Here is a 144,179-nt window from a genome sequence, read left to right as displayed (position 1 = left end):
GAGTTTAAAAAATCTTAAAAGTTGGAAATGCTTAGTGACCTCTTATTAATAAAGTCAAAGTATCTTTTGGTTTTTAATAGCTTAGTCTTATCATTTTTTTTTCAAGTCAGAAATTTTATTTTAATATGTATACTTTACATATCCTTTTACTGTATTAAAACTCGTGAAGACATTTGCCCATCCTCTTCAGTTTCTGTTTACTTTTGTAGTCAAATTAACTAGCATATGTGACTGAATTTCCTTAGGCAGTGACATTCTTTATTTAGTTTTTAATGTACCTTCTAATTGCACAAAACTAATGTATTAAGATAGCAATACCTTGGTATATCTTCCTCTGTTCTTAACTGTACCACATTAAGTGAGATGCAGTCCAGTGTGATGTCCTTTTATCATTGATGTGAATTGGGACTGTGAGCTTCACTCTTGTTTAGCCATTCCATATGAACAATTTTCAAGCGAGTTTTCTGGAAGCCTGAGCAGAATTATCTTCTTTAAGCAGAAGAGCATGAAAACATCTTTGTAGGCAAGATGGAGATTGGAGATGATTATGTATTTACTAAGAAATTAAAAACAAACCCAAAACAAACTGTGTGAAATAGAACCCCACCACACACTATTCTCCCTCTGAGAAAATGAATGAGAAAGGGAATGCACTGGAAATGTTAGTCATATTGTTTAATGTACTATGCTAATGTATTCAAATATTAGAGCAAGGACAGTTAATTTGTGAATAAAACAGGAAGAAGAATATGCATATTATGCTTCTACTTAGGGTACTTAAATGAGCTAAATCTGACATCTGTTTTATGTATTATATGTTTTATGCATTATGTTTTAATTCCCTTCTCAATTCCTATTTAAAGGAATATTTATTTTGTTGTATAAGTAACAAGTGTGTTTCTTAAACAAACAAAAAGCAAATCTAGTCAATATGCTGTGCTTTGCATCTGTTCTGATGGTGTACAAGTTTTCCCTCTAAATAATACTGAGTTATCTTCACTTTGGATGTACATCAAAGTTAAAATTTTCGCTGCCAGTCAGACATACTGTTTTCAAAGTTCTTATTCTAAAACTGTTATTTGAAGAAACAAACACTGCAGGTAAATTTTAAGGTACTTTTCCATGTGTAAGATCCAGGTGCACCCTGTCTTAACGCAAAGAACACAAAAGGAAATTGTGTGAAATGTGCTGTATGGTAGCTACATAGAGCAACATTAGGAGTATTTCTGTATTGACCTTTTAGATGTTTGAGGCTTTTTTCTTTATCTAATATTCTAGTTCTATATCCTCTGTTATAATTTTATATCAGTGTATTGGTTGAGTTTTTTCCTAATTGTGACAGATTTGACCACTGGTGGCTTGAGCTTTATTCACCAGTTTTCTTTCATTTTACATACCTCTAGGATACGCATTGCTATAATTTTGTGGTGAGGACATTGCTGAGTCAGCATGGCAATAAATTGTGAATAATGTCTCTGCAAATGGGTTATTCTAGTACATCTCACCAGTACTTACATGCTTGAGTGACTACAGCCAAATGCTTTTCCTTAGTCATTATGAAATCCTCATTCCCACCTCTTATGTAATCCTAGCCCAAGCTACCTCTCATTCTTAAGTTTGAGTACTTTCCTTGAAGCAATGACATAAGAACAGCAATGATTCACTTTCTCATACGCCTACACAACGGCAGAAGCTTGCCAAGTTGGAGAATGAAATGCCCAAGGTCAGTGACAGTGCAGTGTAGAAACATTGTGAAAAAGATATAAACACCAAATTCTAAAAAAGATAAGCAATCAACTAAACTGGAGATACCGATTTCTCACAGAATATATTCCCTTCTTGATGGAGTGCTTTATTTAAGAAGTTCTTTAAAGTACAAGGCATTTCCAGTCTTTTGTTCAGATATGCAGCAAAAAGTACCCAACTTTCAAGAAAAATTAAATTTTTCATATTTGGGTTTCCATCCTAGCCTTTGTTTACCTCTGCATTTTTTAAGCTCTACAATGCCACATCAGTGTCTTAACTACAGAAGTATAATGTATTTTGCCTACTTCTTCTATTCCTGTGGTTTGAGTTCTCTTATACCATGGCCCAGGTTCACTGAAAAGCACCTATGGTACCAATGTCTAAACCGTTCTGCAACTTAGAATTTTTTTGGAAATAGTGCATGGTGCCTTGAAGTAGTCTGGGAAAAAAAATCAAGTCAATATTTTGCATTTTTCTGAGGGAAACACAGATTAAATTGATGTGCCATGATTCTTTTGATTTTCTCCTGAAGAAAAAACTGTTTATGAGGAGGAGATTATGATTTGAGTTACGAATTTAGAAGAAATCCTAATATCTACACAGGAAGAGAAACTGGGATAGATCTCTTGTGCTTAACATTTGGTCCCATCTATGCTTTCTACTGGTCAGTTTATCCTGAATGTTTTACATTTTTCCCAGCTGCTTTTGTATAGCACTAGCCATATTCTGTGGATTGTATAAAACATTTGGGCATGTCAGTTGAGGGATCAAAATCATTCTGTTTGAGTATGATACCAAAGTTTTTATAACTTTAATACATAATACATATATGTGTTGAAAGTGTGTATTAATACCAGGTATTAACAAATTTTTATCCCTCCTAAGTAATGATGGCAACTGTGACTATCCTAAGTGGTCTAAAATACTACTGGCTATGATTTTTACTAACTCAATCTCTAAGAGGAATTGCTGTGCATTATACGACTCTCATTTATGAGCAGAAGGACTAAGAATGCAAAGTATCCCCAGGAAATACAAAATTTGGTGTGGGACATCCATTCTGTAGCAATAAAAATGGGGGAAGTAAGGAAGGCAAGTTTAGGAGATTTCTTTTTGGTATGTTGACAGAATTTTGACTTATAACAACTCGCTTCTTGCACAATTTTAAACTGTGACGATACTAAATTGGGAGGAACTGTTGACACCCTTGAAGGCAGAGAGGTCCTTCAGTGAGACCCAAACAAATTAGAGGGCTGGGCAATCACCAACCATGTGAAGTTTGACAAGGACAAGTGCCAGATCCTGTACGTGGGACAGGGCAACCTTGGATATACATACAGACTGGGGAATGAGAGGCACTGTGGAAACCGTTGACAGCAAGTTGAATATGAGTCAGCAGTGCCCTGGCAGCCAGAAGGGCCAACCGTGTCCTGGGGGGCATCAGGCACAGCATCACCAGCCAGTCAAGGGAGGGGATTGTCCTGCTCTGCTCTGCACTGGTGCAGCCTCACCTTGAATATTGGTGACAGTTTTGGGCACCACAATATAAGAAAGATATTCAGCTGTTGGAGAGCATCCAAAGGAGGGTAATGAAGATGGTGAAGGGTCTAGAGGGGAAGTCATATGAGGAGAGGCTGAGGTCACTTGGTTTGTTCAACTTAGAGAAGAGGAGACTGAGTGGAAACCTTATAGCTGTCTACATCTTCCTCACTAAGGGAAGCAGAAGGGCAGGCACTGATCTCTTCTCTGTGGTGACCAGTTGCAGTATCTGTGGGAATGGCATGAAATTGTGTCAGCAGAGATTTAGGTGGGATATTAGGAAATGGTTCTTCACCCAGAGGATGGTTGAGTACTGGAACAGGCCCCCCAGGGAAGTGGTCACAGCACCAAGCCTGATGGAGTGCAAGAAGTATTTGGACAATATTCTCAGGTACATGATGTGATTCTTGGGGTAGTTTTCTGCAGGACCAGGAGCTGGACTTTTATGATCCTTGTGTATGCCTTCCAACTCAGGAGATTCTATGATCCTATGATTTAATTTGTAATCAGGTAGTAAGCAAGATGCATTAATATTTATAAGATATGATGTATACATATTGTATATTACTACAACTCCTGCAGTTTAAATACTAGTTAAAGAAGTTCTGGTGAAAAATATAACCTTTCCTGAGACTTTCACTGCAGTGGCCAGGAATCAGATGTATCTCTTGAAATAAGCAGATCCTTACAATGCAGTCTACTGCCTTGTGTGATAGGCTTTCTCCTCTTAAATTTGATGCAGTAAGGGAAAAAGTGTCATTGTCTGATTTTGGATGCTTCAGATGTAATTACAAATCATTACTAGCTTTGGAATAAAGCCAGATATATAAACTTTTATGAAAATAGTTGTATACAAAATGAGTCTTGATACAAATACTATTGTTTTCTGTTGTTAACAACCATGTAATTGCTTCCAATTCCCACAAGAATAAAATAGAAGGGGATCCTAAATAGCAGTGGGGAGTAAACAATGACCATAAAAACATTGTGCGTAACTGATGCTTTAAAGTATGGATATCAAGATACAGTTCTATCTCTGGAGATCAAAACCTAGAAATAATCCACAATGCAGCTCCCCTGTTAACTTCATTTTAATTAGTTTATTGTAAAAGAATATAAGTAAATGGGGAACAAGCTGAAATCCAAAAGGTTACAGATACCAGCACTTGAAGCAGAACTCTTTGCACTCTATTACAATTTCACAAAATGTGAAAAATACTCTGGAGAGATAATTTCCAAATCTGTGAGGATCAACATGGCTTTTATGTGATACACCAAAGTAAAGTAAAACTCAAATGTGAAAACTTGCAAAAACAAGAAAAATGTATGATGAACAGGTTTTAGAGGTACATAGAAAAGACATCAGCACATTTAATCAGGTTGATACATTTTAGAAATAATCATATGAATAAAGCCAATTTTTTTGTATGATTCCTTATACATTACTGTGCAAAGTTGTAGCCCTTGAATAACCAGTGTTACATCACCTGGACTAAATATTCACCTTGTAATAAAATCTGCTTGTGATTAATGGGTGTACACAGAGCATTTCCAATACACTTGGTGGCATCTTTAAGTCCCTGCACATCAATCAATACTCAAAATAACTTCTTCACAGGAAAATTGAAGCAAACATGAAAATGAGACAGCTTCAAATAAAGACTACTTTTTGTAACTTTAAGCAGAATGACACAGGTGTTTCATTGGCATTCCCTTGATCAAGCTGTTATGATGGTACTTGTAAATCTTAACTCTCGAAGAAGAAGGTTGAAGGCTACATCTCCATAATATCAATTAAGCACTAGTAGGTATCATCATTATGATATGAAGAATTATATTTTTTCTATGTTCGCAAGTTTTATAAATCACTAATATTGCTAGAAGTTAGAATTCCTACATATTTATGTACTTTTTAGGGCACCTATTAAGTATTAGATCTCCATCACGTAAGATAAGAGATTCTATTAAAGCATGATTAAGAACAATTTTAATGGAATTTGTTTACCTTGCTTAAGTAAGACTTCCAGTTCCAGAGGGAGGTATTTCCTGAGCAATGAATGCTTGCATAGCCAGTCTCCAGTGGGGTACTTCATTTTTTCCACTTCTTCTATTGGTTCGATAGACTACTGGAAACTGAATGAGAAGGGAGGAAGAAAAATTTTCAGGAACAAAACAGGAACTAAATATTTCTTTCCTAAATGCATTCAATCCCTAAAAGACTGGCATCTATTCAGATATGCCAAGGGTTTTCTAAAGCTACTGTGTAAATGTTCATTGAAAATCACTCTCTTTTCTATTTCTTTTGCACATCTTTAGACACCGAATTCTTTTGGCTATAAAAGGTCAGATTTTTTGTAGGTATTAGACCCAATAAAATATTAAATAAGGAGAGTACAACTTCCATGTTACAAAGTGAGATACATGAAAAACTGGAATGAATGTGGAAATTATGAAAGCAGAAATATAAACCACTTGTAACTGAGGCATGAAATATTTTAATGTATTGAAGCTGGAAGGAGAAAAACAAGAACAACACTACATTCTTCTGTCAAATAGTGTGGAAAAGCATCCATTGTATTCATCTCTGATAGCAGCAGTAAGACTCCAAGAAAAGCCCCCAGTTGTAAGATAGAATAATTTTAATTTGGGAAGAACTGCATAACAGGGAGATGCTGAATGTAGCACTCGTTAAGGATCCATATTTCTTCACAAAAACAAAAATCTCAAAAATATGCTTTGGCTTGAAAAGATTACTCACTCTGTTAGTAAGCTCCTATGGGTGATGTTAGTAAGCTCCTATGGGTGACTGCTTCAACCAGTTTTGCTTTTAATGTGTTGCTTTTAGCTATGCCTATCTCAGGGAATCCCTTTGTCAGGAGAAAGTTCCTTTTTCAAATAAACTTCCATTTTAAAAAACTACTCAAACAATACAATAGTCAATTATACAATAAAATTCATCATTTACTTTAAAGAAATGTATAATTTGCCCCATAAAGCCCTTGTGCCCACACCTGGTGCTTTCAGTGGTTCTGTTACATGCACTTTTTAGTATGCTTTTGTAATTTTTTTGTTACAGTAATTATTGTGACCTTTTAAATTTGATGATGTAGATTTCTGTGCAGGGCTTTTGTATGTATTTGGTGGATGACTGAAAGGAAGCTTAATGGATAATAAGCAAATAGACTATTGCACATTACAGTTCATTGACTGTTCTGCTATCTAACTATGGAAGGATATCACTTAAATGGTGATATGAGGAAAAAGCTTCAGGAAGAGGAGGAGAGTTCTGGCATTAATTTCAGTGAGAATAAGGTAGGTTTGAAGATTTTTGGTAGGAAAAGGCAGAACATTATGGGGACTACTGCAGTAAACAGAGTGTATAGCCATCTAAGACTAAGAGTTTACTAGCATAGTAATGCTCTCTTCTGTGACAGTTGGTCTGGCAACAGTTCTAGGCTTAAATTAGTAGCACGGATACTGACTCTTGAGATTCAGAGTTTTAATATACAGATTTATATAGAGAGAATTTCCCTGATCCACAGATCATTTAGAGCTAATTCAAGGATGCTAGACAGTCTATTGTTAGCAGACTGTCATGGTTTTCTGTGGTGCCTTAATACAACTGGAGAATATTTTATCAAAACAAAATGCTGCATGTAAACATACCGAGTCATTATAATATTCCTTTTCCTTTCACTTCTGCTTTTAAAAAGTAGCACTGCTGATGGCAAAGCCCAAAAAACTTTACTCAGAACACCTGTACTTATAACTTACTTGCACTGAAGAGGAATGAGGAATAGTAATATGCAGTAAGTGCTCGCAAGGGTGCAGCAGGCTAAACAACAGTTTATTTAACAAAAGCACTAAGCTTGAAATCAATTAAAACTCAATTGTGTACAGCAATTGGGAAACAAATAGATTTTGTTCCTTGCAATACTCCTACTTTTCCACATTAAATTCTTTACTGATTTACAGTCAGCTCTAAACTTTCTCTTTCTTGATCAATGTGATCCAAGTATAGCCTCAGATAAAGAACAGCCTATAAAAAATAAAAAGGCTGGGAAATGTTCCTGTTGATTATTCTTCAATCCAGAGATCAAAGTCAGGTCACAGGTTTTTGTTGTAGACCCCTTACTTTTCTTATCAATACACATGCTCTTCACATCTCTATCTGCTCTCATACCAGCATGATCACAAAAAGCTGGGTTATGTGTGTAGGTTTTGTGTATGTGACTACAGAATCACAGAATCATTTAGGCTGGAAAACATCTCTAAAGCCATCAAGTCCAACCTTTGATCATTCACCATCCTGTTAACTAGACCATAGCACTAGGTGGAAAGTTGTCTTGGTTTAAAGACAAATATTGGGGCAGGAACTCCAACAAAATGAACTCTCTCCCCTAAGATAGAGATACAAAAATGAGAGGAGGTATAAGTGAAAAAAAAAAACAATTTACTGACCAGGAAAACAGCAGCACCATAAAGATACAAAGGCTTACCCACAAAAAAAGGAGTGTTCACCGTGTCACATGGTCCCCTGGGAACAAAGGGGAAAAAGAATGGTGGAGAGTCCACCCCGCCAACCACCTCCATCTGTCTAACTGAACAAAAGAAACAATGGGAGAATAGAGCCAAAAGCAAAAAACTCAAGAAAACAGTGTTGCTCACAAGGAGTTACACTATTAAACTAGCCACTCTACACCCCTGGTTAGGTTCAGGTCTCAATTGCAGGAGTGGTATTGTTTTGGAGTCTCATTGTTCCATGTGTTGCCTCCAGCACAGTCTGTTGTCCCCCTTGGCTTGGTCGGGCTGCAGAGCAACAGCAGGGGCTGTCCCAGCATGGATGAGCAATGGGAGCAGTGATTCACATGGCGTGAGCCAAGTTAGTTTGGTGGTGGTCTGGGCAAATGGTTGGGGTTCCCCATATGGGTTGCTACTGGGGTGGTGGCAGCATGAGGGTGACCCTGTGGGCTGCTTTGATTTTAAAATTTGGTATTTCTCATTATCCTAATTTGAGTTTTGACTGGCAATAAATTAAAATAATTTTCCCAAGTCAAGTCTCTGTTGCCCTTGATGGTACTTGATGAGTGATCTCCCTGTTTTTGTCTCAACTCATAACCCTTTGATCATGCTGGAATGCCCGTCTGAGAATGGGGGACAAAAACCAGGGTGAGACACAGCTCCGGTATGGCTGGGCAGGACCACAAGGACATGGCCAGGCTGGGGTTCTGTTATCTGCAAGTTCCAGTTCGTCTTCTGGTATAATTTAGAGCATTCAGACAGTTGCTGTAAACTATACTAAGCTGCAGTTATAACCAAATTAGTTTGCCTCGTGCTCTGAGAAACTGCTTCCCCGATACTTTAGGCTTGTGATAATGCTGGAAAAAAAGAAGCTTGGATGGTTCAGCAGGCTCTATCTGTCCATGCACCCTGTCTGATTAAAGGTTACCAGCTAGAAGATACTGGTATGAGAAAGATATAAAAAACAGTGTATTGGATTCGTGTTTTATTTGCTGCTATGCCTTTAAAATTGGGATTTGTTTTTAAATCCTAAAATCTGGATAAGAATGGCAAATTTTAAAATAATTTTTTAAATGGTAACTATTTTCCAACCTTAAGCAGAGAGATCATGGTCAGAAGCAGGTACATTCAGAAAAGGAATTATTTGAATATACTTTTACTTTTCCCAGGACTATTAACATTTGTAGAAATTATCCTGCCTGGGCAGAGAAAGAGATAGGATGACCTAATAGGTCTTTTCCATCTCTTAGTACTCTTGTTCTGCTATTACATTAAATACATTAAAAACAGATTTGTATAACACACTGGAACAGCTCCAAGCAAGCCATTTCAATCTCTGAGGAACATAATAAATATGTAATTTAAATACTGCATAAAAATGTATTTACTGATCTGTCTGCATTTATTCTTCCATTGGAGATTACCAAAGAACTCTCCCTAAATAATGTCAAAATCTGTCTTCACTGATTGAAGTCACACACTCAGAGGAAAGACCGAGGCTTTGTACCTTAGAGCATATTGCCTTATTTTTAAAACCTGTAAGAGCAAGTTTTGAAAGTAGGACTAGTCTTAAATCATTGATGAATTTCAACAGGAGTCTCTTTGGTCATAGTACTATGCTTAGCTTTGAAAAATACACTTTGAACCTGCTTTAAAAGAGTTACATATGCATTGCTACACTGGATTTTCCAGCTCTAGTTACCAGATGGCTGTGTTGGTTTAGTTCAACTGTATTGTCTTCACATGTTCCTATGGAGCTGTTTAGTTCTCTTTGAACTTGCAGTACCAAATTTCATGCGCAAAAGACACCAGACTGATCTAAAAAAACAGATTGCAACCGTCTCTCTTTAGGTTACTTTCGGGCATGTACAAAACCATGTACAAGATATACATAATTTAAAAATACCAATCATTTAAAAACAGCTACTGGTTTATACAACATATAATGTAGCTGCAGGAGCAAGCTGCTAGATGCTCAATGTTCACTACCCCTGACAGTACATCTAATGAATCCTTCACCAACAGGTCTTTGATCAGATGGGGAAGAATGAGGCTTCTTTGCTCCTTGGATCAAGTTGAGCCTTGACATTGCTGAGCTGCTCTCTGCCTAATCTCTATTTTTTCCTTTTATGCTTTGGTAACTTTTTCTGATAGCATTTTTCCTGCTGAATGCTTGAGCTGCTCACAATCCTCTTTTTGTCAAGTTTACCTGTCTTTGGTTTTATCTTCCTTTCATGGTTTAACCCCATCCAGAAATCAAGTAGCAGCCACTTGCTCACCACTAGCAAGACTAGATAAAGAATCAGAAGAGAAATTGAGAAAACTCATGGGTTGAGATAAAGACAATTTAATAGGTAAAGGGAAAGCCGGATGTGCAAGCAAGCAAAATGAAGAATTAATTCACTGCTTAAGGGGCAAGTGTTCAACCATCTCCAGGAAAGCAGGACTCCATCACACTTAATAATTACCAGGAGAGACAAACGCCTTGACTCCAAACATCCCCCCCTTCCTCCTTCTTCCCTCTACTTTACATACTGAGCATGATATCATATGCTATGGAATATCCCTTTGGTCAGTTGGAGTCAGTTGTCCCAGCTGTGTTTCCTCACACCTTCCCATGCACCCCCAGCCCACTTGCTAGCATGGTAGTATGAAAAGCAGAAGAGGCCTTAGCTCTGTGTAAACACTGCTCAACAATAACGAAAACATCTCTGTATTATCAACAGTTTTCAGCAAAAATCCAAGACATAGCCCCATACTAGCCACTGTGAAGAATATTAACTCTACCCAAGCCAAACCCAGCACACTTCTTTACCTCATATGGATCTAATATGTTCTTTCTCACAGTTCTGTATTACAATTTAGCAATTTTCCTGGAAGTCAAGAACTTAAATTTGTGCTATATCCCAAATAGAGTTTGGATCCACATTGATAATTAGTAGACTGTAAGTTCAGTGACGTCTCTGTCTCAGTTTTGCAGAAGTCGTAGAAACATGGTACATAGATACCCAAGTTGGTCAAGCAGGAAGTCAGCACAGGTATAATAGAATTCACTAACTCATTGTTCTTCATATCTTAGGAAAGTCATAGTTGTTCTGCCATAAAATACAGCTGAGTTATTAAACCTTGTCAGATCCAATCTGACTCAACTATGCTGTCAATTCAAGTGTTTCTGAACCTCTAACACTGTTTACCCACAGCCTGGCTAATTGAAATTGCATATTTGATAATATTATGATTATGAAAGCCTTAGTATTTTATTTGGTAATTTTTGAAGAAAGGACATTAGTCCTTGTAGCTTAATTTGTGGAAAGGACAGAGTTCAACAACTGGGGGCCAAACTACAGGCTATCTTTTAGAAATGTATCATGTCTCTGATAAATTACTTCAAATCATGATGAAATAATGTTCACTTATTTAGCTCTAATACTTTTTGATTCTTTACAATGTTAAGAAGATATTATTGTAAATTGGAATATTCCTTTATGTTTAATTTATATATTTCTAACTTTACCTTTCAATCACTGGATCTTTTTATAATTTTATCTATCAGATTAAAGGACTTCTTCACTGGATTTTCTTTAATCAATTTTAAGAAAGAGAAAAGTAGAACTTCTAATAACCATAAGCTTAATGAGCTAACTACTATTGTAAATACTAGGAGCAGAGCTTAAAAAATGTAAGGTAAAAATTGTAAATATGAATTTTCTGAGTTTATATATGAAGTCTATATATGAAGAGGAAAACATAATTAATGAAGGAGACTCAGAATTTGTATTAGAATGCATTTATAACAGCAAAAACTTCTTCTGGCAAAGTTAAAGTAGGCCTTTGCCATGCTTGTGTAACAGGAAACAAAATCCACAGGCTGCTTCTGGTGGAAAAGTGTAAGAGTAGTGTATGTCAATGTTCTTTGTCTCCTTTCTGGGCTGAAACAAAGCAATGCATCCTGTAGATACGTTAGTCTCATGTTGTTTTTAAGCATTTATATTTTAAGACTTCCCTATTTTTACAACAAAAATATATGCATCACACACCTTTCTGTTAATCTGCCTTGTTCTCTCATGGGGAGAGATACTGGAAGTCACTCTTTATCTAAGGACAGAAGAACTTAGAAAAGGAGTATTTCTTTTTGTTATTAAAAAGACCAGCTCTAACTTTGGTTTTATATTCTTTAGAATATATGGCAGCTGAAAGAAAGAATTAGAAATAGAAAAAGAATGAAGGCTAATCCTCAATTTAACAGCATGAATTAAAAAGATCACTTTCAAGGCCTGCTACTTTTCATTCCAAAAATCTTAATAGCAGCTCCTCTTTCTCAGTATGATCCTTCTTATCATTCAGTAAAGGAGAGCTTTTTTTAAAGAAAAAGAAACAGATATGAGAGCTTCAGTAAAGTTTTCAAAGAGTACGATGTTGTCATACAAATTAGAAGAAAAAGATCTCTTCATACAAATCTGTCTATGAAGAAATTAGAATTTTAACATAGGATATGGGTTATTGTTTATTTCAGATCTAATTAACCTAGCAAAATTGTCTGTTTAGGGTTGATTTTAAATCATATATTTATATTTATAAATATAGGTTCCTGTGTTCCTTTCCACTTTCTTCCTGTTTAAATGTCTTAAAATATCAGGCAGCCTACAGATCTGCTGCTGTTGTGCCCATGGCCAACCATCGATTTCAGAGAGTGACAACTGGCAGCCATGCAGCTCTGCTGCCAGCAGGTCCTTCCTCCTTCCCTCCTCTGCGTCAATGAACTCCAGCATCTGAAGAACAGTGATAGCAATGCAGTCAAGAGCGTTTTGGAGCAGTTTTAGTTGTTCAGTTGTGCCGTGGTGTTAGAAGTGATTCAGATGTCCTACTAACTAATCTTACATTTCCATTCCATGTTATTTGAGGGCCCTGTCAGTTTCCTTCAGTTCCCTGAGATTTAACATTCACATTACAATTTTGTAACCGAACAAATGCCATTGGAAGCTGTTTCTTTAGTAAATCTTATTTTAGTGAAAAGTAGAGGAAGCATGGAACAAGATTTCCCCAGACAACTAAAGCAATAAAAATAGCATGTATCTCTTTAAAGAGACTTTCATTCTGATTTCCAATAAAACAGACAAATTTATCTTTCTCCTTTCTTTTTCCTTTTTTTGTCCAAGAGTTTAATAGAGGTTATAGTAGTGTGGTTTCAAATAATATCAGAGAATCTAATTATTCTTTTAAGAATCATGAAATACTTCTAAGCAGTACTGTGTTACATACCATTTCAAATTATATTTAATTTTTATCTCCTGAAGAAAAGGAAGGAATGAAAAACTATGAAGACTGCACAGATGATCTATTTTAATCCACTCCCTAAACCTTGAGCTCCTAATTTGATTATGAATTGAAACATTTGTGGGGACTACTAATTCCATGGCAATCTTCATTTCAAATACCCAGACTCATGGCTCTACTTCTCTTAATAAGCTTTTGCAGAAAGCACCAAATTCCTTTGGGATTTTTTATTACTTTTCCTTTTTTAACGAAGCAAAGAATACTTTCTGACCTCAAGTCTGCAGTTAACATGACAGCAGATGAGAATGCTGAAATCACAACTGTGGCTTCATTTCCTTTCACTGGATGACTTTCTTTGTTTTGAATGGGTACAGGACCAGGGAAACACTACTATTGGCAGAAAGGGAATTGTATTATTAGCTGAATTGTTTGTATGTGCATCTGAGTATCTGAAATTAAATTAATTATTGTCTCTATAAATGCTTGGGAACTTCCCAGCTTGGTTTGATGACAGAATTTGAAGGAGTGATTTTTTTCCCCCCTTCCCATGGTAGATCAGTATTCTGCTTTCCGCTTAATTTTTAAACCTCTTCCCTTACTTTTCTTTAAACTGACTGCCAAATGGGTAAAATGCTAGGATGAAAATATTAAAGAGTTACACACTAAGAGACAAGATTCTTTTGTCCTGTCTACTCATACATGAAAATTTTGAATTAGAGACAGATAAAAATATTGAAAGGCACTTAGAAAGATGTTACTCAGTTCTCCACTGCAGGTTCATTAGTTTATTAAGAGCACTGTATTACCAAAATACCCCTGCAAAAGTCAGAATACTTTACTATGACATCTACTTGATGTACATAGTTCCTGTACTAATGTTTTATGGAGGACAGACAAAGGGCACAACATGGCAAGTAAACATTTACTCTTTCAGTGCAGCAGACTCTGCCTAGAGTAAAACAGGAACATATTTTCCTGTATTCTATTGCAGAGCTTCTGTGGATACACGGAAAAGTTTCTGGACTTTTCTGTGGGAATGGGTAGCTGATAGACACCATGTGTCTTTAGGAATTCTTTATATGCTGGCTATTTTGAATCATAAGATAACACAACGTCAGTTAAAAAATACCCAAACAACAGAACTGGTGATGTCAGAAAAAAAAAAGAGGAGCTCTTTAGAGCATATTGACTGACTGTAAATCAGCCCAAATGAAAACAGTAGGATTTGAATATTTTTTTCAAGAAAATTAGAATAGGTAGTGATGTTTTTCATAAGACTTTTAGTTAGGACCTGTAATTTGTGTCCTCTCTATGATGAGTTTGTCCTTCTTTTAATATGAAGGACATTGGTCAAATGCAACCAATTCCTGCTTTCTCAGGTTACCAAGGGAAAAAGGAAGAATCTATAGTCTGTTAAATAACATATTTAGGTGTGGTTTCTTGTTGTTTGTTAAGACCTATGCTTGAAGCAGAAGAGACTTTCATAACAAAAGGTACTAAGGATATGTCCTGGATCAAGCTGTGAGGAGATCCCTGGTGAAAAGACTGTATTACTCAGCTCCAACCTTCCCATACTATTTATGTGGTGCTGCACTTTGTTAATAAGCCCTGCTGTTTAACAGAGAGATGACTCTTCATAGTTCAGGGAACGTTCTCCGCAAGTGCCTCTAAACCGCTTTTAGGGGCCCAAATTTGTTCAGGTTCCCTTTCTCAGCCCGCACGTTTGATAATTGTTATTTCACAAAAGAGATGAACAACTTAGTAGGCAACAATCAAAACTTAGTACGCCACATCTATGCCCTAAACATACACCCTTTGCTTGTTATCTGCTTGGTTCCATGAATCTTGCAATGTGTCCAGCCCCCAGGCAGTCCATTGCTTAATGTATTCTCTATCTTTAATCATCATTCTAAGCTATAACTCTCCCTTTATCTTTAGGCTTGATTCCAAGAATCAAAAAACTAAAAACAGTATGGCATTTCACTCCTGGACACGTCACCACTGAATCTACATTTATATATGTATTGAACTGGTTTCTGTTAAGCACTCTGCCTAAGATTTAGGCATGGCAAAGTTTCACAGTACATTTTTTGAGGATGAAACCAACTCAGATTTCATGCATTTTCAATAGCAGGTCTGTCTGCAAGGTTTATCTGATTGTTTTTCTTTCTAGAAAAGAGTTTTCACTTCTGTTCACACTGTAGAGCCAGAGGAGATAATGAGCTGGATTCTGTCCTGTCTCAGTACCTACAGAATTAACAGCTAAATTCTCATTCTAAAAATCATTTTAAGGTAATTATAATAAAGGCAATTAAATAATTTGGTAATATTTTTGTGTCCCTATGTTAATTACAAATACTAGATGCTGAGAATTCTTAAGAGAATGTATTTGAACCATATAGTCAAACCTACAGCTCCCAGTTACATGGAAAAAAATGTCAAGCTACTTCAAAGCAAAGACAGTAAAAGATCTCTAATGGCAGTATATGTGTTGTCTGAAACAAATTTGCTGTGAATTACATGTTCTAAAGTAGAACTATAGATTCCACAATACAAAATTACATTCAAAGGACAAATTAAAAAAAATTCCTGCCTTGTGTAAGAAGCATCAGGAATAACAAAAAAAAATGGTTGAAAATTTGTGTGACTGTTGGGAACTATTTTATTAAAAATTGCTAAATTTGTACAGAAGAAAGATGGTAGAAATGTTCAAACACAACATGAACACCATAGTGACAATTCATCAGAATAGCCAGGTGGGACATTTTTGTATCCATGAAATATACTACAAAACCATAATGCCTTTTTAATTTGCTCTCTCCAAGCCTTCCTGGCTGTCGTCTATATCTTTTCAAACCCGTGGCTACAAGACTTCCACTTCATCACCAGTTTTAACCTCTGCCATAGCAGCACTACTTAAAATGTTATTTCCTTCTCTAAAATTCTTTGCTATGTTGGTTTTTTTCAGACCAGAAGCTAGTATGAATATGAACAGCCTATTCCACCTAATTGCATAAGTTTTTCCTTTAGACTCCTCTGTTCTTCCTGAAAAGAGTGTTTGCCATGTCACAAAAACACACATACTGTGTTACTCGCCTCCTTCAGCTGTTGTCTTTCACTGGTTATTACTAGTTCATCCAGTTTGTACTAGCTGATGAGGCAACTTCCTTTAAACTGAAGCATGGTGGGACCTCCTGTAAGGAATTTATGAGACCTGCTTTCTTAAGTTCTCAGTTCTTCTTGGACTGGAGCTCTGCTAGGGAATGAAGATAAAGCCAGAGATAGCTTCATTTAAATGTGATTCTGATTTTTTTCTGGTTTATTTATTTTAATCTTCTCTGTTAAGAGACAGTCATTGTCTTTAAACTTCACAGAACGCACTTTTGTATCTTTGGTAGGGATCAAGAGACAGAAGGAAATTTTTCTGTAGATTTCTGAAGTTTTCTGTAGTTTAGTAAATCTAGCACAAATATATCATAATGTCTTTCCTTTTAGAGCAGATTAAATTCTCTCCTATATATGTAATACACTGAGCTAGCACCACACTTGAGTTTTGTAGGAGTTAAACTCATTTCCTGAGATACTACTTTTATTTGATGACAGAGAATAAATTTAAATTGGTGGAATATTTTTCTTGCTTTTTCCTTATAACCGTATCCATTTAGGCTTTGCTAAGATATTGTCTAAGTGCCCTCTTTCTTTTTCCCAGGATCAGTTTTGGTTTCACCTCAAATTCCTTAGAATATTGATAAGAAAAATATGGATTTTATTTATGATGTCAAGTTTCTGTTTTCACCCCAAGTAGATGCTACACATTTTCTTTATTTAACTATTGGCTTATTGTACATCTGTTCTTTAAGAATGAGTGATTTTATTTTTTTTAATAGAAAGTTACTCTGTACTTTTGAGAAAATAATAGTGAAACAAGAAGATTGCAGACTGTCACGTCACTTGTGAAGTCTTCTTGTTACTGTAGGACTGTTCACTATAATGTCTCCTAAATATTTTCAAGTAGCTCATAGGATTTCATGAAAGAAGGAAACAAGAAAAACAAAATTCATCAAAATGAATGCTGTTTAATCTTCTCTGTTTTGCTGTTGTTTGGTGAAATGTTATTACTGCAAGTTTAGGCATCTAACTAGTTTGCAGTTACTCCTCTCAGATCAGCAGCTGATTTTTCTGCTGAGATTTATTTGAAATGCCTCAGTAGCATTAATGCCCCTGCAACTTGGGCTGGTATCTTCAGTTTGCCATACCTGAGTTTCTCTTATTCCTTAAAAAGAAGAAGGAAAAAAAAAAAAAAAGCAACATTGACCATTTTCTCTCTGGGTTAAGTATAAAGAGAACAGGCAAGTTGATGGTGTTGATGGTCTCCCCTGATGGGCAAACAATATTTAGAGGTTTTCTTCTGTCTTGTAGATGTAAAGATGATTGATTGTGGTTTCTTACTTTTCAAACAGTTTAGTTTTGTAAGTTAATCTGCTTGTGGTGTAAGCAGATCAAGTGTCTTCAGTTGGAATATCATAACTATCTTTTACTGTTGGTATTGACACCACTAAGTGCTTTGAACAGAAAATAAAATGGACTGATAGAGCAACAGATGTTGGCCTGAAATACTTGAGCCTACATTATTAATTTGAAAAGCTACCACAACCACAAATTGCACTACTTCTGGAGTACTTTGGAACCTTGAATAAAGGAGGTAAATAGCCACTGTCCAAAGCGAGGAGAGGCCTATATGTGTGCATAAATACGTTCATGTGAAATATTCCTGCTATTTCAGCCTGAAAATTCAGCACTTGCTTCCATCAGTAATACTTTGGTTAATGGAGTATATGATGGAAATTAAATTATTAAAATTGATAAGGGAAAGGAACTGGTGCCTTCCCTACCCTAGGCTTTCAAAAATTAATAGTCTCTTACGGATGCTGTCTTCATTTACCTCCAACAGTTCAATTAATCTTAATTAGACTTGTTTATTAGGAGATTTGAGTATGTGTATTTAGCTCTGAAGCTTTTCTGGTGCAGTCCAAACAGACTGAAAAAGAAGTGCAATCAATTAAATGATGTAGGGAAGTAGGAAATGAAGAGTGTTTCAGTAGGATGTAGGTAATGTGTGATCTTAAAGATGCATTGCACCTTTAAATCTTTGCTATTTCAAGCAAACCAGTTGAAATACCTCCCTGAACTCACTCTGCAAACACAGGCAATGAAGAGAATATATTAGACCCAGTATCTCCATGACAGCGCCTGTATTAAAAATGGATGGACAGCTTCCGAATACCCATTGTTTGCTGTCTCCACAGATAGGATTCAGCTAATGAAACAGCTAATTAGATTTTTGTAATCCTGTCGTCATTGTTTGAGAGCGACACTTTACTTGAATTTCTCATGTGGATCTCTTCAGTCTAGGAAGAAATACTTTTTTCAGGCCAATTTGGCTCTTGTCACTTTGCTGGAATGGCAGTTCCCTCTGTTGGTGTAATGAAATCACTGCTTTCCCAAACAGAACTATGTCACTCAGCATTTAAATAGAAAAGAACAGAAAAATGAGGATATGATTAGTCAAACAGGCCCTATGTTCAAAATCCATTTCTGAAATCAAATAGTAGAATTGGATTGAGTTCATAATGGAAGAATTACTTAGGTATTATTGCAAGCTGTATTGCATATTCATAGACTTGCTGAATGTGCATGGATTTGTCAGGCATTCTCCACTCTCCACTTCTCATTTCTTTCCAGTGCAGATGCAGTGAAGGGATAACCAAGTGAAAAGCCGTTTAAATTAAGGAGTTATTAAGGCAAGTTTGGGTGGATGCTGAATGTTAATCTCACAGGCCACACGTAAGAAGGTGCAACTTTCACTGGTAGCTCTCTGACTTCAGCAGTGCATCGTGATGAGACTAATGTATGAGAGACTGTAGTCCTTGAAGCTTAATTGAGTTGTGTGTTCGGTTTTTTTAAAAGCTTCCTTGGTAATAGCATTTCTGATGGTATTGATTTCTAATGGTAGTTGGGAGGTATATTCCCTTCGAGATTCCTTTAAAATCCTGCAATTAGAGAAACAAAACTGCACTGACCAGGAAAGTTGTATTAATTGGTAACTCAATACAGTTTGACCCCGATCGCCTGCATTTCTGAATGGATGGTCCCCTGCCATCTGTGGGGCTCTGAGTTCTGCCCACAAGAAGCTCATTGGGCAGTTCTAATTGTACTCTGAAAAGTCTTTGCAATAAGAGTGCCTACATTTAGTATGTTAAAATAATAAATTTGAGTGAATCAGTGTGCAAATTGCTAACCTTCACAGCATATACAGTCTGTTGAACAACCCTGTGATGTTAAACATATTCTGTAGACTTATATGATATAACTACTGTTATGTAATTCAAAGTATTTGTGTGAATTTATATAACAAATTACCTGCTCAACTGACCAGATTATAGACTTACTTGATAAAGTATCTTGCCCGCTGATATTCTTTTAATATTAACACCACAAGCCTATTTGGTTTAATTGCATAAACAGTATATATGAATTCCCTGCATTTCTATAGCACATCTGCATACAGAATCTCAAGGACTTAATGCATAGCCTATCTCATGATATCTCTGTTGTAGTAGATGCCATCTCCACACTGTTCTTAGGCAAACTTCAACAAAGAAAGTTAATTCTTGAGTCAAGTAAGAGGTCACACAGGATTAGATATAGCATCTCCTTACTAAGCTTCTGTTGTTAGTGTATCTGTTTTATGGGTTTCTTTTCATGGTATTTGTGGCTGGTTTGACTCTTTTTTTCTTGAATCAGAAAAGCTGTAGTTTTCAGGAACTTGGGTCTAGTGTTGAAGCAGGGGTACTAATACCTTCAGTTATTATTTGAAGTGAGAAGACAACAAGTTTCTGTGATCAGATGTGAACTACAGAGTTAGTATCCTTAGGAAAAAAAAAGAGAAGAATGAAAAGGATAGTTAAAAAGAAAATTTAGAAAAATGTTTCAAACTTTTCACAGCTGATTCTATTTCTGTAAAATTTCATCAAATTTTAGCTCCATTTTTCATTAATTTTCTTTTCCATTGCCATCCCATGTCTGTCTTATGTATATTAAGAACTAAGTTGGATAACTGATTTGGTTTCTATAGATGCTGTCATCCACATTTTGAGAAACTGAGATGTTCTGTTTTCAGAATGCATATGAAATGGACTAAATTATATGGGACATAAATACTTTCACAGCATTGTCGAAAGCCTGCTATTCTTTTTCATGGATCCTTAAATGTTTAAACATTATGCTTAGTGTATGCGCCTAAGAGGTTTTGTCTCATAATTTTTGTTTTCTTTTGTTTTTATAAATTGTTGAGATTTTTTGGTAAAAATCTTTTATAAATAAAGCAGTATTTACTTCTACAAAAGAAATTGGAAATTTTTAATCATAAAGTGTTTTTATGAAAAAAACCACAATTCTTTTTAGGTACTGAAAAATTTTATTCCTTTTTTCTCTTGCTGATATTGAAATACTTTCCTTTCTGAAAATAAGAATGGCTTAAGTAGAGGAAGATGGATTTCTTCAAAATACTTTAGACCTCCCCTGACCTAAAGGGACTATTTTTATCACGTATAGGTCATGTCAACATTTCAAGGATGCTAAAAAGGGCAATTTATATTTTTTTCTGGGAGTGTTGGTTCATTTTTTTAAATATGGACATTGTCTAGGAAGAAATAGAAGAAAAAGTATTTTCCCGGTCTTCTTGAGTTTTGGGGTATTAACAAGTTTGATCGCTACAGAAACAAAGTCAGTCCTCCTAGTAACATAATTGTAGTTTAAAACCCTCTGAGTCATCTAGTCTTTCTTCATAGTTACTAATTATTAGTGGTAATTGCATGAAAAAGAAGTTGTTTGTCTGTTCCTGCTGCTTATTCTCCGCTAGAAAGCATAATCCTTTGTTTGTGGACAGCACAATTAGCAGCTTTGGAGATCATAATTATTTCATACCTGAGCTTTGGAAGAAACCTGGGGAAAAGATACTCTTAAGCCTTGTCTGAAAACTGAATTTACTTAGAGCTACTTTTTAAAGTTTCAGTTGTTTGAGACATGAGTATATCTGTAAAATGCTCAGTCCACGAGTATCTGTGTTGATGGGTTACTGGAAAATTTGTATGGAACAGTCCTGATCTAGTTACTGTACACAAGGCAAAACACAACAATAACAAAACGAAATCCAAAACAACAACACAGGGTGTAGCACAAAAGTAAAGATCCAGACAACATTATCTTACAATAATTTTCTTAACAGACTGATAGACAATAGATTTGATATTCCTGTGTACCTCTTCAAACTTATATGAGCTACTTGACTGAGAAGTCTGAGAAAGAGAGAACTAAATCCCTAACTACTTGGTAGACCAAGTAGTGGTAGCTTTTTCTTCCCCTCTGGTAACTTACGTTCTTGTAATAGGTGTTGATATGGTGTCTTTGGCCATATTTCCAGTGTAGGTGTGATGGTATGCAAATACATGAATTTTCCATTTCATACAAGTTCAAACAAACTTACATGCTTCAAAAGGCAAATTTATAACAAATTTATAAATTAGCTTACTTACCTAAAGCGGCAGGGATAATAAGACTCACATGTAACTGTTCCAGTTCAGCTAGGGAACATTCTGGTGTTCCTGTTCACACTGGTTATGCATTGTGTCAGACAGCAGCTGATGACAATTTTTGTTCTGTAATAAATCACATTTTCTGTTTTAAAAAGTAACAGTGGATTTCAGTTTGGTAATTTATCAATACTTTGTATCACTAGAACTCAGTGTAGATAGTATGCTTAGGGACTAAAAATTGCTGAGATTAAAAAACAAGTCATCTTAAAACCAGAACTTTCTGGTTCAGTTTATTTACACGTCTTTGATTTTGAAAAGTATCTGGTGACTTTGTTGTCTGGGATGAAACTTTATTTCTGTCGGCCCAACACATCTGTAAAAGAGCAATCTTGATTCTGCTTTGATTTCTTCATCTTCATTTTTTCAGAAAAATGACCAGCTAAATTGGCAATTTTCTATCAGTGGCAGTAATTTGACAAAAATACAGAGCTCAGTTTTAAACTTTGATCTGAGCTAGTGGCTAAGACAGCAAAAAAATTGTTCCACTGAAGCTGAGCATACTTGATTTGTGGTTACTGAAAAGGTTAATGTTAAACCTCAAAACACATTTTACTTAACAGAATCAGTTTAAAGTAGATCAACATTAAAACAACACTTAAGCATGTCAAATGAAACATATTAGCATCTGTTTTATTTTTCCAAATATATAGTTCATTTCAATTTAATTTTATTTATAACCTGTTTAATCTTAAATAGGAAGAAAACACAAAAGTGGGTAGTATTTACTTTAAAAATCCCTGAGCATTATTTGACCTGTAAGAGCATTTAGTGGTTGCTGTTGAAATAAGAATCCATTATATATACCAAAAATATAAAAGAAAAAGACACTATATATTCTGAAGAATTTGTCTAAACAAAAGTGTTATGTAAGTACTGCTAGGGAATGAAAATGACAGATTTGGTTGTACCAGCACATTGCATAAATTTTAGCATGTGTAGTTTGTTTTTTCTGCATACATTGTTTCATAATGTTAAATATTCTGCACGGACCCATACCATCTTGGTGTTCTCTGAGTGTTCTTTCATATGTATTACCAGCAGTTGCTCTTCTTTATGTAGTTTCCAATATTTCTTTGCTGGTCTGTTTTTTTCTTCGTATATGGCAATCCCCAAATACATATGCACTAACCAGCTTTTGAGAAAATGGCCTGATTTAGAGTCCAAGGCTCTAAAAGAAGTACTAGATGGGACACATTTTTTTGGTAATAAAGTCATCCATCATCCCACTCGGGAAACAGTAGAGCATGTCTGTTTATAGAAAAGATGTCATCTGAAAAGCAGATTTGTTGTGATCCTGTGCTCCTGAAAGCTAGGCCTGGAGAACAGTTTTGTTTATTGACATTGCTTAGTGTCCTGGAATCTCCTTGCAAAGGTATTACCTGGAAGGACAAAAGTAAAATGGAGGGGAAAAAAATCCTGTGAACTCATGCGCTCTCTAGCTGTTATTTCACAAATTAATACAATTTAGCCCTCTTCCTTGTTTTCTAACATTTATTTACTATGAAAGAGATTTAATATATCTGTTTATAAACGTATTTAATAGCTACTGACATATCTTTCAGCAACCAAAATCAGTGTTTTACACATCAGATTGGTCAAAAAAAACTTAGTCCAAAGGTCAGCAGTGTTTCTGAGCAGTGTTTCTGAAAACCTGACAGTAAAATTAGCTTGAGTTATATGTGTCATCACTTCTGGTTATGGGACCTTTACAGCCATTAATTAAAAAAAAAAAAAATTAGAGTGGGGTCCAGTGTTAAGGAATACATCTGGTGTAGTTAGCTCATGTTGCAAGCTGCCAACTGAGATGCAGATTGAGCTCCGGGTGGGAGCCTAAGACATGAGGCCGTGAACTGCCAAACCTCTGGTTAACAAAGGGCATGAAGATGAGTTGTGCCCACCAAATGAGTGACACTGAGAGCCACAGCAGAAGATTGAAGATCGTTGGCACTAGCCAGGTGGAAGGACAGTGGGAGACACAGCAGGAGCGAAGGACTCAGGAGGAAGAGTGAGAGTTGAGTGAGCATAAACTGTGAGAGGATAAAAGCCCAGAGCTCCTTTGTTGGGGGAATGTCCTCAGAGGTACCAGCTCGGGCAGTTTCTGTGTTGCTGTATCATGAATAAATAGCTTTATGGAGTGGGATATCTGAGGCCCTGCTATGGGAAACAGGGGGTCAAACCGGTAGGGAAACCTGGTCTGCCTGTGTGAGAATGGAGTGTGCAGAGAGACAAGTGGGGTACTCGTGGCCTCACTGGAGCTGCCTGCTGTGAAGCTTCTGCACGTAGCTTCAGTCAGAAGTGATAGATATCATGAAATTACATTCTTGTAAAAACTGTTAGAGGCCTAGCCACCCAAACAGCACCTGCTGATCTTCTGTGTACACTTGGGATTTTCTTCAGTTGTCTTTTCCCTGATAGAATGTGTTTCAGAGAAACAGACTTTATGTTCTTGTTATGTATTCTGCAGAAAACAAACAAACAAATAAAATCAAAAAACAAAGGGACAGTTTCTCCATTGTTTAATACAAAAAAAAAAGGAAATAATACCTTTAAATAGTAAAGTGTCTAACTTAGGGTGATAAAAAAAACGGTACAACTATCTCACACAATATTATAGCATTGTCCTGATCTTGCTTCATACAAATCCATATATTTTTGTTTGGACCCTTCAGTTATGTGTTAAGGTACTTCCTGAAAACATCACCTTTCATTCCCTAGACATATTTCTTGGCCAGAATATCTGAGGAACAATAGGCTGTTTACTAAACACCTTTTAAAGGCAGAAGAATGAATAACTGACTTTCTGTTCTTTCTGGAAATGGACTTCACAAAAGAAAGAACTTTTTAAATTTTGATTTTGCTTTGCATCTCAGTAGAGGAAGATCTACATAGATATAGTTTCTAACAAGCTGGGCCCTCAGTGTTGACCGATTTTTCACAAGACAGTTTAAAATTTCAACAGAGCAATTAACCCCTTTGAAAGTGACCATTCACTGAAGCTGTGAAACTGGGTACTGCACATAAAAACGTGATTTAGGTTTGGGATTGCTGGTGAAAAGTAGATGGTGGTGCTTGTTGAGTAACTAAGGGCACCTAATACAATGGAAACATTAAACAAAAGCAGGAAGAACCCAGTGGGATAGTCCATGGAAACAGTTGCGTCTTACCGTAGTGCAGACAGCAGGTTTTGCTGATGCTGTGCAGTGAAAGTGAATGCTGTAAGAAACTAAAAATATATTCAAACTGTGAAAGAAAACTCCTCTTCTTTTCTGGCTTAAACTGCAAAAGGATAGTTTTCATTTTGCCACTATTTATGCTTATGAAGCCCATTGTTAATATAGCATATCTTACACATTTATGGTAAGTGTCTAACAGAGGAACTCTCAGTTCTTTATATTGTAAACTTGTATGAGAAAGAACTCGTAACATCATTCTATCACTGACTAATTGTTATTTTGGACAATTAGCCTAATATAAATGCCTCTTCTCTGTAAAATAGATATGAAAGTCATGATATAAATGTACATCTCAAAAAATAATACTCTAACTTTTTTTAAAAACCTACTTTATGGATGTTTGCTATTAAATATGAACATAATAACATAATAAAAATCAGTGCCTAAGGAGGGACAGAAAAAAGAAAGAAGTAGTTTCTTTTATGAGTATAAACTTTCTTGCTTCCACATCAAGTGAACAATGCCCTCTGCTGATTGTGGGGAGAAAAATAGTTAAAAATGTGGAGGAACATATCTGAGACAAAACTGTAAGATAAAATAAACTAGATTAATTCTTCTGATGTTTATTGACATATCTAAGGCTCTGTCTATAACTCCAACCCAAAACAAACAAACAGACAAACAAACAGAAAGCCCCAAGCCCTGGTTCTGCATATGTTTGTGAACTTTTGGCCTTACTGGGCTTAGTGGGAAAGTTATTATTGCTTCAAACAACAGGATCCTGCAGACTAATATTGAAGCAATTACTTGATTAAAAAATGCTCACTTGAGTAAGAACAAAAAGGTCTGACATGCAGATAAAAATTCTTTCTGTATCAAGATCTTCCATTCATCTCAGAAACACTTATTCCTTGCACATATGTATCTGTAACTGTAGCAGAGTCAGCTCTGCCATTGCTGTCCTATTGATCAGCCGTTGATTCCTGATGTCATATCTGCATATTGAATGTTTCCCAATGACAAAGGGAGCAGCCAACTGTCATGCATTCCTCTCCCTGTTATGGACTGTGATTCAGCCAAACCAGTGTTCTGTTCAAAACTGAAAAGTAACCTGGATTTGAGATTGCATCTGGATATGCTTTTAACCCCTGCTTTGCACCATCATCTGACAAGAATACCAATAGAGAGGGCTTATTACAGTGAGGTGCAATATTAAACTTCAGTACAATGAGAAAAACACTTCATCTTAGGACCAGTTGAGGCAATATTGAATGCTTTTTAGGATATTGAGTTGTATTTCTCTGTCTGATGTACGTCTTCTGGATTTGCTTTCTTTCTTTAGACTTTAAGAAGTGTTTTTGACTCTGTTCTGTAGCTGTTGTTGTTTGATGTTTGGTTTTGGTTTGTTTGGAGGTTTTTTGCCCCCCTTCAAGGATTAATTAGCTTTCCTTTTTCTACAGATTTAAATGTCCAGAGTGGCAACTAGAATAAATGAGGAGTGCAAAGGAAAAAAATGTTAATATGTTTTAGTCTCAAGTTTCAAAGAAAAACAATCTAGTAAATCTTTCCTGTACTTAAATCTATGATGTTCTTATTGTGTTTTAATTTCAATAGGAAGGCATAAAAGTAAATGGCAGCTTATGGGTATTTGCATCAAACAAGTGTTGTGTTTAAGCTGAATGTGTTCTGTATATTTTATAACAAATGTTTTGTACCATAGATATTTTAAAGACTGGACTACATCTTGATCCCAAATTTATTCCAAGATGTTATAATCTGCCAGTAGAAAGGATGTGGGAAAGTGAATGGAAGAGATGGGGGGGGATTGCCTTTGTATGAACCTGGCATAGTTTATCCAACAGTCCTTGATTCTGCTGTGTTTTGCTACAGCAAGTGTGAGAGAACATGTGTTATTACTACTTCCAGAAGGGACTGTTTCCTTCTAGCTTTTGTCAGACTCTGAGGACATCCCAAGTAGACTGATAAACTCATTAAATAATAGCAGCAGTTTCATTAAGGGGTTAAATTTTTAACTTGAAGTGCAGTACATTATTCAACCCTTATACTGACTGATTATAGGCAGAAAGTAAATATTTAACATTGATGCTCTGACTGTTATCTCTGTGACCAACTGTGTGGTATTACAGAACAGTATATCAAGTAAAGAGGACTAATGTACTGAACTGCAGGGAGTTTTTTAGAGGCCAAATACATTAACTTAAAAATTGGGAGGGACATTAGGGAGAAAAGCCATAATATATTTTAGTGCTAATAGCTTTAGGTGAGTATTGTATCTACTGAACAGACTGATATGTGTCTATGTAATTTATTGTTGCCTAGCCATGATTTTTCTGTTCTTCTGTGTTATGATCTGGTTATTAATATTACAACTTGAAATATTTAATACCATATCAGACAGCTGTTTCAACTTCCCTCTTTTATACTGCAACCACTTGCATTCATGCTTACCTTATAAAAACTCCACTTTTTCATAGCACAAGAATGAAGACTCCAAATTAGCTTAAAACATTTCTTCTATAATTAAAAAATCTAGAAAATATTCTCAGATTTATCACACTGACAATTGCATCATTATTTTTCTCACTTCCACAGTTTACCCAGTACAAGGTTTGTGATGTTTTGCAGCATGTTGTTAAAAGCTGTGGAGGAATTGGCAGCTATGGTACAGCCCTTTTGAATGTATTTTGTAGACCTCATTTAATTCTCGCTAGTACTGTTGAATATGGTAGAATGTCATATAAAACTACTTAATCACATTCAGACATAAATTTGTTCATTTGAATATATATATATTTTGTTTTAATCTTATATCTTTGTGCCTTTTTTCCCACTGTAAAATGAATCAATGGAATTTTCTGGTATCAGCAGTTTCGGGACTGTTACAATGAGCAAGCCTAAAAAGAACAAATTTGTGCATTGCTGTGGCTAAGTCATAGGCATCAAAGGTCTTGTGTGACAAAAAGAAAGGACATTTCTTAAAAATGAAAATACATAATAAATGTAATTCATTAGAGTTTGGAGAGAGTAACAATTTATCTTCTATAGGAGCACTGTGTGTTTATAAATTAATGCATTTATCATTTGGTGCATCGTTTTGGTGTTTGGATCCAAATGATTGCTTGAAATAACAATGCCTTACAGAGGTTTAGTTCAAGTTTTTAAACATACTTATTTCTTATGCAGTTGTATACATGGAGACCTCTACAGGACTTGAGCTGTTCTGAGGACTGAGCAAACTCCTCCATAGAGGAGTCAGTCTGTCACTCTGTCACTCCATGACAGATACACTTAAATCAGCTCACAGTAGTAATGACTCAGAGCAAAGTGCCCAATAAAAGCATAAGCCAGTGTGAAAATACAAGATACGTATTGTACATATCTGCAAAAAGAGAGGATGTAATGTTGTGGGGTAGAAATACAGAGGAGATATGCCTTTATTTTTAAGGGACATCACAGAAGACCTGGCACTCCAGATAAGCTTTTCACAGACTGTGTTGGCTCCATGGGGCATATGAATTGTGTATAGCCATCATTTACCCTACAGAGCTTATTTGCTATATTTTCAGAAATTCTGTATATCTAAAATTTTATTTTCCATCCATACCCTTACAGAAGTGATATGAACGTTATTGTGCTGTTCATAAAAATGTAAAAATGTGAATTTGTGAAAAAGTTTGCCCACATGAGAAATTGTAAAGAGTTCTAGTACATCAGTTTATATTATTTTGTGGTGTAACACTTGCAAGCACTTTCTACCTCTTCATGACAATGTCACAGTTTGAAAAATATTGTAGTCATAGACAGCCTTCAATTCTTAAAAGCAATTTGACAAAATGTTTTGCTGCTAATACTAGCTTCTCTGAGATATAGATACTGATATTTTGATTACAGCATTTTTTGTGTATTACAGAAAAGTGTAACACTTGCAATGGTCAGAAGGATTATATTTCTTTTTATGCTTACTTACTATCATTTCTACAATTTCTAACAGTGCAGACACTGAGCACTCTTCTAAAAATTGTCAATGGCAAAAGTAGAAGCAATGCCAATACCCAAAACTTGCATCTGTTGCTCTAAATTGCATAATTATTAGAAATTTTAAGTAGGTGGATCTTAAAGGTCTACCTCACCTTATTTTAAATTATAGGAAGTCTTCTTTCTGGCATAATATCGTGTGTGGTTTTGGGCACCACAATATAAGAAACATACTAAGATATTAGTGTTCAAAGGAGGGCAACAAAGATGATGAAGGGCCTTGAGGGGAAGCTGTATGAGGAGCAGCAGAGGTCATTTGGTCTTTTCAGCCTGGAGAAGAGGAGACTGAGGGGAGACCTCGTTGCAGTCTACAACTTCCTTGTGAGGGGAAGAAGAAGGGCAGGCACTGATCTCTTCTCTGTAGTGACCAGTGACATGACCTGAGGGAATGATCTGAAGTTGTCACAAGGGAGGTTTAGGTTGGATATCAGGAAAAGGTTCTTTACCCTGATGGTTGTTGGGCACTGGAACAGGCTCCCCAGATATAGTAGTAGCAGCACAAAGCCTGACAGAGTTCAAGGAGTGTTTGGATGATACTCTTGGGTACATGGTGTGACTCAGGGATGCTCTTGTGAGGGTTGGACTTAATGATCCTTTTGTCACCCTTCGAACTCAGTATATTCTGTGATTTTGTGATTCTATGAACCATATTCCTTTGTACATATCTAAAGATTTCCAGCTTTCCTTTGTAAAAACACCAGTTCTGTGACAGTTTTTTGCAGAAGTGTTATTTTTTTGGATGCATGCCATCTTCTCTGAACATGAGTTCCCACTGTCTTTTACACTTGCAAGAAAAAGTATTGCTGAATCCAAGTCCTGTTTCAAGGTCAACTTTACATTCAGAAAGATTGGAAGTAGTATTACTCATTTTGTGAGTCATGAATTGCATGCAAGATAATATAGGCTCTGCTTCTGTAAAACTGAGTATCTAGCTTTCCTCAGAGTGCTACATTTAGCTTGAAGTTGGAGGATTCATGTGCACTAGAAACCATTGCTACTTGTCATCCATTCTTTCTGTCCTGTTGTCATTCACCGTATAAAGTATGCAATCAAATTGAGCACACGGTTTGAACCATCATTGAATACTACAGTTTGAGGAGACCACAATCTATTCATTCCTTGTACATTTGGTGTCACTACTCATCTGTAAACTAGATCTACTTAAATGGCTATTCCGTTGTGTTTTGTTGATTCCAACTGTCCCATAGGAAATGGTTCCTGTTAGCATATTTAAGTACACATTAATAACATAGTTTTTAATATGGTCAAATTTGTTGTTTCCCTAGATTAGGAATGTATTTCTGACTTTCATGCCTACATACTGTGCTTTGGTTCATATTATAGAATTTTCTTGGACTATTCAGCTGGAATTTTGCTAAAGAACACACAATAATAGACAATATTAGATATTCAAGAAAACCATTGCAAATGCTTAAAACAGCTGTTGGTTCTTTAGCATCAACTTTTGTTCTACAGAGCTTATACCACACTACTTGCTAATGTAGAAATTTACACTTGAAATGACAATGACTTTTCAAACTAGTTTTTAAGAGACTCATATTTTTTAAAGATGTACAGTCTTCTTGTGTGGGTTTGATTTACTTGGAGTCTCCTTGAGTGATCCTTTTTTTGACACAAGACAATTAAAATGTTTTGTTATTTTTCATTTTAAGCAATCTCAATAATTTCTAGTGATATTTATCCACTAATATTTCATCCCCAGTCAACTTCAGCAACAAGAATGTAATTTTTAGATCTAAACAATTTTCTGAAATGTTTGAAGGTGATATTAGATAGGTATTTGGACCTTCTGCAGTTTCCTAAGTTATTCCCTTCTGTGTTTATTTGTAGATTGTCATCTGGCCTTTTAAATCGCTTCTTAGCTCCATGATTTTGACATTTATGCTTCAGTTCTGCAACAAAAAAAATTGTATGTACTCTAATATTTAGGCACACCTGCATCCCCTCCCCCCCCCAAATAAATTCCTGAAACTATTATTTGGAATCCTATAAATAAAATCAATAATAGAAATTGTGCAAAGTAGATAACTGCTGTAGCACTCAGATTTTGTTTCACTGACCATTTGCCATTTCATTACCAATATGGTAGAACCTGAAAATATATTGCTATAACTATTTAATATAAACTTCAATATAAAAAATAAAAGTCTTTTCACAATTATCAGCTATGAACTCAACAGTGTTTAATATTATTATTACATACACTGCTGCATGCATATTAAGTGTAATATTTCTTTTCAATGGACTGTGAAATTGCGTTCATTTACCTCATAATTACAGAACCTTCATGTGTATGCATCTTCTGCTAAGAATTCATCATACCTTCACTATTTTGCTTAATACACAAGGTTAGGAATTTATTGCAATTTTTATCTGGAGCACCAGGTTTCTGGCTTTAACTCTGGATGTTTCATATTCAAAGATAGTCTGGAATAGCAGCTGTTAAACATTAAGAAAAGAGTTAATCCAGTATACCAGCAGTTACAGATTCCTTATACTTGGAATGAACGTCTTTTTTATCAATGTATACAAAAAGCCCACAAAGTTTCCTCTGAAATCAGAGCTGACTGTAACAAATCTACAGTTCTAGTCTACTGTTGTCTTTTTCTGAAACAATCTTGTCAAAATACAGTAATTTTTTTTTCTATGCTTATGAGAACATTTGATAATGAAGGGACCTTTGTATAGTGCATCAATTTCTGTGCTTAGTATTGCATACCTGACATTCTAAGAATTACCAGCAAGTATATGGTTATTATGAAGTAAAATAAGTTAGACATAAGCAGTAGCTCCTATTATTTCCAGTCCAATGGACTGAAATAAAATACTAAATCAGCGTCTGAAAAAGGATATAGAAGAGGACACCAATTTAAAATTAAACTTATTTAATTAGTGCATTTCACTAATCAAACATTGTCAGCCATAGCAATTCCACTTAATAGGAAACTGAAATGGAATATCTACCATGACAGAACTTGATGTGAGGGACTAGATATTTGCAAAATATTGAGTGATAAATATAAGAAGCAAAAAAGGAAAATAATGAGGGGATCCACAACTGCTTTATAATTATCAAATTTTGTCAAGAATGCCAAACAGCAATATTATCACCCGCTACTGTGTTATCACTGTCTCATGTGACTCTTAATTTCAAGAGCACAAAGTGTCAAGAAAAGTAGTCTTATACCTGTTCACACATATGAAGTTATTTTAATATTATTCATTTATTGGCAGAGGAAAATTTGTAATTCTTTTAACTTTTACAAAGTATTTTACAAGACCAAATTTAAAAGAAAAGGCAATTTCTTTGGCAAGAACTAAATGTTGAACATCATTTTAGTGTAACCTTCAAGTCTCAGCTGAATTGCACATAGTAAGAAAACATAGTTGTGGCTATGTTTCCCAATCAAGAACGATATCCTCTGTTTAGGGAATTTTGTCTACTGTCAGTTGGGTGTTTAACTGAACATGGTTAACAGAAACTCACAAAGAAAATTTACCACCTTTATTTTAATTATACCTTTATTTCAAAATTTTGACCCCCAATGTATAAGTGTTTTGACTGAAACAGTTATAAATTTACTCTGAATATTTTGTCTAGATTACTTTTATGCTCTTACAGACTTGAATAACCTCATCTGGAAAGTTTCAGGAAAATTTTGTAATGTATGTGCTTGCTTGCCATTATGTTACACAATTACTAGCAGGGTTAAAAATAGATCAGAGAGTCTTAGAATCACTAAGGTTGAAAAAGATCCTTAAAATCATAGAGTCTCATTATTACTCTAGCACTACCAAGTCTACCACTAAACCACATCCATAGATATCACATCTGCACAGCTTTTAAATACCTCCAGGGATGATGACTCAACCACTTCCCTGGACAGTCTGTTCCAATGCTTGACCACCCTTTCAGTGGTGAAATTTTTCCTAATATCCAGTCTATACTTCCTTCAGATCAACTTGAGGACATTTCTTGTCCTATTGTCACGGAGGTAGACAAAAACCAACTTCACGTAGCTCATACATTCAGACAAACTAATTTGCAACCAAAACCAATGGCCAAAACTAGCAAAAAACAGGTGTGACCATGATGACACTCCAATGACATTTAATAGGTTACAGGTTTGGTTTATCAGTCAGGAATACTGGTGCTACACAGACAGGAACAACGATGCAAAATGTGCATGCACGCACACACACAAGGAAGGCCTCTCCCTCATGGGTACCATGACTGGTATCCTGAAGGTTAGTTCACTTCATTCAAAGTGTTAAAGGATCACTCAAGGGTATCCAGTAGAAAAATAGTCACTCACTATATAGTTGAATAATATATTATTATGTAGTTGAAACTTTTATTATATAGTTGAAACTATATAATGTATTATATATATGTATTATATAGTCATAGGATAACAGTATAGACTATTCAGCTTCTTTACTCTAGCCAAAACTAACACAACTGTTTAATTTTTTTCTTTATACAAAGAAATGTAATGTTTAAAATCAGGAGTCACAAAAACCTAGTATTCTCTAGTATTCAACATAAAATTGATAAAGCCATAAAATACTGTTATTATAGAAGTGCAGTGAACTCCTCCTCCCCCAGCTTTCATTTAATAATATATACATACATGAAAGACAAACATATTAAAATCCTGCACTGCAATTTTATAGGATGCTTTCCATTGATTATACAAATGGAGCTAAAATATTCATTATTATTATAATTTCTGTGCCAAATCATTTTAATCTGTATATTCTCACAAGTTACTGATGAGGAAAGTAGGTACTGTCACTTCAATTTTACAGATAGGCTTAGAGAGAAATGTACTTGTCCATGTCTTTGAAGGGGACAGGATCTGAGGTCAATCCTCTCAAGTCTCAGGAACTAATTATTAGTTTGTCTTCTTTATAACTTGCAAAAGAAATTCTGCATTGGCATATCTAGGCAATGAGCTCCTGTGTTTATTAACAATAGAAGTAAGTCTGCACTGAAAGAAAATTTATATTCACCCTTATTGAGAGGGACAGGTTAGTGAGGAACAGTAGAACAGCCTTTTTGTCTATTCAAGTCTTTGTGCCTCAGCTGAGATTACCAAAAGAATGCTGGTTAATACTGGTGGATTTTATGATAGATCCTTTGACAATCAGAAAGTGGAAAAGCATGGCCAGCTTATTTCGTATAACTTGTTTATTTCCTAAAAATTACCTCAAAGTGGCTTTCAGTAGTTTTGGACAATCAGAAATTTGAAAGGTGTAAGTATGGATTTATCAGTGGGGGACAGGATGTAACACTGGAAATGGAAATATTAAATAATATAATATTTAGTAATTTAATAATAACACAAATATTACATATTGAAATATTTGATTGCTTTAGAGTTGTTCTCTTTGGAGAAGAGCAAACTTGAAAGATGGCCTTCAGTTCAATTTTACAATTAGAAAGTTACATGTCTTTTTATTTCTGGGTAGATACCAAGCTTTTAAAACAAGATGAGATTTTTTCATCTTCTGCAGCTGAATAGCCATTGATCTGCCAGAGTAATTGACTCCTGATCTAGACCTGTGTATGTAATCAGATAGTAGATAACTTTGTAGTATCATTAAAAAAAAAGAAGCTTAAATTACTTAAAACTTAAATGATAGTAAAGCTTGGTATTAGAACAATCCACTTCATTTTTCCAGAAATGTACATCTTAGAATGTGAGAAAGCTCTGGGGATAGCTAAGTCACAACAATCATCCCTATATCTGTCCCATTTCTAACTCTATAAACTCTTTACCTGAAGATCTGCTAGGTCTTATGCAAGTAGCTCCTGGGACCCATAAAGAAAATCTTTTTAGAGGAATGGTTAAATTGGTTGTTAAATATTAAATGTCTACGTGTAGCATGGACTCAAGTTCCTCAGGGTTTTGAAAGAATTAAAATTGGTTCTTTCTGAATACTTATGTTACTTACCAGACAGTTTTTCATCTACCCTGTTGATGGCCTTAGGGTGTGACAAAGTCAGTTAGTGTTCAGATGCAAAGAAATTCCATCAATTATTTGTGAAAACCACTTATTAAGTTCCTACAGTAGCTGGCAGATATTTGATATTTTGAAACTACTAAGTAAACTATAACACATTTAATCACAACTACATAGCACATCTCTTTTTCATTACGAGACCACATTTAATCTCACTTTCTATTACACATATTTAGGAATTCCATGGACTACTTAGGGTGGACAACACTAAAATAATTAACAATACATGGAACTGTTCCTGCTGAGTGAAATCACATTTTGTGCTTCAGAAATAAAACATTAAAGCTAAATAAGAAATGCCTGGCACTGCAACACAGAGAGCTTCTCTACAAAGTGACTGTGTTTCAATGACACTTCCATAGGATTCTGGCACAGAGAGCAGTCTTTCTGTCTCCTGGGTTACTTTTGGCCAAACTTAGCACAGCAACACAATAAGTGTGGGCTGTGCAGCCCATACGTAGGTTCATTACAGGTGAGAGTGCAGCTTTGTCCTTCTACCTTCCCCTACTGTCTAATATAATAAAGATTAAAGAAAATAATTGGGAATTGTAAACAATAATATTCACTCACAGGGAGAAATTCTCTGAAGAAATGTCAGAAACGGTAATGGTAGTAATTTATGCATGGAATATGATAGTTGTCTTGAATATTTTGTGTAAAAAATAGAATTGCAAGTTACTGTCTAAAGTGTCTTTATTAATACAAGTTCAGAATTAATGTGGCAAAGCTAAGCTATTTCATAAGTAAACTATAAAAGTTGTCAGAGGTATACAGAAATTTAATTAAATGTGAAATTATAGACAGAGTAGGAGTAGAGGATGCTGAGTTGATAGATACACCATATTATAGGATGCATACTTGAATAAGGATATTTTTATGCAACATAAGGGTAATAGGCAGGAAAATAGAATTAAAATATAAAGGAAATGTTCTAACTGAAGGATGAGTTTATATAAAAAAAGTTTTGGTGAATTTAGCGCTAGGTACATTTTAGATAATTTGGTAAATAAAAAAAATGTGGAATAACAGAAAGTCTGTCACTGAAAGGAAGTGTTTTGCATAAGCTAGATTGTCTTTTTCATCTTTTGAGTATTTAGCTCTATTTCTCACTTGAACTGGCTAGTTTGGACAAACTGTGATTATCTCTATTTTTGCTCATCTGATTTTAGCTTTGACCATCTCTAAGCTGTGTTAGCGGAAGCAACAGTGTCAAAGAAATACTCTGCCTTTGGAGTTGTATTTTTAGATTGTGAATGCTCAAATAAGAGCTAAGCTTTTCTACAGCTTTTCAATATAGCAGTTGGGTCTGTTTCTTTTAAACTGCTTTTAAAATGATCACTGTCGATGGAATCACAAAATCACAGAATATGCTGAGTTGGAAGGGACCACAAGGATCATTGAGTCCAAGATAATGCAAGATCTGAGTATGTGGATTAGCCACACAAGGCAAGTCATTATTCAATTGCTGGGGCATTCATCTGTCACCAGTTAGATGCAAACACTCCCATGGTGTCTTCTCAGCAAGAAACCTTCTACTTACGGTCAGGAGGCATGACAAGTTTAAAGTGTATTTCCCAGAAAATGTGTGATGGATTGGAAGACTATTACACTCTGAGTACTGCCTGGAGACAGGCATTTTACTAGAAGCAAATATCAGTGTAGCAATTATCTGCTGTCACTATGTGCTACAGTCTTGTCAGTGCTCACACATTAAACAAAATCAAAATAAATAATTAAAATTGTGGTATCAAGGTTTTTCCTCAAAGTTTCCTATGAAAAATAGTATCAATGCAGAATGAACATTTTTGCATTATGAAAATTTTGTCTTGGCTTGTATGGAGCAGATGTTCTTTATATGAAACATTCAGGTTCTTATGCATATAACTTTGTGTACCTAGAACCCTGAAGGAATATTTGAAGTAATGGCACTTGTAAGGATAGGTAGAATATTTTATATGTGAAAGTTTCTCAAATGAGCACTGCATGCATACTTGATACTGTTTGGTCGCATAAAAGGAAACTTGATTAACTGCTATAGAGATCTCAGAGGACTTGTCACAGAGATGGTACTTCTAGCATATTACCTAACTGGTCTGAATTCATCAGTGGAACTAGTTCTAGTTGCATGCAAAACTCTGATAATCATCCTGTGTGATACAGTTCGTTCTTCTTACATTATATTCTACTTATTATTTATCTTTAGGATGATTTGGGGGGGGTTGCTTTTCCAGAATGTCCTTGGACTCTGGCAACCCAATAGGTGAGCAGACAGAAAATCAGGCAGTTTGTTGTTCCCAGCCTTTCTGCATTTATTCAGTAATTCATCAAACCCAATCTATTTTTGCAAAACACTTCCATTTGGCAGATAAATATTTTGTGACAAAAGTTCAGTTTAGTCAGAAAAATCCTGTTTAGTTCTATTCATTATATGGTAGGAGAGAGACAAAACAGATGCATTTCAGTCTACTAATCACAGAGCATGACTGGATGAGTTTCAATCATGTCTCTATCCTCTTTGTCTTAATTGCTGTTACTTATACTAAGATGGTAGCTATGAAACCTGCAGACTGCATTGCAACTTTTTATATTGACAGCTGTTGTTTTCAGAATTAGCACTATGTACTTAACATCTTATATGTGGAACACCATCTTCTGAGCAAATGTTGCTCAAGTGTTCTTTGCAGACATCATTGGCAGGTCACTTAAACTTCAGATGATTCCCCATTATGGTTATGGTGGTTGATAGCATCTGAAATACACACAAAAAATAATACATTTGTAAATGAAATTAAGGCTCAGGTCAAGACAGTATTTATGATCTTAGAATTTGAAATTACCTTAAGTATAGGATTGCAGAGGCATAAATGTATATAAATCTTTTCTTGAATTAATGACTAAATGCTTAAAGTACAATCAGCAAAGGAAACATCTAACTGTGCACTGAATCTAATAAATAGGACAGCTGTGACCAAATATGTAGCTTACCAGTTTCTGGCTGCTATGGAGTTAATGTTCTTCCTAGCACCTGGTACGGTTCTGTGTTTTGAATTTAGTATGACACTAATGTTGATAACACACTGATGTTTTAGGTGTTGCTAGGTAGCACTTACCCTAAATCAAGGACTTTTCCATTTCCCACATGCTGCCAGTGAGAAGGTGCACAAGAAGCTGGTAGGGAGTATGGCCAGGAGAGCTGACCCAAATTAGCCAAGGAGATATTCCATAATATAGACCATCATGCTCATTATACAAGCTGGAGGGAGCTGGTTGGGAGATACTAATCACTTCTGGCTAGGCATCAGTCACCAGGTGTTGAGCAATTGTGCTGTACATCAATTCTTTTTCTTGGGTTTTATTCCTCTGCGTCATTTCCCTTTATTAATATTATTATTATCATCATCATTATTATCACCATCATCATCATCATCATCATCATCATCATCAATCAATCATTATCATCATTTATATTTTACTTTATTTCAATTATTGAATTGTTCTTATCTCAACCCATACTTTTTTTCCATTCTCCTCCCCATTGCACTGGAGGGAGGCAGAGTGAGCAGTTGGCTACGTGGTACTTATTTGCTAGTCGGGGTTAAACCATGAAACCTAATAAAAATAGCTGAAAAGAATAAACATAATTTCTTTATTATTTTTATTAAAATAGTAAAATTTTATTTTTTAATAATATTTTTAAAAAAATTGTTGGTATTCTCAGCAGTGACAATGCCTCGTATTGAACTATTCTGCTGACTTTTTTCGTGGTTTTATGTCATTACTGGTTTTTTTGTTTAGTTAGAAGGAGTTTTTGCGAGAAAATACCTGTCATCAAAAGGAAAACTGTTCAAGAAAACATATGTGAAACTTTGTGAGCCCACCCAAACCCTTCTCTTTTTTTTTTTTTTTTTTTTTTTCCCCTTAGGAAGAGATCTATTCTGGAATATCCAATAATTACATGATTAGAACATTTGAGAGAAACAAGAAACTGAATTTCAACTTACTGCTTTGCCCTTGAACCATCACCGCTCTCTGCAAATGATCTAGTCACTTTGAAACATAGCAATGTTTTGCTTTTACTCAAGTATATGGTAAAATGTAGTTAATGTGCTGGTATTATCATTTTAAAGCTTTGGCTACAAAGAAAATGCATGAGAAAATAGTACCTTTTTGGGATATACACTTGTCCAGTTGGTGTAGAGACATTTGATATAGCCTGAGGGCAGCTTTCCACAGTCACAGCTCTGAATAACTTTCAAGCAGCACTGCAGAAGAAACAAAAAATCAAGGTTCCCTAATGTTGTTCCCAATATTCAAAGTAACTAACAAAAAAGTAGTATGTAAAGAAATATCTCTGTGAAACTTGATAAATTGGTATGAGTCGAGATGTCTGATTAACACTTTTTTTATTTTTTTCCTTCAATCTAAAGCCTACTTTTTGATTTTATGCACTTAGTCTCTGTTGCTGATTTGTTGTTGTTTTCAATAAAACGTTGAATTTGTGACAACACTTTTTTTCCTTTTCCTTGACTTACGAGTGGGTGAAACATGTAGAAACAGAAAGACAAATGGAAAGGGGGAGAGCAATACAAGTTTGACTCTATTAAGCCTTAATTTCTTTCTTTGTTTAGATCTGGAATTTATTCCAGCTAAATTTATTCCAGCTCTTGGCTGAAGTGTAAAGAATGCAGAAGCAGAAGAAGTTTTTAACCAAACAGCCCTCATCCTTTTTACTGAATGGTATGGACTTCCATCTACAATTTCTACTTTATGGTAAAGCAAACAAAAGTTGTGCTAGAAGGAAATAAACGGTATTTTCATTTAGCCACTTTAATTTTTTCTTGGAAGTTCACTTGTATTCATTTCCCTCTTCTAATGCAAGGGGGTAGGGTTAGTTTCCTAGTATGCCTATAATCATCATAGAATATCCTCAGGTGTAAGGGACCCACAAGTATCTTCCAGTTCAACTCCTGGCCCTGCACAGGACAGACCCAAGAGTCACACCATGTGCCTGAGAGCACTGTGCAAACATTTCTTGAACTCTATCAGGCCTGGTGCTGTGACCCCTTCCCTGGGGGGCTGTTCCAGTCCCCATCCACCCTCTGGGTGAAGAATCTTTTCCTAATATCCAGACTAAATCTCTCTGAGACATCTTCATGCCATTCCCTCAGGTCCTGTCACTGGTCAACACAGAGAAGAGATCAGTGCCTGCTGCTCCACATCCCCTCAGGAGGAAGTTGTAACTGCAATGAGGTCTTCACTCAGTCTCCTCTTCTCCAGCCTGAACAGACCTTATCTGCTCTTCATATGACTTTCCCTCAAGGCCCTCAATGGACAGGCACATTGATATGAATAGAAGAGAATTCAACTATATATAATAAACATATTGTTTAGCCATTAAATTGACTATTTACTATTTTTCTTGAGTTCCTTTTTTGAAACTTACGTAAATTTTGTTTATTTTGTTCAGTAAGAGAAACTTACATACTTAAAATACTTAGAGAGAAAACAGATGGTACAGTGACCCTGAGATTAGCTCAGCTGGTTAGAGCACGATGCTAATAATGCCAAGGTCATGAGTTTAATGTCTATATAGGCCATTCACTCAACGGTTGGACTTGATGATCCTTGTGGGTCCCTTCCAACTCAGAATATTCTGTGAATTATAAAGTTCTTATAATTATGCTAAAAATGTGGTTCTCTGGCTGATCTGGGAATCCAAAAGGAAAAACTAATTTATTTTATATCCATGAATGGGAAAGTTCATTAAACTTCAGGCTTGGGAAACAATTTAGTATTGATTGTGGTTAAGACCAGAGGGCTAAGAACTGGAAGGCTTGGCTACCATATTAAATTCTTGTGCAAATTTGCTCTGTGACCCTGGAAAAATTAATTAATTTACATTCTATAGCTCAAATCTAGTCAATTTTTTAAAGTCAGTCACTTAAATCAAAAGAAAAATAACTTAGTTTCCTGATCTTTTGAGTTTAACTACATCTAGCTAATGTGGATGAGAATTGCTACTGCTGGCTTTTCTCTCTTAAAATAAACTCTATTTTTCACCAGCTTATATATGGGTAGAGATATTATTATAAGGCCTCAGACTTCAAACCACAGAAGTCTGCCATTGTTAGTTAATGACTTTTTATTTGAGATTTAATACCCCGAGTTTTTTTAAATCTTGATATTAATCAAGGCAGAATGTTAATAAAGGCTTTCTGATATTTTCAGAAGTAACTACAGCTGGTTTAATTAAATTTTACTGAAACTAGATGCAACCTTTCTAAAATTTTGCAATTATGTTGGGAGTTGGAAGGAGATGATTTTTAAAGTCCCAACTCAAGCTATTCTATGATTTTATGATTTTCATTGTCAGAAAAGATTTCTTTAACAGGTTTTGACCTAATTGGGGCTTTAGGTTTGGGTTTGGGTTTTTTATTTTCTGTTTCTCTGTTTTTAACTTCTGGGTACTGTAAAACAACTCGCTCATTCTAGTGAATTCATTTTTATTAAATGATGAGTGTGTTTCTGGGAGATTCCTTTACATGAGAAGTGATATATTCATGCATTTTATTAATATATCTAGGACTACTATGAGCCCTAGTTTATAGCTTTCTATAAGGTTCTGCAGTATATAGATAGTAAAAACTTTTGAGAAAGCTTTTTTTTTTTCTCTGTTGTTTATACTTTTCACTATTTCATCCAATTTTGTGGTAGGTATCATCTCTACAAATCAAACTGGGCCTTCACTCTGTTTGTTTTTTTTAAATCTCCTCTAACAGTAAACATGTAAAATCTGCTGTACTGTAACAGAGAAAACTTGTTTTATTGAAGTACTTTATTTTAGAATGTCAAAACAGAGAATGAGAACCAGATCTTATACAGTGATGGAAACTTAACATTTGTCTCACAGTAACAGCTAACATCATTATTTACAATACACAGGAAATAGAAGTAACCTCAGTTACACAGAGAATTCTGTTCTGTTTCTCAAGAAAAATATTGGCTAAAATACTCCAAATAAAAACTGAAATAGCTATTTCATGAAACACACATCCAGGCATACCATTGTGATTGTTGAATAGGATTTGGTTATTATCCACTACTGACAAATCTTCACATATAAATATACCGAAAGCACAGAGAGATTTTGCAATATATAGCAAAAAATATCTTCTGTTTTTAAGCAGCTCATAGACAAATCATAAAAACATCCATACATGATTTCTTTCATTCTTAGTCATAGTCTTCTGGAAAACAAGCTGATATATATAGGATAAGGATTTCAGGGAATGTAGGGTGTTGAAAGAGCAAAGTTGTGTATTCCATTTTTTGGCATGCTTTTAAGTGTGGAAGCATGAAAACTGGTACTTTGGCTATTTATTGGTCAATAGCAATAAATTAAGAAATGTTTAAACAGATTACCTAGTCCCACTGAAACTAAAAACTTTTCCATTGGTTTTAATGCAGCTGAGACTTCATCTGAAATTCTCAGCTTTCAAATCTTAAGATATTTCCATGTTAACTCTTTCTTCAAAAGAAAACTATGTCATTGATCCTTTTCTTGTACCTACCAGTCTCACAGAATCACAGAATATACCAAGTCGGAAGGCACCCACAAGGATCCTCGAGTCTAACTCCTGGCCCTGCACAGGACCACTCCCAACACTCACACCATGTGCCTGAGAGTATCATCCAAACACTTCTTGAACTCAGACAGCCTTGGTGATGTGACTCTTTCCCTGGGGAGCCTGTTCCGGCACCCAGCCACCAGTAACAGTATTACTAACCCATCAATGTAAAAACCCTTCAACCATCATAATGCATTTAAACCTGTGTGCCGTGGAGTACATTCAGAAATGATATCAAGACAGCATGTACATGATATCCATAAGCACTAGATAGCCTCCGAGACAGCTCCAAGCATAAACAATCTATAAAGGTTGAAGAAATTCCAATTCACATCAAACCTTTCCAGACAAGGAGTTTCTTGTATGAATTTGGAGGAATAAGATTCAATGAATTTGGAGTTGAGCAGTGGTAAACTCAGGTTATAGTTGTGTTTTGTCTTCAGTAAAGCCTAGTTTGGGTCTAAGTGGTTACGTGAAATTTAATTTTGGGAGCTTCAGGTAACCATTATTTTAAATGAGAAAAATGCTAAATGCTACTCCAGGCTATGTTTTATTAATTTCCTTTTCTGTGATTATAAAACAAATATTTAATTTGTTTCAAAAGTCTTAGTTGGTTCTTTTAATTCTCCAGAATATATGAGCACTTCAATACTGTATGTAATATTCACTAGCACTCATGAGGTGGCTGTTAAAACCATCATACATGTATCCTCTGTAAGGTTTCTCTACATTTTGCTGCATATCTCACTTTAAGAGTTCGTTGCATAGCTGCTTTGATTCATTTTAACACTGAGGTATTGTTTCACTGAGGTTTTGTGTTTGATTACAGCTCAATCAATACTAGTTAATTTCCCATTCTCTTTATCTGAAATAGTATATTTCATGTATGTATTCACCATAACACTCAGCTATAACATTTTAATGTATGTCTTTTAACTTTGGATTCACTAGTCTTGCTCTCTGCAGGATTGTCTATATGCCTTGGGTCTGTGCCAATTTCATCAGCTCTGAATGGAAATGGCATAGCTTGAGATGACAGGTTGCTTTCTTTCAACATTGCCTTTCTGTGTTTGTCCATTAATTTCACATTTCACATTATAATTTCACATATTGTGAATTCGCATTCACAATATGCAGTCATAATATGAACTCTTATTAGTATGAGTTAATTTATATCTTTTGAAACTGACCATTTTTTGCAACCTATATCATTGAAACTCTCCATTTTATAGAATTGTATTATAGAAATTCCAGTTTAATTCCCCTCTTGTAGACTCATGTACCATCACTTCACATTTAGTTACATTTATGATCCAAGTGAATCAAATTGAGTGACATTCAGCTATATCTTTAAAGGTAATAGTTCCATATTAATTTTCTATACCAGTATATTTACCCAAGTTTTAAACAAATTAAATGTTATTTTTAGAGTTTAAATCCAGTAGTATAATTTCACATGATTTCAGAGCTGACAAGCTGTTATTATAGATTCAATTTCTATCTTTCATTGAAAAGATGTAAGATCAGTAGCTGCTTCTCTCTTCAGTTTATTGTTTGAAGCTGTACATAGTTCGACAAATACTTTTAAGTTATTTTATCCAAGGGAGCTTTATATGAAGCATGATGAGTTTTATTCTTCAAAATGCTCATTGCAACATTGAAAGTTGCTTACAGCTCATGTTTAAACTCTGCTTGCTCTGTGGACCAGATCCACTCCAAGTTAAAGGATTGTATTTCTATGGATTTACAGTACACAGTCCAAAATAAATATCTATTCCACAATATTCTAGGAGATGATATTGTTAAGATTCCTTTAATATTTTTAAATGAAAAAATAATTTAGTCTTTTCTATCATGTTTTGCATTGTAGATGCCACAGGACAGAGATTAATTCTTGCTTGAAGTGCAAGTGCTTGAATATAACTTTTATAACTGCATTGGGATTTTTGGGGTTTTGCTGAAATGAAACTCCCAAAAACATTATTTTGTGAAACTATAATTTTTACAATTTTAAACTGAATTATTTTATTTAATAATTTTGTACTACTGATTTCAGCAGCACAGTATTATTAATTCCAATAAGATAATTCTCACTAATGAAATATGAAATACATGTCAGTCAGATTGCAGTTAGCAGCTTCACTTTCTGTATTTTGTTCCAAATGTCAGTCTGCTTGTTATGTTTTACTCTTTTTACGTTATTTCCATTTTATCAAAATACAACCAATTCTCTAGCTAAGATAAATTCATTCAAAGGTAGTATAAAAATTCAAAATGCAGATTGTAAAATAATGAGTTTTCATGTTGATGTAGCATATGACATATGCACATGCACAAAACTTATTCTTTTACTTTCTGCACATTTGTGAAGAGATGTTTTAAACACCAAAGAAAAAATTTGAACTTCTGTGACCTGATTTTCATATTATATGCTTCATATTAATTAACTATAGCAATTCTACTTGGGAAATGATATTGTATTTATGCAGGTTAAAAAACGTATGACAGAGTCAGACAATTGCCTAACAAAGCAATTATATCAGTTCTTAATTTATGATATGGGATTATTTTGTGAAAAATGTCAAGTACTGTAAGTAGAATGTGTGCTTCAGTGTTTTAAAATAAGATGTGTGTGTGTCAAACTATATTTCAAAGTAGTGAACACACTGATGGAAGAGAATTCCTCAGTCACATTCACTGAAGAACAGGGCTAATGAATGTGACTAAGAGGTCACAGGTGGTAAAGCCAACTCATAGGCCAACTCAGTGCAGCTCAGGTGGTCATTGATTAACATGGGAAAAAGTAGAATGAAACCCAGAAACTTCATCACTCATATCAAGACTTCCACACCGTAGTAACTCACTTTCCTTATATATACATACTTGAATCAATTTAAAATTTCTAGTAAAAATTGCTGGAAAAAAAGGCATAAATACAACACTACATATTAAATTAGCCCATATGACACACAAAAGTACGATTCAGTAAAGTATTCATCTAACTGGAGCTGCTAGAACTGCTGTATTGCTGCTTGGTTGTTTCAAATTTTTTTTGCCACACTTTTCTCAGGCAGCTGTATAAGCAAGAACTTAGAAGGAAATAATTTCATTATCAAAGACACTTGAGCTTATGCTTCGTAAAACTTCTCCATTTTACCTGTCTTCTGAATTTATGAGATACCAGATGTGGTTAGCAAAGTAATTTGAAGAAATGCTATAGCTTAAATGCAAAGGTAGTAGTTAAAATTGAAATAATTTCAGAGGCAGTAGATCAATGTGGCATCCTATAATGAGCTAAAAAGTTATGAAGCATATGTGAATCACTAATGTTAATTTTTTATTTACATTGAAATATTTGTATTTGGATACTTTAGAGCAGTGATCTACCTCTAGCTGATATTTAACAACTCCTTTTTAGCCCCATCTAGCCCTCTCATAGGTTCTTTTAAGGCATATGCCTCCAAAGATATTTCTATAATACTCAGATATTATGTAAATTAATTACATAGGTAGAAGGATGCTTAACAACAGAATTATATTTATTTGGTTGCTCAAGTAGAATACTTCTGTCTTCACTATTATACAAGGAGACTGGTACTGCATAATCCTACCTGGGCAACATGAAGAAAATCAGTGGGCCAGAGCCACTTCCTGAAGTACTAAAGAAGTGATGTGTTTTATTAGAAAGGGAAGAGCATTTTTCATGTCCTTCAAGGGCAACCAATCCTCATTAGCCCAGTCTGCAACCTGATAAAAATTTGAATATGTTGAATTAGTCATCATTTTTTCCAGCAGACTTTCTTTCATTTTAGATTTCGTACCTCATAAATTTTACAGTAAGCCTGAACAAATTCCCACAATTAATATAGCAGTCAGTAATGGTGCTTAATAATGGTTTCAGTAACAACCAGAATTATAGATATGAACCTGAATTTCTTCAACTTTTTTTGCTGTAAAGAAATAGCTGTCCTCGCTAAAACTATATCTGATTCCTACCTGAAATTAATGAATATAGGTTTGGTTGGGGTTCTACACGAGACCACAAATAAAAATGGAATTAATTAAACATCTGTAGAAGTTGGCATTTGAGATCTAACCTTATACATCAAGAAGATTCTTACAGAAGTGTTGCTGCTATCACAAAATCTTCAAAGGTAAAATTCTGCCTCACCCCACCTTGCTTTGTTTTAGTACCACTGTCATCTTTAGCAGTGCTTTAGACTAAAACCATATGAAATATCCTCACTAAATCTCAAATGTTATACCATGATCTGAGACATTAATATTTTTTAAAAAATCAGCATATATTCATAACAGTTCACAGGTACTTAAGAAAATAATACAGACACCAAATTTTGCTCCTGCTATTTAACTCATAGACCTGCCTTTCACAATGCCTTAATGCTGCTATTTTGCTATGTGCCATCAGGTGATAGAAATGGCAAAGCATCTGCATAATTACAGCATTTACTTCCTTTATATAGTGACCTATGATGGGAAAAAACCCACTTTTTTCATTATTTTGGGAATACTTTGTTGACCTGTACCCTTAATCTTGGTTGGGGGTAAGGAGGAGTGGAACTTCTAAACTACCTATGCAGCTCAGATGAGTATTTCCTGAATATGTCTACCACAGCTGATACACAGTCATGCAAAATGCTCTCCATATCTTATATTAGGATGATTTTCAGAAGAACTTTATAAAATAAAAAGTCTTGTAGTATTGAGCAGATCATAAATACCACTTTAGCTGAAGGAGGTAACATAGTTTCTTCGCTAGAAAAAACATTTGTTAAATATAAAACATTTTCTGAACCCCTGGGTGGAAATTAAAAAAAAGATGTAATGAAAGTCGAAAGTCAGTTGCAGGAAGGAAGGGAATACGTTTCTATGATCTATCAAAAGACACTGAGATGTGATGTCACTTTTCAGGTTTAGTTTATTTCTACAAATGAATTGCAGGATTCATAGAATCATAGAATCATGAAGTGGTTTGTGTTGGAAGGGACCTTAAAGATCACCTACTTCCAATCCTGTGCATGAACAGGGATACCTTTCACTAGACCAGGTTGCTCAGAGCTCCATCCATCCCAGTCTTGAAGATTTCCAGGGGTCCAGGGGCCACAACTTCTCCGGACAACCTGATCCAGTGCCTCACCACCCTCACAGTAAAGAATTTTTTTCCTAATAACTAATCTAAACATACTCCCAGTTTGAATCCATTCCCCCTTGTCCTGTCACTACATGCTCTTCTAAAAAGTCCCTCTCCATCTTTCTTGTAGGCTCTCTTCAGGTACTGGAAGGCCACAATTAGATCACCCCGAAGCCTTCTCTTCTCCAGGCTGAACAAACCCAACTGTCAAACCCAACTGCCTCAGCCTTCCTTATGGGAGAGGTGTTCCATCCCTCTCATCATCTCGGTGGCCCTCCTCTGAATTTGCTCCAGTACATCAATGTCCTTCCTGTGCTGGGGACCACAGACCTGGACAGAGAACTCCAGGTGGGCTCTCACCAGATCAGAATAGATAGAGGAGCAGAATCACATCCCTCTGCTTTTGATGCAGACCAGGATGTGTTTGGCTTTCTGGGCTGCAAGTGCACATTGGCAGGTCATGTCCAACCTCTAATCCACCAAAAAACCCAAGTCCTTCTCAGCAGGGCTGCTCTTGATCTGTTCATCCCCAGCCAACATTAATGATGGCGGTTGCCCCAACCCCAGTGCAGCACTTTGCAGGTCTTATTGAGGTCTTATTAAACCTCATGAGATTCCCATGCCCCCACTTCTCAAATTTGTTGAGGTCACTCTGGATGGGATCCCATCCTTCAGGTGTGTTAACCACATCACTCAGCTTGATGCCATCTTCAAATTTGCTGAGGGTGCACTTGATCCCATCATCTATGTCATTAATGAAGATGTTAAATAGCACTGATCCTAATATATACCCCTGAGGGACATCACTTGTCACTAATTTCCGTCAGAACTCTGAGCCATTGACCTCTACCCTCTGGATGTTACTATCCAAGCACTGTCTTATCCATCTAACGGTCCATTTATCAAATGTCTCCAATTTAGAGAGAAGGATTTTGTGTGAGACCATGTCAAAAGCTTTACAGAATTCCAGATAAATGGCGCCTATAGCCCTTCCCTTGTCCACTGATGTAATAACTCCATCACAGAAGGCCGCTAGGTTGGTCAGGAAGGACTTGCCCTTGGTGAAGCCATGCTGGCTGTCCCAAATCACCTCCCTGTCCTGAATGTACCTTAGTCAAGCTTCTAAGAGGGTCTGTTCCATGATCTTCCCAGGCACAGAGGTGAGGCTGAGAGGTCGGTAGTTCCCAAGGTCCTCCTTTCTACCCTTTATAAAGATGGATACGATGTTTCCTTTTTCCAGTGCCAGGACGTTTTCATGGAGAGTGGCTTGGCAACTACATCAGCCAAATCCTGCAGGGCATAGTCCCACTGTCATGTCCCCGACAAAGATGTTAAACAGTGCTGATCCCAATACCGAACCCAGAGAAATGCCACTCGTATTTGATATCCACTTGGGCATTAAATCCAACTCTTTGAGTGTCACCGTCCAGCCAATTCCTTATTCACCAAGTGGTGCACCCATCAGATCCATGTCTCTCCAGTTTAGAGACAAGGCTGTCCCTTTAGTGGATGAAAGTGCACACAGGAAAATGAAGCCTAGTGATGTATTGTGAACAAAGTCATTTTGCCAAATTACTCATAGAACTGATGATTCAGTTAGGAGAACACTTTTCTTTCTCAAGTGTGAAATTCCATGTAAATTGAAAGGAATCCTTAAAAATAGTAGTGGGTGCAATTATATTTGTAATATGTCAGATAATCATGTAATTTTTCAATAACAAATTAATTAGTGTTATTTTTCATATGAACACTCTAATTGTTTTCCTCTGACGATTTCTGAATGATACAAAGAGCATATAATTAGGCCTCTAAACAACCATTTGAGGTAATCATTGTCTTTCTCTACTCACAGGAAACTGAGGTACCAAGTCGTGAAATTATATTTCTGCTAACACACACTGAGTGAGGAAAAATCAAAGTATGGATTTTTTCTTAGTGTTAGAACACAGGACATTTTCATTTATAGTGTTTATATAAAAATAGGATAACTTTTGGGCTTCAAGCAAATTTCCTAAGTTGAACAACCCTAAAAGAAATAAGTATAGAGCACAGCTCTATTCTTAGCAGATGTCACTAAGCACTTTTTCCCATCTACAAAATGTATTAATCTAGTAATTTCTGATGACCATTTTATTGTTTGCACACAAAGAGAGAGCCATTATTTACATGATCTAGTTCTTTCTTCTACTGTCTTGACTTGTATCCAAATACTGACGTCCTTGAAAATAGTTTACTGATTTTAATATGATGAAAACAAAATCAAAATTCATCAAATCAAATCAGTTTCACTATAGAAGTGATGGTCAAGTACACCAGAGTTATATATCCTTTAGTCATAAAAAAGGTATATTTTATGCCAATTATAGGAAGTATGTCGTATTTGCTTAATATTACTAATGACATCCACTCTGTCAGTTTTCAATTACAATTTCTCACATATCTAGTAAGTTACCCATTTATACATTAATCAGGTAATTATGCAGTGGTAGAAAAAATCTGAAAACTTGGTCCACAATCAGTGTGTTGCAGGATGACTGATTATGACACCATATTTCCTAATTAGCAGGAAGATTCTGCTTGGCTAATGTCTCTGCCTGACACATTATTCCAACCTGATTTTTGTTAGCTTTTCATCAAGATCAGATGGAACTTCATTCTTCTGCTTCATATCAGTCTTCTGTCATTCTTTCTATTTCCCCTGAGTTTGACCTCTGAGACTTATGGTATATGTATGTTAAATATAAGTCTTGATGAAAGAATCTCTAGCTATACAAAAGAATTCTATTTTTATAATAGACCTTTTCCAGTTATTGGACTCAACCATATGTCTTTATAAGAAGAGACCTACGATAAAAACGCACACGCAATTCTCAGTTCTTCAATCCGAGTAAAGGTAGCAACTTAACAAAGAAAGTTTATGAATAGATTCCTTTCAGCAAAACACCTAGAAAAGTGCAAAATTTTATGTGTGTCATTGTCATGGTTTGAGATCCTCAAAATCTAATTCCCTAGTCCTAGCCCCCTGTCCTAGCCCCACTACAGTCATGAATTTGAAAAACTATGTAGGTTCTCCTCCGAGAATTCACATTATGTTCAATGCTCTGGTGTCTATTACCTTTACTCAAAGGCATGTTTGTTTAAAAAAACCACCATAAATGATAGGAAATATGGGTACTTCAAAGTATCTTCAATGTTTAAGTACAGAAGGATCTAAAAAAATAGAAGTTATCTTCTATTCTCTCTATAATTTCCACAATGATTTAAAATGGCATTGAAAATGGCATTGAAAATGGCAATTAAAAATACAAGTAGGACTTAAATTGCAGAAATTCATAGAATTTAGTATTTTTCCAGGAAACACCAATTACTAACTGGCTACAGAAACCCAGATGACAAAGAGTGATGTTTTAAGGATGTTTTATGTATATATATAACAACTTTTTCATCATAGTTTTTAATTGGCGATGTATTTTTTAATACAAAATAAATCTAAATGTGTCTTCAGCTATTTTCAAGATTTCTGATTACAGTTAATTTTCAGTTTAAATGTTCAAGAGAATTCAAATAGTCTATAGTACTATTAACCCATTCAACAGCTTAATTATTGCAGTTTTATCTCTAGTTCCATTTGTTATTTTATTTCTTTCTCTCATTCTTGGGATATGGAAATATTTATTTTTTTTTTAATTCTAAACCAAATAGATATAGAAAAAATCATTGAAAGCACTGAAATATTACAGTCAAGAAGGATTTTGATTTTCAGACTGAATTAATTATATATTTTGGTTAACTTAAGGATTTTAAAAGATAACAGAAATGTATGTGTATGCAATTGAAACTCGGGTTTTGTTAACACGGAAATGTTTATAGGAAATTCAGATACTGAAGAGTATCAACATCTGGCACTAGGGAATAGAAAAATTAATAAATTTTGATTTTTGCTTATAGTAATTTACAGTAGTGAAAGTTTAAGCCAAATGGATTGGGATTTTATGTCTATGCTTTTTTTTTCAAATCAAAATAAACACTGGGACAACTGAAATATGCCTTTGTTTCAGAAGCATTTGATGTGGTTGTGGAAACCACTTCCCTTACAACTCGGCCTTGTGAAATCACAAAGGGCCACACTCTCTATTTGCTTTAGCTTAAGACGAGGCATATGAGCTGAATGAATTCAGATGAACCACTGACTATGTTCTCTCATCAGAAAGGACTGATGAGTACTTTTTCCACACCCAGAAGATGGGAAGGTGAAATAAGTAAATCTTTGGCAATGGCTGATTTTGCATATACTTTATCTCATTCAAAAAAAGACATAATGCGCAAGTTCTGAAGGAAGCACTGAAAAAATAAGGTACGTGACAAACAGAAAAGCTTGCTAATGAATCACCCACTTTATGTTATTAAAAATAAAACTAAGACCCTAATAAAGGACACCAAGAATAACAAAAATGCAATTAATTTAAGCTTTGTTCTCATTAAGCTCCCATAATTACACTTTCAAGATGAAATGTAATTATGTGGGGGTCAAGCCATTTGAAACATGATTTCTGTCACTGAAACTCTTTTAAGGAAAGTCAGACTGAGCATCTTAAATGTTAACAAGATACATACACATTTTCCTGGAAATGAACAAAAAAGGCCAAAATTCATAGCACAACTCCTTTCAAAAGGATTGCCGCAAAGATACTTTTTTTTTGCTTACAGTGTTGAATTTGGTTTGCATCCATTACATTTACAACAAAGATTGGAAAGAAAAAATATAAGCAAGGGGAAAAATAGATTCAGAATTTAACTCAATGATCCTAATGCTCCCACTGTAATACTGCATTTGAAACTCTACAAAGGAAACCCATTGAACTGTCTTGAATAGATTTTGCTGAATGAAAGATTAGATTCTCTTAATGGGCAGGAATTACTGAGAGGGCATTTCAGACTTGATTTGAAGCTGGGGAATGGATCAACGTCAGAAGAGTCAATCCTATCTTTCCTGTAGTCTTTAGAATTTGTAGCTTTATGCATTTGAAATGAAGACACAAGGAAAAGATGCCCTAGTGTTCCCCCAAACTTATAATTTCATGGTTCAATTCTAAATAAACAACATAAAAATAAAAGAACCTAAAATATTTAATTTAATTTGTCATTTAATTCTATTTAATTTGTCATATTTTAAAAGATTTGTGTTCTCCTCCACAATTTTATTATTCTGTCAATACAACAGTAAGATGGCAGAATAAAGAAATTTAAAGTAGCAATTTCTATAAAAAGTATGTTTCCGGTAAAATCTTACTGGTTTTATAGGCTCAACTTCTTTCTGATGTTAGAGGTGAAATAACTCTGTACACCAAAGTGAATCATGCAGGCAATCAGTTCTAACCACCACAGGGGGAGCATTTTCTACAGAACTATTCTATCTCTGACTCCTCCAGTCCTGATTCTCAAGGGAACCTTTTTAAAATACTTCCAAAAATGAACTTAGGAAATGAAGCTTTTATAGATCTGGAAGCTAGAAATCTTGAATTCCATAGAATTAACATCAGTTTTTGTATTCCAATACAATTCTCTCTCTTATTCATCTCTGTTATACAAGTTCAGGAACCTCTTTTCTCTCTTTTCCAAGTGAGTTAACAATGTAACACTTATCTCCTCAATAACACACTTCTCTTTTCTGGTGTTGTTCTTCAATCCTTCCTCTCTCATTATCTGACACAGGCAAGTTAAGCTAAGAACGGTAGTGTCTTGTTTTTTCTCATTCTTGTCAAACCTGAGTGAAGTGCCGTGAACTTGGAAGCTTTTTTTCGATCTAACTGTAGGGATGAGACTAAAGAAACAAACCAAAACACAACCCCTTTCTTCTGGTAGATTTTTTTCTGTCTTGTATCTGTACTCCATGTGGCTGCAAGATCATGACTGCAACAATTGAAAACTAGTATAACTCAAAAAACATTGCAGATTTATTTAGTACCTCGATGCTATCCTAGGTAATAACTGGAATATAACCATGCAAAGAGAATATTGAAACCGTGCAAATGTTACTACAAGATCTTCAAGCAGTTGCTAATTTTTATTTTTGTATTTTATTTTGTATCTTGTGCCATTATAAAATGTGGAGTCTCAAGGTTAAATATTCTGATCATTGATGCTATCATAGAATATAGTCCTGAAGTAATCTTAAAGATTGTCTAGTACATATCCACTCATTCCGCATCAAGGCAGAACAAGCTCTACCTATGACATCCTGACAGTGGTGTATATAATTTATTCTTATATTCTTTCACATTGGAGATTGAAGTTCTTTTGTGTATCTAGTCTACTGCTCTCATTGCTTTTCTCATTTAGCAGAAATTAATGTTAATGTAGGCATTTGTTTTCTTCCATTGTATTTCTGAAAGGTATTCTCAAATTTACCATAGTCCATAATAAATGGATGTGTCCAATGTAGTGTTAGAGAGGTCATCCCAGTGAAAAAAAGTCTCAAGGGGATTATTTTTGAGTGGTAGACTTACTTCTAAATACTTATTTTCAGCCCAGATACTTTTTTTATTTCTTTATTTGCAACACAGCTTTTTTGTGCCACAAAGTGTACAGCATAACAGGAAGGAGAGTGAATTGCAATTGAAAAAAGGGATTAAGAAAATGTAGAATAAGTTTCCTAGTTTCCTGGTTCCACAGGCAATTTCATATAACTGTGTGCCTCTGAGATCCCGTTGTGTCACAATTTTGGCAGTTTTTTGAGGGTTTGGGGTTTTTTTTGAGCTGTTAAGTTTTAAAAAGAATTTTAGTATTTAGCCAGATACATGCCTTCCTGGGAGCAGCTATGACTATTCAGTCACATTGTTACATTGCACACATCGTCAACTTATGTACAGTGTCTGTCTGGAATTCAGGCTCTTTAAGATTATGTAGCTGAATACTTCCTTTTACAAAGCTTTGTTAAATGACTGCTGTACAATCTCATCCAGCAGAGACTGACAAGACTTGTGTTTTCTCTAGCTGTCCATGCCTAAATTACATTTTGTGGGTTTTATTCTCGTTTGTTTTTTTTTTTATTTTTCAGGACAACTTGATTATTCTTTAGTATAGTATGATTAGAATTCTCCTATAATACGTCAGGCTATGTGGAAACAGAGAGAGAAAGACAGGACATGACTGAAAAAAAAAAGAAGGAAAAAAAGAAAAAAAATAATAAAGAAAATGAAAATAAAAATATAAATAAGGATAATAAAAAGTTGATTAGTGCAATCTGTCTGGAGTGAGAGATCATCATCATGATACCATTGATCATGTTTTCATGAAGCCAGCTACAGTTTCCAGACAAATCATTGCATCTTTCATAGATTAAAACAATATTTTAGATTGAATTGCTTTAGCTTATTAAAATATCACACAGTGTGGAAATACTTAGGGTAAAGAAAACAGACAGATGGCTCAGTAAATTAATCTATAAGCAGCAACAGAGCATAAGGTTAGTTGCTGACATTGACTGAATGTTGTGGAACGTGGTAGAAAGATGACAGTTAATTAGCAGCAAACATATGAAGGTGAAAAAGGATGTGAAAGGGGATGAGATGGGTTAGGAAACTGTCATTTAACGGAGGGTGAAAATTCATATTTGAGATTTATAATAGTATTTAAAATTTCCTGCAATGTTTTTACATTTTGATTGAAAGCTCCGGTCAAACGCATTATGAAAACAGGAACACATCTCCAGTGTTGATCTACATTCTTTACTCCAATTTCAAATGCAGCCTCCATTTGAGACTGCTTTGAATTCTATTCACCAGTTGTAATCATAATGCAGTAAAATACATCATACAGAAAATAGAAAATAGGTCAGATGACGTTACAAGGTGCTTTGATTAAAACTGCTCTGAAACAGACATTTCCCTGTTCTTCCAAATTACTAAAGATTTTTTTCTCTTACAGTGTTTCCAATTGCAATATATTTTTGGGTAATATATTAGTATAAATTTGGAATTCCAAAAGCTACACTATCATATTAATGGTAAACTGTATGCTGTGTTCCAAGCTGGATTGTATTCTTAGCTTTTAGCTCTGGAAGTCAAAACTTCTTGCTGACATTATTACAACTATAGAAATTACATTATTTATTTTTCATATATTTTAAAATAGATAATCCAAGTTCACTGACTTTTCTGGAGCTGTATAAATTCCTAATAGCTGAAGACTGGGAATAGAATGTTTTCAATTTATTTCACTTTCATTTCTGTAAACTTACTGAACCTGATTTTGAAAAAATCCTGAGCACTCCTTCCGGTGCTGAGTATTGCATTTACTTGAAATTTCACTTTTTATGGTCTTCTGATGAAGGAACCACGGTCAAAAAAAAAAAAAAAAAAAAAACCAAAAAACCAGCACATGAGCACAATTTAATATCTCCATGTATGATTTTAAAAAATCTTCCAAAATCTGTTAGTCTTTTGTCCTATGACAATTCATATATAGAGAATAGAAATACGTGACAAAATGGTACATAAATGCCTATATTAAAAGTCAAGTATTCCCTTATTTGTTTTCTAGTGTTATTTGACACAACTTTTCTCCATTAATAGCCTAATGATGGCAATTTTTTATTGTTTCCACTCAGTAGATGTAAAAGCAAAATAACCAAATATCTTACTACATCATATCTGGCAGAATGACTGATGTCAGAATCAGTTTGGTGTGTTGAATGGGATATGGGGTTTTTTGAGTATTCTTTTGTGATAGAAATCTGCCTTAAGTGCTTCTCTTTGAAGTTTTCACTCCATTCAGAGACATCTCTGTATTTAATCTAGAAAAAAAATATTGCAAGTGTTTTCTTACTCATATTTACTGAGGTATGAAATTGAAATTTGTTAGGAAACTTGAGAACATAAATATCTTTTACTTTAATCATATTACACCTCACTGTCTTTTATTCCATATGGTTTATGGGTTGAATGTATATAATTTTACATTTTTCGTAAGTCCATTTATGCTTCCATACCAAGACTTTCAAATCAAAAAGATTTTTTTTCTTTAAAGAATAAAAAGAAAAATGTAATTTCCCAGGATCTTCTGAGATTTGTCATTGACATCAAGACTGACAATAAGAAAACAAATCTTTGGCTCTATTTCTGTTTTTAGCCTCTTATATTTGTAAAAGGTCAAGTTACAAAAACAGAAGGTAAGAGTATGTTTATATATTATAAAGATTTTCGTGTAAAAATGTTTGAAAAGACAAAAGCATTTCACACTGGCTCATTGGTGATTTAAAATTTCTGATTTATTTATTCATTTTTCTTAGCCTGCACTTGACTTTAATTCTGTGCCCTTAAATCCAACTTTAAAGCCTGAGAAGAATTTAGCATGGTCCATGGATCATATAGACATGAGAGAAATCAATTTGCAGCAGAAGCTAAAGACTGAATATTTAAGAGATGAGAAGGGAGGGAGACGATGGACTCTGGGACGCGTTCCACGAAAAAATGTTTGATGCTGAAACTCAGGTCCTGAAATGGTGTGTGATAGTAAAGAAAAATATTTATAAAAGAAGAGATTGGAGGCATAGTAGTGGCTGGATGCTGATAATCATTCTATAGACTGAATAATACTTCGCAGCTCTAAAAAAAAATACTTTCTAGTACTAGGATATTTTTCATTAAATAGTGATTGTTAGATCTATTAAAAGTGGGTCTGGCTGCAATAAATCACTGAGTATCTGAAAGCTTATGCTTATCTTTACATGTTTCCAGTTCTTCCTGTTTAGCAAAAAATACCGAATGTGATATTTTACAGTGCACTTCTAATTTAAAAGAGTAATAGAGTAAAAACATCACCAGAAGACAGTGTTTGTCCTCTGGAATGGTTTACACATTAGTGAACATAAAATATATAGCTTACTTCTACCTGTATAGGTATCTTAAGAAACCTAGGCTGTTATTTGGAAACAAAATCAGACCATTCCGCCTTTTTCATAGCCATTGAATTTTGGGCAGCATAAAGGAGATGGAAACAAACATCTGTGAGTGTCAAAAAGATAGCAGGAAAAAATTAATGGCATATTCTGACCTGAGCCATGGCTGAGTGCTATTCTGATCCTTGTTCCTCCTCAGCTGAGTTCTTCAGGGCTCTGAGCGTAGATATAGAAAGGCATGTCTGGACCTGTGAATTCCTAGACCAGGAGCCACTTGTAAGTTCCTGAAAGTGAATCATGCTGACTTTCGGTGCAAAGTGTTTGTAAATGTTTCACAACTGTTAGTTCTATTAAAACATTACCTCTGGAACCGTGAAAGAGAGTAAGGAATTTCTTATGGCTAACACATATAGACCCTCATTTCTATATGCTTACATAACTGTCATCTACTTGAGGTACTGATTTATCTGAAAGGAGTTGGTATTGTGTATAATACATGACAACACAAAGATTAGAATGAGTGGAATACTCTTTTAAAATTAATGTTAGCTCATATCTGGAACTCTGTTTCCAGGTTTCTGATATTATTTCAATAATGTTTTACAAACGCATTTTTAAAGGTTTTTACATAAATCTCATTGAGAAATTAGGTGTGGATTAGGATTTGGGAGCCCCAGCCCCCAAATCACACCCTTGGATTGGAAGGAATTATGCGTTCTTCACATTCTTTCTAAAAATCTTTTATAAATTTATTCCTTTAAATGGATTTTTGTTAGCAATGTTTACCTCATAAAACAAGTGCTTTGTATCCTCTGAAGACTAATTTACACAAAAATTTACATATTCCTCAAGCTTAATGTGCCTACACTTCTCTTTGCAGTAAGATACTGCATGGTATAAATAAGTATACCTTAATAAGAGCTGTACTTTCTATTTCTGAAAATTTTTTATAACCTTGAATTTTGAAAGTCTATATGACTTTACAGACATAATCCCTACAGATAGGAACTATTACCTTTTTCTTTTCTTTTCATCTTGCTTCAAAATACCCTAAGTTTTAAAAAGGCCTCCAGGTTTTTTTATAAAAGGAAGACAAAGTCACACAGATACACACATGCATGTGCCCACACACACACTTTGATTTTACATGGACTGTCCTAAAGAATCTGATTTGTTGAAGCCCTAAAGGTTTATCTTAAAAGTGCATTGAATACATTCCAAGGATCAAAAGATCTGGAATCTGAATATTATTATTCTCCTCTTACAATTTTTAAAGAGAAAGCATTCTGCTGTAATAGAACCAGTGGATGTTTCAAGGTCAGGTGGCCATCTCTAGCCTACCTTCTCTTTATCAGCAGTTTGTGGTTAAACAGAGGAATTAAACATCCTTTTTTTCCCTGGAAAATATGATTATTTTTTCTTCATTTAGCTTGGCATAACTAAATTGGCTTATCAGTTTTATATGGTTGCATATATAAAAGAATGCGAGAAATCTAATTCATTAGTTACTAACATAACTGAATCTGTCAGCTTTGAATACTATGTTATTTTAGAACACTATCTAATCTACTAGTTGCAGACTAAGAATGCTTTTATGTTGTGAATATTTTGATTAATTTAATAATTTTAAATAATTTTTTTAATACATGGTCCAATATACTAGACTGTTATTCAGACTCCTCAGTAGTTATTCCTTTTCCTCTTCTTTGACAGGAGGAAACACAGGAAGAGTTTATTATTCACTATGCCTTCAGTTCTGTACTATTCAAGTTCTGGTCTCTCCATTTATGATATCAAAAATTCTTGGCTGATTTAGGAGCTGTTTATACATGTATTCCCAGTTACATTCCATTATCTAAAATGCATTGATAACAAAAAGGCCTTCTTCCAAAATTACCAGTGTCGCCTTGATTTCCACAGGTGTTATTTAACAGTGATTGTACTTTTCCAGTTTTATTGTAGAACAAATTGTTCATGATCTCTGATGACATGTAGCTGCTAATGCAGGTGCATTTATAACACAGCCTAAGGAAATACAATGAATATTTGAAGCAAAAAATGTCATTTTGACTTCTGTAAGAAGGATAATGTCAGCTCTTTTTCCTGTCCTTCATCTCTTCATCTGTCAAAGAGAATTTATAAATGCAATTATTTCAAAGGCACTTTAAATAAGAAAAGGAAATAGAGAAAAAAAAGGAGGTGACAGGTGACAATGACATCAGAATGAGAAAATACAGCAAATATTGTAACCAATATTTGAAAGGTGGAGTATTCTAGACTTGCTTTATCTTTTGAGATTCTCCTAGATGAGTCTATTATATGATTTTCCAGTAGCATTTGGAAAGTAATCCAAACAATCTTTTATCTTAGCTAGTACTGATTGGTTACTAATGTTTGAACAACTAATTTTCGTCTGCATATATGGTGATGTCTGCTCTGGCCATGTCAGGGGGACCTGACGGAAGAGCCAATACCAGAAATCAGGGATTCCAGTGGCATTGACAAGTAGCTGCAAGACGGCTCAGCTTTAGTGTTCAGGAGGGCTCTGTGGTCATTTCACTGATGTTGGCCTTTAGCAGCAGAGACAATGACAGTAAACATGTTCTGAGAGAAGATGCTAATTGGCATGTCCGGTTGAATTACCCTCTTGGTTTCCTGGTGTAGAACTTCCCCAGAGCATTGAAAATGCCCTTCACTGCAGACTGTTGCACAAAAAGAGGCTGACACACAATGCAGCTGAGGCTACAAATGCACAGTCAGCTTGTTATAAATGTCTTGCTCATTCTTATTCTAAGTAAATAAAAAAGCACTGAATGGTTTTGAATAATTTTGTAACAGGCTTTAAGAAAAATTTTCATTGTTAATCACCTTTCTAGTCAAAATTACACTGTTTCAGTCCTGAGAACTAAGGATGGGTAGGGAATAGTGCAGTGTGGCCTTTCCATCACAAAGCATTGCAGAAGCCCTCTCAGTGCACAGCGACTGACATCAGAATAACATCTTCCTTTGACTCCTCTCTCAGGAAGCAGTTGCTTTGGTGGTTTTTAACTCAAATCATACATAAAGAAAAATCTAATGTCATGTACCTCATTAAATTAATATTCAGCAAAGGCTGACTATATTAATGAAACTTTGAACATTTATTCTCTTTCTTTAAAGATTTTTGTTTCTTTTTAAAGGAGGTATATGAAAATTAAAGTCAATAAACTCATTACGATATGAAGATTTTTTTTTTTCAAAGAATCATCTTCTATTTATCTTAGTTTTGGGGTTTTTTTTATTTATATGAGCTTTTAAAGATACTTGGGATGGTGCATTTTACAGGAGAGTCCTTATAATATAATTTAAAGAGCAGATTAAAGGAATTGATTTCTACAGTGGGACTAATCTCAATTAACATTAACTTTCTCCAGTTAAGAACTATGGGAAGTTTTCCGCTCTCAGTTTATTATCCAAGTTCCCAATATATTCAACAGAACTCTAAAAATCACCTTCAAATAGCAAGGCTTTTCTGCTTTTATATATATTACCTTTGTGTATTGTTTTCCTTAGATCTGAGTTTTCTAATAAGAAGGCAACTCACAGGGTTCTACCATGTCCCTGGGCCAAGGTGGTCTCATTATGCTGTAGTGCACACTCACCAGGTTAATGGCATCGACTTGAGTTAAAGATTTGTCTCAGCATGCAGAAGTCCACAGACAAAAATTCATCATTTGACACACCAAATACAAGACACTACATGTGTTTACAGATTACTTATGTGGTTAAAAAAATCTTGTTGAAAGATATAAAAGGTCACAGATACTCTACTTGGAGCACTTCAGACTTAAGGAAATTTATTAGGGAGCACCCCTCTAGTATATTTTGTTAGGATAAACAAAAGTTCCTCCATTTCATATCTTATGTTTAGGTGGTATTTTATCTTCCTATGATTCACAAACATTTCATTCACTCTCTTTATTTTACTGTTAGGTAACTGATAAACAGAAAGGATAAACTGTGCTGAAGATTTATGAATTAGTCTGTGATAGATCTCAATGGCAATTATTCATCTAAATATCTTTGAGGATCTGGGCCTCATCATTTCATTGTTTGTAATTCTCTGTTCTGACATTACCTTAAAGTTATCTGATTGCTGTTCACTGCTGAGGATCCTGAATGTTATTCTCTTAAACAGTAACAAAGATGTGTCTGATCCTCACAATCTGTTATTGGAAGTACACCAGGACTACTTTGCCATTTGAGCAATTGCAGTTGAATTCTGAAGTGTTTCCATTTGGGTGAGCTACTGATAATTGTCTGCTAAATAGAAACCTCTGAAAAAGAGGTAACAAACCTCTCCAAGTCTAAGAGTGCTATGAAGCTGTAAATAGAGACACTGCTACTGTCAGTTATGATATTGGAGTTAAAATAAGAGTGAAAATACGGTGCTATCCTAAGATAATGCAATACATTTCCTATATGGCACAGCTTGATACAAAATGAGGAGCAGAGCAGTGAGAGACTTATTGAAAAAGCTGTTAAGAGAGAAACATGCAATGGCAAGTGGGAAAAGCACTATTAAGCCAGGTGAGAAAAGCACTGCATTGCATTATAGTATGAAGTGGTTGCTTACTTACATGTACAGCTATGTTGTTATACTATCAGTAGAGAAGAAGGAAGATTCATGGTCTTGTTTCCTTATCTTTGTGTAACTGGTAAAAGTTGTGTGTATTAGATAAAATAGTTAAAACCACAGACAGCAGAATTTAAGATTTTCAAGCTGGAATCAGGACAGCTGAAGTGGTAAAAGAGTGTAAGATCATAATAATTACTATGTTTTCTCTCTTGACAATATTATTATTTACCGGTCTTTTTTTTCCCATTTCACTCATTTAAAACCTACAATATATTTCTAGTTGATAGAATTTAATGGTCACAATATATGCAGAGAATTAGATTAAAAGGTACTAGTTTTTTGGTGTAAATTCTGTAATGAGCAGAAGCTTGGATTTAGCAAAGAATGTTCTTCCAAATGTCAAGTACTTTAAAATATCTATTGAATCTTTTTTATTTTTTTTCAATATTTCCAATAATTGTGTTTCCAATACACAATTACCTTGTGGATAGAAATTGATTTCTGAGCTTCGACTATCTCACCAAATAAATTCACAAAAAGAAACATTGGAAATGTATTTGAAGAAATTTTCCTAGAAATATTTTAAGTCATGAAAAATGAAAAAATCCCAACCCACATGTATGGCAAGATTTTGATTTTCTTTTTCAAGAGTATTCGGTATCTGGAGTCTGAAGAAGGAAAGCTGGATTCATATGACCAAGTGTAGTTTTTTATGGAGACTCAATAATAACATATGTATATTCATAAGGAAAAACATTCATTTAATTCATCAGGAGGAGGGTAATTACCTCAGTATGCAGATTTTTGCAAAATCTTATTCAGTCACAAATTATCTTCATCTATATTTAGCTCAGATATGATAAATCCACTGAGCTTACACATTTAAATAACATTTGGAAAAAAAATAAACTTTCAATAGGCAATTAAACAAAAGGACTACAATTATCACCATATATATGACCAAGGCAGATATCAAGTTACTAAAAATAATTCTGGTGAGATATATCACCCTTTAATATTACTTCTGATTGCTATAGCAATTAATGTCACAAATCTGTACACTCTCAATATAGTTTTCTATGAAAATCTCTAAAACTATGTAGGTGTTTCCTTTTTCCATTATTTTTTCATTTTTTTTTAATGCCACTGTATTTCATATTTAAGGAACTGCATTTCTGTGAATATTTAGGAAAATTAAAATCTGAATCCAATTTTGAAAAAGGACTTTTAATTACATAAGAAAATATTTTCTTATGATTCCATAAAGTCTCACTTGAGCTAGTTATTATGGAGACTGAAAGTAGTTCAGCTGTGCTAAAAAGAAACTAGAATCAGTGACCTACTCAAACATTTTCTCACTTTCTTGAGTAGATTTTGTAGTAGTGACTATTGTGAAGACACAACCTGTAAGCACTTTTTAAAGCCTGTTTAGCTTTTCCAGGTGTCTTTGAAAAATTGGTGCTGAACTGTGTTTTATATTAACTTAATTTGTTCAGAATTCCAGATGCAAAGAGCAATGCACAGTTGTACACTGCACATTTTATATGTTTTAATTAAAATATTTTCATGAGGATGTAGGTGCTTTACTACAATAAATCTTGGAAAGAAATATTATTGATAACTTAGAAAAACAGTAAACTTAAGTAACACAGGGATTCCAGTGCCATTCATTTCACTGATTGTTTTTAAATAACAACTCTAAACTATTAATTGATAACACTAGTTCCATAAATTGGTGCTCTGAGCCAGGATGTGTTATAGGTTGCCAAAAATGTCCCAAAGGCATGGCGCTCACAAAGTGCAAAGGCATCAAGATGTTTTTTTCTCTTCTGTGTTCCCATGCCAAACTTTCATAAGATTATGAGAATTATGGTAATATTACACACACAAAAAAGTGCTATTTAGTCTCCAGTGTTTGCAAACACAGTCATTACTTACACTATTGGCTACTGCACAAAATTATGATAAAAAGAATGGATCTTACAGAGCAAACAGATCACATTAGTGTAAATTTGAGTCATATAAGCAGAAATGTTAACTTTAAGAAAACTACTGGTTTCATGCTTAGAATCAAGACTCACTTCTGTACCTACAGTTGTGGACCACAATGGAGATAATCTGATAACTCTGAATGTACTGAGCTCTTTAAGATATTACAAATTTTATTCTGTAAACTGTGTTCATTATTTATTCATATAATTGTTTTCTTTTCTTTTCTTTTTCTTTTTTTTTTTTTTCAAACAGTGAAGAAAAAGGCACAAAAGTTCTTAGAACTATTTCGGTGTCTTGGAACATGAATTCTAAGAGGTTTACAAATTTTTTGTGACGACCTGAATATTTCTGAGGAGCACCTAAATAAGAATGTATAATGCAATAAAATACCTGTAACTGCTGAAAAGGAGAGCATATAAAGAAAGAAAATGCATATTTCATCTAAATTGTTCATAGGGCTTTTTATTCTGTCAAATATGACTGATATCATTTGACTGATATAAATTATTATTGATTTCCAGGCTCTGAGAAATCTTTTAGGCCCTGAAAAAAGATTTTAACCCTTTTTGGGTTTTAAATATTATTTTTATATTATCTTTTACAGAAGGTTTTATAAAGTTATTCATTTCATTATCTCATAATAATGACTGTAGTTAAACAGTACATTTACAGAAGATGACAAGGAACTGCTTCATTAGAATTTTATGTCCAGAAATAAGGCCCAAATCCATACAATCTTTGCCATATATATCAATGTCAGTAAAAGTTCAATTTAACACAGATAAGTGTTAAATTGATAGTTGCATTTGATAGAATTTTTGTCAGGAAAAGCTAAATAATCTAAAAGATTTAGGTTCATAGACCTTCTAATGACTTATAAAAAGGTGTGATTAAAAGGATCTCCAAAGATTACCTTCTCTAAAGTTTTTTGCATATGCAGACTCCTATATTCAGGACTGTAAAGGTATCATGAAGAGGTGCTCACAACATAATGCAATGCTTTTATTTAATCCGTAATGGATCACATCATAACCTGCTCTAGTAATTAATATTCAGTAGACTGGCAGACGCGGAGGCACCAGGCTCTGGATCACTTGCATGTGTGGACTATTTTCTGCGAGATGATTGAGTATTGCTTGTTCCTCTTTGAAGCCATGTGGGAGGAAAAGCAAGTTGAAGCATCAGTGCAAGCATTCCTTCCCAAGGAAAGTCATTAACACATCTGGTCTGTTACCTACAAAACTTGGGAGTTAATTGAACAAATATACACAAAGATGTAATGTGTTTGAAGAGATAGGGTCTTTAAGCTCTAAAACTGGCCATGTTTAGCTTTATTCCTACTGCAAGAGAATAGTAACTTGAAGTTCATGTCAGTCTTGTGGCCTATGAAAATCCATGGGAACTTTTCCATTGACTTCATTGTATCTTGGATCGGTCCCCTCTTACTCTGATTATATAAGTACACAAACTTTTAAACATTGCTGTGAAGCAGCATCTTCTGTACGTAAATTCTGTAATGGCAAACCCAATGTTTATAGTAGATCTTAAAGGCAATGGCTGACAATATGTAACCCATGTAAGACAAAAAAACCCTGCAGATCAAAATAAGAATTTCAGAAGAAAATCTGTGCTCCAGAAGGAAATTTGGCCATCGAACTAGAAATCAGCAGAGACAGGGTTAAATACAACTTATGTTACTCTTTGAAACATCAATGCCTGACATTTCACAGCAGTTAGTATGCCCAGATGCCCCCAGGGCTCAGCTGGTCCCTCCTCCATTCTCCACTGCGCTTTGAACAGTAAGACACCGCTAACAGGCAGCTAGCCCATGTGCTTTTGAGCCACTTTGCAGTAAAAAAGAGCAACACATGAGCTGGACTTACGTCAAATCCTTTCTGGAAATCTGAACATGTGATGTCCATTGAATTCCATTTTTGTGTCCTGTGGTAGTCTTGTCTTCAAAGAAACCTAACCAGATGGTGAAACTTGCCTTTCCTTTCTTAGAGGACATCAGTCTTTGCTCACACTGTGTATTTCTAAGTGTTTTTCCTGTTTTGATCTCTGAGAAAGACTTTGTAAGACACTTCCTGCAAGTGAAGTTTAACGACATTCTCAGATATGTTCTAACTCTTTTGTTAGTCTATGGCTCCATGATAACTACCTGAACCTACTGAACTTCAACTAAGACATCTTGAAAAAGTAATACATACAGAAGCTTCCCTGCAACTCTGGTCCTAAATCTCAGCTCACCATGGGTAAATAATAATGACTTCCATTTATATGAGCATTTTTAAGCCCTAAGATCCCAAAGCTTTTGCAAACTATTGTCCTGATTCTTCAGTCATCTATTTCAACAGGTAGAGGACAAAGTCCTACTGCCATAAATGGTAGCTTCTGGCATCGCAGAAATCACAGATGGGACAAAATTTTTCAGGTACAAAGTAGAATAAAATATATGGTTAAGAATAAATTCATGTTGTCATCATTTTAGAAAATTCTGGTGCAATTTGTTCAGCAACTCAAACATCGTCATTCAAACTACATTTTGACAGAAAAGTAGAAGTCAAGACTCCAACAACATTTAAACAGAACCCCAGTAGATTTTGAATGAGCATTAGTCTCTGAATTTATTTTTATATGTATTTCCTATGGTTCATAAATGCATGACCAGTGTAGACTCTGTTCTATACTGCTGGATTACTGTTACTACCTCAAAGAGCAATTACATATTCTTGTAATATTTTCTGTTCAGATACCACCCAGGCCAAACACTTTTTAGTCTTTAAGAGCGCAAAACAGTGCTGAAAGTTGTGCTTGATCATGCTATATTCGTTCCTGACAGCATAAGAACAATAGCAGTGAAATTTTCTAACAACTGCTTCCATATCTCTTTTGGAAGTAATAGTCTTTCAGGGGGTAATTTGTATTGTGTTTGTTTCTCCTCAGTCAAAAAACAAAAATTGTCTGTATGGACTTAGGGTGAAATCAGTTTGTGGAGGAAAATGAATCCCTTTCTTTCAGGTACTATAAATAAGTGTATATTTTATGCCTGTGTTTTATATTATGCCATAACAATGTAATCTCTTACAGATATACCAGAGAAAATTCTGCAGTAAAGCTATATTACTTGTTGCTGACATATCACATCTAAAACAACATTTCACTGTAAGGTAGGAATTACCCAACAGATAACAAGTCAATATATTTTCAATGAATAATTTGAAAGTTATGGCCTTTTAGTCTCTTTGGAATCTAACAATAAGTAGTACCTGATATTGCTATTTTTATTCACCGTAGTTGGTAATTATAAATAAACAAATAAGAGTTTTTGCATTAGTCATGTCATAAGCCATGCCATTTCTCTTATTTGTTAGGTTACTAATGGCACACGATATAGCTTCTCCTCTACAAATGAACAAATGAGATTATTTGATAAAAATATAACCAATGATAACAGAGAATAAACACTATTTATTTATGCAAAAAGGCCTTTGATTGTAGACAAATATAGGTGACCAGAAAAAAAGTACTGAGGAAAATTTTTTCTATTTCCCGTTATGACAGTTTGCACAGTACAGCTATAAGAGATGGGTAGCAGCTTTGGTGACTGAGGAGAAAGTTGTAAAAAGATTAACTGAAGAATTAAATTACAGTTGCCTCAATATGAGCTTGAGAGGACTTACATTTAACTAACTGTCCTAATTTAGGAACTTTACCTTCAGTTCATCTCATCTCTCAACTATAGAAATTTTATATATCTTGAAATTTATTTCCTTTTAGTGAACAATCTTTTATTTCTTATCTGTGAATAAAACACAATCAATAATGTATATTTTCTTCTAATCTTTGCCTTTCTAGTCTAATTGTCTGAGACAAAGGCATTGTGATATGCAAAATATATCTAGTTCAATACAGTGTTTGACTTGGTGGAAGAACTTCTAGGCAGTGATCAAACTAATGCTTATTATAAAATACAGTATGGAAATTGTTTGTATTTTACTCTATTTATAGACACTTTCAGATTGTCACCAGATAGTTGATTTTTATTAACTGAAAACTGTGCAGTTTCAGGTCATTTCAGTTCAAATATTATAAGCTGAGAACTAAGAATGTATACAAGTTCCTGTAGCAATTAAAAAAAGACAAACACAACCCACTTTCTTTCCAATAATTCTTTTATCCCTACGGTTATGTATTGGGACAAAAAGAGAGGAACAAGATGAGAATAAAGACATCCTGAACCATGTAATATATATAATTGCTTTTGGATTTTCACCTAGCAAAAATTTATGATTTATAATTTCTTTGTCACCCAGGCCTGGAGGGAATAAATGGAAAACCTATGTAAAAAAAGCCTATTTTATATATGTTACTCAGGGATGAACAAGCACTATTTTATGGAGAGATTGTTTAGTTAAGCTAGAGAGTTATGTGTAAGCATATATTCTTCTTTTTCTGCCTAAAATAACTAAGGAAATTGAGTGTTTCAGAGAATAAATTCCAGATGAAAGATGTTTAAGTTATGTGTTGCTTTCCACAGATACATAAAGTTGTAAAAAAACCACTTCTTTTTTTTCTAGACAGAGGTTATTCTTAGTTCATCAGGTATAATGCCTTACTTCCATTATTGACCAACACCTGTTTATTCAAAAGAGAGTAACAGTTGCTTACTGCCTACAATCCAAGTGTGCTTGCCACATACAGACATTCCTTCTTGTCTCTTCCCGATCAATTTATATCTTCAATTTATGTCCCTTTATGTCCTATATTTTCTTTTACGTATTATTGCAAAGAGCAAATATCTGATAGAAAATCATAAATATGTATCTTTCAAAAAATGAAATGTTTAGACATAAAGAAAAAGGAAAGAAAAAATTAAAATTATACCCTGCTTTTCAACGTGTATTTTGAAACAATCATACTTATGGTTAAGTGAAACTTTCATCTTTAGCACATCATCCCTACTGTACTTCCATGAAAGTCTGATAAAGCTGCTAATCATAAATGATTTCCTAACAGTTGCTGATGGAGCATTTCCATTTAAATATGGTAGAAGATATTAACAGACAAATAGAATACATTTCTAGCTGATCATCAAGTAAATTAGCACTAGCCATAAGTATAGTTATCTAAAAGTCTGCTTGCCTGCTTTTTGGTTTATTCATCATCTGTTGTCAATTTGTTATATGACAGATGTGTCATATAATAAAGGCTTGTTTAAATTTGGTTCATTATAACAAAAATAGTGGGTAGTAGATATTTCCAATGTTTTCTATCATGATTCAGATAAGAATATAATAATGGCTGTAGTGAGTTAATCATTCTGCTCCAATAGTGTCATATAGTCCAACAGCTGTAAGCAGGTGACAATACAATGACAAAAAAAAGGAAAGCATATATTAATAGCAATTTCTAATAATACTCTTCTATTTTCCCAGTACTATTTTTCCAAGTACTTTTACCTCAAGACACACGTGGGGAGATTTTCAAGTAATTGATTTCGTAATCCTGTTCAGTTCTGTTCAGTGTTGCTTGCCTCCATCAAAACTTTCTGCAGCTACACTATCCTTTACTCAGAGTGAAGCAAAATACAAGTAAGCCAAGCCAAAAGATTCATATAAAGGTTTATTAACTTGTATAAAAAAACATTTTCAGTGACAGAAAATATTCTGTCTTATATGCCTAGTCAAAAAGGCAGTTCCTGTAACTGTGACCCAAAGTATAGCACATGACCTAGTAATACTAATTTCTCAATACCTCTTAAATGAGCATTCCATTATCAGTCAGTGGTCCCAGGATAATTATCAGTAAATCTGGAAAATCATCTACAGGGAAATAGAAACAGCTCATGAGGAGACACATTTTCTTTGAGAGAAATGACAGGGCTCTTGGACGCAGAAGATTGATTTTGGTAAGATCTGTCCTCATGGAGAGCTAAGAAGTCAATGTTTTTTCTTTTTCTGTCTACCGGTATAATTGTATTACTGTGGCTCTTGCCTATTTTAATTTTTATTGAAATACCTTCTTGGAAGATGGTCCTGAAACAGAGCTCCTACCTCTCTCCTGATGTTGATATGAAATTTAGAAGGACACTGTGGAAGTGTCATGTCCTCCTACATACTCCTTTTAAAGGGTGATGTTATTTGATCTCTGTCATCATAGAATAACAGTTGTTTGCATTAAGTTACCATTTAGTCCATATAGAGCTGCATTTGGAAAGCTTGTGGGTACATCCTTTGAATTCACACAATCATGACTATTCAAAGTACTGTAACACATGAGGAACTTGACTCACTTATTTCTTCATCTTGCCACCTTGGCATATGCATATTTCAAATTTACATTAGCACATTGATTCATGTTTTTCCATGGTTTGATTGACATTCAGAATACTAAATTACCTCAGTTCTGGAATATCTTTAACTGATTATAGCCTTGAGACACCCTCTGATAAATGGCTGTGCTCTAATTTTCAGAAGCAAACACTCTCATAATCAAAGGAACCTTCTGTTTATGCACTTCTCATCTGGCAGTATCACAAAAATGCTTTTAAATTTGTCCGTGAGCTTTAAAATTTATGGGTTTATAAATACTATTATCTAGTTTCATGTTTGAAGTTATAAATCCTTTTTATTCCATGTCACTTGTTTTAAATTTATTCAGATTTCTATATCATCTGTTTGGCTTCTATTCCAAGACAATTCATGGTCTCAAGAAAATGTTTTTTTGCTATTATTTTGAGAAAGACATAATTGTGACAGCCAGATCCAGCTAATAAATAGTTATTAGAGCCAGAAATCAAATTTCTTGGGATGATAAGGAGGCTGCAAAAGATTATATAGAGTGATGCATTCTCTAATATCTATATAAACCAACTATTTCAAAGATTCAGCATAGACTTTAAGGGAGATCCAAAACTATTTTTGAGATACAACTGCCAGAGAAGATCTAAGAAATTAGCACCACCTCAATAAGAAGGATGTGGGCTTATACTTATGAGCTAGGGCAAAAATCTTACTAGGGAATTCTGATCAGAGTTTGGAAGATCCTTGGATTCAATTGAACAGGCTGCTCATTCTAATTAATTCTAATTCACAATCATATTACAAATAAGAGTTTTTTCTGCTCTGGGACTAGCTTCTGTAGGTCCAAAAATTATACCTTAATTAAATGTATTATAGCTAAAACTTACATAAAACATGAAAAGTTCTAGCTGTGTTGAATTTCTCATAGACAAACATTCAATTGCAAAGAAATTCCTATTGGACCCAGAACTCAGAATCAATATGGACCGAGATGAATATAAGATTGAATTTTTGCCTCTTTTTTTTTAATACATTGATAAAAACCGATAAGAAGTTAAAATCTTCAGCCTCACAAATAAAAAGGGAGTTACAAGAGAAAATTGATTCTCCATTGTCTTTTAAAGATAATATGTTGATAAAAACAGTTAGAGAAAGAAAACATAATTTGTGAATCTAATAACACCTAAATTGGACCTGTTAATCTCATTTGTACATGGTCATTTTGATTTCCAAATTAACAGGAGTGTATGATCAACAGCAAATTAGGCCACAACTGTCTTACTTTCAAATTATTTATGTGATGTGACCACATTGACCTTTACCTTTGCCATGTCAATTAAAAGCTTAATTTTCAGTTTGGGTAATCTTGTGCACTTGTAGCAGGTTTTATCTGTGGATTATGGAATAACTCACATATGGTAGAAAGACCAATTTCACTAAAACACAGGATCAGAGAAGTTCATCCAGTACATTGTGAAGATCCTTGTTTAATTTAAGCCTGCAACTGTCACTTCCTTTACAAACCATGAAGAAGGCCTCCATTTTGTGAAGCAAATCTAGACTTGATGATCCTTAGTGATCTGCGTGCAATCCTGGAATATATGTTCACTTCTTAACTGAATTTATGTAGCTTGTTGGTTTATTGAGAATATTTTGCTGTCTTACAGAACCTTTGCAAATACAGCTTGAAGGGTGCTGTACTGGTTGATTTACCTTCTATGAGCACATAGTTACAATGAAACATGAAGTATTTCAACATAGTGTGGTACAATGGCATTCGAGGATAACCAGATTGGTTTGTAATAAAGCTTCTGTCTATGATGCAGTGTCAAAATGTTTTTGTCATCATGTGGGATCTGTTAAATGCTTTCCTGTGGGTCACACAACCCCTGCCTAAACAAAGCAAAACTAATTCTTGGCTTGTGATAAGAAGAGTCAGACCTTAACAACAGTAGGCATATTTTAAAGTTTTAAAAATCTCAAAGCTATATTACATCAAACCCACTTCAGCTATTTAATTTATTTCATTCATCTATGACTACAAAAATGTAGTATTCTTATAGCACCTTATGTTTTAATACGTAAAAAAAAAAATGGACTGGGGCTGGGACATTTAAGAATGTGCTCCCTTCTTTCTCTGCTCAAACCCCCAGAGATCTCAAAGTGATTTAAAATGTCCAGGATTCTTATTCTCATTTTTTACCAGAAGTGATAGAGTCACTGAGGCCTAGAAACATTGAAGTAACTTGCAAAAGTTCAAGGAGTTTGTGACCTTGCTAATCGGTCATAGGATAAGAATAAAAGCTAAAACCACTGGCACGCAGGAAAGGCCATTAGGCTGTACCTTGCAGCTTGCAGTAGAATAAAGCCATTCTTCATATGCCTTCGTTCAACCGTTCTTCAAAGCCTATGGTAGTATGTAACAACTGAATACAGAATTACCATACATAGAGAAAGTAAAACTACTAGATTGCTTAGTCTGTCCTCCTACTACCACGGAATTTTAAACTTTTTCAGAATTTTGTCAAGTATGATATTAATCGTTGATGTCAAATAGTAGCAAACATATGAAGTAATCAGGGCTAAAATACCATATTTATGATGTAAATATGAAACACAAATACTCTACAATTAATAAAGAAGTAGGGTTAATTTAGTAGCCTCTGTTATCAATCCCAAAATACTATCCTCTCTGGCTATAGTTGGCAGATGGATTGAAATCCAGGCTATGTCACACTAGGTATTGGAAGCTCCTATTAGATTTGCTAAATTCTGTTCTATTCTTATGTCTGTTACGGTTCACAACTGACACTTCCTGTCAGAAGAAGTAGCAGAATCAAGTCACATTTTTATCCTTTCTAAAGGCATGATTTCTCAAATGAAGAGTCAAATGCTTCTGGCTTATACTGGAGCATGACTCGTGCCTTCAGCTCTGCTTCAGATTTTCTACATAGACTGAAATTGTGACAATTTCTCCTGCACAACTCCAGATATATTAACATCTCTAGTTGCTGTTATACATATGTAATTAAATAAATGTAATTTACAGGCTTGCCAGAAGAGTTTTAAACAAAAGACTTAAATTTAAGCTAGATATTCAATTGACAGACATTTATTTTCAAGTGCACAAGATTTGTCCATATTTTTAAAATAGTATCACAATAAAGACAAAAACTCAATAAATGGTAGTGCTCTGTAGACTAATTTTTTAAAATGTTACCTCTGGTTTATTTTTTTTTTCCAGACTTGGATTTTATAGATATAAATATCAGGAATATGTCCAAAACATTCTAATAGACTTGGTAATTTCCCTTATCTAAGTGAACCAATACCTTTTATCTAGCAATGTACAAATAAAGTAATGAAAATACTTTACTTCTCCTGTCACTGCAGTGGCAATTAGAGCAGATAGACTGTTAGAGAAAGAGATATAAAGGGCTTTAGGAAACAATTTTTATGGAACAACATCTTTATGTGACTTATTTATCAAAACAAAATAAAATGAAGTAAAATTTTAAGGATTTTCAAATGCTTATTTTTTATTTGAGACGGAGAGAAGAAAACTCTCTTCATCATAGCTTGAAACAGCATTTTTTTACTAGGTGTGTAATTTTAATTTTTTTTTCATAGTAATTGAAATAGGCGCTTAAAATGAATATATTAGGTAGCATTTGGACACAGTTTTACATTATCAAGAAAATTTGTCAGAACTGTATAAAGAAAAGGAGTATGGTCAATCTATTAAAAAATCACCATTAAATAGTAACATTATAGAAGTAATTTTAGAAAATATATAAATCAGTATTAGCATTCTTTTATTTTTTAGAAAATCCAGAGTGCTTTAAAATATCTGAGCAGTTGAATTTATTGACAAAGGTCTTTATTAATATCCTGTAATGATTTTTTTTTCCTAGATCCTCCCAGTTAGTTCTTTTGTACAAAGTACTTATATTTCAAAACTTCTATTTGGAGCCTGTCTGTATTCCTCAAATCTGCAAAGTTTGGGTGGTATGGGGGAATAGAATGTAATCTCAACAATTTTAAAATACATCTATTGGCTATTGTATTACAATAACTGTTTTGGACATACACAAATTGTGAATTGTTGAATAGAACCTCTTAATTGTTATCTGTAAGTTCTTATATTGATATAACAAGAATTGTAGCCACAACCTTCTCTTCATTATAGTGCAGTTGAGGCAACTTTTAATAACAGAGTTTTCCAGACCACAAGTGCGTAGGCAGCTCTGATAATTATACTTTCATTTAATTTTTTTAGGCTATTTCAGGACGTCCATTATCTTGAAGTTTCTGTAGCAGGCAGTTTGTATAATATAGCACAGCTGGTACCTCTCATGTCTGAGGTTAAACACTTTGATTACTATTTTCTTATTTTTTACTTCTTTTTTTCCCCTCTGCGGTCAAAACATGAGTTTATAGAAAAAATTAAATCAATTCCACACATAGAAATTATTTCCAAACAACCATAACCATTTATTTCTGACTTTCCATTTAGCAGAAATCAGATTTTGTAACTTGTTTTTTTTTATTATTTTTTAAAGCATGCTGGGAAAACCAGGTCTGGCAGCCTCTGTGAAGGACTCCATCTCAGGTTTTTTGCCCAGCAGAGCCTTCCTTAATCTAACTGCATTTTACATTGGAAAATTATTTTAGTTTCTATCTCCAGTTCGTGCATTATCTTGGTCATTTGCTTCAGCACAGAACTGTTGCTCTTCTCATTTCTAACATATAGAATGTTTACCATTAAGTGTGATGGAACCTCTTATGTTTTTCTTAATAGTACAAATAAACCTAAATATTACATCAAAATTCTCACTAAAAAATCCTATTTGCATCAGTATAAATGACTTGGATTAACACCATATTTCTTGCTAGAACTAAGGAAGAAATAGATCTACCACATATCAAACCTCTGCCTGTAAGGTGCAAGAAATAGGCTGCCTTGGAAAAAGGGAATTGTAGAGAAAAAGGAAGAAATCAATAATGTGTCAAGTTGCTTTTCTGCTTTGAGAATGCTCAAAAAAGATTAAAAAAAGATCCAAACCACCACTATATTTGAATACTTCCACCTTATTCCCAAAGATAAAAACTCAGACTGATTTCTCAGAAAACAAAGACTTATCCTGTTTTATTCAAGGCATAAGCTAGTTTATCAGCCTAAATAGGTCTAATAGCCTAAACAGAACTACAGTTCATGGTACACAGGTAAAGGACTGATAATTTTCTTGTCCAAAGTATCAACTTGGTGTGAAAAATAAGAACTATGGAATAGGATGAAGAAGAAAGAGTAACCTTAATAGCTGTATGTGCAAGGATCTAATATTCTTTCAGAAGCAAAGCCAGAAGAGACTCCTTATAAATTCTCAAGTCTTCTGCTCTAGGCATACTTCATCACTGGTGTGCAGATAAAACCAGAATTACCTCTGCATACAGTGAATATTCTTAACAGCCGAAGGATCTGCATTCAGCAATAGTAGCCTGAGAAGGAATTTATATTGGAAAAGAAGAAAAAAACTAGCATGAAAGACAACAGTAGAGAAAAACAATTGTCCTAATAATACCAGCTAGTGTCCTCCCACCACATATTTGTGTTTCAATCTAATCTTAAATCACCAAAATAAGAGTGAATATGATCTATCCTCAGCTAAATTTCCTTACTGAGTCACAGTTGGGGAGATAAACAGCATAGAATGAATTTCTACTGGTCCTCTGGATTAAATCACAAAAATCAAAGACCCCCAACATTCAACTCTTTTCTTTTGGCTGACAGCATAACAACTTACCAGCTACTTGTTTGATCAGTAGAACTATTTCTCTACATCTCAATGAAACAAATTACTCTCCCAATTATTTCTGATTTAGACCCAATATCACCTTGTAAGCAAAAGCCAAGAAAATGCTGTAAGTGGATACTGTCAGAGACATTAGCCAGTAACAAAAGATATTTGGAAAACTTCCATATGTATACCGTGAAGTGCTAGTTGTAACTTTTAACTTTTTGACTTTTAATATATGAAATGTTGTTCATATATGAAATTTCTATTTTTTTTTAATAAAATGCTATAACTGCAGTGTGATGTTCACACCTGGACTGCTGAGATAGACCAGAAAAGATGTGTCTGGCTGACATTCTGCTATGTCCATTCACTCTCCCCAGCTCCCATAGCGTTCCAAAATGAAAGATTCATTTTTCCTTCTCCTGACACTAATGAGATTATTTCTTTGATTTCATTGTAGGAAGAACTGCACTATTACTGAGGAAATAATTTAGATTTTTCCTCTACCAGTCTAGATATATTTAAGATTTAAAGGAAGTAATCCAGAACAGAAACCTACTTGAAAGTGGAGCATAGCAGTAAATGGTAGAATCTGGGAAAAGTCTGTCCTTTTTGAATCAGAGCTGCAGTCTTTTTGCAGCAGAAAATGTGTAAGGTGAAAAATGTGACAGAAACAATAGATCAGGTCATATATTGGGCAGTGTTTTGAATTGTGACCCAAATGTGTTTTAACTTGATTCACTCATTGCTATACTTGTCCTTTTGTCTTCTACTAGAAAAGACTCAGACAATAACATATGTTTTCATAAACATGCAATTAACTGTTTGGGGGTTTTTTGGAAGATCTTAAATGAAAGACCTAATGGGTGTTAGTTTCTGGATAACTAAAATCTCTAGCTGACAGGGATTTGATGAATCATGTAGGTACCTAGGAAAATGCTTCCATGCTCATGACAGTCATTATTTGTAATTGTGACTGAAGGAAATGTGACAAATAAGAGACTCCTAGAGATTGAATACAGCTAAAAATCAAGTAGGACATAGCTCCATTTTGCATCTGCCATATGTGACAAAGTTAATGAGGAAAGCATCTGTAAGTATAATCTTTATCCAACAGTTCTCTGTGTAACTTGTAGCTCAAAGATTTACCACCAACAGGTTCAAGGACCACTTTCATGCAACATTGATCCATTCGTAGTAGCCTGTCCCACTGGGTGTCTTATATCATTATTAGCACTTCTCATTCTTGTTTTTGTTTTAAATTAAATTGGAAACTTTTAAAGAAACAACTGACTATAGTTATTTGCATGTATTGGGGACAGGAAAACAGCCTCTTGATCTTCTCTGGTCTTTTAGTGACTACTGGCAGAAAAACAATAAATGAGAATTTATTGTATATTATATATATGTAGATGTGCTTTTTCGCATCTAGGAACTCAGTCCTCCCAGGTGGTGATCTTGCACAGAGAAATTAAATAACCTGGAAGATGGTTTGATCACAATCTCTGTGAGTGGGAGTCAAAAATCTGTGTGCAGATTTGACAGCCACAGCCTTGATATGGTAACAACATGCTTTTTAAGAAAGTAAACAAGAAAGGAAAAGTATCGTACAAACACTTTTTAAAATTCATGGAGGGTTGTACGTTTGTTTAAAAACATAAAATATATCTATTTTCTCAATACTTCTCAATATTTCTTTAAAAGCATGAAAAGCACCATAAGTTGAGCGTGCCATCCTTCACTTTATAATATATACATTTTTCTTCCTCGTGAGAATAAAAAACACAATACAAGCAAAAGGAGCTAGTGCTGACTATATTCATTCAAAAAGTCTGTTTGACACAATGACCCATAAGGTCATTTTAAAGAGAGCACGGTGAAACATGTTCTTCTCTAGTGTACATTTTCTTGTGTGTTTTTTAAATTCTTTTTTTAGCGTATAGAGTTACAATCTAATCTTTTGGGAGCCCAAGTCACTTTCTAAACTTTCCATTGAACATGTAGTTTAAAGAAGCAAAAATGCTGAGTGCTTTTGTCCTGCAATTCACATTATAAACAGAAAAAAAAAAGGAAAACTCTGCAGGATAAAAATGCTTTCTTCTATTCCCTTCCCCCGTGCCTTTTTTCCCAGTAGGACTTGTATTGCTGTGCTTCGCTGCCTGATGAAACTTCCAGCAAAACCAAGCACAGGAGAACAAATGTTCAGGAATCTCTAGATATCATATTCATACCATGCTGTTTCCTAGTAGTCAGAAAACTACAAATCACTACTCAAAAAATAACTAGATCATCCTCTAATGCTAGTTTTGAGATGAAGATATTGCTTTATTTAGCTTACAATCTAAAGGAAATGTAGAGATAAAGCTTATATTTAGTCTTCATGATTTTTCCTATCCTTATTCATGTGTATTGAACACTCAGTTCACTTTATCTTTTCAAATGTCTCATTATCAATTGCCTCTATTCACAATCTACATGAAAGTGAATGTCCAGAGTAAAAACATTTGGCTTGCTGCCACAACTTGTTTTCTGTTAATAAAAGTAAAGGTTGAAGTTAGGGAGAAATGCTCTCAATGACCACTCCTTTTATGCTTCTTTCACTGTTCCCATAATCTTGCTATAAACCATTTATCAAGAACAGATCACTGAAAAATGAAGTATTCTCTTAAACAAATGAAATAAAAAGAAGCTTGAATGATGACAGCTTGTTTAATATTTGCCAACTATAAGCAAAGACTTACAGAAGAAAATGTGATAAATGTCCCATGAGCATTTACACTGTGCAACTACCATGAAATTCTTCAGTGTAATATTCTAGAGAATGCAAGGAACAGTAAAAGGATGGAAAATATAAGAAGAAATGGAAGAAATGTACTCTGAGTTGCAGAAAGGAGGTCTTTTAAGAGAACATCTCTTATTTGTGAAAACTGCCAAAAAATGTTGTCTACAAAAAAGTAACGAAAACTTCAAGTATGATACTGAAGAACATAAAGAGCTTGAGTAAATATCTTTAATGAACTTAGTGAAAGCAAGATGGATTTCATCTAATATAAATATATTTCTAAACTTCAAATTTCTTAGAGGGTAGAAATTAATTAAATTAGAGATTCTATCTCAGTTGTGCAAAATATAATTTTATAGTTTGTTCTCCATTTTGATTGTCAATCAAAATATGAGGAATAGTTTGAACTTTAAATAAGAATGAAACAAACATTCATTCATTTCAACAGGACACCTGTTTGCTCACTGTTGATATCACTAGACTGAAAGATAACAGGAAGAGAACAGGAAAGATAGCTTATCAACTTGCTTAAGCACTGTAATACTCTAACTTTTAAGAGAAACAATTGGCCATGAAGAGACTAATTCCATTGAACTACTTATACTACTTTGGAATCACAGTTATCTAGGAGTCACTAGGGCTCTTCTGAAAAACTGCAAAACAGATTTTGAAATATCAACCTGCACTGGTGTAACACAGGTGACCAGTTAAATACTTAGCTCAGAAATCTTTGTATAACTGTGGAAATACATCTGGGGATGACTTTTGGAGCAGTGAGGTTTTGTTTTCTTCCTAGCCTATGCTTTTTTTCCATGCTTAATCCATTTCTGGAGCAGTAAGCCATTTGAAATTGCAAGGAATTTAACCACTGAGAAGCAAAAATTTCCATGCCTTCCTATGCATGCCTTCATGCATTCCCTCTCTCAATGATACTCTTTTCAAGTCACTGACAATATTCCAGCTATACAGAAGCTTAACTTAACCACTAAGCAACAGCCTACTTTACCTGCAACGTCTTTGTCAATTTGCTACTACTACAATCACCAGTTTCCAGTTTCCAACAATTAATACTCTTTTTCCTCAAAAAACCACCAAAATTATCTGAAATGTTTCCTTCTTTTTACTTCTTCTTTTCACTAAAGCTATCTGTAATGTCCTTCTCCTCAGCTGCCTGTTTTCTTATGCCTTAGTTTACTTTATTGAGTTATCAAACTAAAATATAAGGCACATGGGAAAAGTTGAGATTTGATAGAGATCAAAACGACAAGGTGTAATCAGTGCTACATTTTTCAAACATTGTAAACTTCCAGTTTACCTTATTCTGACTTTCAAGTTTTGCTTATTTTAGACTTCCAAAATTAAAATATGTTAGAAATATCAAATTTTGCCATATTTGTTGCAAGATGTCACACTAATTATAGTGGAAAAGAAGCCACTATATAATTTTGAGTATACATTCAAATCTATGAGACGAAGAAAAGCAGCGATGCCCTCTGATTTGCAGCAGCTTTGCCATATCTGCAGGCAATAATGTCCGGTGACAAGTGCTATCTTTAGGTTACTTTGTCCTGAAAGCTCAAGCCACTCTTTGATTCCTTTGTAAGCAGTCATACCTGTACAGGACTTTAGTGAAGTTGGCTCCCTTGAGAAATATTCTTGGAAATGAGACCCATTCTTTCTGTGGTTGGAGAAGTTTTCAGAACAGAAGCAGTAATGTGACTTCTGTGGTTGCACTTTGCCCCTAATTTATATTTAACAGCTTTGAGCTTCTTTTAAACAGTTCTCGGAATAGGTTTGGACAAAATATTTTGGATGAAATTGCTATAACAGAAATATTCTTTCTAAAGTCTAATTTCTTCTATTTAAACTGTAAAACTTCATTTTGGAACACCTGTGTGTGTATAAGTGCATGTCTGTGTTTTTCTACTTGAAACACGCATACACAGATGCCCTCACACACAAGCACCTGTGTGTAAGAATTGTGTTAGAATCAACATTTAGTTTCATGCTGTAGAAACAATAAAACAGCTCCTTCCATTTGAAAGGCTTTTGAGATATTTGGAGATAAAGAAGTAAAATATTTAATACAGTTACACATATCTACGGCCTCAGAAGTTTTATTGCCATAAAATTATCCTGTTTCAAAAGAGAAAAAGGGAGAGAGTAGAAGGAGAATGTACTATTGCCAGTCTCAGAAAAGTCATTTTGGTTCAGCAGAGAGCAATGATTACATATGAATAAACATTATGGAATTTTTTTAAATTGTCTAAAAGTGTGATATCTAGAGAGGGGGAACACTGGAGTATTGGAATGGGAATGTATAAAGTAATGTTTTGATCTTTGATAGCAAAAGTATGCACATTACAAAAATGGAAGATGGTGTGCATATAAATGTTGAGATGACAAGCTGTATCATATGAAGTTAATGAAAAAAATCAAAGAGAAAAATCGGAAATCAGTATTTCTAAGAAGAAATCACACCCATGCAACGAGACTGATAAGTCCAAGACAATCTATACTGCTCTGTGTCTGTCTATTTGTGTATGTATGTATGTATGCATGTATGTATGCATGTATGCATGTATCTATCTATCTATATATCTATCTCCATACTGTTCATACTCTGTAGGTTGTTCTAGGATGGAATGTGGACTGTTCACCTGACATTTCTTCCAGATTGTATACAGTGAATAATTCTAATAATCTCATTTATTATTTGATAAAAATATGTTTTATTTAACAGCTTCTGATCTTCCTGTCTGAGACAGAGATTATAAACATGAGAAAAAAAAATGTAGATATGAATTGAAGAAGAAAGTCATAACGGGAAACTTACTACAATTTTTTCCTTTCTCTCCTGACACTTTACACACTTGTTCAGTACTCATTCTCTGTTCTTACTCACTCTGTGAAAATGTCACTCTTGTGCATGGTTACCACCCTATTTTACTGCTTTGTATGTTTCACTAGAGATGCATTGCCTTCTTCCCCTACATTGCTCATGATAAAACTTCGACTTCCAAAACTACTGCGGTATTTGACTGGTGAATTGCTTCCTTTATTTTTTCCTTTCTAAATAAGAATGAATTTGCTTTCAAAAAGACGGTAACAAAAAATTTCCACTAATAGCCTTAGTCTCTCCTCTGGTATCTTTTCATTTTCAGTTTGTTCTTTTGACAAAATTCAACCCCCTGAATATGCATTATTTAGGAGGTTTTTGGCTGTTAACAACGGTATTATAATCATTTGTTTCAAACCTCAGGTCAGCCAACTGCTATATAAAAGTTTAATTTTTACATAAAAACAGTGATGTGTTGATCCGTGTCTTGCAGTTCTTTGAAATCTAGCTGGAAATGCAGACAATAGCTGTCTCTTCAGGTTATTCTTTACTGTTATCACAGAAAATAATTTCTTACACAGATGAACATCAGCTTCTTTTTTCTTTATGTCATCTGATTTTGTGATAAAAAATAGTTGAAAGAGAGTTTGGTTTTTTCCCCAACTCTAAAGGCAAAATACTAATTGCTTAAGAAAACAAGTGTCTAATTTCTTTATCTTTTCTTTACTGTACAGTTGATTACAAATAATGACATTTTAATTGAAAAATTAGTATATGAATTAAGAAGGATGATTGTTTCCAATCTAAAATATACAGATCACAGAAGCAGAAAAGAATAAGCATTCTTTAGAAAATAGAAAAGTAAGCTGGAAAAGTTAATGCTTTAATTTTATTATTTATTTTTTAATTCTACATGCTTATGAATGTTATCCAATCTTAAAGTTTTGCTGTCCTTGGAGATTGTATATTTACTTTTTTTTTCCTCTGTCTTTACATTTATTTCCTACTTTCATAGCACTGGAAATATTTGAAGACTCGAGTCAATCAACAGCAATATATAAGCACTGGTTGAGAAAATATATAAATATTAATATTAATAACTATATGGGTAATATAATCTCTCAGAATCTGTTATATAAAGGAATTTAAATGGTTTTTCTTAATCTTTTTGAATACTATCATTGTAATATAGTTTATACTAGAGTATCAGCGCTATATACTATTTTTTATAGTTCCTTATATAGTTCTAAATATCTTCTGATTCTTAAGCTAAAATAATTGACTGCTCTTACTGTTTGGTAATTTTCAAATTTGCTTTAGAAAATTAAATTATATAAACTATACGTGTTTCAGGTATGTCTCATGTATTCTGGACCTGGCTTTTGAACATTTCTTTTCAAATATCAGTTTCCAAGGGTTATTTACCTGGGTTGACATTTCCCTGACAAACAGTCAGATTTCAGAGAGGTAGCCTGTTTTACAATTGCTGTAATTTAAATTAATATCATATTAGCATTTTAATTTTGTCAGGATTGATTTAACTCAAGTTTTGCATTAACTATCTTGGACACAAGAGTTGCATTTTCAAATAAAAGATTTTGTTGTATAGTTATTTATTCTCTTGAACACAATGTTAAGAAAAAACATAGAACTTAATCTAATCCTCAGAGATCCTTTTTAGCTATTAGGATTAGATGAGGGTTTTATAATCCTCTAGAGATTGTCTTTTTTTCTTCCATTAGTAGTGTTGGCAAAAGATTATTTTTTATCTCGTGCTTCTTTGGTAAAAGGTCACAAACTCTTTTGTTATTTTAGACCTTCTAAAAACATCACCAAATGTTTGAGCACTTAGAAGTTGTTTGAGACTCCACTGGAGACAACTGTACGATGTCAGAGTAGAAAGGGTTTTGTCAGGCCATAGAAATCCCTTAGTCTATCAAGTCTGGCCTGCCAAATTTCAGTACGATAAAGTACAGAGAATAAATACAATCCCTGACAGGGCTGCATAAGGTATTCCTTTTTAGTTCTGTTCTATAAATCTCCATTTCTGTGTTTCAGGCACTAAATTCTATTTCTTATTCTGTCATGTTTCACTCATGTTAATATTTATATTCCTCATAAGATAGTTTATGCTTTGTTGATGGTTCTGGACATTAATTTCCTGTCAGCTATAAAGGATAAGATAAGAAATATTTTGTTAAAATTCTACATTTAGAATAATGCCTGAGCATCATAGTACAAAAGTCAGACTAACAAAACATAGGAATTGAAGTTGAATTCGGTAATATTAAACCTTTACCAATTACTTGGTTTCTCATTTGTCATGTAAAGGGATCTATGTCCAAATCCAGTCTTCCCAAACTCTTTTTTTTTTAAGTTTTAATTTTAATACAAATAGCAAGAGTTAGCTTAAACTCTGAGGATCTAATTCAAATTTATGTGATGTCAACTACATGGAAGAAAATGAAATACCTGTAGTTCTCTCTGGTCTCCATTGCCTTTCATCCTTTGCCTGTTACCAGGCAACTTGCAGTCTTGCTAAGATTTGTCTGGTTTTCAAAGTAGACATAGGCACAGAGTGCAGGCACAGTTCAAAATTAATTATACACCTTGGTACAAGCATATTTGTTTCAAAAATTTGCAGCCATTTTCTTATGAGTGATATAATACAGCTCCACAGTGGCCAGAACTCACATATGATGGATTTATGCTGTAACCTTCCAATAATCCCCTGTGTTATATCTTTTTCTCCCTGAAGTTCCTCTTGTTTTTCTGTAACAAGAGCCAGTCATCGCTGGAATTGAAACAAAAGAGGGACAAATTTGCTTCTAGCCCTCTTCTGCCCATATGAAAAAAGCCCTCTTCTCCCCATATGAAACTTTGTCTGGTACTGCTGTCAAACTACTTATTCAATTCATGTGCAAAGACTTCAAGAAAAATACTGCAATTTAAAATGCACTTTGCTGTTTCCTATGCACAAGTTTCTCCAAAAAATTTTTTACTAGATTTTAATCACAGATATTTTGGAATGCACTAAACAATGTGCCAACATTGTTCGGATCTAAGCTAAAAATTTTAGGAAACAATGTGTGATAGGAACACTGCCTCAGTTTCAGAAATAACTGAGATAACCCAGAGATACATAGAGTTCAAACCTAGGTACATATAAGAAGCACTGGCAAATATCCATCTCTCTGCTTATGGGACAAAGAACATGATGTTCAATTAGAAACTGCATCTCATAAGCAATGCCTAATTCAACAGACTCAAATGTTCACTTGTCCTTCTATCCCATTATAGAAATGTTTAGAAATATATAGGATATATGGCTTTCACAGCACTGAAGACTTAGAGAGAACACTACAGAGAACAACCACAGAGTTAGACCCAGGGGTTGTGCGTGACACTTTCCCATCACTCAGTGCAGTGGTGCTGTACAACCAGAGTGAAACAGGATTTGTTGTTAGGCAGAATGTATTGGTATTTAGGGTACTAAAAAAGAGAAGAAATCATGGCCTCATCCAATCTAATAAATTCATAAAGCCAAATTTATACTTTCGGTTTTATAATAAAGGTCTTCCTTTCAGAAATGCAATACATTTTCAAACTCTTTTTCAATAGTTTATTCTTATCTGTAATTTTATTACAGTTTAAAGAGGAAATATTAGGTACTTTTGTTCTTCATATCTTTTTCGTCAGCAGAGCTGCATGTTGTACAGTTGTTTTCAATATACAGTAATACTGATCTCTGCAAAGAGATGCAAGACATTTCTCCTCCCCTTCCCGAGCACCTCTCTTAACCTGAGAATACAGATTAATAAAACGTAAGCCTTGGTGCTTCTGGGAGTTAACTATAGATAGTTTGCATTTCTGCCCATCAGCTGTAGGTCAGAAACTACTGAAATACCATAATGGCATCAAGATTCCTGGTAGGCCACTGGTGCCATACACACAGAAATAAAGTTAGTCCTCTGAAGTGCTCCAAACACATTATTGTAAAAATCTTAACTTATAGATCTTAATCTTACAAGTATTTCTGTATGCTCAAAGCCTTATTCATGTTAGTGATACCAGGCACACAGTTATCTTATTCACAGGATTGGGTCATATCAACAAAAGACAGAAGTTACTAAAGTCAGTAATGGAATGGAATTTTTTATTCTTTCAATAAACATGTGTGTTTATGATACAATCTCTCTAAAAGAGAATGATAGTATTTACTGAGTGGATAATAATAGAAAAAAATATTTTTTAGATTTGGAAAATTAGGAATAAAATTAGATAGTCTCAGTTTCAGATACAATTTTATTGTTAGATACAAAACATATTTATTGTTATATCCGAAACAACAAATGCATGCAAGAGGTAAGCAGCATGAAAGACTTCAGTATTCCATACTGAAAGGGTTGAGAGGAAAAGATAAAAAGAAAATCAAACAAATAAAGTAATAGTGGTCAGTTAGAAATAACTTAGTGAAAACTACAAGATATTTCTGAAAGATGGAGTAGCTCTCCAGTCTTTGATAACACTATTTTTATATGCCTTCTAGTCACAACTGAAAAAGTTTTTTTCCTAATTTTGTGCATGTTTTGAGATATATATTATACAGAAGGAAAAAAATCAAAATCACTATGTTACAAAGCAGCTGGAAACAAGTAAAGCCTTTCAAGATATTTAACCTAAGACTTGCTTTAAAAAACAAATTGATGACTAACCTTACCTTCAAAATTTTTCCCGCAAAAAATACTGACCTTACAGTGGATGGATGGCATCCTGATATTACTTCTCCCAATCTGCTAACAAATTCAAACTGCATATGGGATAGTTTAGAGCAAAATCATTCTTATTCCTCATCCACTTTTCTTAGGTCCTATTACTACTTATCCATTTACATGTTCTGTCTTCACTCTGAGTCTATAAACATCTACAGTCAAGAATTTTTGTTTATTTTGTGTCTAGCAAAATGGGGGCTGTTCTAGATAATGCTTCTGGTGACTGTAGAAAAATAAGAGATAAATAATAATTATTTTATTTGTGTGGATAACTGCAGGACAGCAAAATGAAAGTCTTCACAGATTCTGAACTACTCCCACATCTATAAGATGGATGCCGAAAATATCTGAATTCTAATTCTTCTTGAAATGACAGAAAAATGTCGAGACAAGAAATAGACAAATAGGTGATAAATCAGAAGGTGGGATAAGAGGGAACATGCAACCTCTAATTAACCATTTTAAATTCTACTTATTTTTGATTTAGTATGATTTTAATCTTAATAAAATAGCAGCAACCTTGAAAGTATTGATGTTATTTTCATGTAATTTATGACAATAAAAAATGTGCTGAGGTTATGGGTTATGTCATTTGCCAGTGAAGTAGATAAATCTTAAAGTTTATTTTCTGACTGCATACTTAGCTATTGCAGTTATCTCTAAGACATTAACTTATTGAAAAGAAGATATCATCTTTCAAGAGAAACATGTCAAAAATATTTTGATAAAGTATTTATAATCCCTGAAAACAGATGGCTGTTTCATAAAGATTGTCAGCTGAGAAGATTTGCTGACAGAAACATGTTAAACGTCTTAAAATTTTTTGAAGGAAGAATTTGCACCACAAAATCAGATGCATTCTTCCATTAATCAATCACAGCTGGTTGATTTTTTGACAGCAGGAGCATGCTGGACCTAATTTGATTGCCTTACACTTTTTCTGATTAATAATACCTGGGTAAGTTGAACCTTGATGGAGAGAGTATAAAAGCAGATCACTCGCACAAAGCATAGGTAGGATGATGGGAGAAGAAAATGATATTGATATGTGCAGATAAAGTAGAATCCATGGGATTGTATTCATGCATAAAAACATTGAGTTTGTTTTGGCTGAGATAATAATAGGCAGCATTTAAACTTTCAGAAGTATGGTATAAATCTCCCCAAAGCACACAAATTACATAAGCAGTATATAGTATTTGAAATTTCACATATTATTTTAGTTTTTTCTGTATGCATAAAGTGCCTTTCTGATGGAAAGAAAAACACGTGGCAAGGCAGAGCTCAGTAAAATGTTGTGTTACCGCATTCATTCTCAGTTGAAGAAGTCAATAGGGTCATGTAGTTTAAGGTGCAGAAAGATACTGAGAGACTGAGAACCATAATCAGAAGAACAGCTGCTGACATACCTTCTCCTTCTTAATATGTTATTTGGGGATACTTTGTAGTGGAAGCCTTTGTTGCTTGGTTACTTTGCAATTGTGCATTCTGCAGGGCCAAAACCCATAAACCTGTACTTTTCTACCCAAACCTGCTTATACTATAACCCTGTAGACCTGCTTATACTATAGACTGCATTGGCAATATTTAGACACTGTATCAGCAATAAATCTAATCATAATCATCCATATGATTAGTGTCATATTTCTCACACCTGACCAGGAGTCTTCTCTCTACTACTCTGTCACACTATAAATCATCATAGTAGATAGGAAAGCAAGCAATTTCCATTCCCGCTAAGGCTTGTTTTTTCCTGGGAAGGATACCTATTCATACAGGAATATTTTCAGACTTACTCTGCATTTCTGGGTACGTGGAGTATTGTTGTGCACAAGAGTTGTATCTAGTCTCAGGTGTGGGTCAAGTAACAAAAATTAATTCTATTATTATTGCATTGTTCTTCTGTTCCTTTTAAGATGCTGGGACTCATAGCTGATCATGAATGGCAGCAGCAATGGCTATACCATCACGCAGACTGTGTCTATTTGTAATGAGTCACTGCTTTTAATAGGCTCAGAGTGGGAACACCTGAGTGAGAAGATACACAAGGTTATGAGCACCCTAGTTAATTTTGAATGAATAATGTGAATATTCACTGGAAGGGATATTTTTAGTGTTTACAGAAACTGAAATAAACTTTGCAGGAACTACCATACAGCTAAGAAAATTTTGTCTTATTTACCTTCTTGAGGAAAAGTTACAGTAAGTGTTAGCATGACATCACTTTCCTAACTGATTTACCTGGCCTATCATAACTTCCTAAATTAATATGTAACTGTACATAGATTTTTTCCTAGTTAATGAATCAGATTCATGTTTAAATATATATATATATAAATAGACATTCTTCAACAACACACAAACCTGTTAAGATCTTTTCCTGGGTCAAATTTGTCAAATATCATTCTTTTTTGCAGTCAAGATTAGAGAATTCATTTTTTCACCCATCTAATAGTAGGTATTTGGTCTCAACTAAGCAAATGTTCTTCGACTGCACTCAGTATGACAGAAGAGCTAAATAAGGAAGTTATCCTGAGAAATACTGTGGAGTGTTGTATTCTGTATCCTTTACAAGCTCAAGTGATAATACTGTAACTTTAGGATGGCAAAGAAAGTATGAGCCATGCAAAGTATGAAAGTCTTCAACTGACCTGTTTAAGCTTGCAGAGAAAGGTGAAAAAAAGCACTCTTGTTACATGTATTATCCTGTTAAAATTTTTTGTGCTTTAAAGTATGATACCAGGTACACTGAGCCCCAAAACAAATACTTTCTGTAAGCAAACAGAAAGAAAGAAACAAGCCAACCTTCTACTATGGAGTCCAAGGTTCAAAATGTATTGATTTTGACTTTTGAAAAGTAGAATTCTATCATAGAAAATAAAAGGTTAACAGAAACAGCAAAAAAATTAATTTCTTATTTTACTCTTCATTGGTAAAACGAGAAATGAAGAGCTACATAGAGATTTTTGATAATTCTTAGGGACAAGGAATTAATCCTCTTTTTTTCCTGATCATTGAATACTGAATGGCCTCTTTAAATACAAAAAACCCCTCTGTTTGTGTTTCTACAATGTTTTCTGTTTCAACTACTCTTCCAGATCAATTTTATGAGGTTTGTTACCTGCTCATTTATGAGAACTTTTGTCTCAGTATTTAAAAACAAGAGAATTGTCAATGAGGAGCATTTTCAGTGTCTGCTTTTCACAGCTGATGTCATTTAGTTCCATAACTTTTTTTTCCCCTGAAAGCCCCTGTTGACCAGGTTTCACACTGTGGTTTGCTTGAAAATTATGGAATATTCACACTCTGACTGGGACTCTGGCGACTTGTATTTTTGTGCATGTGCACATATCCACTGCAAAGAAAAACCTCCATTTACTCTAGTAATATATCACCGTGTTACAACCATCAGGGCATTTAATTTACAACTCAAATCAATTGGGACTTGCTTGTGCTAGACAGTAATAAATCCAGTTTAAAAAAAACTGGATATTGCAGCTCAGTGCGAGATGGGCTGCCAGTCAGCAGAGTAACAAAATGACAATTTATGGTTTGTAAATATCCAGCAGATAAATTGCAAGAAAAAATGCACTTTGACTTTAGCAACACACTGTGAGGAATATGTTTTTGCTGAAAGAACTGTGTAATGTGGGAGGAAATTACTTCTATTAAATAGAAATACTTTGCTCTCTCTTTATTATATGTTTTCTTAAAGAACCTGTTTACTGCCTGAGACTTTTAAAGAAACCAAAATATATATACTGGGCGTTTTTCTTTGGTGATGTAATGACTTCTAAGACAGTCATCTTATGTAGATCTATATAACTTCACTAAAGCTCACCAGAGCTGTACAGGAGGTTGGTAAGTGTAGTGCAGTGTGTGCTGGGAGGAGGAAATACATACTACAGGGTGCTGCTATGGCACTGAAATAGCCATGAATCTTGAAGAAACAAGATGATTCTTAGCATCGAAGAAACATGAAGAGACAGATTTCTATGTAGACAAGGGCCTAATATCTCAAATTTCATGAAGTCAAAAAGGAGAACTTTCTGTCTGCAGTATCTTCAAGTCCTATGTAAGCAAAGCAAAAGAGGAATCAAGAATCCATTGATGACCACCTGAAAAAGCTTGAAATGAAGGAAAAACACTTTGTACATAGGGTTTCTACTTTCACTGTGCCCTAGGTTTTGACAAGAAACATAAATAATAGTTTTTTGAGGGTGGAGGGAGACTGTGCTGAATCATAGAATCATAGAACCATAGAATCAACAGGGTCAGAAAAGACCTCTGAGATCATCAACTCCCACCCTTGATCCAACACCACCACGGTTACTGGGCCATGGCACTAAGTGCCACATCCAGTCTCATCTTAAAAACCTTCATCTTAAAAACCTCCCTGGGCAGCCCATTCCAATGTCTGATTACTCTCCCCATACAAAATTTCTCCCTAATATCCAACCTAAACCTCCCCTGGCACAGCTTAAGACCATGCCCTCTTGTCCTACTGCTGGTTGCCTGGGAGAAGAGACCCATGCCCACCTGGCTACAACCTCCTTTCAGGGAGTGATGAGGTCTCCCCTGAGCCTCCTCTTCTCCAGGATAAACAACCCCAGCTTCCTCAGCCTCTCCTCATAGGACTTGTGCTCAAGTCCCTTCACCAGCCTTGTTGCTCTTCTCTGGACCTGCTCCAGCACCTCAATGTCCTTCCTGAACTGAGGGGCCCAGAACTGAACACAGTACTCAAGGTGTGGCCTCACCAGCACTGAGTACAGGGGAAGAATCACTTCCCTGATCTTGCTGGCCAGGGAAGACCAGGATGCCATTGGCCTTCTTGGCTACCTGGGCACACTGCTGGCTCATGTTCAGCTTCCTGTCAATCCAAACCCCCAGGTCCCTCTCTGCCTGTCCGTTCTCCAGCCACTCTGTCCCCACCCTGTAGCGCTGCAGGGGGTTGTTGTGGCCAAAGTGCAGGACCCGGCACTTGGCCTTGTTGAACCTCATCCCGTTGGAATCAGCCCAACTCTCCAGCCTGTCCAGGCCCCTCTGCAGAGCCCTCCTGCCTTCCAGCTGATCCACACTCCCCCCAGCTTAGTGTCATCTGCAAATTTGCTGATGGTGGGCTCACTCCCCTCATCTAAATCGTCAATAAAGATATTAATAGAATTGAGCCCAACACTGATCCCTGGGGGACACCACTACTGACCAGCTGCCAACTGGATGCAGCACCGTTCACCACCACTCTCTGGGCCCGGCCCTTCAGCCAGTTCCTAACCCAGCACAGGGTGCCCCTGTCCAAGCCGTGGGCTGCCAGCATTTTCAGGAGTATGCTGTGGGAGATGGTGTCAAAGCCTTTGCTGAAATCCAGATAGACACATCCACAGCCTTCCTCTCATCCACAGGCGGGTCACCTGGTCATAAAAGGAGATCAAGTTGGTCAGACAGGACCTGCCCCTCCTAAACGCATGCTGGCTGGGTCTAATCCCTTGTCCATCCTGTAGGTACTGTGTAATTGCATTTAGGATGATCTGCTCCATAATCTTGCCAGACACTGAGGTCAAGCTGACAGGTCTGAGATTTGGGTTTTGTTTGCTTGTGATTTCTTTTGGTTGCTTGTTGTTTTTTCATGTGTGGCTTGGTTTTCGTTTTATGGTGGAGTTTTTGTTTGTGGCTTTTTTTAGCCCTTGTGGAAGTATAAAAATAACTTTTAAAAGTTGCAAGTTTTCTCCACATTGAAACTGCCCAATCCCAAACAAATGGCTTCATCCATTCAACTATCATGTGAGTTAATTTTCATGAGGTTTCCCACCTTTGCACTCTTCATTAAAAATTTTGAAAGAAAAGGATTGATTGGCATGCAAATTATGAATTATCATGTATAGTGAGGATGAAATATTCTTTAACCTAATTTTCAGAGAAGTGAATTGCTACAAGAATTTATAAAAAAGGAAAAGGAAGAAAATTCATCACATTCCACCTAATTTGTGTAATTTTAAGCAAAGAAAAATATTGCTGTCTTGGAAATTCAGCAATTACAATTAAATAGAGAGAGTAATTTTACCTTACCTCTTGGAATATACATGATTTGTATCCTAAACACTTATTCTCCTGAATTGTATACTTTTAGTGCTGTTCTGGTCTATTGCGTACTGTAATTAACACACATTCTCTTTTTTTAGATTGAATTCAACACCCTCGAAAAGCTATTTGAATATGAAGTCCCTTACTATACTCTCCTAACAAAAGAGTATTAAAAGCATATAAAACAATTATTATCTTATGCCCCTTCACTGTAACTCAATCTTGACCCCTAGGGATATTTACTTTTGAAATCTGTGTAAAAAGTTGCAATTTTGTCCTCATATCCTCTTAAGATTTGGCCATTCTGCTAAAATTCTCGTGGCTGATAACAATAAAGATGAAGGGGGATTTTATATTAATTATTTCTGATATGACTGATGGTCATAGAAAAGTTGTCATATAGAAAATATAAGTGGCATAGGAATTAAATTAATTTAATTAATTTAACACGAGAATATTGCCATTATTAATGTTCTACATGACAAACTATCTAGATGCTGTTCATTCATAATCTTTATGCAATTTTTTTCCCCATGTTGGTCATAAATCCTAAAATATTTAGATTGTTATCCTAACTGCATATATAGACACCCAAGTCTCAAGAGATCAAGTAAATTGTTAATAAAGTGACTCAAAGTGAAAAGAAATGCCATCTGACCATTTCTAAGTTCAACAGACATTTTTGAATCATGAAACGGATTGTAATAGCTGATATTCTTCAGTAACTGATAAAGAGACCTTCTTTCTCCAAGGAATTCCTTGTATAAAAGTCATGATAAATGCATAATCCTGAAGCTCTTGAGATCCTGTAATTTTTTGCATTTAGCATTCCCTGAACTCAGAATTCAAGTTCTATCCAGAGGACAGTCTTGTATTTCTAGCAAAGACAATTATTGTTGGAAAAATTCCCTGCTGATGTCAGATTTAGTGTCTGCATTAATAAAATATATATTCAGTGTTTTATTGCAGATGAAAAAAAATCCAAACACGTTCAACAAATTGAAATTAATCAGAGGCACCTGAGAGCATGATTATATTGTTTGTTTAGCTCTTCTATTATCTCGGTTTTCTTCTTTTTTCTTTTTTTCCTTGGTTTTTTTTTTTCCTTTTTCCTTATTCATCTAGGTGAAGACTTCTATCAAATGAAGCGGAATATAGTCATTAAAGTTAAGATTTAAAAAAAAAAAAATCCAGCTTCACATCAATACTGATCCTTTCTATTGTGAAATTACATTTCTCACCTCATTTAATGATAGAAACTTGGCAACCATGATGTACTTCGATTTTATTTTTAACTTCACATCTGATAGATACATGTGTGAGAGTCTTGAAAATTACAAAGATATTTTTGTCACTTACTATGCAATAGGCTGCTGTCATTTATTGTACAGTAAGACTCTACCATAATAGAGCATGAATCTTTTGATAATTCATAGATGAATTCTCAGAAGAGAGGCTCGCAACTGGTTCTGTGCTGGAGATACCTTTACATTGCAATGCATTTGTGTCTGTCATCAGCAATGTCCTTTTAAGACTCATGGCTCCCAGTCAGAAGGATTTATGAGTATTTTTCTCAACCTATGCAGAGCTCTGTGTGCATGGCTGGGCCTTTTCAGCAGTAATCCAAGTGGGGCAGGTAGCCCAGGCTGAGAGTAGCAACCTTATTAAGGGGTGTTATAAAGGGGGCATGAAAAGAGAAGTGCAGTAAGACAGAGGGAGTGTGGATCAAATTATTTTTATGGTGAGTTATTTGGCTTTGTGGGAAGCTGTTTCACATCACTGTCAGTACAGCTACCGCTGGGTGGTTTTGTTTTGTAAGAATGAACAGAGAAATATGTTCTTTGCCAAGGAAACCATGCCATGTGAGAGCAGGTGAATTATTTGCTTGTAAGGCCTTTGGGAACTATGTCAATTTCTCCTGTCTCTGTTACTGTACATGTGGGTAATCTGTTCTGAACACCGATTTTACTGAGAACTAGTAGATCTGAGCTTTTGCTTATTTTCATCACTAGAATAATAAGGCAGAAAAGATAAAAAAATATTAGTGAATCTACTCATGGTATATGTTACCTATGGTGAATTTTGAGAATGTGGAGTCAGAAAAAACAGAAGCTTCAAGTTCCAAAATGGAGTGTATCTGTCACTGAAGGGATCTATGTGATGGTGTTTGGTTGCCACAAGTACAGATTCACAGTTGAGAGTACTATGTTCTGTATCAAACTGGTGGGACTCTTCAAGTATTGTAGGCTATTGAATTGATGCAAGATTTTGAAAATCCTAAAGAAAAATAGACTGTTACAGAATAAAATGAAAGGCAAAAAAGTCATTCCTTTGATTAAATAAAGGTATATCTTCTGTCAATAAGTTGGCTTTTCACCCACTCATTGTGTCTACAGCAGGTGTACTGTAACTTCATCACAGTTTCATAGCAACTAGATCCTGAATATTTTAGTGTTTAGCAGTCATTACAGCTCTGCTGCAATTGTTTTATCAGAAATAAGTCTTCTTCGCCTTGCTTTTCCTTCTTCCCTGGTTTTAATGTATTTGCCAAGATTATGGCTTTCTCTTTGAGGAAAAGCACCTATCAGAAAATGAGTTGAAACAAGCAGATGTGTTTCACCTCACTGATAAAGTGGGTCTGTTATGCTTTGTCTATAAGCAATGAACGTGCAATGCTTCCCAAAGGATGAGGGTACTCCAGTCACTTGTTTCGCTCTCCAAACATTAACTGTATGGATGAATTAAAAATTACCTGGATGTCTCTGAAAGCTGCTGTTTTAAGTATTAAAGCATTTACATCTCTAACTTAGGAAATGGAAAGCATTAATAATTGATCATGTTGAAATATCCACTGTCCCTGGAAACAAAAAGTTTCTAGTCTCTGTGTATAATGATGAATTTTAAGACAGAAAAATGCACTGCTTATATTATTCTATCATATATTTAGATTCTTTTAATATAAGTAGTTACATTATAGAGGTGTAGTCTTTCTTTGAAGTGGATACAACTTGCTTTTCACTGTTACTCTATAACAATCAAACTCTTAATAAAGCTGTCATGATATGAATGAGAAAATTTCTGCCATGAGTTTTCATCTATTCAGACTTCTTCTGCTTAAAACCAGTGCATATGGTGCTTATTTAAACTTTTAACCTGAAAACTTTCTTGTCCTGCATTTTTCTCTACATTCCCTGCATTGCCTTACAGAACTGATGGACATTTCAATGAGTTAAGTAGAATAGGAACTCCATAATTCCTATTTACATGTGTTTAGAAGATTTTTTAACTTATGAAAAAACAGTATTTGAAACCATTAGGATCACTTTGCTAAAAGGAAAAATACATATTTTCTATAAGTCTTTACATAACACAAGGAAAAACAGAATAAAGTACTCTAGCACCACTTATCTGCTTGGCCATCACTGAAGGATTATTCCTCTGAATCGGCCACTAAAATAAGATACAAATTCTTATTTAGAGCATTTCACAAATCTTTTCTAGAAGATATAGCATTACTTTCAATTTGTAAGCTACAAAATGAAATTTTCTACTGCGCTCAGAATAAGACAATAGTAGGAGGATTTTTGTTCTGCTTCCAGTTAACAAACAGTGCTAAATATCTTTATTGTCTGAAAATTTATTTTCAGCGAAATTAGCAACATAATTGGAACTGAAAGAAAATACTGGTATTGCTAATCATTGAAGTGCTTTGTCATACTGCTTGTATACATACATACATACTGCTTGTTGACATACATACATTTTGATTAGCACTGAGAAACATAATAAATAACGCTTATGTTGGCTTGTTCATCTCTTTCAGTGATTAAAATTTGAGTAAAAAAAGTTAAGGTGAAAGAGACTTGGCAACACATATCTGGAACCTTTCTTATTTCACAGTTGAATGATACTACCACTACTTGTGGTACAAGGTTACATATGGTAACATTGGAAGGATGGATATGAATGTCACAATACATTTCAATAAAATGTTGGCATAACTAATGTGTGAGTAACAAAGGAGCTGCAAGTGTGCTCATGTAAAATCATGAAAAATCATCTCTTTTTCTTGGTTCATTGGTGCATGTATATAAACTTAAGGAAAATTCAAATATTTGGTAGCAATAACACATCATTTTTGCCTCCAGATCCAGTGTTCTACAACTGCACATAAGGAGTTGTAAAGAAATTGTAAATATAATTATTCTCCTATCAAAAAGGTATTTTTAATATCTTACTCTAAAAGACACCACTTCTGCAAAACTTGCTAAAATTAAATATAAACATCAAATCCAGGACTGAACCTGATTAAATAACTCCTGTAGGAAGTATTTGCAAGTATCTCACTGCTTTTAAATAAAAGGCACTGAGGAGCCAAGATCAAGACTGGCTAATCAGGGAGACTACTAAATGGATTATGCGGGCTCAGAAAAACTGTCCATTCAGGTTCAGATTGGTTAAATAAAGGAAAATCACTGTGCTGGATGTCACTACAACATAGTTTTGGTTAACTGCTCTGCCTCAAATACAGTATTTTGTACTAGATTTATTTAATTTTATTTTGTTTTAAATGTCAAACAAAATTGAATTGCTTACTTGGGTATAAAAGTGTTGCAAAATTGGAGTACAGGGACACCTCAATCAACGTCTTACTGGACAGTATGAGTGTTATCTGACATGTATCTATGTAATCATGATGACTTTCTCCTCCTTGACAATGGTTATCTGTTTTATTTATTTTTCCCCCTTAATAATTGTTGTCTCTTCTGCATCTGTTAATTCAAATGAAGAATGTATTTGAAGTTTGGAGAAAATAATGTAGATTTCTTAGCTCTCCTTATGCTCAGGCATGTAAATCCTTTCTAGTATTTATAATGCCTTTTTCTGTAGATGTTCATTGAGATGTAACCTAATTTTGGTAATAAGTAAACCTGAGGGGTTTTCCTTCAGATGCTGTCTAATGTTTTTATTGTTACTAATTAAAATGACATCCTAAAATAATTACTTAAGATCTATGTTGTAAAAGTAGTAATATTCCCTGTAAATATTACTGGTCTAGAATGCTTGCTCAGCTAATAAATATATTCCTAAATATGCCAAATTAATCTCCTACTGCTCTAACTATGGCTTACATTTGTTTTCCATGGTCAGCGTACACCAAACTTACATTTCCTGAACAAAGAAATGCTAAACCATTCTTAAAAATAGTTTGACAAATCACTGTAGGACTCTGGTCCACCACACTCTCTCTTTGGTCTGACATCAGTGGTAAATTTACCCAGAGATTTCAAAATCAAAACACTGTTCTTGGCAAATGGTCTTATATCTTGAGAATAAATGGGTCTTCTTGAATTTCAGAGTAGTCACTTTACATTCTGAAGCACAATTCTGAACTTTAGAAAACATAAAGCTTAACATTCAAAGTTATACAAAATCATGAATGTCAGTACATTTCAGTAGCATGGCCTCTGGTTTATTCTTTACTTCTATGTCAGAGAGCCTAGTTTTCAGCTCAAAGTACCAAGTGCTTTTGTTTTATTATGGACCTCAGATTTTTTCTTGTTTTTTTCTGAACAGTCTCACAATGTTGATCTAGCAAGGCCATAAACACATTGAAGCCAAATTGAAAGAATTCTTGTATATAATCTAATGTGGAAAATGAGTAATCTGCTTGTCTTACACTACAAATGTGTAACCTTATCATGGAGACTGAGAGATGAGGAAGAGTTCTTTCCACCTTTATTTTGAATATTAAGGCAAAGAACATTAAGTGATGTGAAGTTGGTTTATGATATTAAAAAATATCATAAACTGGCTTGAATGGGATGTTATCTGGATTCCAGTTTACTTTTTCTTAAATAAGGTGTTTGATGGGAATTGAATGGTGCGCAAGACATTGATGTTGACTGCTGTAAGGAAAAGTTTTTAAATGCAAAAATTTAGTTATGGTTAAAGAATGAATCATATATGATTAACAGCATGTATAGAGAGAAAAGTAATAATTTAAACAGTCATTACTTAGTATCTTAGTGTGGTAGCAATGGTTAAGCAATAAGATGAAGATAAATCTCAACAGATTAATGAGACATGATTTAACTTATCCTTTAGATGTTCTTACCATAATTATTACAACATGAATCATGAAAACTGAAGTCCAATCAATAAGAAAAATCAGAACAGCCTGGGTTGGAAGGAACCTTAAAGATGATCAAGTTCCAACTCCCTGCCATGGGTAGGAACACTTTTCAGCTAGACCAGGTTGCTCAGAGCCTCATCCAATCTGGCCTTGAACACTTCCAGGGATGGGTCATCCACCATTTCTCTGGAAAATCTGTTCCAGTGTCTCACCACCCTCACAGCAAAGAATGTCTTCCTGATAGCTACTCTAAACCTATTCTCAGTTTGAAGCCATTCCCCCTTGTCCTGTCACTACACGCCCTTGCAAATAGTCTCTCTCCAACTTTTCTGTAGGCTCCCTTCAGGTACTGGAAGGTCTTGATCCAGTCACCCCAAAGCCTTCTCTTTTCCAGGCTGAACAATCCCAATTCTCTCAACCTTTCCTCATAGCAGAGGTGCTCCAGCCCTCTGATCAACTTGGTGACCCTCCTCTGGACTCGCTCCAACAGTTTGATGTCCTTCCTGTGCAGGGGACCCCAGAGCTGGATGCATTACTCGAGGTCTCACTGGAGCAGAGTAGAGGGGGACAATCACCTCCCTTGACCTGCTGGCCACACTTCTTTTGATGCAGCCCAGGATACAACTGGCTTTCTGGGCTGTGAGGACACATTGCTGGCTCACATAGCTTACAGATAAGTCAATGTTTTCCTAGTCTCCTTTAAATGTCCAGAAACTTATTTTGTTTTGTTTGAATTTTATGAAATCTATAGGAAAACACATGCATATTAAAGGGTAAATAGGAAAAGAACCAGTTTGGGGTATTCAATTCTCATCTTTAGTTTCTTCAGTAGCCAATACTTTTCAGTGAAAATAGGTATCATACAATAATATAAACTGACAAGAGTTGTAATCACGTGGTATTTGGAAAGTATCACATTCTCAGATGACAAGAATGTGAAGAAAATGCCATTTGATACTAAATATCATGATTTTATGTGCAGGATCGATGCATAACTAATGCTGATGGAACAGCTAATGCTGGTGTCTTTGACCACAACAAAGAAATCCTTGATGCATATCTCAGAACCAAATTAGATTGAAGAATACACCACGTACTTGCTTACACATCAAAATTTTCAATGTGTTATATTTTAATAGGAGCTGTCCAGGTTAGTTACTATGCAAGTTGGAGCATTCCCTGATGAATGAACATCTGGCAAAGCCTAATGTGAACATTTCCAAAGAATTCATTACTTGTAACTTTTAATTGACAGATAAAGTATCTTTTTTATCTGTAAAATCCCATAAATGCCTAGAGAGAAGAAACATGAAGATCATCTAGATAAATCTCCATACCACTGATGCTGGAATTTGGTTATTGGTTGTTTTTGGTTTTTTTTTGAAATGGTTCCTAAATTCTAATAATGTACATTGTTCAAATATCCCTAGTTGACCAATTATTAACTAATTTCAGTTAACAAACTTTTTCCTAATTTGTAACCTAAACCTCCTTCAAAATTTATTTGATTTTTCCTTTTTTTTTGGGGGGGTGGATGTTGATTTTTGTTTGTTTTGTTTTACTGCTATGTTTTATTTAGAGTAGTATAGATGATTGCTGCCATAACTACCTCCTTTCTATGTATGCAGAAACTTCTTGTGTATGTTTTTATTGCTTTTCCAACTCTTTTACTTATATCTTAGTGTGACAGAAAAATTTGAAGATTGAATACACACTGATATTTCTTTCAGGGTGAATATGCAAAATAAGACCCTTAAGCATCTTAAACTTGATACATCCATGAATTTACCTTTTCTGTGGGACAGAACCACTCATTACTTACGATAGCTTTTCAATTGTGCTGGTTTTGGATGGGGTAGAGTTAATTTTCTTCACAGTGGCTAGTATGGGGCTTTGTTTCGGCTTTGTGCTGAACACAGGGTTGATAACAGAGAGATGATTTTGTTATTGCTGAGCAGGGCTTACACAGAGCCAAAGCCTTTCTGCTTCTCATACTGCCACACTAGCCAAGAAGGTGGGGGTACACGGGAGGTTGGGATGAGACATATACAGGACAGGTGACCCAAACTGACCAACCAAAAAACACCATGCTCAGTATAAAAAGTCAGGTTAAGAAGGAAGAAGGGGGGACATTTGGAGTGATGGTTTTTGTCTTGCCAGCTAACTGTTACATGTGATGGGGCCCTGCTCTCCTGGAGGCGGCTGAAAACTTGAGTGCCCATGGGAAGCAGGGAATTAATTCCTTGTTTTGCTTTGCTTGCATGCACAGCTTTTGCTTTCCCTATTGAACTGTCTTTATCTCAACACACAAGTTTTCTAGCTTTTACCCTTCCAACTGTCTCCCTGGTCCTGTTGGTGGGGGAGTGAGTGAGCAGCTTTGGCTTGATTTCTGTCTGGGGTTAGATCATGACAGGCTTGGTGGCTGGCTGAGATTAAACCATGACATCAACTCACTTAACCATGGAGAGTTTTCAACAGTGCATATGATCAGATAGTTATTTTATATTTCTATTTTGGAGTAATTTTTCAGTAGACACAGAACTCTACACTTAATTACATTGCATTTTCTCTATAGAATATTTTATCAAGTCCATTTGGAATTCCCATTATTTTTCTCAGGAGTGCTGAAATTTTGTCAGATGGATAACATATGCAGCTTTTTTTCTTTTGTGCAAAGCCATTGATAAACTATAAGAACTTGAATAGAGACAAAATTGTAATGGATTCCACTTGAAATGCTTTCCTTAGTTACCAAGTGCAACTTCAATCTGGATTTCCAGACAGTTGCAAATACCTTATTTCACCAAGGCATTTTTCTTCCCTTCACTTGGAGAAATGTCTTATAAATGTCAAAAATCAGATGGGATTTGTCCTTGAAAAATCTTTTTCACTTACTTCTTAGCTTAATTTCCTAAGGAAATTAGGTTCCGCAATCACACTGTGTGTGTCTGTTCTTCCTGATTAATAACCTCTTTTCAACAAAATTTGACATTGACCAGAGGGATAGAAGTCTCAAATATAATTAAATCCCTATGCACTGCAGGGAAGTAGGCAACTAGGTAAATGAAAAGTGCCTTTTATAAGATAAAGACTGAAAATTCAACACATCCAGAGACACTAGTGAATCCATCCAGCAAAGACATTACTTATTCCCTGACCTTGGAGAAATTTCAACGAGTGCTCAACGTATTATTAGACACCAGAGAATTTGTAGGGTGTTGTTCCAGATGAGAAGCAATGCTGACTTTTGATACTGATCATGTTTAAGTGAAGTACCTGATGATCTGTTTTAGTATTTTTTCTAGTCATGAAGGTTAGTTGATAGGTTTATAGTTTCAGAGGTTTGTTTTCCAAATATTTTTATGTGATCATACTCACAATTCTGTCTCTTGAAACTTACTCATGAGTTTTTGTAAAAAGATGATAATGGCTCAGACAGTACTTCAGAAAGTTTTTTGACAATATTAAACATGTATTTTGGAAAGCCATACCAATATAAATATGTATAACTTATCTAAATTTTTCTGAATTTCTTTCCCTATCTTAGCTTTTATTCTCATTTAAAATTAATTTTGCTAACTGCCACGGTCCGAGGGGGGAAGGGACCGTGACACAGCAGGGATGGGTTCAGAGACAAGGTAGAGGTGCAACTGGAATACTTTATTGAGGTGTGCCGATGTTTTATGGGTTTAGGCGGGGAAAGGGCTAGAACACGAGGTGGAGCATGAGACAGACAAAAGGGGAACAAATCGGGGTAGGGACATAGGCAAAGGGGGAGGAACGTGGGAGGAACCAGGGAAGGAAAGGGCGAATGGTGGCTGTCTCCTCTCTGCAGCTTCTGCAGCCTATCAGAGAGGGGAGCGGGGAAGCAGGGAGCAGGCAAACTCGTGGCAAGCCCGGGCATGCCCAGGCTGTGCACTGTGTGGTGTGGATACAATGAAACCACATAATAACAGTAAAGTCCATATAATAACTGTAAGGTCCATATAATAAAGTCCTGTCAATTGCTGTATGTTTTTCTCCACGCCTGGAACCTCTCCCATCCTGAATCTCGTTCCTTCACAGCTAACTGTATGACTACTTAAAGACTACAATAAGGAAATTGTTTGACTTGCTTCATATTGTTTGTTATATGTCCCTAACTTAACACGGATGGAAAAAAATACTCTCCTGCTTTCTTATGTCTTTGTTCTTCACCCACATTGCAGTCCTTAGTCTTTGTACCTTTTCTTTCATGGACAACCATATTTCCATTTGTTATAGAATTCTTGGCTTTAAGACTTGTAATAAACCTCCAGAGACATAACTGTTCATCATGATGCTATGAGGCATTTAATACAGTCTCTTTCATCAACTGCAAGCTGTCCAATATTCCTTTTACATTTGATACTATGTTACTCTAACAAAACATGGCTTGAGTATGAGGGTGAATAAGCAAGTAAGTTTTGATATTGCACAGAATCAACCTTACGTATTCAAGTTTTTTCCAGAGATTCCTTTTTTTTTTTTTTTTAAATTTTTTTACCCTCTAAATGTTAAAACTTCTGTAAGACTTTGTGGATAGTCTGAATTCCATTTTCTCCAGTTTACAAGCATTTTTTAATGGCAACTGTCTCTTGGATCAGTAAAGAGATTTAAATAGTGTTTTGCTTATACATTAACAACTGACTGATTCTTTTCAGAACACCTACATGCAATGCAAGAATGAAAAAAAAACCCTTCTGGCTCAAACAGGGTTGTTTTTTGTTTGGTTGGTTGGTTTTTTTCTGTACAATCTGTAGAGCTCCTCCAATACTGTTTTTGTCATTACTTCTTATCTATAACAGAAAACAAAATGCTCAGTTTTATGTTTTTTTTTAATATTTTACCAAAAACATAATTGCAAGCAAAGCAAATTTACTTATTTTATTTTTGTGTTGTTCTCTTCAGTTTGATTATGTCTGAAGGAAGTGGTCTGCATATCAAATGGGCAGACGGAGCTGGAAAATAAGTCAGCAGATGCAGATCGAAATCCAATGTTGTCGAATTGTTCCCAAGCATCTTTCTTGCTTTACCTAATCTATTGAAAGATATATGATTCAGAAAGAAGGAATTCTGGCACAGTGAGGTAGCATGAGCAGATACAAAGCCTTTGATTTCACCTAGCTACTTACATAATTTAGATAAATATTTTTTTCAATCCCACAAAAATACCTTCAGTTTAGCTTCGGAAAATTTTTTACTGTATCCCACTGCTATTACAGTGTAAGTGTGCACATGAAAAAGCTGCTCAACTTTTCCAATTTTTTCCATAAAAATTTACAACATTAGAAGACATTTATATATGTAGTTACTAAACTGGCTCCAACTGGCAATCAAAATTAATTCCTCAAGTCATGTAATTATACTGCCTCCTCCTCTAATAAAGAAATGCAGCAGGAAGCCAAGACTTCTTGAGTGTCTTGGCTCAAGACACTCATCCATTTTCGAGGATGAACAACTTGCTTTCCTTTTCAGTTTGCATTTCTTAGTGTGGGTATATTCTAATTCCTAAGGTTATTACTGAGGTTCCTCTTTGTCACACAGGGAATGGATGGTCCTGTACTTCAAGGGTCTGGGGCAAGATAATTCTCTGCTTGGGTTTTCATCATGGCATATGTAAGATGAGCAAGATACATCAGAAATGGTAGGGATGTTTTAATTGGTCAGCTATAGCTCCATTTTGCCACAGGTAACTACATCATGCAAACCCTTTTAGAACTGATAGAGCTTTTTCCTGAGTATAGTTCAATTATTCCTGAGGAACATTAAGAGCTTGAACTGATAGCAGTCACCACAAGACTAAAAGGTATGAATTTGTATGTCAGTTTTCCAAAGTGAAACATTGTGATTCAGATGGCTGAGTATGTTCAGTTAAGGTTTAGCCAAGCACTAAAGATGTTCTTTAGATTTTCTGACAACAAAATTGTGTAATATCTGCAAAATCAGCGATTTTCTACTTTTTTCTTTCCCTTTTAAAAGATAAATTTTTCACACATATTATTGACAGCAAATTTCGAAGCAATGCTTCTACTGATATTTTTGTTGTCCTTATTCAGTAGCTAACTAGACAGCTGAACATCGTAAAGTTAGATCTAACTATTAATTTAGAGTACATGATTGTAACTCCTTTTCTAACTATAGGCTACAAGGCTATATGTACTTGAATATGCAAATCAATTTCCAATATATTATGAAAAACTTTATTATAAAAAAATCTTTGAGTCTAGTTGTGTGATGTAAAAATCAAGTGTGCACACATCAGTCAGTAAAAAGAATTCAAGAGCTGGCACAATTGTTAAAGTCTTGTGCTTTGGGATTTCACTACAACTTCTGAATCCAAATATGGTGAAACTGATTAATCTGGTGTATCATATTGCTCTTGGGTTTTTTTTGTTTTTACTACAACTATTATTCCACACTTGCACATACAATAATCTAGAAAACTACTAATAGAAAAGTACTTCCAGCTTTCAGAAGTCACTGAGTGTATCTTGTTCCCTTCTAGTTTATTTCCTGTCAGAAAGAAAATTACCCCCATATTCTTTTCCGTAACAGTTAATTTTGGAGGTGATATAAAGTTACTAGGTTTGTGCTGTTAATTAATAACATTACACCCCAAGCAAGATATTTCAAAAAATGTCAGTTGAGTTCTTACCAGACCAGTGGATATCTACCAGATATTTTGCAAATAAAAATATTCTCTAACATTAGGTGAGGAAATAATGATAACTAATATTTTACAGGCAGTGTAGCATAATTAGTAGATATTATGGGAATATGTTTTAATATTTAAATTGCAAAATCGAAAATTGATTCCTTCTCTGAAAAAAAGCAAAGTAAAAATAAATCAAGCCAGCAATAAAACAATTCCAAGCAATTGTGCATTTGTCTTCTTTAAAGTGGCTTTCAGTAGCAATTATTCCTTGTTGGGGTAGAATGTTTCATCTCAAAACATTTTGCAAGGAATCAATCCCTGAGTAACACTTCTCTGCATGTAGTGGCACAGGTGGGAGCCTGTTTTACAAAAGTTCTCCTTTGAACAGAGTTAGACCAGATGCCTTCCAGAGATTGTTTACAACCTAAATTATTATATGAGTCTATGAAGTGTCATGGTTTTTTGCAACAAGATGCACTGTTTTATTAGTGATGATTTCAAGGTAACTCAAAGAGGTTACCCTCCTTGTATTGAAAACTACTTATCAGAATCCAGATTGTTCTGCATTTTCATCAGAAATGTTTGGGATTAATTAGTTTAAATATTACTAGTAATAGCTGTGTAATTTAGAGAATTCTGATTTTGTGATCAACTCAGAGGGATGACCTTTTTAATAAAACACTAAAATCAGTGCTAATAAATGTGCCTTTATATAAGAAACGTGATGATTATCCCAAGGTTCATGTGAAGAGTAAGGAGTTCTGAACAAATATTAACTAATGATCTAAAATGTGTTTAAAAATAAGTAACCAATAAGAGAAGGTGAAAGATCCATGGAAATATAGAAAGCTAGAGTGAAGGTATTTATTTCAATATATTCATACAACTTAAAATTCTGTTTAGTTGGCTTCGGGGCTTCAGTTTGCTCTAGAACGATTCAGAAGAACTGTGTTTATAACACAGACCTGTCCAAGTATATCCTGGGGATGTGTTGATTGATTGTTAGGTGCAATAATTCTTGTTAACAAGAAGACACAATAATCTCTTCCTTGGTTATCTAATGGTAAATCTTTCTAACTTGTGCAGAGACATACTGATGTCCAGATCAGAGATAAGGAAGGCATTTCCAAATAAAAAAAAAAAGTCAGTTTATTTGCCCTGTGTATTTCTGCATAGAATTGCTATACACACTGAAAATCCTAGTAGGTGTCTCATGCAATCCCTTCATGGCTTTTCATTGCTAGACATTTTTAAATGTCGATCTTCTCCACTGTCTGTCTGAAGAAATATTTATTCAAGGACTGATTTGTATTTTGTCTAAAATTTTTTTATCTCTAACAGGAGGTGAATGGATAAAACTGTATTCGCTACAAATTGTAAGTAGTTAATTGAGTCAATTTATTCTTGTCCTAAACTCTATGAAATCTATAACTTTAGCAAATTTTCTCACCAGCCTCTTATTTATCCTTCCTATTTTAATAAAGTGAAATACTGTAACATGCTACACTGGATTCCTTATGCCAACTTGGTATTAAACAGCCATGATTAGTGTTTTCAAACCAACATTTTATGTGCATCAATTTAGGAAACAAAATGCTTTAATTGAAAAGAACACCTTTTATAAGTTTCAATGTGTTGTAGGCATCTGTAAAATCCACAGTAAAGAGAGACCATGGCTAGCTAATTTGTCACACATCTTAGTTGTTTGATGTTGGCTTGCAGTGACTGTTTTTTATTTCCCTATTGTAAATTTCAAGACTTGTAATACATTAGTCATATTGTAAAGCCTGAGAATCTAAACAGATCTCAAAATAGGATGGAAAAGGGCAGGGAAAGTCATAAGCCCGATGCCTCTACTCTATTTCTTCATCCTGAAATTCCTTTACTGGCAGTTAAGAGCATCAGATGTTCTGAAATCTCCTGTTTAGTACCAGCTGATTGTTTTGCCCTGGACGCTGGGTGAGATTCAGGTCAGTCTGTTTATTCCATCTGACTGCTCAGCTGGAAAACCAGTTAAATAGTGCTTAACATGTTTGAGAAATCTAAGACTGAGCCACAAGTGGCATTTGTAGCTTAAAAAGAACAAATCTCTATTTTCTTAGTTTAGGAAGACTTGGTTGTGAAACTACATTAGGATATAAGTAATACAGTTCAGAAACTTTCAGGTAAATATCAACCAGGTTTTTCACTTAGTACAATGAAATGTTAGATTTATTTCAACTCTGTAATAGTAAATACACTGCAGAATTATTTTGTAATAAAATAAAACCTCATATCATTTAGCCCCTCTTGTAGCATTCTTAGAAATACCTGAGGCACATCTGTACAATGAAGTCTATCTAGAACCTGTCAAGTCTACTCAGTTGACATGTCATAATTATTCTTCATGTGCTAGCACACCTAGCAAAGGCAAAGTGATGCTGATTGCCCTACAGTCTAATAATGAAGACAGACCACAAGTATAGAAATAGTAAGAAACAACTCTAACTTTTTTATTTCTGAAGGTGCTGCTGAGAAGGGCAGAAGCTTGAGCTCCCTTTCCACAAACAAAAGAGTTAGTATAAAGATAGATAAAGCATATGGACTAATAATGAAAAATGCAGAGTCCTGTAGATGAGTTTCTTAGATTCTGTCACAGTTCCTCAGTCTGAGCACTGTCTGGACTCCTGAGACAAGCTGGAAAGGATAAGTCACTCCCATGTAGAGTGTGCATGGCACATTGGTGTCAATATCCATCTACAAATGCCTGCGTCAGCAATTGAAATCTGCAGCAATAGTGGTAGGAAACATCACATTCCTCTGCAGACAACTTCTTGATAGAAATCAGGATGGAACGAGCTTCCAGTGTTTACTCTGAGAGTAGTGACAGGGGCTTCTCTGCAGCATCAGGACTGGACTGGAGAACTGGAGAAGGGACGTAGCACTGACTGTGCTACGTCCCTGTAGTTTGATGCTCCCCAATGTGCTTTTCAGGCTGTTCTGGAGTGGCATCTAACTTAGTGCCTTTGCACGTTCCCCTTGGGAGTTTGTTGCTTCTCATCACAGTCACGTGCTCTGACACAGCATGTTGCTAAATGTGCTACCATCACTACGGGTTACCCTGTTTCCTTGCTTTTCCCTCTGCCACTGCCCCTCCAATAGAACAGAACATAATATGTTAGAGGTTTACAGGAAAGGGTGAGAATAAGGTAGTTCTTCTAAAATCAATAGTGAAGCTGAAATGAAGATTCTAAAAGCCACTTTTGAGACACATTACTAACCTTTGGTATGCAGCCATTTCTTCTTTCAAATACTGTCTGTATACATTGGTGAGAAAGTTAGTGAAATTGGATTTTAATGGATATGTTTGGACAGCATGGTAGAATATATCTATTACAGACCTAGTGACTTTCAGAGAAACAGAATATTTTGCTGCAGCAATGCAGCAATGCACTATCTACTGCATACAGGTAACTTAGCCATGAAACTTCTTGGAGTTGCAAAGGATAAAAAAAACATAAGGGTATGAAGCAGGAGGTTAGCACAGGCTGTCCTCAAGGAAAGATGCCTTAGAAAATCAAGACAAATGATCAAGGTGCAGCACTTTGAATGACATCTCTGCTTTCTAATTTAAAAACCTTGATTTGAAGTGTACTACCATATCTTATTGAGTCACTTACTAGGAAATAGCTATCTGAATGTTTCACTGTTTTTTCAAATTAGAAGATTGTCTTTCTTAGGTTACATGGAGCAGCACTTAACGTGGCTTCTGAAAGATATATGTATAACATGAAACCAGAATCTTGTAGGGAAAAGTTCAGCAGAAACTCACATGAATAAGTTTTGTAGCCTAAGAAAGTGAGCCTATGCTTGCATTTTGAAACAAATCCTTTGACACTTTTTATTATCAATTATCAAAATATTCTGTTGAACATATCAACGAGAAGATTTTTCCAACCATAAGTTTTGGCTCCTGAACAACATCATTATCAGGCAAAATTATAATGACTATTTTTAGAGGCCCAACAGCAAACAGTCCAAAGGTTTAACATATGTCTCATCTGATATATTTATTGTGCCATAGACTTCCACAGTGTAAATGACACAAAAGTCTGTGGAGATTACTCTTAAAAACTGGACACAATGTTATTCAGAATAGACATGAAATACTAAAATACAAAATTAAAGTATGTAAAATTAAAATATGTTCACCTTTGAGGAGCAAATGTTTCATAATGAACGACCATGAAGATACCACTTTGGCAAGCTTGCTATTTTGCAACTCATTACCTTGAAAATTGAAGTATAGATTTAATTTGAGAAGAGAAAGGGAGAAAAGTCATTGACTGTATATTTTCATTTTCTCTTCATGTTTGTTTTCAAAAAAGAAGATGAAAATTGAAAAGATGCCCCCAGGTTGGATTTGGATGCCCAGGAGGTGATTTACTGTAGTGCAGTAAATCTCTTCTGTGTGACTGTAGGCAATGGGCCTGAGACAAATTGAGTCAGTCAGGCTTTATCTCTTCATTTCTCTACTCACTTGTCAAGAAATCCTTGAAATAATAACAGAAAGAAGGAGGAATTGTTTGGAAAGGCACCAGAGGTGGAAGTTCAGACACAGGATCTCTCCTTAAGGTGTCTTTTCTATATGCTGTTCAACTAGAACACAAACACTATTCAAACAGGCATCAGCATATTGTAAAAGCCTAATTTCTGAAAACATAGGAATTTATGTGTGTAGATTTTTGCATTAAGATTCTGGTGTTATACTAAAGAAGAATATAATGGAAAAAAGGTTAAAAACGCAGTATGAAGATGCAGTAGCATTTTTGTTGCTCCAACAGCAAATTCACATAATATGTAGTGCTCTGTCAGATAGACTCCCAGGACAGGGAATCCGGGAGACTAATTTATAAAAGCTGGATACAAAGAAAGCAAGAGTCTATTTGTGTGAAACAAATTGAATCTGACACACAAAATCTAGAGTACTACTCATAGTATTGTTGACATCCACGTACTGCATACTTGCAGCTAGTGAATATTGGAGATCTGGATAGGATTAAGTGCAGTACCTGAGCCCCAGAAGATGCAGACCTTAAATTAAAGCTTCAGAAAGGGGACTTTCAAGTGTAATTGGGGAAGTGTAGGTTATAACTCACATCTGAGGCAATATTCCTTGCACTGGCCACTAATATCTGCCTTTGAGAATGAGGAAAACAAAATTAAGTACTTGATTTCAAGAATAAAAATATTTACTTAATGCAAGGAATTATATCAGGGAGGAAATATACATATTGATTATTTCCAGAAATGGTGACATCTCTCCAACTGATAAAAGCTGAGAGGTGCTTGATATCTTTTTCTTTGGCAGAGTAAAAAACAGATATTTACAAAGTCATTGATCCTCATTGTCATCTCTGATCAATTGGTCTTTATTTCCAGACTTAGTGCATCTGTGTCAAGCACTTTTTTTGCAGTCCTTAGCTCAAATGAGTTTTCTTCTGAAATAAGTGTTTCAATACAGCTGCCCAAGGAGGTGATTGAGTCACCATTCCCAGAGTGATTTTAGAAAATACTGGATGTGGCACCTCGTGCCACGGGCTATTTGACATGGTGGTGCTCAGTCACAGGTTGGACTTCATGATCTCAAAGGTCTTTTCCAACCTAATCGATTCTGTGTGTGAGTCTGTGTCTGTAAATAAAGTCGGTATTTCTTTTTAGGCCAGTTGATAGTTAGAATAATTAGGAACCTTTTCAGCAAACATACATTGTTTAGGCCTGAAACAGAAAAATTAGATTTCTAAACACAACACGAACTTAGAAAAATTTCTCATTTTTAACTCCTGTTTCAGAGTAAGTCCCTGGAATAAAAATGGTTGGTGAATAGGGAGCAGAAAAAAAGTGGGGAGAAAAGTAAGGAGTTATTAAGTTATGTAAGGGAAAATAGACAACAGTGTATGTCATGCAAAATAGAAGGGTAGAAGATAGGAAGACTGTAATTTACCAAACTCCAAATTTTATAGATATAAAAGAACCCTCAAAAATTAATTAGTCATTTTAATTTGCAGGGTATTCCTTCTCAGTAGTTTAACATGTTCCGCTTTAGTTTCAAGACGAAAACTATGATGGAATTTGAATTTTATGGGATATGTTCCTCTATTAGAAGTGTGTGGTCCTATTCATATTTTGTGTGAATTATCATTCTTGTATGGAAAAGCTGCTTAATTTCACCTCCATATTTACCATAAGATTATGATGCACTGGGTGAAGTATGCAACTGTAATATATGTTGGCTACTAATTCTTCTGCTATATTTATTGTAGTAGATGTTGATACATATTTATTGTAGATGCTGGTATATTTTTTAATCTTTACTTGTACAAAAACTATATTCATTTAGTGTGTTTGAGAGCACAAAGAGTTTCCTTTCAAAATCAATTTAGTGAGGCTGCAGGGCTGTTTGAAGAACAAGGAGTTTCTTGTATTACAAGTTATAGTTATTTAATGATACTTTGTTCAGCTTCTAGGGTAGGATGGGATGTGTCAATAGAAGATTGGTGACAGGTGGAGGTGTCATGTTCTATTTAAACATTTCTTCACTTAGTGTTTCACATCTCCTTCTAAAACTCTCTTCTACATGAGCAATCCTGATGTATGTAAATCTTCTTTATTGCTAATGTAAGCTCTGTGAGTACTCTGCTGTATATAAAGGCTTCTGAGGAGCCTGTGTACATGCTGGCCTTTAGTTTCCCATTTATCACACTTGCAAAGCTACCACTGCTGATCTTGTAGGGAAATGGTGCTAGGGTACAAGTGTTGCAGTGACAGTGTGATAGAGAATGGTGATTATTGAATTTGTGGTAAAAATCAATAAGGGAGCCCAAATTTCCAATACAGATAATAAAGATGTCATCTATAAATCTTAGGTAGAGTGTTGACTCAGTGATAAAATTATTTAGGAACTCTTTCTCATTGCAGTTCTTGAAAAGCTTGTCATAATGCAGGATTGGAGAGAAGCTATCAAAAGAGAAGGATGTTTCAGTTAAGTTTTGCAGATAGCTGTGGATTTAGTCCTATTCAGTAACTTCATTGATGGTTTGAATGATGGAACAGAGAGGAGGGATGTCCTGTATTTGATACAGATGTGAATGGTATTAAACTATTCAGATCTGTAAGACTGTACAGGGATGGAATAAAAAATACACTAATGAAATTGGGAAAATGACTGGAAAAAAAAGAAGGGAATTTAATAAGAACAAGTGCAAGGTTAAGGAAACAAAATGTTTTACACACACACAAGATGAAGAAAAAGCTGGTTAGGGAATGGATAATGGAAGAACCATAGCAGCTCCCAGTACTGTGCTGTTGTAAAATGGGCAAATACTGCTCAAGATAAATTTCTTCAAATTATCAAGAGGTATTACAGAAATTTATACATACATTTCAAAATTTGATTGCATAATTTCAGCAGATGATGTAATGATCATCAGATGATATTAAATATGTTATATATTTCACAATTCTTCCATCCTACTTACGAACTTGGCATCAAGCTGTCATGTTGCCTCATTGTGTAAATATATTCAAAGTTGTTTATAAGTGAAAGTGCATTGCTGTGTAGTACTAAACAGAACACATATGATTTAAGATATATACTTTGAAACATCATGAATTCTTTGAATAGTGATTTACCTATTATAACTCTTGACCTTCTATCCTTGTAGAATAATATTATGAGTGCAATCAACCTACAATAATTGTGTAATGAAAACCTCTGGGCTTAATATTAAGACCCATTTCTCTCATCAGAACTTAAATTGCACCCTGTTCATGTAAATTACTGATTAATCTTTAAAGTTCATTCACCTGATGAATAGTTGTGAGAAATAAATACATGATGTATAAGCAATATATGGCAGTAAATAGATTGTTGAAGTGAATTATTCAATTTTTGGCATATTCAATACTTTTACAAAACATTCATGAACATGAAAAAAGTTTATATTGAATTTACACATGTACCTACTTTGTAGTTTATTACATCATAATTGCTTCAAAATTGCTCAGTGACTGTAATCTTTATTTTCTTCCATGTTAGATATATCCTTGCAGATAAAAAGTTCTTGCATAAACTGTATCATAACTCAATGTAGAACACAACATATTTTTTTTTCACGAAAATGCTATTTTGAATGGGATTTTGGATGTCACATGTTGAAAATGGGGAAAAATATGGAAATAGTTCTTTATATGATTTTCTTTACAGAAAGAAAAAAGTACAGGGTGTTTGTACAGAGCAAGAGTACAAACACAAGAGTACAGTGCTGTATTATAAACTCTTATCACCTCCCTCTCCATAAGCTCTTTTGATCGACGTTGACTTTTGACAGTCTGAAGCCCACTGCCATAAAAGAATTCACATTAGTTAACAGCTAAATTTGTAGAAAGAGATTTCCAGCTAGTAGTCAGCACTTGTCCCACTCTGCTCTGAGATGGTTCAGTGCCACCTGAAGTCCTGTGTGCAGTTTTGGACACCACAATATAAGAAGGATATAAAGCCATTTACATCTAAAGAAGGGCTACAAGGATGGTGAAGGGTCTGGAGGGGAAGCCATATGAGGAGCAGCTGAGGACACTTGGCTTGCTCAGCCCAGAGAAGAGACTGAGAGGAGACCTCACTGCTGTCCACAGCTTCCTCATGAGGGGCAACAGAGGGGCAGGCACTGATCTCTTCCCTCTGGCGACCCGTGACAGGACCTGAGGGAAAGGCATGAAGCTGTGTCAGGGGAGGATAGGTTGGATGTCAGAGAAATGTTCTTCACCCAGAGGGTGATTGGGCACTGGAACAGGCTCCCCAGGAAAGTGATCATGTCATCAAGCCTGACAGAGTTCAAAAAGTGTTTGGATAATGCTCTCAGGCACATGGTGTGGTTTTGGTTTTGGGGTTTTTTTTATGCTGGACCAGGAGTTGGACTTGGAAGATCCTTCTTTGTGCCTTCCAAATCAGGATATTCTGTGATTCTAGATGTGAACTTTACTTAAAGCTAGACAGGGTTTTGCAAAGAGGGGTGGTAGAATCTGTGTACAACAAGGCTCAGAATGATCAGGAAGTCTAATTCTATGTTTTCTGCTGGGTGGTATTTGATTCAGCAAGACAGTTGCAACCCCATGCTGTTTCAGTCCTCCTATTTACACACAGCATGCAGGATTTAGGATGAAGATAAGTTTTCATCACAAAGTTCAATGTTATAAATGAAAGTAGAAACAGATTAAAAAATGTCTAAGAAAAATCCAAGGCTTGAAATTAAAAGAAAATTTTCAGCCATCAATGTTACCTCTAGTGGTAGAGAGATGACTTGAGAGCTTTGATTTCTTTCTCTTTTTTCCCTCTACCTATGTATCTAATTGCATTTGATTCTCCCATGTTCAGAGAAAACAAGATAAGGTTTTTTTTCATTTTCCTACTTTTTAATTTAATTTTTCCAACAGCAGCAAAAATGCAGATTCCCATGACTTTTAATTAAGAAGTCCTTGAGTTAACAGTGCTGGTATCATTTTAGCCTTCCAGGTAGGTAGTGTTTTGTGTTTTAGTCATTACAATGCAAAATAAAAAACTAATACATTATTCTTTCACTGTACTTCCACAACTCGGTCAGGAGGGGTTTTTTTTTAATGTTTTGCTTTTCCTGATGATACCATGTATTTATCTGCTGCCTCTTCACCAGATGTTTTATTAACTTTTTTCTAAGTAATGCCAGGATTTTCTTTTGTTCATGCAAATCTTTGTATAGCATCAAGTACTTACTCAAAGACCCATTCAAAGAGTCTCATATACATTTAAAGGAAAAGAAAGGGGAGTAAGGGAGGAAAAGGAAAGTGAAGCTATCAATGTTTGATAATTCATAGCAAGTGGCATCTTTTAAGAAATGATAGCTCCTTTATGTAAACCAAAACAAACAACAAACAAACTCCCCCCACCAAAACAAACAAAAACCCAAACAAACAAAAAACAATGCCATAAAGCAAAAAAATCTCAAACATGAACGGATGTTTTTGCCAGATACCAGTAGATTTGCATTGCTTTATGGCTCACCGAATAGCTACTGCAGGGAGAAGCCTATTCTTGATAAAGCTAAATTCTTTGCTTCATGCCCTTGATCTCCAAGGACAGATAACAGGAGAAGACTGCATGAAGCTCCCCTGTTTATTTTAAGTCTGGATAAGCGGATCAGAAAGTTATAAACAAAGAGATACTGCTAATAAATATACTGTTTGAGTATATTATGATAACAATTACTTCTATTTTTTTTGCAGTGGAAATAGATAGAGAGATAAATCACTATGTTATCTAGCTGAGTCCTCTTTGTATTAAAACACGTAATGCTTAACCAGTAGTTATTTCTTGCATTAGGATCCACTTTTGCCTGTCACTTTGCTCTTTCACGGTATAGAGCCATATTAACCTTTAAATTAAATGTATCAGTTGAGAACCTAAGCAGGTGTGGATATTCTACTTCTTGAAACCAAGAGATAGTAGGACCCAGCTGATGAAGAGAAATGCTTTTCACTCAGACAGGTGTTACCATTTGTTCTGCTACTCACTTTCTGCTCTAACCTTAATCTGAAGATTCTTATTTCAGTTATCATACATCTTGACAGTACACAGCATTACACATAATAGTTTGGATGCTCTTGTAAGTACTTCTGAAATTTTGTACAATATCCTAATTACTTGAGCTATCGTAGGATAGTTTTATTGAACTTCAAATCTCAATGATTCAGTGATTTTCATTTTCCCTTATTTAGACTTGACTTTTGTTAATTTTTATGCCTTTTTTTCTGCTTTGTATGCAAGAAAATTATATGCCTAACTTATTTTAAATGGAAAAATTGACATCCTTCTATTACCTAAGGAATTCTTTATTTTAAATATGTCAGACATGAAAGATTTTCTTCTCCTCTCATTTTTGTTCGATGTTCAGTTCTGTTATTCAAGCTCAGATTGGTCTCTAACTGTTATGAGTTGATGCAATCCATGATTATGTGGATTTTTATTGGCCTAAGATACTGGAGACTCTTAAGGATAATAGCTGATTTCATTCTCATGTTGTATATATTTTACCCAGAAATACCTTATTCGCCTTGCAATTTGTGATGCAGATTTAAATAAAGACTAGTCTTAACAGTTTAGGTTATCACAACAGTTTAGGTTACTCACAATCTTTGTATTTCAAGTTATTGATACACGGCCTGTAGTTGGACACATTTCCAGAAAGTGCATTAATGTATACATTGTGGTTATAAAGAGGGTGAAAAACAATTTAGTTTTATTTGAATAAAAATGGACTTAACAAGCTTTGGAAGCTGATAATGGTATAAATCTATCTCAGAAATGAGGTCTGTTTTTAAGCTGCAATTGATAGTTACTAAAGTGCTATCAATTTTAGAACTTCCTTCTATATTGATAATATATATATAGTAATACATATAGTATCTTCTTTCTCTCAGCAAGGACATGCAACAATATAAATGCAAAAAAGGGAAAATGAACTTATTTAGTTTTAAAAAAAGAACAAACATACTTCAACTTCATTTTAAATTTAACTGAAAAATCTGCTTGTGTCAGAAGTTCCTACACATGGGAACTAGAGTATCTGGCTGATTAAATCATACTATATGCAATTAAAGCATAAATTAAGCATATATGTTTCAATGTATATGTCAGAAAGGTCAATACAAATTATGATTTTAAACTAACATTTTTGAACAACATATTGAATAAGATAGGCAAGGTAAGTTTACCGTTAAGATTGTTGAACTCTTGCATATTGCTCATAGAATTATGTAATTCTTTACAATTAATCTTTTGCAAACTGCATTTAACAGTGTAGCAACTATGATTTTGCAAATAAAGCATTTTGAAAATTACCTTCTCAGAAGCAAGCTTTTTTTGTTTTTATCCCTTCAGCTCTGTCTATTGCTTAAATCCTGTCAAGTTTATGCATACCTACAAAAGACAAAATTTAGATGATAGTAGTGTAGCTGGACAAAACCTAGTGATGCAAATAGGAAAACCGTGATGTTTTCTTTGTTGTTTATAATACTGACTAGTAAACAACTTTCCAGAGCTTATTCACTCATCAGTTTAATGTTCCTCTAAGGTAATTTTTATGTATAGGACTTAAGTGTAGCGTATGGACAATTTTTTAAAGGTTCAGACATAACCTTTATGGTTATGAGAGGGGAAATCTTGATTTAAGAATAATGTTAAATTCCATTCCAGATTCTGATCTGTCTCTCAGTATGCCTTGTGTGTGTATATCTTGATTTTTGTCCCTATTTTCAAAACCACTTTTTTCTCCTGCTTTTATGTGAAGTACCTACCCAAGCAGAAAAAGTTGCAAGGACAATGGCAAGGAAACAAAATGCTTTTATCTCTAATCCTTAAGCTACCATCATGTCAAAAACATTTGATTATTGCAAATATTAGAAAAGAAAACAAGCTTCAGTAATTTTCATATATAAGTTGACAACATTGCTTTAAATTAGAACTCATACTAATTAGTTTCTTCTGTCACATAACAAACACAGCTATTTTTGGCACATGAAGGTTTAATGACAGATTGTCTGCTTCAATAAGCATTGCCAAAAGTCAGTAAATGTTCCCTAAGTGGCTTTTTTCCCGAATAAACCATTCAAGACACATTCAACAACGTATACAATATCTTGGTCATGGATCATCCCAAATATTTCAGAATACTGGTTTGTCTCATATATTCTGTTTTCCTTTCAGATTAGAAGTCATACCAGCTGGTTAACATAACCATGCTGGAACACCATGTAAGGTTGTCTCAGTTTTTTCCTTCTGTGTCCAGCTGCCCTCCCCTTAATTCTTGGAGGATTGATTCACATATCAGTATAAGGCTACGTAAGCTCATTTTAAGTTATCATTTCCTAAGTTTGGAAACAGTATATATTTTTCCAGTATTCTTTCACATTTTATCACTACTTCTGTGATAACATCAGTAATTTCAAGACTATTTTGCAGATGCTTCATTAGGCTTCTTGTTATCATTGACTTTCAGTTGTCAAGTTTGCCACAGCACAATAAAGCTGAAATTATAATTGCATCAGATAGTTTTATCTCATGCTGAAGGATATATGCTTCATTCTCCAGATGTCCAAAACATGTAGGCACTTTTTATATTCATGCATTTTGCTCCTCACCTTCTATTCCATTGCAGTTTGTAGTTGCATTCAAATATATAAGGCATCAAGTGCGTTTCACTGCTGATCACTGAACAGAGTTATCTCTGCCTTTTCAGGCTGTAAATAGATACATCTTGTTTCATGCCTTGTTCTGGGTTGTCAGCAGCAAAGATCCACCCTCAAAACTCCGACATGAAAGCAATATTACTTTCTGTGAGTGTATATGAGGATAGCAAATATGAAAGTAATTTTCTCTGAATTGCTGAAAGGGTGCTCATCAAGTTATGCTAGCCTGAAAGTGTCCTGCCTTTGTCCATGTTTTATAAGCTGTTGAGGATTTCACTGTGCATAAAGCCAGAGGAAGCACCTCAACACCTCGTCTCATCCCTGCATAACACTGCCTGTTGCAGCTCATTTAACAAACCTTGTGTATAAAAAAATTATAGCTTCCATAAGTCCATAGACTCTTAATCAAAAATATGAATATAGTTGCAGTTTGCTACATCCATTTTCTTTGTGTTTGTCTAGTTACATTTAGTATCTGAAGCCTAATTTTCAAACACAGTGGATGGAACGTGAATTTTGCTTCCAAATATCTACCTTGAAAGTACTAGGAATATAGAACCTTATCTCAAACTGAGGTTTCTTCAGAGTTGCTTTGAGCTGACTCACAAAGCAGCTAGTATTTTCTAATATTTTTGTAAGTATATAGTTCATAAGTATATAATATAAGTTTATAGCTTCTTTTCGTTCAGATTGAATGTTTCAGACATTTTCAGAACATAGGAAACCTGATTTACTAATTTAAATTTTCCTCTGTGCTATAATAGCATTAAACAGGATGTCTCAAAGAGAAAAAGACCTCTGAGTTCAGCAAATGTATTAGCCTTGCCTTGAGAATTTGTTACTGCATTAGCAACTTCAACATTTATGAACAAGTGGGAGAATACTTAATGCAAATTAAAGCAGAAAACACACCTGCTGTGTTTTCTTTTGCCATAGTCATCTTTGTTGTTCAAATACAGAGACATTGACGCTATTTGGGGATTGCAGTAGAATGGTACTTTTTGAAGGCTATGATTAACTAGTTGACAGCAGTGTTGATTTAGCTTCTTTCCTGATTATGAACACAATTCACTGCTGAAACGTTGTCATTTAGCCAACGCATCAGTAATAATTTACACTACAATATGTGCGGAGCAGTTCTTTTTTCTCTAGTGCAGATTCATAATTCTCAATTACTTATTCAGGAAGGTGTTAAAACACATTCCTTGCAGGACATCACAGAGAAGGTATATTGAGAAGACAGTATTTTTAAAAGGTAGATAAAATAGCAAGCATAAAGAACAAAATAGCAGTTATCTTCACATTCTCTTGGCATTTGTATTAGAAAAGTGCATTGCTGCTCAGTGTTATTTCCAATTTCAGTTGTGAAATGATGTTTTCCTTCCCTGATGTAATTTAATATTCTTTACTATACTCTGTTCTATTCCTAAGATGGCTGTATTTAAATAGGAAATTAAGAAACTCTATTAAGTACATAGATTCTACATTTTTCCACCCATGTAATTATTTGGAATAGTTTTTTTGTGAAAAAAAATATGTAGGAGAGTAAAACTGATCTCTTACCTCTTCAGTTTTCCCTACTTCTTCTTCTTTTCCTACTTTGTAAAAATGTCCCAGTTAGAACTTCTCTAACATGGTCATACCACTCTCACCAGTGGATACCAAAACCTTACTCAGCTTGCTTATATTGTATTTTTCATGTCAGGACTATGCAGTGTTGCAGATAGGAAAACATGAATTATAATTACATATTAAGTTTGATTACATGGAAAATTTGGTAGAATAGACAGAATTTGCTGCTTGAAAAGTTTCATCTGTATTGTATGAAGGTACTACCAGAAGGTATATCCAAAATATAGGTCTCTAAAAGAACTTCAGAAGGTCCAAACGTGCCTGAGTGGCTAAGGTCTAAAATTGTAGGCGGAATTAAAAAGTTTAATACTAAATGATTAACACAGATGCAATAATAAAAACAAAGAGAAGGTAATTATTTTCAACACAGAATGAAATCTAGGAGCTAGGAAAATGTTAGTTTGGTGATCAGTAGTGATCAGGAAGCAAATCAAATGTGCACAATATTAGGAAAGATCATAAATGCGGACAATATCATTAGGACACTAAAGCCTTAGTGTGCCAACAATTTGGATACAATGTGCAATACAATGTCATAGAGAAAAAATTCAGAAAAAATCGGAAAGATGGTCAAAGATGAGGATCAGACTCTATACAAAGAGCAATTGGATAGATTAAGACTCTTCAGGTTGGGAAAGAGATAGACTTCCAGCAATGTATTTCACTTCAGCTATGATAACCAGGGTGAAAAGGAGTAAGGGAGTTTTTTGTCAATTGTATCTTGAAATTTAAAGTTCCAAATCAACATGAGGAGAAAGTAAATAACATAAAATCTCCACTGTGTTTTGTTATTTTATTTATCAAATAATATGATTGCTAACCATAATAGTTTGGACTTGGCTCCCCCACCAAGCACCCAAGACCATAGCAAACAGCTTCCCCCCCCCCCCCTTTTTATGAACACGGGAAGGAAAGGGAAGGAGAAAAACCACCAAAAAACTGAAATAACAGAACCAAAGCAGTATATATATATTTTACACTTATATACAGTTACAAAAACTATATACATATAAAAAGAGAATCCCAACACCCCAAAAACCCAGAAAAACAGATATGCACAGCCAATAAAAAACTAGCAAACAAAATGTTAATACTTTCCTTAAGAAAGCAGAGTCCACACCACCAAACAGCCTCTCAAAAAAACTTACAGGCCTACATGCCCACATGAGAAACCCAGCCACAAAGAGGTTGCTTTGCTTTCTCCAATTCCACTGGAAGAGATCTCTTTTCCAACTTCCTTCCCCCTTCTATTTATATTTCTGCTTACGTAAAGAATAGAATGAAATATTGGGATATGAGTAGTTCCTTAGTTTTGACCTGGTTGCCAGGAAAAGGCCTAAACTAAACCACTATACTAACATTCCCCTTTTTTCATATACTCAAAGTCTATTATTTCCAAAACTATTTAATCTTTTGCTTCTTTTAAACCTCACATCTTTATGCATTAGGAGAGGAAGAGAAGCATTATGGTGCTCCTTTTTTTTATTTTACTAAATTCCATTCTTTTTGTAAGGATTACTTTATTATTACATGAAGAACAGACTTGGTTATTATCTTGACTTATATTTAAGATAAGGGTAAGAACAAACAGGACTTTTTATGCAGATATTTCTACCTCTCAAAAGGTCAGCTGCCTCATCTACATACAAACCTGCAGATATTTCAGAGGTTCGATATGCAGAAAGATCACAAGTTACAAAAATATACACATTTGCAGTAGACAACATGGAAAAGAGAAGACTACCAAACACCTTAGTTCCTTTTTCCTTATGCAAACTGACTATATTTTCTTACCCTTTTACTGCTATCTGTCAAATGCTTACTGTTGAAAAGTAATATGTTAATGTGTAGTAATGTGCCATGTTATTCTGTGCCTAATGCTGTTCTCTGAATCCATTCTTAGATTTCTAGCACAGAAACCTTCCATACCTTTGTATTAGTAAGGTCTGACATTTGTAAAATCCTGTATTAAAAAAAAAAAAAAAGAAAGAGAAAGAAGAAAAAGTTCTTGACTATGTATAGCTCATATATGCTGCAGGTTTTAAAACAGAAAACTGACTTTTACTCACAAATACTGATATGTAGCTGCAGTTATAGATGTATTTTTGGCTAACATTTGACAGAAGCTACTTCAGATGGCTCTTTCAATTCTGTTTTTTCATCTCTGTCTCTGTATACCTTCTATTTGAAGATAAGCCACCTGAGTGGCTTAGGGATCAGGGTAAGCTCATCCAAAAGGTCATGATATAATAAATAAATCTTGACCTACTCCTACACAGACCTACATCTACTTCTGTAGAAATGCAACTACTGAGACAGGGATTTTATATCTAGTACTTAGTACAAGTAATTGAAAATTAAGAAAGTACTTGTTTTCTTTCTCCAGAAAGGGGCAATACAGACTGTCATTTGTGTTTTTGCAAACTATTAGAGATTTACTCTCTGATTTTATCATAGCATTTATTATTCATGAGCTTTGAGCCATCTAGATGCAAAATAAAATAGATTAAGTATTTTGAAATGTTTTTCAAGACTAGAAAGTTCTAGAAGTTAATACAAGTATGGAACAGGTTTTCCTATTAGTTTTAAAAGGCTTGTGGTTCCCGAATTAGATAGTGAAGAGCAACAGTAATTCTTGAAGTCTAAAGATGATAATTTATTTCAGCACAAAATAATTCTTTTTGGAAATTTCCCCAAGCAACTTTAAAATGTACGTGTACCATAACAATATGAATGGCTTAATCTAATGCTTTTCAAAATGTCTTATTTTGAGAACACAAATATATATATTTACTTTAGAGAGTCATCAATTGCTGGCGTGATTAACTCTTAAAACATATAACAGTTCTCTAAGCCTAAAAAAATGGGGTTTAAGGCTCTTTTTATTTTGAAAGTCTTAGTAATTTCTAGCAGCCTACATTCATATGTACAGAAGTGTCTAGAAGCTTAGCTATTTAATATTAACCCATTTGTTATCCAGCAGTCCTGCATGAATGTTTGAGATTTTTCATTCTGATGCTCCACATCTATGTACTAACTCAAAAGTTTATGTAGCAGTTTGTTTTGATGAGAGTTAAAGATGCTGAACAGGATTAGACAAGGAAAGAAAGAGGAATTTTCTCTCCAAGGCATCCAAACTCTTCAGACTGAGAGACCTTTCCCTCTTCTTCCATGGAATAAACTGATTCAGTGCCAAATGAGAAGATCTTAAGGTATCATTTATTACAGATATTTTCCCTCACCAACAGGTCTGTTTCAATATATAGTTAGGAAGAACTACGAACTTGCTGGTTCTTTCCTCTAACATAGTAAGTACTGATAAAAACACAACCAAAAATTAACCATAAAACCCTCAAAAGTTTTTGTGCTCCTTGCTCTATAGTCAAAATTTGAATGTTTGTGGGAAAAAAGATCTTTTTGTCTGCTATGTTAGGTATAACAGATACAGAGATATCTCTACTGAAAGAATCAGGAAAAGAAGTAAATATTGAAAGAAGTAAATATTGAAAGAGGGTTGTCTGGTGAATAATGAAACAGTAAAGGGGACCATTACACAAGAAAGGAGTTGTGAGACAGTTTAGTTGTCTGTTGTGTTCTCTTTCTTACTCTGGTAGAAATTGAGACTTTATGATAAAACTAAATTAATATACACACAATTTGTGAAAAATTTATACAGTAGGAATACATGGTAATGCAAGCCCTGCTTTTCTGTGAAAAGTCTTGTGGTCATAATTAATAATCCTTGACAGTGCTATTATTCATTGACTGCATAATAAACATTAGAAATAGCAAAGTGGTTTGATAACAATCAACGGGTTACTGTAATAAGTGATTATAAGATATCAAGGAAGGACCTTTAGGGCATGAAAATTGTGAGAATTTTTATTCATATAAAAGATTCAGAATTTGAGATCACTTTACTGGGAGATTATGGAGCAGAACATCCATGGTCTAAAAATACGAAGTCTTACAAATGAAAAAATACAAACATGCTATCCAATTTCTTCAGTGAAACAGGATACTGATTGCAAGATGGGAAAAACTGAAGTAATTTCTTCAGAACTGTCACTAAGCGGCATTCTTGCTAGGTAAAAATCTGCCTCTGTGTTTCTCACAAGATTGTTGCCTTGTAGCAGATTTGTGGTCGAAAATATAACGAGTTTACTGGAACTGATTCAAAAGTTATTTTCTCCCCAGCATAAACTGCTTGGATTCTTAATTTTACTGTCTATTATTAGAAGTATAAAACATTACCAAAGCAGTATAAGAGAAGTGACAGTGGTATATGATAGAAAAGGCACAGCTAGGCATATCACAACAGGCAATGCTTTCTATTATTTCAGTGATTCCCATTGTACATGTGTCCAGTTTGGATTGGCAGTAGCCTGTCTCTATGCCAGGGCAACGTCAGAAGTCTTCAATAATAACATGAAAAAAATCTCATTGATCTCTACAGAATATTGCTGTTATTTCAGGATTTATTACTTGCGAGAAGAATGATGGATAATTATTTTACACAGTGTATTCTCACAGCACTGGCATCTTGTCTAAAAATATTATAAGTCTGAGTCTTCAGGAACATCTAGTTTTTAAATATGGTTGCACATGAAAGAGAAGAGCTAAAACAAAGTTCTAATGATGCAGTGTTATATATGAAGCAATGCCTAATGCTTAAGAGTTGGTAAGCTTTCCTACACGATGCTTTTGTCTTTATTTCTATGGTAGTGTTATTCCAGTTTCTCTGGGGCAAGCCCCATATACTAGAATGATCTCAAGAAAATAAAGGTATTTTAATCTAGGCCTGTGCAGGAGGTCTGAAGATTCATATGACTTAAGTCCCTTATCCATCCTCTTCATTATGCCTCTAGGATGCAGCTTAGGACCTCAACTTTGGTGTTTGTAAAGCAGCTTTTTGTGTTAGCCTCTCTCGTTTCCATGGAAATCATCTAATGCATTTTTGGCACTTTTCATCTGCTGTTAAATCTTCCAGTCTGCTTCCATTCCTTAAACAGAATACTGCTTTCTTTCAAAATGCAGACTTTCTGCTCTTGAAGCTCTTGTTTCTTTGCTGTCTCTGTATTGTCAGCCAATGTTCTCTGTACTTTTAGTTTCCCTATATCAGTATAAATTATCTCTGCCTGATCTAGCTTGTTCACTGAATCCTAGGGCAAGACCGCAGAAGTAGATAAGCAGGGATGTAAGCCTGTGTTGTCACATGGAATGAAAAACTATTGCATTAAATCGAATACAAAATATTTAATCATACTCCTCAAATGAAGCAAAAGTTTCTTTCTGTTTTAGCAGAAGATAACCAGTACTGCTTTACATGTTATTCACATACTACTCGATCCAGATAAACATACTGTTTTGCTTTCACTTCATTTCAGTAACAAGTAGGAAAAAAGTCACATAAATGAGGTAACTTTTCTGTACAACATACTAGTGTGTTCCTAAATTGAAATACTGTGTCTAGATTCCACAATTTAGAAGGTTCTGGCCTGATTGTAAATATTCCAGTAATTACATTAGAAACATGGAATAATTATAGAGCTAGAAAATATGGTCTACATGGAAAGAATGAAAGAGGAAATATTTTCCAAATATATAAAATATATAAAGCTGATGAAGGAAAGGAATATTTCCAGAAAGGCAGGAGGGAAGTGGTTTAAGTTATAACAAAAGAGACTAGATTAAAGGAGAACACTTAAAATATTCCCTCAAATGAAACTACTAAAATATTGAAGAGAATTTTCTGGTATGACTGTGGAGCTGCTATTGATGGAGTCTCAATAATTAGAGACTTTTGAGTTCAGACAATTATTAAGCAGAAATTACAAAGGCATAATTAATCTTGCCTTCAGGCAAGAGAATGCATCTTTTCTACTTTGTCTTTAAAGTTATTTTTATGATAGATGTCTACAAAGCCACTGATTTCTCTTTCAGATTTCTCTTTTACAGTATATCTATTTTGAGCAGAAAGTACTTTTGAATCCCAAATTGCTTTCATTAGACTGCAAATCTCCTTGATTTCAAGTCAAGGATTAATCTTTAATTACAGCTACTAAATTTCATAAAACAGTATTTCTTTGTCTATAGTGGATCATTTCTGTCTGTAAAAATACACAATTCAGTCTTTCAGTGCCCAAATGAGCAATTTGTTGTAACTTAACTCCAGTCAGCAGCTCAGCACCATGCAGTCCCTCCCTTATTCCTCTCCATTCTCGACCTGCCCTGAAAAAGGTAAAACCTGTGGGTTGAAATAAGAACAGTTCAAGAATTGAAATAAAGATAATAATAACAACAAAAAATAATAATAATGATGATGAGAATAATCATAATAATGGTAAGGAGAGAGAGAAAAAAATTAAACCCAGGGAAAACAAGTGATGCACATTATAATTGCTCACTATTGGAGCAATTACTACATTCACCAATGTCCAGCCAGTTCCCCTGAAGTGATTGGCACTTCCCAGACAGCTCCCTCCAGTTTATTTCCTGAGCACGGCATTCTACGGTGTGGAAAATCCCTTCGGCTAGTTTGGGACAGCTGTCATGGCCATGCTCCCTCCCAGTTTCTTGTGCAGCTTCTCACTGGCAGAGACTGGGAAACTGAAATGTCCTTGACTTAGGGTAAGCACTACTTAGCAACACCTAAAACATCACTGTGTTACCAATATTATTCTCATACTAAATCCAAAACATGGCACTCTATCAATTGCTAAGAAGAAAATTGACTTTATATCAGCTGAAACCAGGACAGGGTTAAAATTCTTTAATCTGATGCAGGAAACGCAGGTAGAACAGCCTTGTCTTCCAATTCAAATAAACACATGTATTTTCTGAGACTGAAAAGTTCGTTCATGTCTTTAGTGATGCTGTGTTAGCACAGAAAGTGCAGATGGTGACAAGTATCTTCTGTGTCAGTGTAGCAGGTGTTTCCTGTGTCTCATTTTCTGCAGTACCTTCCAAGTTTATAGCTATTTCAGTCACTCTTCTTTTGTCATACTGTGGATCTGTCATCATTCATGTAGGGATCTGCTTTTTCTTCATTTTTCATTATTTTGCAAGAAGAACCTGAGAAACTGGGATTCCTGCTAAATTGCCTTGTAACTCTCCCTTTCTCCTCATACTACTGAAATTTTTGTACCGCCTTTGGATTGCAACTAGTTCATCAAAAAACCTGATGCAGTCAAAGTTCTGCCATCTATCTAGGTTGTTCAGAAAGTATTAATCATCTAGGGTTGAGCATCACTTTTTACTATTCTTCTGATGTTTTAGCCCAGACAACTGTGGAGTGACATACAAGAAGGAGGGGAACTAGTAAGTATATATATCAAAGCCTCCTGGTATGAATGTAGAAACTTCTCCAATATTCATAGCACTTCAAACCACAGCCAGGACAATGTGACCATATGGCTTCTGGACACTTTGATCTCATAAATATTATGGTGAAGATTTTCAAGATTGTTTTTTAGTAGCAAATGGTCCATGGGTATGAGAGATTTGCAGTAAGAGGAAAGGCCTTGCAGTAGTATCTCAAATCCTCTTGCAACTACTAGAATGCATTATACTTTTATCTCTGTTTTTAAACTATATGACTAGAGCATCATGTATGTTCCTCAGATAATAAAAACATGGTATTCCTTTTGCTGTGAGAAGAACATAGGACACTGAATGTTTGTAGCAGTTGGAACACAATTCATATGCCTGGGATGGCATTTTTCAGTTAATTATTTTCCTGAATGAAATTCAGTTCATGCATTCAAAATTTCTCCACAAGGTGAATTGAAGCATGGCAAGTGCTGCCCAGAGAGATTTTGAATGGAAGTGTTTAAGGCCAGGCTGAATGGGGCCCTGAGCAACCTGATCTAATGAGTGGCTTCCCTGCCCAGGGCAGGGGAGTTGGAATTAGATGATCTTTAAAGTCACTTCCAATCCAATCAATTCTATGATTCTTTGAAATGGAGTTGGCTGGAGATTCACTTCAAAGGCACATTACTTCTCCAAACTAAATAGCTCGTGTACACTCATATTTCAAATTTCGCTGCCTATTCTGAACCTTATTTAAACCTGCATGTCTAATGCATAGCTCTGAAATGTTTTATTTGAAGAAAATGTTTAAAATAGTCTCTTTAACCATCATTTAGATGCCCAGGTGTTCATTGAAGGTAGATTAGAACTCAATTCCTGCTCTTGCTGTGATGCTCCTCACAGTGATCCTTTGAAGCATAGGATTGCTGATAATTTGTCAAGGCACCCTAACCTTCTTGAAAAGTACGAATAGAAAAACTTTTTATTTTTCCCTTTGGAGCACATCACTGCTGTACGAAATTCAGTATTTGTCCCATTTGGACGTTCAAGCTTGCCACTTTAGTAGGAGATCACTGTGTGACATGCTTGGTACTCTGGTGTCAATTGAGAACAGGGTAATCACAAATGTACAAAAGCTGATAAAAAATATATGCTATGCTGTATGTCTTAAAAGGCTTAATTTTTTAAAATTATTTTTTTAATTCTTAGCTTATTTAATTTCACCCATTTTACAACATGAAAATTAAAACAATGTAACAAACTCAGACATTATATTAAATGTTTATCACCATAAAATCTAAGGTCAGAACAAGCATTATATAAAAGATAGTCATTGACCAGTTAAGCTCTGTTTCAGTCTGGGCTTTTTTCACATATAGAGATACTAAAATTATTCTTTAAGACTCCTGTAATTCTTTAGCAGTATTAGCTGCCCAAAAAATAGCTTCATCTAGCTTCATAAGTCAATGAAGAAAAATAAGCCCTTCTAGGTGGTGATTCTTGGATCTTAAAGTCTACAATGTAAAATGTTAGAAGGTATTAACACTACTCTATGTGCTATACCACCTATTGGAAACAAAAGACAATTTAAAATTATTGTATACAGTTATCTGGATTATAATGAAATGTATTGTTCCTTAAGAAGGAATCAAGAAAACCATAAAACACTTTTATTTAATTCTGATCTAAAATGGTGTTTTTTCTGGGCTTTCAAAGGCTTATCTACTGATGGAGCATCTCAGTCTAAGTTAAATGGTTTAAAAAACAGGATAGACATGTAGTGTTTTACATGGAGGTTTTTGAAACATATCCTTAATGAGAACCCTGGATGGTTCACTGCATCTTTAACAAGTTCATAAAAGCTTTAATGTATTGAACACAGACAAGGGTAAACTGGTTGAGAGGAATATCAGATCATCTTATTTCTCTGAGAACATTTTCCTTGAAATAGGCATCTCTGCATGACATTTTTTCAAATATTTTGGAGACAGCTTGATGATCTTGGTATATTCAAAATAAAGGCTCTTTAAAGATCAAAATAACTTCTGGTTTTGATACTTGTTTCCTTTGGGATTTGACTTTTCTTATAGTGCTAGCAACCTTTCCTCTCTAGGTGGATAAATATTTCACCTAGATTTCTATCACTCACACTGGGAAAACTTAGATCTCTACAGTGAAACTTTTTCGTTAAAGATCTTCAGTGTGTTCAAAAGTAATTAGTTAATAGGAACTTACAGTTAAAGATATTTCAAGTAGAATGATGTCTGGTTTATAATTTCAGCATGTTCTTTCCTCATCAGTTTTAGCTGTTTCCAAATTTTTTTAGAATATCTTTCTCGATTCCAATATTTTGACTTTAGAATGAGTACTGACCCTTCTCCTCTTGTAATCATGGATGTAAAGATTTCAATGATAACTTTTATTATCTTTATAAGAGTTTTTAAAAGCTTGAATCAAATTTATTCTCTTTTTTCTCTAAGTCTACCATATATATAGAAAAAGCATCATTTTAAGAATCAAATTCCAAAAAGACAAGATTTATCAGCAAACTTAGATATTGAATAAATACAATGTGAAAAGCTTTTCCCTTACCCCATGATTTGAAAGGTTTAATGTGTTAATATATGTGTGAAAAATAGTGTGATATGATGCCAACAGATTGTGTATACAGTGCACTGTGGATTTTTGTTTAAACCAAGCTGTGTAGCTTTTGTACTGAAATTAGTAACAAAAGCTTCTCCTTTGTGAACTGGTGAGGGGTGAGGAGGAACTTGACTAAGGGAGAGGATATTCAATTTGCCTAGGGTTTCTTTTAGAATTTTCCTTAATGTGTTTGTCATTCATATAAAACTGAATCTTCACTGTATCTTTTAATCTTATTTAACTCCCTGCTGTTACTAACTGTTCTTCCACCCTGAGATCTCTCTGAACTGTTTAGGTTATATAGACAAGAAAGAAGATATGATGTCTAGAAAACAGAGATGCAAAATACTAGTGGATAAGGTACTACTGGTATGTAGGTTGTCTGGGATTTTTTTTCCGAATTACCTTCACACCAGGTTTTTAGACACAATTTCAGCATCTACCCCATTGCAGTGCCCCCAAATCTCCAAGGTACAGAACTGTAGGATAATTGCTATCAATTCAGACCAGAAATGGTGCAAAAAGAGAAATTAAAGTTAACTTTGGCATTTTAATAAAAGTATAGCATGAGGATAACTTATGGTTGGATGGACTATTAGAAGTAAACAAGTCTACATTTTCAGGTTTTTTTGGCTGCTTTTGTGAAAATTTAAGTGTGTGTGTGTAAGAAGCTAGGACTTGTAGCTTCTGCTCAGCTTTCATTCACTGTGTTTTCTTAAAGAGTGTCAGTGAACAAGCTTTTTCCACTTCTGGAAAACATGAACATCTGCAAATGTAAAAATGCCCTTTAGGTATGAAAATTTACTAGCTATTTCCTTCTCTGATCAAGAGGTGTTTGTATAATAATTCATATGAAATATTGATTGAACATAGAAGACAAAAATCTTACATCAAGTGTAAAAATTTTCCCTCACCAGGGGTGTCTTTTTGGTGTCTGCACCTAGTTTGCAAACTATACATTACAATCCTGAAAGTCCATAGTAAATAAAATAATTCTCAAAATTCGCCAATACAATGACACCCCTACCGACTCTCTTCAAAGCCTATGTACTGTAGCTGAGAGATTATTTTCCCCTTCTCATCTGCATTTTCATTTACAGCAGATTGTCCAGAATTTCTGAGTTTTCTTGATATATTTCTGTATAATGAGGTGTTACTAAACAGCTAAGGGGGAATTGTTCCACTCTTATTGTCTTGTCTCTTCATTCTGGCATTTACAGTTTATGTCCAGGCTGATTTTTAAGGTTGTATGATGTATGACACTAAATATTTAGAATGTAAGAAATTTTAGAGAGGCATCTAAAAATTAGTGGAATACACCCTTATGCTCAAAAGAAATTTAGCAGTTTAGAATATTTTGAAAATTATCTCAAGTTGAAAAGGACATATCTTCTAAAAAAGAAAGATATTTAATTTCTATAAATTTCTCAATGCATTGATAAAATTATATCTGGTTTTACATGGCTAACACAGTCAGCAGGGACAACTGTGTTTGTAAAATATGGATACTGTGTCATACTTTTCTCTCTTATCCACCAGAGTATTGTTCAAAGAACCAGAATGTTGTCCAAAGCAAATCCTCCTAGGTAATACTGGTTCTGTCATATTATCTTAATAAATAAAATATTAATGCTAGAACTGCTGTCAAATTTATGGATAACTCTTTTAAGTTTTTGTTGCAAATACTCTCAATTTTATTAATTGTCAGTACATTACCACTTAGACATCCAAGTTCCATCATTCAGAAGCACCATGGAGTCTTAGTTATTTTGCAGAGAACTTTCATTCATATAACTTTCATTGCACACAACTTTCATTCTTATCAACCGACAGGAGAATCTAACTCAAGACAAGAGAGGCTTTTTTTTCTGAAAGACACATCTGAGCAAATAATGTCTTTTGCCACTACTCTATATGTGTCTTTAAGTCCCAGTGATTCTACTGACTTTAGTAGTAAGCCTGAGGGGAACAACTGAAGTTTATTGGGACATAAATTCTCCCTTTTTTTATCCTTTAAAAGATTGTAATTTCAAATTTATTTATGTACAGGGGGTTTTTTTGTTTACTTTAGTCCAAATTAAGGTACGTTTTAAGAGTCCTTCATATTCTTCCTGGGGTATTTAACTGAACTTTTTGTTCTTATGGTGATTACAGAACTGCTCTTGTGGTTCTCTTTTAAAAGTATCAGTTAGATACCCTCTCTGGTTAGTATGTCTAGAGAAGTGTTTCTCAGACAGTGGTCCATGAGACATTGACGGCTGATCTGAAAAAAGGGAATTTTTTATGTGTGCAAGAAAGAAAAAGTACAAATAAGAAGAAAATGAAGTAGTAGTAGCAAAAGGAAGTAAAATTTCAGCTAAATTCCTAGACTGTTCTGTTGTAAATGAAATCCAATGTAGCTTTCAACACTACATAGTTGAAAAGATAAAGTAAATATTTCATTTAAAATGCTGAGAATCCCTGGAGCAGACCATTCTTTACAATGTCTCTTAATTCTGATTACTTTTCTGAGCAGTATGCATCTCAGATGTAGATTTAGTATTGATCAGACAAAATGAGCAATATAAGATTAAAAAAAAAAAGAAGACAAACCAAGAGCAACTTTTAAAAAAAGAAAAAAGAAACTAGCTCACAAGCAGCTTCTGCATTCAGCCTCACATCAGTTTCTCAACTGTTATACTCTGAAAGTTGTTTAAGTTAGTATTTTGCACCTAGTTTTTTCAATATCTATGTTTTTCTGCGTAGAGGATTCACACACTATACTTCACATTTAAAAGGGTTGGTATGGGTTACCCCAATACACTCGTCCTTTATTCATTCTGTTACAACTGAAAAAAGCAGAAGTTCAGTATTTTTGGTTTACACACTTGAATTGATGTTCTCCTTCACAAAAGGAATATTACAAAGGAGCCATTCTTTTATGTATTAAATATATTTATGTAGTAACTATGTCAAATCAGAAATATGTGAAAGATCTGTTTCTAAAATAGCTTTAAAGTCATCAGAACAGATCTCTCTTCAGTCTATCTTTCAGACCTCCCATTGTTAAATAGAGCAGGGATTTAGAAATGTCTAGAAAAAGTATCTTAACAAAGAAAGAGTTGAAATAAAAATGGAACCTAAGAGAAGAGAATCTTTTGAAGAATAAACTTCTGCATACCCTTCTAGCTCTTTTCTTTCCAACACCATATTCTGGGGTTTTAGAATGCAAGTAAGGTTTTAAAAATGCAGAATAAAAAATATCTGAAAATCAGATTGCCACTTGATCAATCCACAATCTGAATTTTCAGTTGTTCCCTATCCATATTTAAAAGTGCCCTGGAAGTAATTAATTTTTAAGAAAATAAAGTCACAGGCTGCTCCTCAGATGACTTTGCAATTTTAATTTTAAGATCAAAAGAGAAATGGTTCCCAGTTCTTCTTCTCTGTCAAATCTTTATATCTCATTTGGTAATACTTACTTCTTCTGGATTAAATAACAAAAAATCATTCTGAAAATTATTTATATGCTCTGAAAGCTCATTTTCAGTTTGATAATTCTTATTTTCCATTTGTCCTAAATATAAATATAACCAAGTAAACCTATTATAGAGATTTAACTAAACTGGAAATACATCAGGTTTTCAATCCAGCTTATTACTGGATATCAGTGCTTTCCAAGAGTTTAATTTTTTTTTCATTTTTTCCTGTTTCAGATGAAGTTCAGAGAGAATGTGTGTACAATGACTTTTTGTCCTCAAAGTGACATAAGCAAGAGCTATTTAAATAGCTATATTATGCTAATAAAGAAACTTTTCATTTCTTGTCAAACATGCAAACCACTAAAAATAAGAAATCTACCCTTGAAAAAGTCAGGAGCAAATAGATCTCTTAAAATCACAGTTTTACTTCTCAGGGAAGCTTAGAACAAGTAGTGCCTCTGTAGATGAAAGAGTCCTTTCTCAATAGTGTATAAATCTCAGTAGGAAAACTGGAAAAGAATCCAAGACAGGAACAATTTTTTTCCAAATATTCTTCTGATATCATTTAATTGAACCAAATGAGATCACCTAAAGAGGCTTTTTAGTAGTCTAGATATTCTGCAACAGCTCTGAGAACAATAGACAAAAACCTAAACTTCACCTTTAACAAGCAGCATTGCAGCATAGAGGGGTAAACAATTTTGCTTTTTTTTTAAAAACGGTAGTTTTCTCCAAGGAAGTTGCTGTGCCTGATTTTAGTGAGTAGATCAAAGTGGAACTCTTTTGAGGTAAAAGAATTTTGTAGAAATTGGTATATACAGCATCAAAAATACATCAGCTTCAATAAAACATTGAGGATGTTACATGTTCTGAAGACAGAGAAGGAGTGTGAGAGGGATAATACAAATATTGGTTTATTAACACTGTAATGTAAGAGAGGACTTCAAACGATCTGTGTCCTGTATTGCAAAGGAGTTAAACCGAATACATCCCAAGCAAGCATTAACCTGAGTTGCTAAAATGGAGTATCACCAACTTCACATAGTGTTACTGATGCAGCAGAGCAGCCAAAAAGTACCCAGCTGTAGTCTGTCTTCAAATGTCAGCACAGAACAGCACAACGTATCTAACCCCATCTACCTTCACTGGGACCATCATACAGAGTGCATAGCATTGAACACTGTCAGTCCTAGGATTCTTCCCATCACTACACTATTATTGTGAAAAAATATATTTAATATCCAATCCACCTTTCTCTGAGTTGGCTACAAAATTTTTATCAGAGTATCTGGGTATCTCTGCTCTTCATACCATGTTCTGCATCATTTTTTTTTCAAGCATTTTCCCTGTGTTACTTTTATGTGGTTGTTTCATTCATATAGTGAAAGTTCTTGATAATTCATTTTACACCAAGCTGTTCAGCATATTATTCCTGTTAAATACCATATCTCAAAAAATCCTTTCCATTTCAAAAAGCAATCACATAGAACTGAGGGGAGAGTAACATATTTTACATCCTCAAAACATAGAATCATAGAATGATTTGGGTAGGAAGGGAATCAAAAATTATCTAGTTCCAACCCCTCTGCCATGGGCAGGGATGCCACCCACTAGACCAGATTTCTCAAAGTTCAATACCACACCTGGCCTTGAACACTTCTAGGGATGAGGTATCCACAACTTCTTTGAGCAACCTGTGCCAGTGCCTCACCACCCTCACAGTGAAGAATTAAATTCTAATACCTAACCTAGTCTACCCTCTTTCAGTTTACAGCCATTCCCACATGTGCTGTTTCTACATGCCCTTGTAAAAAGTCCCTCTCCAGCTTTCTCGTAGGCTTGCTTCAGTTACTGGAAGACTGTCATATTCTTCATTGTTTCACAAAGACCTTGGACAAAAATCTTTAAAATAATATCAGTAGTACGATTGATTACAATAGTATCAATTGAGTACAGTGATATTGAATTAAAATTCAGGTTTTCAATATTGAATGACATTAGGTAAATAGTTGACTCTATTATTTCTCAGTATAAATGTAGAATATAGAATATTAGTGTGTAATCAAACTTATCAGGTAAGTTAAAATGACAATTTGACCCTGAGAAGAAAGGAAAACTTCACTAACTTTCATCACTGAAAGTGAGAGAAAATATTTTTTATTGTGGATATGTATTTCTCCCTATGTGCTGTCTTCCAACAACACATCTGCAATATGCTACACGAGTATCAGTGTGCCTAAAAGTGCTCACCATAACTTAAAGACAGAAACCAAATGAAACCTCCTACAGCTATGCATAATTGTATATACAGCTTCCTGAAGTTTACTGAAAGGTTGCCAAACTAGGAAAAGTAGAGATTTACACAATCATAGCAGAAGTCTTTACTTAATTATTAGATATACACAGATAACATATTTGGCTTTGCAGCCTAGGCAGGGATAAGGGAGTACATGTAAAATGTGTGCTTTACTTTTAGTTGAACCTGCAATTGGAAACTTTCACCATGACCAGTTTATAGTCAAATGATTCTTAAGAAGCAAAGGTGTTTTAACTCGTAGATTGTTTATAGTTTATCATGTTCATCTGGCATAGGTCTGATCCTGAAAGTCCTCCTTTTGAGGTATTTTGAGAGCACCTAGGAAATAAGTTTCAGGCTGAGCAATTTATTATCAAAATGAGATCATCTTCTTTTCATGGAGTTCCTTCATTTTTTTCTTTTGTGTTGCATCACCACAGCCCATCAGCACACAGAATCTGTATATGTGCAACAAATCAGTTTTGTGCAGCTTGTGCCAGGCATGGCTGATTTGAGCCTTTTATTTCTTTGACAGTGAAAAGGTGTGAATAAGTCACTCTCTCGCTGCTTCAACAGCAACACCCCATACCACACAGGGTGGCCATTGCTAATATAAAGCATTAAATGTTTTTTAAGAGAGACACAAGATCTCATATTGAGATCTATTTACAGGTATTTCCTCACCAGCGCCACATTAGGAAGATGCACCAGTACCTTAAAAACCTATGCACTCTGTATTAAAGGAAAACAAAAATTAAATACCAACTTTTCTGTCTTGAAAATAATCCTGCTACAAATAGGACCAAATTTACAGCAGATTTAATTTTTAACTCAAACATTGTTTAAAATCAGATATTTATTTGAAATGTATTGTTACTTCTCAATTTAGTGCAGCTACCCCTTCAGTTTGTTAAGTGTATTAGAACTCACAGGAAAAGCAAATCCAAAGATATTGGAAAAGCTTGCTTGGGTGTGAGACAGACAGGAGACATCAACAAGAACAAAGTGTATACCCAAAGTGGCTTCTGCTCTGTTGCATTTCATTAGTGATTTTATCCCATGAACTTTTATTCATAAAAGTGCTATGGACAACAGATCATCTGCGGTTTAAAGGAATACATTCATCAGTGTAAAGCTCTCTTTCTTTCTTTCACGTGGTAGCCAAATATAACTTCTTGTATTTGATGCTGTGATAGATGATCTGCTACTATACACTTACTTTGTTGCCATCTGACCTTAACATTGCCTTTCCTGGAGCGGCAGAATGACGAAGTTAGTCTGTAACTCCAAAAACTGTCTCACAGCCATTAAGCCTAGTCTTATTTTATTGATTTGTTTAAAGAAAATGATAGCTGAAACTCTGAATTCTCATCTCATAATGGGATTTTAATGCCTAAATATCTGGTTGACCATAGTCAAAGCACACAAAGGAGAACATGAAGAACATTTTAATGTTTGTATTATTCTATCTCATTCTTATGCATTACATGATACTAGACCCAGCACGCACCCTGTCCATGCCTTATTTTATCATATGTAAATGCAACCAATCTCTTTTCACTATGACATTGAAAATAGCTTTCAAAAAAGAAACAATTACATTGAGGGTCATTTTGTAATCAATTCAGTAGACTATATGGTGTGGCTCATTGTACCCATTAAAAGTGAAATTCAAACTAATTATGATATGAATAGGCTTCTGGTTTTTTTATATTAAATTTTTGTGCAGCTCATTTGGATATTTTTGTTTTGTTTCTTTTCTGAAAAATGTTTTAAAAGCTAGGCTTAGAAGAATAATTTTATGCATTAGGATCCTTTTAAAGTGATATCATAAATTCAAACTATGACAAAATTATTGCTCAAATATTATATTTGTAGCAATTAAAGTGACCATTTCATGTTTGATCAAAGTGCTTTTTATTAGTTTAAAATCTCCCATGAAGTTCTGATGGCGAACACGTATGTTGAAATTTTTGTCTATCCTATTGAGAAACCTTATACAGTGCTATCAGCCCTCATATTGCTATGACCTTTAAATACTATTAACTACTTGTTTAACTACTACTACTATTTAACTACCAACTACTTATTTAACTACTGTTTAATTACTTCTACTACTACTATTTGACTACTATTAACTACTTATTTCCTGAGTAATTCCACTATTTTTATCAAAGCCCAAATCAACTGGGGAATGGTAAATATGTTAAACCTGTATTTTTTTCTGATCCTGTAAGATTATGGGTCATGCAAATGACCAAGGAGGTGGAGCATCTTCCCTATGGAGACAGGCTGTGACAGTTGGAGTTGTTCAGCATGGATTAAAAAAGGCTCCAGAGAGACCTCATTGATAGGATTGATTGGATAGGATGATCATAGTTGAATATGATATCCAATTAGATTTTATCTCCTTTTTGCAAGGAATACATACCTAGCTCTTAACTTTTCAATTTTCAAACAAAATTTGAGATTTTTTAATCAAAACTCTTTTAAAATTAACATTTTCCCCTTCCTTAAATAGCTCATATGCTGAGAGTAAAGATTTTACTATCAACAATCTTGACTCTAGGATCTTCTGCTCATTTCATCCTGCTTTTAAAACCCACTCCCCAAGTTCTTTTCTACAATTTAAGGGTATAGATAAATAAACAAACAAGTCTTTCCCATTTGTAGTTTTTTTGATGATCTGGTCATTATTTTTAACAGCTAGTGAAGCTGAAGTACATGCCAGAAGCAATCATGATTTGTTTGGAGTCATGCTCCGCAGCCGAGCTGGGAGTATTGCACAGGCATTCTCATTTCTAGATTCTATCTTGAGCCATCACTGGCCAATTGCAATAGAGGGTAGCAAATATAACCTATTACTGCCTTAGTGCACTTTTCTGAGAATTTCATTTAAACAGCAGTAATGTCAAGCACAATGACCTATTCCACTTACTTAATGTGTTCCTTACTCCCACCTACTTGCTGGCTAAATCTGGTGATGAGAAATTGCTACAAGTAAAGAAAATAGCAACATGTGAATCTATTTTTGAAATGCAGCTGTAATGAGAGTGGCAAGTAGAATAAGCCAAAACTCTGTATCATGTAATCAATCTCTCGACTTGTAATTTTGTGTTCTATTCTCTGATGGCCCTATCACTCTGCTATCTTACCTCTGCATTTGAAATGTCAAATAAATGACATCTCATTTCCCATCAGACTCCCAAATGTCCTAAAGGAAAAATTTCAATCACTATACCATTTCTGTTGTCATTTTGTAAACTGTGTTAACAATAAATGTTTTAGAGGGATTTGGTTCTTTCTAAGAAGCATTCCTTAAAGGCCCTAACCTCCACTTTTAACTCTGACTCAGAACATCTTCACATAGAATATACAATTTTGTTTCAGTGTTTCAGTAAATTGAGGAGTGAATATCAAGAATGCAAGTTTAACAGATTTTGAAACTCAGTTTATATGACTTCTTAAACCTTCATCATTTACAAATTGAAGGTGTTGGTAACAAAAATGTTTTTAAATGTAAAGTAAAATAATGTTAGCTTCATGTGTACTAATATTAATTTCTCACAAGATGCTGTTCAGCATAATATAAAGTAACAGTGCTTTACATGTTACTTGCAGTAAAGCACACAGTCAGAAAAAGTGGATTTGAAGCTTTATTTTCTATCTATTATATATATGATTATATAACAGTCTCATGGAATTATGCAGAAGTAATTGTTGACCTTTAAAACCAGATGACTGTATATAAAAATTCACATTGTTCCTGGTCTTGTGTATCAGTCCATTAGAGCTGTGCAAGGATCTGCTTGAAACAGAAGGGTAGGCAGTACTCTTACCAAATCCATAGTTCCAGGATGATGGTTAAGACATACTTTTGAAGGATTATATTTCTTCAGGCTGAAAAAGACATTCAATCCAAAGGTTTCCCATTTCCTGAGCATGTGTTACAGTGGGTTTAGGAGATACTTCTATGACCTCCATGTAATGCTGGCATGCTTCCTGCTGATTAGTTCTGACAGCATATACTGGATATGTTTAAACCATATGTCTTTCACATAGGTTCTTAGGGCTTAGGTATTGGGCAGATCCTGGTTTTTCAAATTGGATTTACATTAAGTTGGATTTAGGCTGAGTTAGATGTAAGGTTATCCAGCTCCATTGAACTGGAAACACTTCTGGAAATGCAGAGAAAAAGTCTACCTTTTCCTATAAATTGCTGTAAAAAATGGAAATTACCGTAATTTCTCAGACAAGAAAAAAAAGTCAGAAATTTAATTTATTCAAATCTGATATTTAAGCCTATCACTGAGTTTGTTCTTAAACTGCTAAATTACTTCAGATTGTTTCCTATTTTACCCTTTCTCTCTTCCACAATGAACACTAAGTATCACAAATTGATAATGGCTTTTTCAGTCTGAAAAACTCTTGAAGAAAGTGAGTCAATGTCAGCTCACTTTCCAGTAGAGAGAGATCTGCATCATGACTGTGAGATTTTGGTAGAAGTCTCTGTAGAAAACCAAAGTTCCCACAAAAAAAGTTTCATCTGCTTAGTCTTACAGTGGCAAACTGACATACAAAAAAATCTTACTAGATATCTTTGATATGAAGCATAAGAAAAACATTTAGTTCTCTACCTATTTGTATTTGATCTGTAAAAATCTTTGGCCCAAATGATGTCGCATTCCCAATTTCAATCATCCTTCCTATATATTAAAAAAAAATTCTCAAAAATAAAGAATGTAACTTGTTAGCTACGTAATGAAAGATGAGCGATACCACCTCTGAGTGGCTTTATAACATAATAATACATGATCCTCATGAACAACTGGTGCTTTCTGACAATCTGAGATCAATAATATAATGTATATTTAAATAAAACATAAATAAAGAATTACATATATAGTATATATATATGCAACTATGATAAAAAAGTGGAATGCATATATAGATTAATACACACATATATAAAGTACAAAGCCTCAAGAAAGTCAATTGATAAGGTATCTAAAAAGCCTCACTTGTTTAAAATAATTTACTTTTCCTCTTCAGCCATTCAGTAGATGCATTCTTGCCTCATTTCTGCCAACACAAAAGAGAAAAAGGACTAATATGCATTTTAATAGTTACTAGGGAAATGATATTACCTCTGTATGTAATCTTTAACAGTCACAGCAACAAAATGTTGATGAAATTTATACTGAGCCATGTTTCTTGAGATGTGTTGTAGGTTCCTAAATTAAATTAATTTAAAAGAGTAAATAACGGATCTACAATTCTTACTTTTTGTGTTAAGCTGCTTTTAATCTACCACAGAAGGACTAGTACCCATTAATAACTCTTCCTTTTTCAAGTTTATAGATTATTTATTTAATAATAAACCCAAAATATCATGTCTTCCCAATACAAAACAACAGCCTGGAAAGACATAAAAATGGTGCAGACTCACTTGCTTCCAGTTAGTGTTAGAATGTTTGAGAACTGCTTTTTGAAAGTGTTTTGAACCGGTAGCAGACCTTCAAATATTGTACCACTTCTCTCTACTTTACTGTAGAATATTTTGAAAATTAATTTAATGTGGTCTTCAAAACTCTCCAACAGACTTGGAGACAGGAGCTATAGACACAGGGTGCTTTGTATATCAGTGCTAGTGATGATCTTTCTGGAAAAAAAGAAGTATTAAAGATAAAAAGTTCAAAATGTTGATGCCAAACATATACTGATTCTGAGTAATTCTTAACCTCTGTAAGAATTTTTGTCACAATTTCTGCCACCTTATAGATTTTAAGATTTTCATTAAAATCTCACTTTCTGGCCAAAAATATTACTCAGTTCCGACTAGCTGTACTGTTTCTGGCTGTACTGATTTTTAAGAATCTCTTTTTAATCCAAGACAGAACATCTTCATGAGCAATTGGAAGTATCTATCTTCAGTGGCTACTGTAATAGCATCATTTGTGTGAAAACTTAGTCAAATGAAGTAACAGTCTTCAGATAGAAGTCAAATAATAGTGATTCAGTGGTAGTTAGAATTCAAATAGTGTTTCTATAGTGCTTGCATCTATGATAACAGTTTAAAAAAGAGTTAAAAGCAGTAATATCCTGATGTGATAAACCAGAAAGGTTTGGGTTTCTGTGTTTACTGTTCTCTGTGGCTATTTTTGAAGCACAACATATTCTGTAACTGCTTCATGCACACCTAAATAAATTTCATTTCTTCTAGGTGGCATAGCATGAAAGCTAAGCATTAACAATAGCAACAACAGCAAAATTATAACTTAACACTCTGACTTATTTATATTTTTCTCATTCAGAAGTACTGTTTGTGGTCCATCAAGATTATGCCAGGGACAAATATATCATATTTGTGTCAACACAACAGTAAGTTAGCTATGCAGTCAGGTACCAGCATGATTATGCAAATAGAGGCACTATTGCCTTATCAGTCAAAGCCACTGGCAGAACGCCTGGGAGACAGATTTCAATAAAGGAGATACATTCTATCTCAGTGAGGTTGACATTAATAATTTATGATTAATCAGTTTATGGAAACATTAACAGCTGAAGGCTGTGAGAGCAAGATGAATGTCGTGCCTCCACTTTCCCCATTTTTTTCCTTCTACCTGACTCAATTTTTTTTTATGATTAAAAGCCATGTAGAGGACTCAGTACTTCAAAAGAGAACAGACCAACTTATAAAAGAACCATGCAGAAGTGCTGGACTGGGGATGAAGTGATGAGAAATCATTCAACTTCCCAAAGTAGGATGGAACTGAGTTGGTGTCAAATTTGCCCCTTAGATCTCAACAGCCAGGCCTATGTCAGGACGTGTTAATGTCCTGATCAACCCTTGAGAAAGTTCTAAACAGCCACTGATATGCTGAGCCTCTGAAATGTTTCTGCAACATAAAAGCCAAGCATAAAACTGTTGATTAGACCCAAATGGAGCTTGATAGCACCAATCTCTAAGGCTAGAACAACACACACTGACATTGTCTCAAACAGGTTGATCTTCCACCATAGCTTGCTTTGAGAAATGTAACAAAATTATCACTGCATAAAGGACAGATAGAACAATACCAGGTTTGAGCATCTAATGGGACTTCACTGGATTCTCCTGAAATTGGCTGAGAACTAATTCAGTTTTGCATGTTGCAGAGCTCATATTTCAGAAAAAAAAAAAAAAAAAGAAAAAGAAGAAAAATACAGAAACAAAACAAGCAAAAAACCACAAAACTAAAAAAAAAGCCCCAAATAAAATTTGAACAAAAAGTAATGTTCTCATGTAAATAGTCAGGCTGCCTGGAATTTAGTTAAGCACAATTTTTCTTTAGTCAGAGGAATGTGTAAGGCTAATAGATGTTATATCCTACAAAAGGATTTTTTCCCTTTAGCATTTGGTATAGTTAAGATTCATGATACTGCAATTTTGGGGTTTTTGGTTTTTTTTTCAAAACTTGAGCTTTTAGTTATGCATCTTCCTTATACATTTTTTTACCTAGCAATACACACCGCTATAGAGTATCAGAAGAGTGAAAAACATGAAAGTGCAATAGTTGAGAGTTGAAACACAAGTATATTAACATCAGAATATGTATTTCATTATGCTCTTCTGCTTTGCCATTTTAATATTTGAAACCCCTAATTTATGCTTCGCAATTTTAACCTGCATATAGTTTTTTGCTATTAACACCAGAGGCCTTGAGTGCCTTAAAACATGTACTAAAAGAATCTGATGTAATTAAACTGAGCCACATTGCAATGCAGAATGTTTCTGGAATCATCAGTGACAAAAGTAATTGATAAATCAACCACTAATTGACTTGAGATAACGAAGGTACTTTTAAGGTGCAGTGAGATTGCCATTTAATTAGCTTTGTAGAGAAAGAGGTAA

At 34.7% G+C, this 144,179-nt stretch overlaps 1 long non-coding RNA gene across 1 annotated transcript; it reads right to left on the bottom strand.

The window, feature by feature from the left end:
• Positions 1 to 35,286: 35,286 nt before the first annotated feature.
• LOC135416781 (uncharacterized) lies at positions 35,287 to 89,553 on the bottom strand. The gene is made up of 3 exons (XR_010431718.1): positions 89,450 to 89,553; positions 62,312 to 62,386; positions 35,287 to 37,763 (listed from the first exon to the last, which is right to left on the bottom strand). It is a non-coding gene; the product is annotated as an uncharacterized LOC135416781 (long non-coding RNA).
• Positions 89,554 to 144,179: the final 54,626 nt, after the last annotated feature.

The sequence above is a fragment of the Pseudopipra pipra genome, chromosome 6, assembly GCF_036250125.1.
Source record: "Pseudopipra pipra isolate bDixPip1 chromosome 6, bDixPip1.hap1, whole genome shotgun sequence".
NCBI lineage: Eukaryota > Metazoa > Chordata > Aves > Passeriformes > Pipridae > Pseudopipra > Pseudopipra pipra.
This window is presented reverse-complemented; position numbering and strand designations above follow the sequence as displayed.